Raw genomic sequence first — 144179 nt, 5'->3', positions numbered from 1 at the left:
ACACTTACTTATGAACATTAGGTATTTTTACCGATTATGTCGTTTACTCGTTTTCACTTAAAATCGGCTAGCAAAAGTTGTTTAACATAATTTCTAGCTTCATATTCTCTCATAAAACATCAAAATAAACACTTTTCACCTATGGGCATTTTTCCAAATATAAACCCTAGGTTAAATTATTGCTAGAATAAGCTAAATTAAGCTACCGGGATCTCAAAAACGTAAAGAACATTAAAAACGGGACTTGGGATCACTTACCATGGAGCTTGGAAGCTTGAAACCCTAACTATGGCTTCCCCCCTTGCTGATTTCGTCCTAATGAAGAAGAAGATGATTTTTGCCATCTTTTTCCCTTTTAAATCTTTTTATTACTAGATTACCAAATTGCCCCTAACTTAAAAATTTTCTATTTCGCTTATCTCATGTCCATTTTTTTCTACCAAGTTACCAATGGTCTAATTACCATATAAGGACCTCCAATTTAAAATTTCATAATAATTGGACACTTCTAACATGTAGAAATCAACTTTTGCACTTTTTACAATTTAGTTCTTTTGACTAAATTGAGTGCCCAAACGTTGAAATTTTCGAACGAAATTTTCACAAAATCATTCCGTGAAATCATAGACCATAAAAATATAAGAAAAATAAATTTTTCCTCATCGGATTTGTGGTCCCGAAACCACTGTTCTGACTAGGCCCAAAATCAGGATGTTACATTTCTCCCCCCTTTTAGGGATTTTCGTCCCCGAAAATCTTACCTGTGAAGAGATTTGGGTACTGTTTTCTCATAGCCTCTTTGGGTTCCCATGTAGCCTCGTCTACCCCATGCCTATTCTATAACACTTTCACAAGTGCAATACTCTTGTTCCTTAGTTGATTAATCTCTTTATCTAGAATTTTTACCGGTTCTTCAACATAAGTCATGTCTGGCTGAATCTTAACCTCTGTCGGTGAGATCACATGTGACGGATCGAAACGGTAACGACGTAACATAGACACATGGAATACATTATGAATCTCCTCTAACTCAGTTGGCAAAGCTAACCGATATGATAAGGGCCCAATTCTTTCAGTCACCTCGAACGATCTAATGAAACGTGGACTTAGTTTGCCTTTCTTGCCAAATCTGAAAATTTTCTTCCATAGGGATACTTTCAAAAACACTTTGTCACCAACTTAATACTCGATCTCTTTTCTTTTTAAATCTGCATAAGAGTTCTGCCTATCTAAAGCTTCTTTCAAGAAATCTCTAATGACTTTTACTTTATCTTCTGTTTCTTGACTAGATCAACCCCGGTAACTCTGATTTTCTTTAAGCTTTGTCCAATACAAAGGCGTACAACACTTACGTCCATACAAAGTTTTATAAGGTGCCATCTTCAAACTCGACTGATAACTATTATTATAAGTAAACTCTACCAACGGCAAATATTTCTCCCAACTACCTTGAAATTCTAAAACACAACATCTGAGCATATCCTCGAGTACCTGAATAACTCTCTCTGACTGACCATCGGTATGAGGATGGAAAGCTGTACTAAAACTCAACTTTGTGCCCAAAGCTTCCTGCAATTTCTTCCAAAATCGTGAAGTAAATCTCAGATCTCTGTCTGAGATAATCGATAACGGTACCCCATGTAGTCTGATTATCTCTGAAACATACAATTTAGCCAACTTGTCAAGTGAATAATCCATACGAACTAGAATAAAATGAGCTGACTTCGTTAGCTTATCAATCACAACCCATATTGCATCTTTCTTTCTCGGTGTCAACGGTAACCCTGTTACAAAATTCATTGTAACTCGGTCCCATTTCCACTCAGGAACTAACACAGGCTGCAATAAATCTGAAGGTACATGATGTTCGACCTTTACCTGCTGACAAATCAAGCATCTAGAAACAAATTTTGAAATATCTCTTTTCATTCCTATCCACCAGTACATTTTCTTCAAATCATTATACATCTTTGTACTACCTGGGTGAATAAACAAAGAACTGCTATGTGCTTTTTGTAAAATCTTTCGAACAAGCTCATCATTCTTCGGTACACATATTCGATTTTTGAACATCAAACAACCATCAGGACCGATCTGAAAATCAGACTCACACTGAGTCTTTTAGCTTGTAACTCACTATCATCTTTTTGAGCTTTATAGATTTCTTCGAGAAACATCGGTTTAGCCATCAACTTAGCTAAAATGGAACCATCATCAGATAAATTCAAACTAGTATTCAAAACTCTCAATGTAAATAAAGACTTTCTACTCAAGGCATAAACAATAACATTTGCCTTACCCGGGTGATAATCTTTCACTAGCTCATAATCTTTAATCAACTCTAGCTATTTTCTTTGCCTCAAGTTCAAATCTTTCTGAGTCATCAAGTATTTGAAACTTTTATGGTTAGTGAATATTCGACACTTCTCACCGTACAAGTAATGTCTCCAAATCTTCAACGCAAATACAATGGCAGCCAGCTCTAAATCATGCATCGGATAGTTTTTCTCATGTGGCTTTAACTATCTCGAAGCATATGCAATGACTTTTTCTTCTTGCATAAGTACACAACCCAATCCGTTCATGGATGCATCACTGTAAATTACAAATTCTTTACTCAGTTCTGGCTGTACTAAAACAGGAGCTTCAGTCAACAATGTATGTAACTTGTCAAAACTCTGCTGACACTTTTCAATCCATTCAAACTTGACATCTTTCTGCAACAACCTTGTCAACGAGGTGGCTATCATGGAAAATCTCTTTACAAATCATTTGTAATAACCAGCTAATCCAAGAAAGCTTCTAACCCCTGATACATTTCTAGGAGGCTTCTACTCAACAATTGCTGAAATTTTACTCGGATCAACTTTAATACCATCACCTAAGACAATGTGCCCAAGGAATCTGACTTCTCAAAGCCAGAACTCATTTTTGCTAAACTTGGCATACAGCTGATTGTCCCTCAAAATCTGTAAAACTGTTCTCAAATGTTCGGCATGTTCAGTCTCATCAAGAGAATAAATCAGAATATCATCAATAAACACAAATACAAACTTGTCCAAGTACGGTCGAAAGATTTGGTTTATTAAATCCATGAATATGGTAGGAGCATTAGTCCAACCAAATGGCATAACAAGAAACTCATAGTGACCATACCTAGTCCGGAAAGCAGTCTTCGGAGCATCTGATTCTTTAACCTGCAACTGATAGTAACCAGATCTTAAATCTATCTTGGAGAACACAGTGGCTCCCTTCAATTGGTCAAACAGATCATCAATTCTAGGCAGTGGATATTTATTTATTTTATTGTTACTTTGTTAAGTTGCCGATAATCTATGCATAATCTCATCAAAATGTCTTTCTTTTTCACAAAAACACTGGTGTACCCCACGAAGAACAACTAGGCCCTACAAAACCTTTATCAGTTAATTCCTACAACTGAGCTTTTAATTCTTTCAATTCCATCAGAGCCATTCTATAATAAGCAATAGAAATAGGAATGGTACCTGGAATCAACTAAATACCAGACTCAACTTCTCTAATAGGAGGCAAACCTGACAATTCTTTCGGAAACACATCGAAAAACTCTCAAAATACTGACACTGATTCAATTTTCAACTCTGGATCTTTAGTATTCCATACAAAAGCAAGATAAGCTTCATACCCTTTTCTCACACATTTCTGAGCAAACTTAACAGAAATCATGTCAAGAGAACTATCTGACTCATCTGTCTTTTCTTCAAGTCTTGAACTTCAATTTCAGCTTTGCCCTTTTCTTTTTCTTTTAACAACTCCTCTGCCTTACAGGCTCTCTCAACTAGAACAACAAACTCTTTTATATTTAGAACACCAACTGACAGTCGAATATCATTATTGAGCCCATCCTCAAATCTTTTACACATAATAGCTTCTGTAGATACACATTCTCGAGCATACTTGCAAAGTCTGACAAATTCACGTTCATAGTCAGTAACAGTCATCTTACCTTCTTTTAACTCAAGAAACTCCTTCCTTTTCTGGTCAATAAATCTCTGACTGATATACTTTTTGCGAAACTCCTCTTGAAAGAAATCCCAGGTAACCCTCTCACTCGGTACTATTGACACGAGGGTCTTCCACCAATGGTAAGCTGAATCTCGGAGAAGTGAAACAACACACTTCATACATTCTTCCAGTGTACAGGATAACTCATCAAATACTCTGATAGTATTTTTGAGCCAAAATTCTGCTTTCTCTACATCATCATTTTTAGTAGCCCGAAATTCTTCAGCCCCTTGTTTTCTGATCTTATCAATTGATGGCCTTTCTCTTATAACTGTACCTGTTCCTGTAATTGGGGGAGCTACATGGGGAATTTGAAAATCATAAGGGGGTGGAGGTCTAATAGCCGGATTCGTACGAACGAACTCGACAAACCATTCATTCATAGCTTGGAAGAATGCTTCTCGAGCCCCTCCTCCCTAACTAACTGAAATGGGCCTTTCACTTACATTAACATCTGGTGGCACCGTCCCTTCAACGGGAGCGGGTGCATTACTCTCTACTTCATCTATACCAGCTCGTTCGGGATCTATAACTATAAAAGAAAACATTTTAAAATCGTCAGGAGTCGTCACACTATCAAAATATATAAGTATGACATGTATAGGTAGACTTTTATTCATACTGCATATTTCTGAGAACCGGCTAAACCTGCTCTGATACCAACAAATGTAACACCCCTTACCCGAGACCGTTGCCAGAATCGAGCACGAGGCATTACTTAGCTTATCTTACTAATTCGGAGCATAAAAACTTAGTTTGAAAATTTATTTCACTATTTACAGCAAATCTGTCCAATCGCACAACAGTTACAAAATTAAGTATAACTCAAGCTACGGAACTAAAAATTTAATTCCGTAAATTTTTCCTGAAAATAGACTCATATTTCTACTTACCATAATTTTTTTAGAATTTTTGATTTAGCCAATTAGTACAGTTTATTAGTTAAAGTCTCCCCTGTTTCACCACATGACTGTTCTGACCTCTTGCCACTAAAAATAATTTTTCTCACTGTAGGATTTTCATATAAAGTTGTTACTTGTTTCTACAGAAAATAGACTCAATAAGAAATCTAGACATATAAACTAAAACTCATAACCATTTTTGTACAATTTTTAATGGCTTTCTAAACTTAGAACAGGGGAGTCGAAAAATAGATTTGACCCTTTCTCACTAAAATACACATCTAAAAATATAAAATTCATTTTGTTAAACCGTTATTTTTCTATGAAAATAGACTCAACAATCTTTAATTCCATATATCATTCACCCAACAATTCTATAGCTTTGCTAAATTGTGAGGTTGTTTTCAACTCTCGTTATTCTCCAAAAACTTGTGAGACTTATCAAACTTCATTGTGGCGTCAAACTTGTTTTTGTTTCTACCCGAACTTATCACTTTAATCCCAAAAGTGTGGCATTCGATTCATACTAAGGTTCCTATCACTTTTTGATAGCGGGTTGAAGTTTCTATCCATTCAACCAACCATCCATCCATACCTTACCAACCTAAGCATTCTCCTAAGTTACGGGTTAACACACTCCATTGTGTTAGTTCGGCTTTGAATCCTTAGCCAAATTGCATTCTTTGACTTTTGTTTCATTTCCTAAATCAACAAACTCATTTTAGCCTATTTTGTAAAGCTTTCAATTTACTCTTAATTCACGATCGGGCAATTTCTACGACTCAATTCATTAACGAGGCGAGGGCGTATCAAGTTGGTATCAGAACTTGCTGAATTAGAGTAAGAATCTTTGTAATCGGTATTACGAGATTGTAAAAAAATTCGAAAAAAAAATCATTTTTGTGTTCAAAACTTTCTATTGTATTCAGCAAAGTGTAAAAAAAAAGAAAATCGAAATTAAAAAAAAAGAAAAGTTCGTAGTTGGATTGTAAAAGCATTGTTTGCTGCCCGAGGAACCATGTCTATATAGCCACACTATTTCTTTCTATTTTTCTTTGTTTGTTAGCCTACCCGATCCAAAAATATTTCCCTACCAAGCCACATCTATTTTGTAAACCGACCTCAATCGATTTTGATTTGTCAAACGTAGTTTGCAAAGAATTTCGAGAGGCGAAGACCGAGTGATAAAAGGATTCTTGCTTTTGAAAAATATTATTTACTTGATGATATTAGTTGTTTGTCTTTAACTTGCAATGGAATGCATGTTTTGGATCCGCAAGATGAAAGTCCATATAAAATATTCATTCTCACTGATCATGTTGAAAAGGAATGGAAATGTAGTGATGAATACGCCATTGGCAAGATTTTTGATGAAGAGCGAATAAATCAGCACCAACAAAATCTGGAATTGTGTGATCAAAAGTCGACATATCATCTGCTTGGTTGTGTTGATCATGTAGATTATCTAATTTTTGGTGTGAAATTTCCATGTTTTTGTAAATCTTTTCGAATGAAATTTAAAGGGTTTGCTTGTTTGAATTTGAGTATGTTAACACCCTCGTTGTTTAATTTGTGTAAATTGTTAGAGATAAAAGGACTCTTTTTGCCATTTGGATCGAGTAGTCAAAATCATGTGTTTAATCCTGGAGTTTGTTATTATGAATCATCCATGAAAGAAAGCAAGCATCGTAAATTTTGTTTGAATGAATGTGTAAACAATCTTTGTTTGTATGATGCTTTGTCTTTAAGTTTGAAAATGAGCCATGTGAATCTTGTTGGTTTGTTAAGTCAAAATCCAAATTTTGTTTTCGGAGGTTGTTCTCAACTGTGGACTAAAAGATCCGAACATGTTTTGAATGATAATTTTGAGTTGCTTAGTGTTCTTTCTATGAAGTTGGTCATGAAATTGCCAAATCAAATTGAAATGGCAAGAGAAAATTTTTTCTTTGACCTTTGTGAACACCATTCTATATCATTGCCTAAGGTAATCGAACCATGGAAAGTTGACTTCCAAAACCATAGCTATCAAATGCCTTGTGATTTATGTTTGTTTCCATCGAAGAAAAAGGTAAGAACGATTTCTATTTTTGACCCCGGTATTGGATTATTTGTTCAAACTATGAATCAAATCTCGAAAAGTTCCTTTGTGTTTAATCTTCATCGTGTCACTAATTCGTTTTATTCTTTTATAGGTGACGATGTGAGGTGGTACCCTCCTAAAGAGGGAGGGCATGCGAATGAGCTTCTTTTGATCCGAGTCAATTGTGGCTTTCAAAATCTTGAACGATTTTTCGCGAGCAAATGGCCCGATTTTAGGGACAAATCGCTTTAAAGATGGAGGGGATGATACGACCATGCCTCGGGCACACTTTTGGACCAACTCCCTAAGCATTGTTTGCAAATCCATGCGAGCTGAATTAGTTCAATTCCTTCTCGTTGAGCTTCGTTTAACTCGTTTCCAGCTCACTTGAGCTCAAGTCAGCTCATTCGAGCTCAATTTAGCTCAATCTTAACCCAATGAGCTTATTTTTAGCTTTCTTTAGTTTGCATTTATTTTGCTGAAATAAACCATTTAATTTGTCTTTAGTTGAATTAGTTGTTTATTTTAAGTTAATTAATTTGTTAAAATCTGGACAAATAATTAATTAAGTGTTTTAATTATATCTAAATTAAATACTTAATTAATTATGATGTTTTAAATATGTCTGAATTTGTTAATATGTATGGCCAAATTTAATGTGCAAATTATTGAGTTCATATGCTGCTAATTTAATGTGTCTGAAATGCATTTAACTTGCTGATGTTATTTGCTGCAGGTTCATGAACGGATTGGTGCAATGTATGGGAGTGTGCATGCACAATTGACGTTCAATGGATGGCATTTAAAGTAGCACATGCATTTGGGACGTTCATGCAAGAGGGAGTTGCTGAAAGTTCATGTATTTGAAGATTCATGGATCATATTTATGGGGGAAAGTACATGGGACGTTTCATGCATGATTCATGCATTTTCAAGATGACCATTCAAGTATTTTAGGCACATTAATGCCTCATTCAACCAAGGGAGATGTAGGATCATTAAAGGGCTGTACATTCATGGAATTATGGAGATTCTTCAAGGTTAAGGATGCATGAATGCATCAAGTGAAGCAACATGATGATTCGGTCAATCCATGCATCATCTCCAAACATGAACCGAATTTTTAATGCTTCATTCATGCACATTCAGCTGAATTTAGCTACAGCAAATTAATGATTTCTTTCTAGAAATTTCTAGCATATTCATGGCTGAATTCTCAGCCATTAAGTTGCCCATTCGGCTAGCTTAGTCTTTGCCTATAAATAGCTTACTTGTTTATTATAAAAGGTTACAGAATTTGATTATTGAAAACTTGATTGAGAGGTATCCTCCTATCCTATTTCGTACGAGTCTCGTTTTGACTTATCTAGCTCGCTAGTGGCGTCAATCCGACTCCTTGAACTTATCACCATTCTGGTGTGGCGTTCCCCACCTTTTTATACCTTTGGTTCTTACCTCAATATAGGTAACGGGTCAAGGTCCATCTTCGACTATCCATCAAATTCACCTTAAGCAACATAAGTCCCAGGGCAATACTTCATATAGTATTGAATCGTTCTTCAGCTTGAGTTCACTTTACCATTTCCATTTTAACTTTAAAATTATAAACTTTATTTTTCTTGTAAAACCCGACCTAACATCAATCATCAAACTTCACCTATCCTTTGAACCCTTTTGCCAACTTCTGCTTAAAGTTAATCAAAATCCTTTTTTTTTTCTCACCAAACGAACGACTCTTCTCGTTAACGATCGGGCAAACAAGTGACTCGACTCTACATCATCGAGCTGGATCACATCACCATCCTAGGTGATTTTTCAAATTCACGTCACTATTGCTGCCTGAATTCTGTTTCTTTCCAAAATTTTACCCTTCCATGATTTCCATGCATAATTTATCACCTAGACTTTTATAACAACAAACATCTTCATACTTAACCATTTTAATAACCATTCATCATCAAATTCTCACACATCATTCTTTAGCAAAATCATAATTACAAACATGCAAAATAACTAAGTCCCTATACATGCCATAACTCAAATGTGTTTCATCATAAAATACCGAGCAGTTGTTCTTGATAGTGTAGACGATCTCCGACTTCTTTAGGATCCCTGAAGCAGCTTTGCAATACTATAAGAGAAAGAAAAATAAAAGAAGTAAGCATTAAGCTTAGTAAGTTTACTAGCAAATAAATAACAACATTTAACACAAATGATTATACTCAAATGTCAAGGTCTCTAGTTTACTCTTTAATTAATCTCATTCTCATCCTCTTGCTTGTTTACTTATTTAACTCGTGATCATATCTTACTCTTCCATTGCTGAAACGTTGAGTATCATTTGATAATATAATAAGTTCTTAACTCTTATAACTTACCTGAGCTTGCCATTTACGCTTTTAACTGAACTTTCATGTACCTAATTCGTTTACTAGCCCGTTGAACCACATTGGAATAATAAGGATACTCGGGTATCTTCTGATCATAACATGCCAAAGCCTTGTCCCAGACATGGTCTTACATGGGATGTTCTCATATCGGTGCCCATGCCATGTCCCAGACATGGTCTTACGGGGGACCTCTCATCTCGGTGCCAACGCCATGTCCCAGACATGGTCTTACATGGGACCTCTCATCTCGGTGCCAATGCCATGTCCCAGACATGGTCTTACATGGGACCTCTCATCTCGGTGCCAATGCCATGTCCCAGACATGGTCTTACATAGGACCTCTCATCTCGGTGCCAACGCCATGTCCCAGACATGGTCTTACATGGGACCTCTTTACCCAAATGTCATGACATTCGTATCCAGTACCATCCTTATGTATCAACGGGACTATTTAATTTTAATTCTCTATCATTTCATCCTTGGATAATCATCAAATAAATTCATGAAATAAATTCATAGTTGCTGGAAAATATCAGCATTAATAATAATTATTGAAATATTGCATTTATTTACTGTAAACTTACCTCGGTACCGAATATAGCCCAATTCACCAACTTAGTCTTCAACTTTATTCTTTCCTTTGTCTAACCTCGAGTTTTGTTCTTCTTGATCTAAAATATAAAATTTAACTTATTTAATACTCACATTCATCAAAACAGCCCTCGACTCTAACTTTCCAAAATTACGATTTTGCCCCTAAACTTTTGCATAATTACATTTTTGCCCCAAGGCCCGGAAATTAAACTTCATCTCATATTCTTATGTTTTATGACATGCTGAACATTTTTCTCTTCTATGACAATATCAAATTCTCACTCTAACACTTACTTATGAACATTAGGTATTTTTACCGATTATGTCGTTTTACTCGTTTTCACTTAAAATCGGCTAGCAAAAGTTGTTTAACATAATTTATAGCTTCATATTCTATCATAAAACATCAAAATAAACACTTTTCACCTATGGGAATTTTTCCAAATATAAACCCTAGGTTAAATTATTGCTAGAATAAGCTAAATTAAGCTACCGGGATCTCAAAAATGTAAAGAACATTAAAAACGGGACTTGGGATCACTTACTATGGAGCTTGGAAGCTTGAAACCCTAACTATGGCTTCCCCCCTTGCTTATTTCGTCCTAATGAAGAAGATGATGATTTTTGCCATCTTTTTCCCTTTTAATTCTTTTTATTACTAGATTACCAAATTGCCCCTAACTTAAAAATTTTCTATTTCGCTTATCTCATGTCCATTTTTGTCTACCAAGTTACCAATGGTCTAATTACCATATAAGGACCTCTAATTTAAAATTTAATAATAATTGGACACTTCTAACATGTAGAACTTAACTTTTGCAATTTTTACAATTTAGTCCTTTTGACTAAATTGAGTGCCCAAACGTTGAAATTTTTGAACAAAATTTTCACAAAATTATTCCGTGAAATCATAAACCATAAAAATATAAGAAAAATAAATTTTTCCTCATCGGATTTGTGGTCCCGAAACCACTGTTCCGACTAGGCCCAAAATCAGGATGTTACAATGTTAATACTCGTAACAAAACAATAATGAATTCGAAAATACGAGTATGAAAAAAATATGAACAATCATAAAAAATGAAATAAAAAATATAAAAGATAAATCAATCATATAATTGCAAGTAAATAAGCAAATAGAATTAAAACATTCTTTCAAAATAATGATGAACATGTAAATAACAATAAAGAAAATGAATACATTTAAAAATGTAAAAAGATATAAATTAAAAATATGTATGTATATGTATATATATTATAAAAATGTATGTATAATATATATAAATTTTAAAGTATAAAAAAGTATAGAAGTATATATATAAATAAAAAATATATATGTATATATATAATTAAATCTAAAATTTAAAAAGGTATAAATAAGTAAGTAATAATAAACATGATAATAGTAATAACAATATTAAAGAATAACAATAGAGAAAAGAAAAAAAGAAAAAAAAAGATAACATTATTAAAATTATTTATTTTAATAGAAAAATAAAAAAAGGACTAATTTGAGCTGAAAACGGAACTTGGGAGCAAATCTGCAAATAAAATAAAAGGGGGATCTCTCTGAATGCGCGCGTAACATGGAGGTACTAAAAGAGTAATTTTCCCTTCCCCTAAAACGACGTCGCTCCAGCATGGACCAAATTGAAATCGCTGAAAAATCGTGGGGTAAAATTAAAAAAAAAGATACTTGATTGTAAAACCATTAAAAAGCAGAAGGGCTGAAAGCGCAATTAGCCCTTCTGCTAAAAAAGCGCGGATCCTGGCCTGGAGTGGGTCGGGCGAATCGGGTCAAAGCCAAAACGACGCCGTTTTGGTGCCTGGAAGGCCTGCCCAAAACGACGTCATTTTAGGAGGCCTATATAAGTAAAAAATAAACAAAAAATAATCATTTTAAAACCATTTCAGAAAAAAAACCTTTAGCCTTTTTTATTTCCTCTCTAACCCCTCTCTCTTTCTCCGGGCACAAGCCTAAAATCCAGCCATCGACCACCGCGTCGGCCGCCGGTCACCGGCAACGGCGCCGCCGTCTGCGGTGGCCAGAAAAAACAATAGTTCCCTTTTCAAAGCCCGTCACACGTGGAGCAAGGATCCTAGGCCAAAACTCCTGAAATCTCAGCCAAACCCGGTGGAGCAATGAAGAAACGTTTCGTTTCTTCTCCTTTCCGGCGTAGCCTTCGACGGCGAGTAGATCAGCCGACCTAGGTGAGTCCTCACTTTTTCCTTTCTTTTTTATTATTTAATATGCGAAAACAAAAAGAAATAAAAGAAGAATCAAACAAAAAAAGACATTTCACCTCTGAAAATCGGTTTTCAGTTTCTTTTTTTATTTAATGTTCGTAGCAAACCAAAAAAAAAGAAGAAGAAAAAACCCTTCTTCTTTGTAGCATATTCGGCTTTAATCAAAAGAAAAAAAGAAAAATAAAAGAAAAAATCCCCCATTTCTAATCGGTTAACAATCAGTTTTTATATAGCCTTAATACATTGTTTTTTCTATTATTTGCTTGTTGTCACCTCTTCCTCTGATTTTGCAGGTACAAGTGGCAGTAGCATGTGGAGTAGGTGGCGCTGCAGGCAACGGTGGCAGAAGACAGAGAGCTGCGACCTGAAACCCTAGTTTGACTTCTGTTGGGCTAGGGTTATTTTGGGCTGAATTGGGTTTGGGTAGTTGGGCTTATTTTGTTGGGCTTTGGGTTTTTGGTCTGGGTTAATTTGAATTAGCCTTTGTAATTAAGTTTGGGTATTGGGCCAGGCAAAATTTGGCTGTACATATGTTTTGTACTACACTAACATTGGCCACACGAATTCTAAAAGAATATGGTTTAGGATTGCGATTTGGGTTTACGGTTTATAGTTTAGGGTTTGAGGCTTAGGATTTATGGTTTAAGGTTTATGGTATATCGGTGGTTGGATTTTAGGGTTAATTTGGTTGTTGGGTTGAGGGTTGAGGGTTTAGGGTTTAGGGTTTAGGGTTTAATTTTAGATTTTTTTTAATATAAATCTAATTAAGATAAATATATTATTGTAAAAAAATATATATATCAAAATGGGTTAAATCCCAAATGCGTACATGAACAATGGTTTAATGTTCAATTATACACATGAACTTTAATTTGATCCAAATCTTGTAAAATATTAACACACTTATTGATATAATTAACATCATTTTTTATTCAATATAAAAATATGTTGATGTATTTATTTTTTTAAATTGCATTACTCTCTCATTTTTTTATTAATTAATATTTTCATTTTATAACTTTTGTTTTAATTTTGGATAAATTTCACTTCAATCTTGGATGACAGTAATTTGACAACTCACGTGCTAGTATATTTGTATTCTATTGTTGGTGTATATATAATTTAAAAGAAACTATAAAAAATTTTAAATTTTGTTGAATTGTTAAATATTTATTGGTATATTAGGCATTAGCGGTGTTTATCCAAAAACGCCGCAAAATTATTTTCATGTCAATAGAAAACGCCGTTTCTGCAAAAAGCGCCGCTAAAAGTCAGGATCATTAGCGGCATTTTTTTTCAAATAAACACCGTAAATCTTTTCGGCATTGTCAATAGCGGCGTTTTTTTGTGGCGCTTGTGGAAGCGCCGCAAATAGTTTTAGTGGCACTTATAAGCGCCGCTAAAGGCCAAAAAAATGCCACTAAAAGTCTGTTTTCCTATAGTGACCCTTTAAATCAAAGGGTAAAATGCACGGGACTTGAGAGTCCACTCAAATTATACCACTTGATTAATAGGAAAGGGTCATAATTATTCAAGTAAATACCTATTGAATAATTATGTTTATGGATAAATATATGACTATCTATTTGGGTAGTTGTGTGTCCCTATGAAGAGACATGAGACCTCCTATAAATAGGAGATGAATTACATTTGTAGGATATACCCAAGAACATAGAAACTAAGTTTCTTTCTATTCTCCCACCATCTTGTATATTCCTAGATTATTTTATAAAGAATTACTGTATAAATTTTTATAGAAATTGATATTATTGCTATGCTCTGCTCAATGCTTAATGGATTGTTTTTGCCTGTGCAAAGCGTAGACAATCAATCCTCGAGGTTCATTTGACAGTGACTCTTTTGCTCACCATAACATAGGTGGGTGAGAATAGAATCTTAAAGAAAGTGGCATTGATACACACCTTGAAACTTTTGTTAATTTCTCGTAAGTTTATTTTTATCCTTACGCACCAACAATATAACCTAATATAAATTATTATTCATTATTTTTTTTAAAAGTAGTTTATAAAGTTAACACATTAGAATTGCCATTAAAGACCTAGAAGCCTAGAATTGCTTTGAAAGAAGTGAAGCTTTTAACTCCATGTCCAAAAACTTCTTGAAAGCTATTGCATTCAATAGTTTATATTGAAACTTTTGAGATCTTCCTTAACAAGATTCCCATAAGAATATAATGACATGAACTTGGTAGAATTTTCAAATTATATGGCGAAATTGTGGTTTTTTGAGTGATAATAAAAGAGTCAATGACATTTTGAAATGGTTATGAGGAAACCAGTTCTTATTAATATTTGCGGAAGATCAAATTATAAAATATTTGGTAGAAACTATCTTAAGAATAGTTTATTTCTCCTCTATCATACAAGACAATCAAGAAATAATAGTTCAATATACAATATATTTATCTTGGATTAGAACAATGTAATTGTTATTAAATTGTTCTAAAAAAATTAGAATGATTCCCTACAACACTTAATAGGAAATTTTTTATTTAAGTCTTCAATCTAAGGGTCTATTTATAGCACATGAATAATTACTTAAATGACCCTTAGAAAAACGGAGCCAAATAATTATACTGTTTCTTGATAAGAAACATTTTTTTAATTTTAAATTTGAAATAAAAAGGTGTGACTTCTATTAAAATCAATGGCACATTTTCACAACATTCCTTTCTTTATATTAATTTCTTTTTTCCTTTCCACATTATATATACATATTATATGTTTATACTATTGTTGTATGAATGTATATATATATTACAAATAACATAAAATTATAATAGTATATTTTATTTGAAAATACTTTATATAATATATAATACAAAATCTATATATATTATATAATATAGAAACCAATCACAAAATTGGAGATTTTGAACTGATCTAATCTTTTGTGTTGGTTTGTGTAGGTTAGAACATGAAATTCTTCTTTAACTTTCGGGGAGTATGTTTCGTATTATATTTCGGAAGAAACAAAGTCAATGTCATGATACAGAATATATAAATTATATATTTTTTATATTTTAATAAAATATTAGGTTGTTATTATTATTTTGAAAACTAAAAATATATAAAATTTTAAATTTTTTAAATATATAAATTAATAAAAAAGTATAAAATAATTTTCACATCAAGAATGAATTTGAACATGTTGTCAAAATTCAAATGCATCTAGACACGTTGTCCAAATTAAAAAATACTTGGACAACGTGCCTAGATTCGTTTTAAATGTAATTTTTAGTGATTTTATATATTTAAATATTTTTATAAATTTATATTTTATATATTTTTCAAAACATTAATAACTTTAAAATTGATATTTTATTAAATAAAAATATATAAATTTACTGAAAAATACATCTAGAACGAATATGGACAAATTTGCTATTTTTCTAGGTTTTTTCTTGACCTGAAACAAATAAATTTTTTTATTAATTTATATATTTTAAAATATGTTTTGTTTCTTTATTTTTATTTGTCACATAGCATGGTAAGAGACTACCACGTGTCACCATCAGATTAACTATTAAGGCCACATCAGCACAAACTAACCATGTTAGTGCATAAATACTGATCTGTATGACGAAATACTTTAGATACCAACTAGCTAGGTCTAAAAAAGTTTAGGTATCAACTAGGTAACTTGAGACAAGTTTAGGAGGTAAATTACATAATTAACCCTTCTAAAAGTTCTATGAATTTATCCCTTTTAACTTTATGTATTTTGTAAATTAAGTCTTATTCTAGAAAATAGAACTAAAAAACTTTCATAGGATAGAAAAAAGTATTTAAAAATTATGTTTCTATAAAAATAGATAAAATGTATTTAGAATAAAAATTTTATAATTTAAAAAAAAATCTTTATTAGAACAGTGCGGAAAAGATCCCTAGGAGAAAGAAAAGTAAGAAGAAATATTTTTGCTTTTTGTTTTTCAAACTATTGGTGTTGTAAGCCAAAAATGGTGTAGTTTTTCATTATGAGAAATTTCCTGATTTAAGAAAGGTTGAAATGCACCATTTGTGGGTCGTAATTTCCTGAATAATATGAGGCATGTTGGAATCCTTTATGATTCAATAAATTTTTTAATTATAAAACAGAAAATAAAAATTTAAAATTATAATACAAAATACTTTGTAAATTCAAAAGGAAGAGAGAATAAAGGAGTTGAGAATTCTTGGGGTGTGTAAAAGAAAAAATGAGTCTTGGTAGATATAGAAATTTCACTAATTAAAAGTAGGTGAAGTAAATTATTAGTTAAAAATAGTTTGAAAAAATATCTTCAATCGAGTTAAACTATTTTTAACTTGACTAAACATAGGTATTATAAGTTAAGTTACTCAGTTTTTTTAGACTAAAAATAATTTAATAAAAAAATTCAAACAACAAAAGGGACTCAAGTGTACGTATTACACTAATCTTTTGACTCCAATGTATGAGTCCACGCTTTCAACTTGATTCAACAAATATTTTTAAAAGGTTGGATGAATGATTTTTGGAAATCAAAAAGTGCAACTTAAAATGAAATATTTTTATAAAGAATCACTCAAGCACCTTTTAATGCTTTATAAATAGAAAATAAGGAGAATTAAAATATAACTCATTAGTAAAACTCTTTGGTACAAAAAGTATTCTTTTTTTTTCTTGATATATATTTAACTTGAGATATGAAATTATTTGTTTATTCAAATCATGATATTAGTAACTAGCATTTGGATGATGCGGACGAGACATTATTTTTATTGCTAAAAATGAATGCTTGTAGATGATCATATAATATAAATAATTTTGGATGTTGTTTTTGTTAAACAACCATAAGCTAAATGAGTTTTATATATGATTGCATATTTTTTATTCTATGCTATAAAGTTTGGACAACAAGTGGTTTTGACTGTAAATGAAATAAGTCATATGCATATATGTATGGTTAATTTTTCTAGTCAATATAGAATAGTGGAAAGCATTGACTTATATAATAAGATCACTATTTTGGTATGATATCTTCTAGTGAGAATATATAATGTGATAATCATATATTTGAAACTGAGATCCTATTGTGCATATTTATGATGGTGCATATGGTTTTTTATATATGACTTGGTTATGATCTATAATCTTGTGAATTTTGAAAAAATATCTCCTAAGTATGAAAATAGTAACATGAATGCTATTTGACTCATTTAGGTGATGAACATGATTTTAATCACAGCCAAGAAATAATTGGTAATGTCCATAGTGAAGGGTGGATAAATGTGTGATTTTATAGTCACTTGATTGGACAATTGATGGTCCTTTATCGTGACTATATATGTTACACCATTGTATACATAAGGTCTGTTGAGAAAAATAATGTTATTTGACTATGAATAAAAAAATTAAAAGTCATGTATTGACTTTGAAAAGAAGCTATGACAAATAGAAAATATGTTGTCTAATTTCACCAAGAGATAAGAGGCATCTTTACAACAACTTGGTGAAAAAGACATGATGTATGGTTTTATATATTTGGTGATTGTGAAATTAATTTCTTGAATATCAAAAAATAAGTAAAGTAGTCAAATATGAAATTGTCATGATAAGAAAAAAATATAGAAACTAAGTTTCTTTCTATTCTCCCACCACCTTTTATGAATATAATCATATTTCAAACAATTAAACATGCCTTAAAAGTTATACAGCATCCACACACACATATATATATATATATACTGAACATAGCTTAATGACCTTATACAAAATCGACATTTATCTCTGCATAAAATGAGTTAACGCATTTTTATTAAATATTAAAAAAAAACTTAAACACAAAACCCGCATCAAATAAGTCATTTAAGCATAATCAGTGTACGCAATGTTATTCGATATATCCTTTGTTCAGCTATCAAGTTACTATATGAAATTTTATGCTATTTATATCCTATTACATATGCTTTCTAAATTCATTCTTTGACTAATTAACCAATAAGGATAACCACTTAAATGGTACACATTTTGCCATCCAATTATAAATTGAATCATGCCGTTTACTATAATGAATAAAATGATTCGTTCCCATCCAATGTTACTTTAGGTATATTTTATCTGTACTCACCTATTAAGGTCGAATATATACATACTTATACTATTTCCAAAGTCTATAATTCATTTCATTCCATACTTCATTTTACGTTTTTCAATCATCACTCACGAAATTTTTTTACAATTTGATCTTCCACAAAGATTAATAAGAACTAGATTCCTCGTATCCATTTCGAGATGCCATTAGCTCTTTTATTATCACTCAAAATACCACAACTTCGCCATAGACTTTGAATTTCTCAAAAGTTTCAATATAAACTATTGAATGCAATAGCTTTCAAGAAGTTTTTGGGCATGGAGTTAAAAGCTCCACTTGTTTCAAAGCAATTCTAGGCTTTTGGGTGTTTAATGGCAATTCTAATCTGTTAACCTATAACACCCCAAACCCGGCCTAAACGTTATGGTCGAATCTGGTAATGTTACAGTAAAGGATTTTGAAAACAGTGCAAATTCATTAAAGCTTTGTAACCCATTTTCGTTTACACACCTTTTATTGAAAACATTATTTAATTAATTTATTTGCCAAATCATAATTTACAGCGAAAATCTTAAGAATCGTTATATTTGGAAATCCAGCTTGTATTTAAAAAAAAAACTAGTTTTCATAAAATCGAGGTTGCAGTCAAGATCGCAATAAAAGATTAAAAATGCATCCAAAACCAAGTTAAAAATCAACCGTCTGGATAGTCCAATAATACAAAACTCCCAGAAATAGTCCTTAATTTAATTTAAACCAATATTTAGAGTCAGTTTACAAACTCGTGGTCACCGTGAGACTCCATCGCACCGATCCGCCTAAGTCCTTTACAGATATAGATAAAGATACAGATACAGATACAGTTACAGAGACAAATATGCAGAACAGATATACAGAATCCTACCCCCATCCTCTACACACCAACTCCGACCATTCCATCACACCATGTGAGGTTAAAAACACCCACCCATCCCTACACACCACATTATGTCATTATGACACATGTAACAGCCCGATTTCGATCCTAATCGGACATAGTGGTTTCGGGACCACAAATCCGAGTTGGAAAAATATTTTAATATTATTTTGTGTGTTTATTATGTGTGAATTTATATCCATGAATTTTTTGCGTTTTAATTTTGTTGTTTGAGTGCCGATTTAATAAAAAGGGCTAAATTGCGTAAGATGAAAAAGTTGATAGTTAAATATGTAAGGGCCAAGTTGTTGTTTTCTTTAAAGGATAAGGTAATTATGATGCAATTAGACCATTTAATTATGCATGGACACTTTTGGACATGAGTAAGTGGAAATGGAATAAAATGATAAAAGTTAAAATAGTAATCAATATATTATAATGTAAATAATATAAAACATAAAATAAACAAAGCCATGCATGTTCATCTTTGGGATAACCGAAAACAAGAAAAAGAAATAAGGTTTTAAAACTTTGAACATTCGGCCTTGGTGTTGCTCAATTAAGGTATGTGTCGGTTTCGGTTTTTGATAATTTTTACGTTTTTGAGATCGTTGTTTTGTATTCTTTAAAGCCCATGCTTCAATTTTGTGAATTGGTGATGATTTTGAAATATGCCATTGATGAATTCATGAGTTTTGTGATGTTTAAAGGTGAAATATGAACTATATGTATTAAATTAACATAGTTTGTTTTTGAATCTTTGATGAAATTGAGTAATTAGGGCTAAATCGTAAAAATAAATTTTTGAGGGACTAAAATGCAAAATAAATGAAATGTGTGGACTTGTATAAAGCTATTGAATATTCGGCCCTAGCATAATGTAAGGAACTTTTGTGTATTTTGTGTTTTATGCAATAGGGACTAAATTGTAAAAAAGTGTAAAATGTCAGGGGCAAAATGGTAATTCATCCATTTGTGTATTTTTGGATTAAATTGAATTAATTTATGAATAAAAGGGTTAAATTTGAATATGTATAGATCAAGAACTGAAGAAAACGAAATTAGATTGGGGAAAGTCGAAAGTAGTTGAGTAGTCGATCGTATCCGTCGATATCCGAAGTAAGTCGATAGGCATTTAAATTTTGTTAAATTCATTAGCTTATAGTAGATATGTGATAAATTGAAATATTGACTATAGTAATAGTCTTGGCCGATTGTATATATTGAAATAGGTAAATTATTTGAATTCAATTTTAATTGATAATTAATGTCTGAAAGCTGTACGAACTCTAGAAATACATGAGATTTTTTTATAAGTGTTTTTGTGTAAGACCACGTCTGGGACGTTGGCATCGACTTCTGTTTTCGTGTAAGAACTTGTCTAGGACAGTGGCATCGATCAGTGATTACATGTAATCATTTTACTTCATTTTACATGTAATCACTGATCGATGCCACTGTCCTAGACAAGTTCTTACACGAAAACACAAGTCGATGCCAACGTCCCAGACGTGGTCTTACACAAAAACACTTATAAAAAAATCTCATGTATTTCTAGAGTTCGTACAGCTTTCAGACATTAATTATCAATTAAAATTGAATTCAAATAATTTACCTATTTCAATATATACAATCGGCCAAGACTATTACTATTGTCAATATTTCAATTTATCACATATCTACTATATGCTAATGAATTTAACAAAATTTAAATGCCTATTGACTTACTTCGGATATCGACGGATACGATCGACTACTCAACTACTTTCGATTTTCCCCAATCTAATTTCGTTTTCTTCAGTTCTTGATCTATACATATTCAAATTTAACCCTTTTATTCATAAATTAATTCAATTTAATCCAAAAATACACAAATGGATGAATTACCATTTTGCCCCTGACATTTTACACTTTTTTACAATTTAGTCCCTATTGCATAAAACACAAAATACACAAAAGTTCCTTACATTATGCTAGGGCCGAATATTCAATAGCTTTATACAAGTCCACACATTTCATTTATTTTGCATTTTAGTCCCTCAAAAATTTATTTTTACGATTTAGCCCTAATTACTCAATTTCATCAAAGATTCAAAAACAAACTATGTTAATTTAATACATATAGTTCATATTTCACCTTTAAACATCACAAAACTCATGAATTCATCAATGGCATATTTCAAAATCATCACCAATTCACAAAATTGAAGCATGGGCTTTAAAGAATACAAAGCAACGATCTCAAAAACGTAAAAATTATCAAAAACCGAAACCAACACATACCTTAATTGAGCAACACCAAGGCCGAATGTTCAAAGTTTTAAAACCTTATTTCTTTTTCTTGTTTTCGGTTATCCCAAAGATGAACATGCATGGCTTTGTTTATTTTATGTTTTATATTATTTACATTATAATATATTGATTACTATTTTAACTTTTATCATTTTATTCCATTTCCACTTACTCATGTCCAAAAGTGTCCATGCATAATTAAATGGTCTAATTGCATCATAATTACCTTATCCTTTAAAGAAAACAACAATTTGGCCCTTACATATTTAACTATCAACTTTTTCATCTTATGCAATTTAGCCCTTTTTATTAAATCGGCACTCAAACAACAAAATTAAAACGCAAAAAATTCATGGATATAAATTCACACATAATAAACACACAAAATAATATTAAAATATTTTTCCAACTCGGATTTGTGGTCCCGAAACCACTATGTCCGATTAGGATCGAAATCGGGCTGTTACATGTGTCATAATGACATAATATGGTGTGTAGGGATGGGTGGGTGTTTTTAACCTCACATGGTGTGATGGAATGGTCGGAGTTGGTGTGTAGAGGATGGGGGTAGGATTCTGTATATCTGTTCTGCATATTTGTCTCTGTAACTGTATCTGTATCTGTATCTTTATCTATATCTGTAAAGGACTTAGGCGGATCGGTGCGATGGAGTCTCACGGTGACCACGAGTTTGTAAACTGACTCTAAATATTGGTTTAAATTAAATTAAGGACTATTTCTGGGAGTTTTGTATTATTGGACTATCCAGACGGTTGATTTTAACTTGGTTTTGGATGCATTTTTAATCTTTTATTGCGATCTTGACTGCAACCTCGATTTTATGAAAACTAGTTTTTTTTTTAAATACAAGCTGGATTTCCAAATATAACGATTCTTAAGATTTTCGCTGTAAATTATGATTTGGCAAATAAATTAATTAAATAATGTTTTCAATAAAAGGTGTGTAAACGAAAATGGGTTACAAAGCTTTAATGAATTTGCACTGTTTTCAAAATCCTTTACTGTAACATTACCAGATTCGACCATAACGTTTAGGCCGGGTTTGGGGTGTTATAGGTTAACAGATTAGAATTGCCATTAAACACCCAAAAGCCTAGAATTGCTTTGAAACAAGTGGAGCTTTTAACTCCATGCCCAAAAACTTCTTGAAAGCTATTGCATTCAATAGTTTATATTGAAACTTTTGAGAAATTCAAAGTCTATGGCGAAGTTGTGGTATTTTGAGTGATAATAAAAGAGCTAATGGCATCTCGAAATGGATACGAGGAATCTAGTTCTTATTAATCTTTGTGGAAGATCAAATTGTAAAAAAATTGGTGGATCCAAAAAAATTTACAAAGTTATAAAGAGAAGACATTTCGTAAGAACTATCTTAAGAATAGTTTATTTTTCCTCTGTCATGCAGGACAATCAAGAAATGATTGTCCGATATACAATATCTTTATCTTGGATTAGAACAATGTGATTGTTATTAAAAGTCTTCAATCTAACACATAAATAATTGCTTAAATGACCCTTTATGAAGTAATATAACTATTCACAAAGAAATGAAGCCAAATAATTATAATCTTCCATGATAAGAAACATTTTTTTTAATTTTAAATTTTAAACTAAAAATTTAAAAAAAAAAAAGGTGTGATTTCTATTAAAATCAATGGCACATTTTCACAACATTCCTTTCTTTATATTAATTTCTTTTTTCCTTTCCACATTATATATAAATATTATATGTCTATACTATTGTTGTATGAATGTATATATATTATAAATAACATAAAATTATAATAATATATTTTATTTGGAAATACTTTATATAATATATAATACAATATATATTATATACTACAGAAACCAATCTCAAAATTAGAGATTTTGAACTAGTCTAGTCTTTCGTGTTGGTTTATGTAAGTTGGAACATGGAATCCTTCTTTAACTTTCGTTGATTGTGTTTCGTATTGTATTTCGGAAGAAACAAAGTCGACGTCGTGATGAAGAAGAGTTGATGTCCTGACAACATGACACACCATGTACTAACGAGAAGAACCTATCGTCCCGACGACGTGATGCATAGTGCCCTAACGAGCTGAACTCGACGTCACTGTATTAAACATGCACCTAATTAAGCCCCTACATTTAATTAAAATAATCGATTAAGCCTCTCGTTAATGATTTCCGTCATTAATCAAATTGACCGTTAAAATAAATTGACGCATCAATCAAATGGTGACATGTGGCGGCTTCTAGTTTAATATAATATTTTTCATAAAAAATTATTAAAATTATAAAAAAAATTAGATATTAAAAATATTAAATTAAAAAATATATGAAAATTGATATAAAGTTATGAAATGATAAAAGAAATCTAATAAAATCTAATAAATTATAAAAGTAATAAAAAAATATTTTAAATATTTTAAAAGTGTATAAAAACATATTAAAATTTTATAAAAATAAAAAATTCAAAAGTATTAAAATTGATATAAACTTATAAAAATTAGAAAAAGTATAAAAACTTGAACTGGATCGAATCAGTTGGTTGGATCGATTAGACCGAAATCGATAAGGGTATTGGTTTGATGAAAGCCATGAGACCAGCTGGCCTGGGAATCGGACGATTGAACCAATTTTTTTATTATTTTTATTTTTGAATTTTTTATTTAATCAAAGTAAACAAAGAAATCGAACTAACAAACTGGTGGCTTGACCGATTTGACTATTGGACATGATTTCAATCATAGTCAGGAAATAATTGATAATGTCCATGGTGAAGGGTGGATAAATGTGTGATTTTATAATCACTTGATTGGACAATTGATGGTCCTTTAATATGACTACATATGTTACACCATTGTATATATAAAGTCTGTTGAGAAAAAAATGTACTAACTTTGAAAAGAAGCTATGACAAATAGTAAATATGTTGTCTAGTTTCACCAAGAGGTTTGAGGCCTCTTTACAACAACTTACTTGGTGAAAAAGACATGATGTTCGGTTTCATATATTTGGTAATTGTGAAATTAATTTCTTGAATATCAATAAATAAGTAAAATAGTCAAATATGAAAGTGTCATGATAAGAAAAAAAAGTGACCACTATAATTTGACAATAATAGAAATGATATCCTTAATATCATTCTTTTGCGAAAGAATCGATAATTGAACATGGTGGAGATGTTGGCCTTGTGAATATTCAAGACAAATAGATATAAAGTTTCACCGTGTGATATAGATAATTAACATAGCTACGTTGGAAAGTTGAAAATTTGAGATGAGATACAAGTACATCATCAGTATGTGATTGCTAGCACTATAAAAAAATAATAATATCATACCAAGATGAAAAGTGCTAGGTACCTGTAATGATAAAGGGAAGGATGAGTATTATACTCTTAATTGGCCCATAACATAAATGTGTTTGAGTGTTATAATTACGTGAAGAGTCTCGATGGGATCTACCTATGTGAGTGGAAGTGTGACCACTTCTAAAAGCTCAATGGCTTGACTCTAACAACACTCATTAAAAAAGACTACAAACACATGGCTATAATAGTGTCCTTGAAAATTATGCATTGAATGGTGTTGAAATTATTGTGTGAGATGTGTTCAATTAATCAAATGAATAGTTGGATCAAAGCATAGCCTACCATGCAATTTTGATTAACTTTAACATGCTTTCACTAGGTGAAGATTCAATTGTAAGACACATTTATTTATGCAATTGGTTTCCAAGATTATCAAAATTTGGAATATTTTGAAAATGGGGGAGGTTGTTGGAAAATTTACAAAAAATATATAGTGTTTCAATAGTTACAAATGAAAAGGCACAAGTGATCCAAAAATAATGTCACATAGTTATTAAGCAAGAGTTATCACTATACCACTTAATTATGTCTCTTGTCACTAAAAATTATACCACTTAATTAATAACAAAGGGTCATAATTATTCAAGTAAATACATATTGAATAATTATGTTGATGGATAAAGATATGACTATCAATTTGGGTAATTATATCCCTATGAAGAGACATAGACCTCATATAAATAGGAGAGGAATTTCATTTGTAGGATATACCCAAAAACATAAAAACTAAGTTTCTCTCTATTCTCCCACCATCTTTTATATTCCTAGATTATTCTCTAAAGAATTACTGCAGAAATTTTTATAAAAATTGATATCCTTGCTATGCTCCGCTCAATGCTCAATACTCAATAGGTTGTTTTCATTGGTGCAAAGTGGAGACAATCATTGGACTTACTTCTATACTAGAGGTTCATTTGCCGGTAACTCTTTTGCTCACCATAACATAAGTGAGAGAGAATAGAAACTTAAAAAAAGTGACATTAATACACACCTCAAAGCTTTTGTTAATTTCTGGTAAGTTTATTTTTATCTCCACACACCAACAACATAACTTAATATAAATTATTATTCATTATTTTTTAAAAGTAGTTTATAAGGTTAACACATTAGAATTGCCATTAAAGACCCAGAAGCCTAGAATTGCTTTGAAACAAGTGGAGTTTTAACCTCCATGTCCAAAAACTTCTTGAAAGCTTAAATTCATCAAGTATTGCATTCAATAGCTTATATTCAAACTTTTGAGAATAACAGGTAAGGGTTGTTGAATGGTCTTCGTTAACAAGATTCCCATAAGAATATAATGACATAACTTAAATGTATACATATTATACGTCTATACTATTGTTGTATAAATGTATATATATTATAAATAACATAAAATTATAATAATATATTTTATTTGTAAATACTTTATATACAATAGAAATCAAGCACAAAATTGGAGATTTTGAATTGGTCTAGTCTTTCGTGTTGGTTTGTGTAGGTTGGAACATGGAATCTTTATGTAACTTTCGTGGAGTGTGTTTCGTATTTCGGAAGAAACAAAGTCGATGTCGTGATGAAGAAGAGTTGATGTCCTCGATGACATGACACACCATGTCCTAACAAGAAGAATCCGTCGTCCTGACGACGTGATGCATGGAGTCCCGACGAGCTGAACGCGACGTCACTGTATTAAACATTCACCCAATTAAGCCCCTACATTAAATTAAATAATCGATTAAGCCTCTCATTAATGATTTCTATCATTAATCAAATTGACCGTTAAAATAAATTGATGCATCAATCAAATGGTGGCATATGGCGGCTTCTAGTTTAATATAATATTTTTTTCATAAAAATGATTAAAAATCAGAAAAAAAAATTATAAAAATTATTAGATATTAAAAATTACTAAATTAAAAAATATATGAAAATTGATATAAAGTTATAAAATGATAAAGGAAATCTAATAAAATCTAATAAATTATAAAAGTAATAAAAAATATTTAAAATATTTTAAAAGTGTATAAAAACGTATTAAAATTTTATAAATATAAAAAATATATAAAAAATTCAAAAGTATTAAAATTGTTATAAACTTATAAAAATTATAAAAACTTAAATTGGATCGAATCAGTTGGTTGGATCGATTAGACTGAAATCGATAAGGGTATTGGTCTGATGAAAGCAGTGAGACCGGTTGGCCTGGGAATCGAACTGATTTTTTTAATTATTTTTATTTTTAAATTTTTATTTAATCAAAGTAAACAAATCAATTGAACTAACAAATTAGTGGCTTGACCGATTTGATCATTGGTCTGGTTCTAAAAACTTTGGTTAAAATATCTCATTCTGTCATATGCTAATAATTGGATAATGAAAGTTCGGTTTGTTAAAAGTATTTTTAAAAAAATAGAAAATTGATTCAACCACCAGGTTCTCAGGTCAACCGGTTTGATGGTTTTCCTTGGATTGGCACCCTTGTCGATTTTAGGTTAACCGGTTCAATTCAAGTTTTTGTTTTTATTTTTTATAATTTTTACAACTCTATATCAATTTTAATATATATTTTAAAATTTTAAACAATTTTTTTATATTTTCTGATTTATATCTCTGTAAATTGGATCCTATATTTATTACAATCATGTAGCTGGATCGTAAGGAGCTTGTACTCGGGGAAGCTTCTTCCTTTCACCACTCTGCATGCTGTGATGGGTTCAAGAAGTTTGAACTATGCTTGACGTAAGTACAATATTCTTTCAGTAGTCAAGTATCTTTATTTCTCCTTTATGGTGTTGGGTTTGCGAAAGAAGCAAATCAAGTCAAAAGGACTCGAAGGAGACATTTTCCGGTTGAATATGGTTCCATGAAATGGCAAGAAAAGGGAATTAACTGTACATTTGTTTTCATCCCTTGGACGGCCATGTTTCTCTCCCTATATTGGAATCTGCCAACCTGAGGTTCGAGAAAATGAACGAATCTTCGAAAGCTAGTGTAACTCCTCCAAGTTAGCCTTTAATTGAGGACAAACCATCTTCTTGCAGCTCGAATTTTTAAATATTAAGATGAAACCATGAAAGTGGTCTTTGTGAATGTTGGTTTTTAGAATCGAGTGATCACCCTTTTCTGACCCTTACTGCCCAACCTGAGACCGGACTGCTAACAGTATTGCTTGGAAACTAATCGTTTCATCACTAGAATAACTGGCCTTTGTATGATGTTGTGTTTCCCCTTTACCTCTCTAGGCTTCTCTGAGGCATGATCTTAAGGTAGTGAGGATAACATGAAAGTTGGAGCTCGATGACTGCAGCCTCCATGTTTTTAACAAATTACCAGCACAATCTACGAGGTCGAGTTAGGATAGCAGACTAGATGGCCTCAAGTATTCAAACGTAGTTGTAGTTTAGAAAAATAGATGGTTTGGATATGGCAAAAACAGTCTCCTTTACTAACCCATTAACTTTCAAACAAGCTTCTGGAGTAGTTCTTCGCTTCTTCCATGGTTTCATTCGGCTGTTTCTATCAAATTGCAGTCTGCTGGTTATCCAGTATGTTAGTTACCCATACTTTATTTTAAACGGATGTTATAGTATGACTAAATTATATTTAAGAAAATGATTCATTTTATAATTGTAGGAGATGGATCAGTGAATCAAAGAGACTTCAATCTCAGATGTGAAGTTTGATTTGCAGCCTCTCGTATTTGATGATGTTTTACTCTTATTTATTTTCATAGAATGCTCTGCTCCACAATTGAAGAGATACAAGCATAACTGCAACTCTTTTTTGGTAATTACGATAGCAGAAATAGCTCAAAATAATCTCCAAAAAAACACAGAAGCAGCCAAGAATGATCACAAAGCATCAATCACACCAGACACGCCAAAATTTTACGTGGAAAAACCCCTTTAAATCAAAGGGTAAAAACCACGGGACTTGACAGTCCACTCAAAAATTTCACTATAATATAGAAGTGTGGCTACATGATCACAATAAATACATAACTCTACTTTAGCTATCATCGAGAAGTGATTATTACAGAACATAATAGAGAAAGTTCGAGGAATCCCAACAATAGAGACAGACTTTGATGCCGAAGATCCACAAGCTATACAGAATTAGAGGCATGGTATGGAAAGACAAAAGCTTTTGGTACAATGGAAGGGTACCCATGTAAAGCTCATCCAAGCAAAAGCCTATGAAATTAGGAGTTGAATCAGCTCAACTCTTTCGCTGGAGAAAAGGTCTGCATTTCCCCGAGGAGTCCTGCATGTTTTGGTCAAAGGGCTTTCATTAATTGATAACTAATCAAATGATGTGAAACCCAAGAAAGTTACGAAACACCTATCAATTAAAGCGATATATATATTTGAACACGCAAATAATTTAGGAAGAAGAGAGCTTATCTAAGTTTTCCTAATTAGCAAATTCTAAAGGTTACAAATAAATTCAGATACCTCAGACATCCTCTTCATTGGATTTCAGCCAAATTCCTCTTAATAACAAATAAATTCAGGAGTATTTCCAATTATCACAAACCTGTGACATCCTCTGATCGTCGGCCAAATTCCTGCTAAACTAACATCAATGATCTTTAGTTCTTCATCAGTTTTGCATCATTTGGTTGGAAAGGCTGTTTTGTCACATTTGACGGAGGAACAACTGCAAGAACAAAATATATGAACAAAAAGTTACATCATAATCTCTCAACTTTCACATGTCCAAATAGCAATATATTAGGATATTCATGCGTAGGTCAGTATCAGAGGAGCAATGCAGTTCCTTCACCAGTGCCAAGTAAACTTTCTAGTCCTTTAATATTAGATATAAACAGCAGCAAGGCATTGCCGGCTGGACAATAACATCTATAATATTGATTCTCACTTCCATTCATAAACTTTTTAGTCCTTTAATTTACAGGCCAGAGAAAAGCAAAATCCATACATAGATTCAATATGCCGGTATTTCCAATAGCAGGAATTAATGGTTAGAACCTTGGAATGAATAATAAATGATAGGGTAAAACAAAATTTTGTTGTTTTTTTAGTGCTTCACTTGACTTAGCTATGCAGAAACCATTACAAAAATTAATTGTTCTATTTTAAAATAATAATATTCCTGACCCAGCCAAAGGACAATATTTTTTGTTTTTCTAGTTATAAAATAGGACAATAATTGTAAAAAAAGATAATAAAAAAGATTATTCTATTGTTTCTCTAAAGATCCCAAATTGACATACCTGCAAATTTGATTCTTAAATTATTCTCTTAAGAACAATGTCTGAACCATAAACAACAACCGAAGGTATGTGGGAAATTTTGGACCACTCAGGTCCTTTATCCCTTTTGCACCGTTCTTCCATCATTGGACACCCCCGGATTTCTAGCTCCAAAAGCGAAGAAAGCATATTGTTTCCCGGAAGAGTCTTGAGGTTTGGGCATTTTCGAATAGTCAAGAGCTGGAGAGAAGTGAGATTGCGAAAGCCATTGGAGGATAGGCTCTCCAGTTATGGGAAATCCGAGATGACGAGATAGGTGAGAGAGGAGGGCAGTGTGACTCCTATCTCATCTTGAGGAAATGACACTGCATCTGGACACCCATTGGATATGAAGAGAGATTTAAGACAAGTGAGTGTATGCAAATCCCTCTCAAGTATTGGCTTCCAGATATTGGGTCCACCAATTGTAAGCGATGTGAGATTGGTAGGAATCCCCTCTTCCAGAATGGATGTCACATTTGGACAACCCCTTATTTCTAATTCTTTTAGAGCGTTGAGACTGTGCATATTCCCAGGCAAAGCTTGGACACTTCTACAAGATCTGAAGCGGACCACTTCAAGGTTTGTAGTGGGCAAACCACTCTCTCCTAAGGAAATCAAATTTGAACAATCCTCTATGACTAATCTCTTGCAATGCTTGAGCTTGTTCAATCCTTGAGGTAAACCCTTAAGCATATGACATTTACAGATTTCAATAGATTCAAGAGAAGAGTTATCTTGAATTTCTTGGGATATGGACTCTAGTTTTGGACACTCCTGTATCTCAAGTACTTTCAGTGTGGTGGGCAAACCACTCTCTCCTAAGGAAATCAAATTTGAACAATCCTTTATGACTAATCTCTTGCAATGCTTGAGCTTGTTCAATCCTTGAGGTAAACCCTTAAGCATATCACAACTAAAGATTTCAATAGATTCAAGAGAAGAGTTATCTTGAATTTCTTGGGATATGGACTCTAACTTTGGACACTCCAGTATCTCAAGTTCTTTCAGTGTGGTGGGCAACACACTTCTATTTATTCTCTTTAGAGATTCACAATTGAATATATTCAACTCCTGAAGAACACATGCATTGTTGGAGTCAACATCCTCTCCTTCATCCAACAACAAACATTGCAAATTTTTACAACTTCGAATGACTAGCACTTTCAGATTCGAAGGTAAATTGCTCCTTGCAACAGAAATCAATTTTGAGCAACCGCCAAGCTCTAATTCCGTAAGTAATGCGAGAGAGTACAAGGTTGTCGATAGTTTTTCTAACCTTTCACAATTCCTTATAATCATGTTTACAGTGCTAGAAGGAATCTTCAATTGCATCAATTCTTCTCTTTCCTCTTCTGTTCCTATGGATACAAGTGGCGGACAACTGGAAATTTTCAAATATTGGGGGGATATGGACTGAGTTAGCAATCCCCAATTGTTCTCTCGAGAAGAGCACAACTCCTCACAATCACCAATCTCAAACGATTCCACTTTTATTGATCTTAACCTCAAGCATTTTGCTGCCCAACTAAACTTGGAAATCCCTACAAACGAGATTCTTTTTATAGAGCTATAATCTACAAAACCTTTATAAATTACCTCGTGGCAACCATGAATTTCTAATTCTGAAAGCAATGGAAAGTTTTGAATAGAAATTATCAACTTCCCGCAACTACGAATTGCAAGTTTCTTCAAAGAAGGAAGGTAGTCCGGCATACTCCCTAACAATGAGGGACAATATTTAATAAAGAGTTCACGAAGTTTAGGGAATTTCCTAGCTTCCTCATCAACTTCACACAAGTTCCACCTCTCCCAATTAAGCATGTCCACAAACTCTAAAATCTCCAATGAAGAAAATGTGTTGGTCGTATTCTCTCCAAACAACTCAACTCCCACAGTCCTTACACTGCGCAATCCTTTAATACGTACCTTTTTCAACAATGGCAATTTCCCAATTGATGGCAATGACAATAAATTTCTACAATCATCAAGGCATAAAGATTGTAAACAATTGAAGGATGAATCTCCCACCCAATTTGCCAACATTTCTCCACAATAGAACTTAATGCTGAGCTCCATGAGCTTCTTAGAAGGTTGAAATCCATCCATCACCTTTTTCTCGACTTCTTCTCTTCTATTCTCAAAGTCTATGCTCCACTGCAATTCTAAATTCTCAAGTCTCGACTTATCAGATAATCTAGCCATCCATGCATCTCGAGGCTCAGCTATATTCTGTAATCCTGAAATACAAAGCTCACCCCTGAGATTTGACAAATTCATTAGCTCCCTTATTTTATGTCCCTTCTCTTTGCCCAAAACAAAACTGGAAAGTTTTTGAAGATTAGTTAGCATGCTAAAATTGCTTTCCATGCCTTTTAATTTATATGCACCAGTGATATCAAGATAGCATAGGTTGACCAACTTTTCCATCTCTGACGGTAACTTCTCAAGGTTCCAACACCCCTTCAATAAAAAGGTTTCTAAATTGTAAAGGGTACTAACTGATTCCGGCAAGCATTTAATAACCCTATTCTTAGAAAAGTTTAGGTACCTTAAGAGTTTCAAATCTCCCACAAAATCTGGTAACATGGTGATTTGATACTCTTCCAAAGAAAGTGCTCTTAAGCATCGCAAGTTTGGCAACAAATTCGTTAGGACATGATTGGTTAGATGGTTATCAGTTCGAAAGACCGAAGAAAACCTTAATGGAAGAAAGGTTCGTAAATGTTGCGCTTCATAAATGCCTTCAAATTTTTTGATGCCGTCAACCCTCTCAGCAATGTAAGATAAATGGCGAGCATGCTTTGAAATTCGTTGACTATCCTCTATTTTAAAGCATACTTCTCCGGAAACTGATTGAGCCAAATCATTAATGAGATCATGCATAACAAATTGAGAATTATTATTGACGCACACTTGCAAAAGGGACCTTGACACTAGATCGTTGAAATACTTGTGACCCAAATCATGGATGCACTGTTTATCTCGTGCTTCTTGTAGAAACCCTTGTGCCCTCCATAACAAGATTATTTCTTCCTTCTCAAACTCACAGTCCTTGGGAATAATGGCACAATACATAAAGCATCGCTTCAAATGTAGAGGAAGATGATGGTAGCTTACCTGTAGAGCTGGGATTATACTTGACTGATCTTTAGATAGCTTCCATATCTCGCTCTCTAATATATCTTCCCAAGCATGAAGATCTACATTAGTGCGCAATAAGCCACCGAGGGTTTTAGCAGCTAAAGGCAAACCGTTGCATTTTCTCACCATCTTCTCAGCAACTTCCTTTAGGCTTGGATGTCCTTCAAAGTCCCTTGCTCCCAATGCATGTTGAGCAAATACAGACAAACAATCATCATCTGACAAAAGCTCTAGAGAATGAGCATACAAGGCACCCATTGTTGATGAAACACCGTGGTTTCTTGTTGTCACAATAATTTTGCTTCCTTGAATCCTCGTTTTGAAAGGAGATTGTAAGATAGTCCAGTCATGATAATTCTCATTCCAGACATCATCTAAAACAATTAAGAATTTTTTCCCGGACAGCTCCTTCTGTAACTTTTTGTTGGAACAATGGCAGCAGCAAACATCAAACAAAGTTACAACACTGTGTTTGCAAGACTGAAGCAAGAAAAATCGAAGCAAAGAAAGAGCAAAGCAAAGCAAAAATTGATCAAAAGTGAATACTCAGCAAATTTGTAACTGAACATTACATTTTTCATTCAAGATTTGAATATATAAAAGAACTACAAATTTTGGTTCATTTGACAGATACCTAATGACATAACTACTCCCACTTAAACTAAACTAATACAAGCTTAAGTCAAATACAAAATGAGCTGACATATCAGCTTTTACATCATCAATCCAATCACAAACTTAATCCAACTAACTATTAAAACTAGTTACAATTAAACTGAACTAAGTTACATCAAAACAAAACAGCAATATCTGTTGCTTCATTTGGTCTGAAAACCATTCGTGCACACCAAGCAAAATGAGCTGAGCTCGATAGCTGCTGGTCTCGATAGTAGCATGCTTCCGGCTCCATGTTGCATTGCAGTCCAGCTTTCAACACTCCTCCTTGGACTGTATGCAACACACTCCAATTGCACTTCTCAAAGATTCAAATCGAGCAGCCCCTAAGGGCTTGGTCATTATGTCAGCCAATTGTGCTCCTGAGCTGCAATGCACAAGGCTGACTTCCTTTGCTTGTTCAGCCTCTCTAACAAAATGCAGTTTGATTTTAAAATGCTTAGTCTTACCATGGAACACAGGGTTCTTGGCTATTGCAACTGCAGACTGATTATCCACCCAAATTTCAGTTGCTTCACCTTGAGTTTCATTAAGATCATGAAGCAGCTTCCTTAGCCAAATGGCCTGATTGACTGCTCCTGCTGCAGCAATGTACTCTGCTTCAGCTGTGGACTGAGCAACAGTTTGTTGCTTCTTTGAACTCCAGCAAAACATGCCCGATCCAAGTGTGAAGAAGTATCCAGAGATACTCTTCATGTCATCGAGAGATCCTGCCCAGTCACTATCAGAGTAGCCTTCTAGTTTCAGTTGGTTCCGACTTTCAAACATTACACCAAAACTAGCAGTGCCCTTGATGTATCTAAGGACCCTCTTTGCTGTCTTCAAATGTGCCTCATTGCAGCAATGCATAAATCTCGATAACAGGCTGACACCAAACATGATGTCTGGCCTGGTTGCTGTTAGATACAACAGACAACCAACTAGGCTTCGATAGTGCCTCTCATCAACCCTCTACTGATCACCACTGCTAGTCAGCTTTTCTCCTTGAGCCACAGGTGTGCTGACTGCTTTACAGTTATGCATGCAAAATTTGTCTAGGATCTTCAAAGCAAATGAATGTTGGCTGATGAAGATACCTCGATCAGACTGGTGTACTTCCATGCCAAGGAAGTAAGTCATGATCCCAAATCTGTCATCTCAAACACTTGCTGCATTTGGACCTTGAACTGATCAATGAGCTCAATTTTGCTCCCTGTCACAAGCAAATCATCCACATACAAGGAAACAATCAGCAAGTTTTCATGTTCTGACCTTTTAACATATAAAGTAGGCTCACTAAGGCTCTTTACAAATCCAAGTTTGGTCAGGTAAGCATCAACTCTGTCATACCAGGCCCTTGGTGCCTGTTTCAGGCCATAGAGGGCCTTTCTCAACTTATACACTTTGTCTTCATGTCCAGCAACTTCAAAACCTTCAGGTTGCTCGATGAAAATCTCCTCCTTGAGAAAACCATTCAGGAATGCTGATTTGACATCCAATTGATGAACTCTCCATTGCTTCTGAGCTGCTATAGCAAACAGCAGCTTAATTGTATCCAGTCTTGCCACTGGAGCAAAAGTTTCTAGGTAGTCAACACCATACTGCTGACTGTAGCCCTTCACCACAAGCCTGGCCTTGTGCTTGTTCAGTGAGCCATCAGCATTGTACTTGGCCCGGTACACCCATTTAACTCCTATGACCCTCTTGTGTTCTGGTCTGCTCACCAACTCCCAAGTCTGATTTTTGTTGATCATTTCCAACTCAGCTTCCATAGCTTTCATCCAGCTTCTGTTCTTAGCAGCCTCCTCAAAGTCTGAGGGCTCAATCACAGCAACATTGCACCTCTGATAGACATCAGCCAAAGTTCTGGTGCCCCTCACTGGTATATCATCGACAGCATCATTACTTAGTCCTTCTTCTGCAGGTTCAGCAACCAAGTCTAACTGGTCCAATTCAGACAAGTCAGCCTCAACACCATTCCAATTCCACACCTTTTCCTCATCAAACTTTACATCCCTGCTGACTAAAACCTTCTTTGCTGTAGGATCATACACTCTATAGCCCTTCTTGTTGCTGCTGTAGCCAACAAAGATTCCTGGAGTTGCTCTGCTCTCAAGCTTGGTCCTTTTCTCTACTGGAATAAGTGCATAACATACACAGCCAAACACTTTTAAGTGTGTTACCACAGGTTTGACTCCATGCCAAGCCTCAAAAGGAGTCTTATCCTTGACTGCTCTAGTTGGCAGTCTGTTGAGCAGATACACTGAGGTGTTGACTGCCTCAGCCCAAAACTGACTTGGAAGCTTCCCTTGAAACAAGAGGCACCTGGCCATGTTCAGTACAGTCCTATTCTTTCTCTCACAGACTCCATTCTGTTGAGGAGTATAGACTGTTGTGAGCTGATGATGAATCCCAGCACTATCACAAAGCTTCTGAAATTTCTCAGACACATATTCAGAGCCATTATCAGTCCTCAAGGCTCTAATTTTGCAGCCTGACTGATTTTCAGCATAAGCCTTGAATTTGCAGAAGGCTTCAAACACTTCTGACTTTTGTTTCAAGAAGTAGACCCAGCACAACCTTGTTAAATCATCTATAAACAGGGCAAAGTACCTGTTCTCACTGATTGAAGGTGTTCTCATAGGGCCACAAACATCAGAGTGCACCAATTCGAGCTTGTTTTGAGCTCTCCAAGCACTGTCAGCAGGAAAAGGCAGTCTAGCCTGCTTACCAAGCTGACAAACCTCACAAACATTCCCACTAACTTCAATTTTTGAAATGTCATCAACCAGATTCAGCCTATGTAACAGATCGATGGATCTAAAATTTGCATGGCCTAGTCTCCTATGCCACAAGTCAGTGCTTTCAACAAGGCTGGTGTATGCCTTTCTTTCTATTTGGCTAACATCCAGCATGAAGCACCTATCAGTCATAGAGACTGTGACTAACTCCAGACCATTCATGTCTTGAACAATACAGCAACCATCCTTAAAAACCAATGTATAGCCCTTTTAAACTAATTGGCCTACACTAAGCAAATTCTGGTCTAAATCAGGTACAAAAAACACATCTGAGATCAGCTTGTTACCTGAACCAGTGCTAATCAACACACTGCCCTTGCCTTTAGCCTCAATCAGCCTACCATCTCCAATTCTAATCCTCGAGTGGAAGCTTCTGTCTAGGCCTTTGAACAGCTTCTCATCTGCTGCCATATGGTGTGAGCAGCCACTGTCTAGTAGCCAATCATTGCTGGCCTTGGTTGTGCCAACAAAACAAGTTGCTGTGAACACTTGCTCCTCCTGAGCTTGAATGTCCTCAGCAGGTCTAGCTTGTTGCAGAGCAGCCTCCCTTGGTTTGCCCTTGCACACATTCTCCACATGGCCAAACTGCTTGCATTTTCTACACTGAATATCTGGCCTAAACCAGCAATACTTTTCTGAATGTGTTGTCTTCTTGCAATGAACACATGGTGGGAACACTCTTTTTGCTTCATCTCTTCCTGACTTGACCCTTCTATTGTGCCAAGGCTTCTTGCCTTTTGCAGTCACACTCGAGCCTTCACTGGCTTTAGCCTGGAAAGCAGCTTCAGGATTCTCCTCCTGCCTATTTGCCCTCCTTTGCTCAAGTGCATACAGGGAGTTTATCAGCTCAGACAATGAAATGGCTGATAAGTCCCTCGAGTCCTCAAGTGAAGAGATTTTAGACTCAAATTTCTCAGGGAGAGTTGTAATAACCTTTTCAACAACTCTGCTCTCTGTGAAGTCCACTCCCAGGAGCCTAATGCTGTTGACAATGGCCATTATCCTGTCTGAGTACTGCTTGATGGTCTCAGACTCCTTCATCCTCAAATTTTCAAAGTCTCTCCTGAGGTTGATCACTTGCTGTTGCCTTGTCTTATCAGTCCCCATGAACTCCTCCTTCAGCTTCTCCCAAGCCTGCTTTGGTGAGTCACAGGCCATGATGCGAGTAAATATCACATCAGAGACTCCATTTTGCAAGCAGGCCATAGCCTTATGCTTCTTGGCTCGCTCATCAGCATGCTGCCTCATCTGTGCAATGGTGGGATTGGCTCTCAATGGAGGTGGTTCAGCATCATTCTCGATCACACTCCAAAGATCATGTGCCTGGAGATAAGTCTTCATTTTAACTATCCAAATGTGATAGTTTTCTCCAGTGAACACTGGTGGAGGTGGTGGAGTGAAACTCATTCTGTTAAACTGATTTTAAGTGCTTCAATCTTACCAAATTTTGAACTTGCTGTTGGTTTTGATTCGAACACAACAGATTGCATACAAAGGCCCCTCAAAGACTCGGGCTCATGATACCATTTGTTGGAACAATGGCAGCAGCAAACATCAAACAAAGTTACAACACTGTGTTTGCAAGACTGAAGCAAGAAAAATCGAAGCAAAGAAAGAGCAAAGCAAAGCAAAAATTGATCAAAAGTGAATACTCAGCAAATTTGTAACTGAACATTACATTTTTCATTCAAGATTTGAATATATAAAAGAACTACAAATTTTGGTTCATTTGACAGATACCTAATGACATAACTACTCCCACTTAAACTAAACTAATACAAGCTTAAGTCAAATACAAAATGAGCTGACATATCAGCTTTTACATCATCAATCCAATCACAAACTTAATCCAACTAACTATTAAAACTAGTTACAATTAAACTGAACTAAGTTACATCAAAACAAAACAGCAATATCTGTTGCTTCATTTGGTCTGAAAACCATTCGTGCACACCAAGCAAAATGAGCTGAGCTCGATAGCTGCTGGTCTCGATAGTAGCATGCTTCCGGCTCCATGTTGCATTGCAGTCCAGCTTTCAACACTTTTCTTGAACTATATTCAGATCATTATCATTGCATGACACGGAAGTGATTGATTGCAAGATTTCTTTCGTTATTCTCAAAACATCAAAATGATCAGAAACACAAGCCCATGCTTTGGGGTGAAAATGATGTTGAATGGAATTATCATGGTAAACAAGCTGGGCAAGGGTTGTCTTACCAATTCCACCCATCCCAACGATGGGAATCACAAAATTTCTTTCGTCATCACTCTTCAAGAGCAAATCAAGAATCGTCTGTTTGTCTTTGTCTCTGCCATACACATGATTTTCAATCTCCAAAGAAGTAGGCTGCAGTCTTGGTTCTAGTCTTGTGGGTCTTTCGCAATCAGTCATTCTTAACTCTAACTTGTTTCTCTGAGGTTCCAAATCTTTCAGTTTGGAAGTAAGATCTCGTATCTTGGACATTATCTCTCTGTTAAACGGAACATCATTGAATGGATGAGGAATATTGAATCCGGGTCTCTTACTTGAGCTGCCTCGACGTTCCATCATCAGATTGCGCCTGCCAATTTCGGTTGCAAACTCGTCCAAAACATCCTCCACATCGAATGCCAAGTTTTGGAGGTCGATCAACCAGCCTTTCACCAGCTGCTCTTTCATCTGTCTCTCTTCAGCATCATCAAGCACCCTACGGATCTGCTTCAGTTCCTTCTCCAAGTTCTGGATCTCCTCAAGAACCTTTTTTTGAGTAGCGAATTGCAGGAGGTCGGATGAGGCCAGCTTCTCAAGGGAAAAGTCAACGAGCTTGGAGACAAAAACTTCTTTTATAGCGAACAAGGCATCAAGAAAAAGCTTGGTTGCCATCTTGCAAGGAATAAGAGTAGAGAAAGGTTGAGACAAGAGTGTTGAGCGAAGGTAGAGGGAAGTGAATGAAGTTTGCTATCTTGCTTTTACCTCTTGATTTTCGAATCTTCCTACACAATAATTTCTAAAGAAAATGCCAGCTCTTTTCGTCGTAATTTCTACCCTTAACAGTGGGAAGCAGACAGATAAGGGTGGCGGAATGTTAAATGGGACATTTATAATGAGAACAGACTTCAAAACGTTCGTAATAATTGCCACCCATCGGCCCACTCTCAAAAGTTGACAATGTAAGATAATTATTTACTTCTCACAAGAGACCGTGATACTTGGCAAATTTACAATTAACTTTGTTTTTTCGAAATTAAGGTAGTTGATATCTTTTATTTTAAAATAAATGATTGATTATAAAATATATTTTATTTTCATAAACGAAAAACTTATCTGAAAGAGAATTCAGTATTTCTCGATCGTGAATATCTGAATAGGGCGAATCGCCCCATGGATATTTTTGCTTCGGAACAAAAAAAATTAGAATAGAATTAAGCTAAGTAAACTAGAATGTGTATTATCCATATATTATCTATATAGAGAATTCTCCAGTTGAGAAGATCCATCGACTTGAGACTAAGAGAAAGGTCTATCTATTTTATTTAGAAATCATCTTTATAGTTAAGTTTTCATTTTAAACCTTATGAATTATCGTTGAATAAACTGCTGCAATTTGAATGAATTGATGTAAACTAAAATTTACTTGATGATGTTAATTTAATTCATTATTTTGGTAAAATTTGAGATTTAGATACAATATTTGAAACGTTAAAATGTTTTGTTTATTGAAAATTTTTAAGTTAATTATTAATATTTTTAATATTTTTATCAAAATTTATTAATTTGATATGTTTATTTCAATCATATGTATCATATAAATATAACTTAATCAACATGTTAAGTTAACAAATTTTAATGAAAATATTAATAATATCAATATAAAAAATATATACTTAATTTTTAGCTTTTTAACTACATAAACTAAATCTTGTTATAAAATAAAGAGAGATTGAGAGAAGAACAAAGAAAATGGGGAGAGCAAAAGAGAGTGTATTTTATTGATCAATAGGAATATTTATAATGCTTCTCCAAAGTCTATATTTATAGGCATAAAAAGTATAAACGAAGTTGAGATCTAATTCTAATCTAATAATGACTATTAGAATTTTAAGTAGATAAAATTTATCTTGATCTTGATGGACATCCACTTAATAAGATATTCATAACACTCACCATTGGATATTCCTTGGTTGATAATGTACTCGTTAAAACCTTTACTAAGATAAAAACACTATGGAAAAAAATTCCTAGTGAAGGAAAAGGAGTACACATATCTATAATACACATAACATGTTGCCTCATTAAAAACCTTACCAAAAAAACTCAATGGGACAAAACCTTGGTTAAGGGAAAAAGAGTGCAATTCGTATTTACTCCCCCTTATGAAAACATCACATACTTTCTCATATTCTACGTATTCAATCTTGAATATTAGTTTTTCAAATGACTATTTGAATGTATTTGCTAAGCATTTATATTACTATTCTTTTGAAAGTCATGAGTGAGGGAAAATTTGGGAGAAATATATTTTGATTTCTTCAGAAGATTTAACAATAATCATAGCAAACTTTAATCATGATTCTTCTATAAAAACACAAATAAGTATTTTGGATCATTTTATAATCCTCCTTCAACTATTATTCACTAAGTTAAATTTACCACATATGTTCAAATTATTTCAATTCATATAAATGAACAATTTCTCGAGAATTTCAATATGCTTCTAACATTCGGAATCCTTCAACGATTTTAATATAAACTTTGCTATATAGTGATTCATAAAAGGTTGCAACAATAATCATTAGGCGCAAGTTAATTTTTTTAGGAATTGCCAATTTAATAATATATCTAAAGGTTATTGCATTCACCACAAAAGAATAGTATATCTTTTCATAATTAATGTTAGGGCTTAGCGAAAGAATATTATATCTTTTCACAATTAACGTTAAGGCTTAGCGAAAAACTTCATATTTTTATTTCACTTTTGCAAAATCCTCATTAGTTTTACACCTTTAGATATTTGGACTACTGGTCCAAAAACTCCACAAATTTAATTGTACTTGAGTTGTGTCTTTTTATTTTGACCAATTTATTTCATATTTATATTTCTCAATAAATTTATTCAAGATTTCTCTTTTATTTCATTATTTCAATAATAATACTGCATGCAAAACCATTATTGTCGACCACTTTTATTATTCGATTTCATATTTTCTCGAATTGACGTAACTTATTGAGATCTTTTATTTTCATTATTTTAAAATTCAGTTTCAGGTACTTGAATTTCTTCTGGAGTTTTACTTATTAGTTATGTTTTGGGTCTATTCTGGAGCTATATGACCATCTAGAAGAATTTTCATCTTTAGAATCAATCAATCTAATTGTCCTATTGAGACTTTGATTCAAATTAAAATATTAACTTGATTATTCTCATTAAGTTTGTAAATACATCTGACAGTTAACTAGTAATGAGTTATCCTAGTAATGAGTTATCCTTTTTGAATTTTTGGTTCAAATTACTCTCCCACTAACTCATTACAAATTATTATTTCTCTCCCCCTAATGTCGGGAAAACTATTGCATCAAATTTGTAACCACAAATCATGTCATAATTCAATCTTCAATACATTCAAAACATCTAATAATACAAAATAATACAAAGAAATTTGTAATTAATATATATTCTCAACTTAATCATATGTATCATATAAATACAACTTAATCGACATGCTACATTAACAAATTTTAATGAAAATTTTAATAATATCAATATAAAATATATATACTTAATTTTTAACTACATACACTATATCTCAAATTATACTAAAATATAGACACTGGCATCATATTTAAACTTATATTTTAACTATTTTCCAAATCAAAATTGGAATCAAATTCGATAAAAATATAACAATGCAGTTCAAATCGAATTTTGAAATTTGAAATGTTTTTTTTTCCTTTTTACTCAATAATGTAAAATACAGCAACATGAAAAATTATCTATAGAATATAAATAATTAAAGTGTCAAATTATATAAGTATAAATTAAATTAAATGCTATTAAGAGTCAATACAACATAAAAAATATAAACCATACACTAATTTAGTCCCAATAAAATTATTAAATTTTAGCTTTTGTGCTTATTATTTTAATTATTTTTCATAAAGATTCAAAAAATACATTTTTAAAAACTTTAATAATTAAAACATTTAAAATAATTGAGATAAAAATTCAAAATTTTAAAAACTATGACATTGAGAAACGACTTGACAGCAAGGTCCTTGTATAACGAGAAAAAAACTTGTAAATTGGATCAAAGGAAAACATTTTTTTTAAAGGGAGATAGCAATTTCGTTAATAATCAAAGTGATAATACAACATAAGAATTAGTGAGGGATAATAAATTAGGATGATAGCACAATAATTAAAGTATAATCATGAAAAGGCACCAAATCAAATAAAAACAAAATGGAAATTAAAGGGTGAAATCAGAAAATGTTTTAGGGGTCGAAATTAAATTATAATTTTTACTATAGTAAAAATGTAATTTCATCATTTTATTAACTTATATCTTTATAATTTTTAAAAGATTAAATCAATTTTTTAATATTTTTAAGAGGTTAAAGTATAATCTTATCTTTATTAATTTAAATCTTTTAAAAAACCTTAAATAAAAAAATTTTCATTTTAAAGAGGCTGGGACTGGGAGTGTATTTGAAACCGACGGCTCCCATTATGCTAGGAGAAAAAAGACTTGTAAATTGCATCAAAGGAAAACAACAAATTTTTTTAGAGAGAAATAGCAATTTCATTAACAATCAAAGTGATAAAATAACATAAAAGTTAATGGAGGTAATAAATTAGGATGATAATACAATAATTAAAAAGAAAAACAAAATGAAAATCATATTTGAATTCGATTACTCCAGTTATTCCCTGAGTCGCATGCCATAGTCATCGTAAAACACTTGAGGAGAGATTTACATGGCTAGGACGTGGTAGTATCAAAAAAGCTAAAGATGCACCCTCATGATCAATCCGTAATAATTATTATCAAATTATATTGACAATGAACTTCGGTTAATAGCAACGATGGTAAAGATCCCCAAAAGACTCTTCAGTTCCGAAATGACTTAACCTTTTTCGAAACGAAATTTTGTGAAAACAAAACTAAAAGCAACATTAAAATTATAACTAGTAATACCACCATGGCTTTTCGAGAAAATAAAACAGAATATTATCATCATCACCGCTTTTAGAAAAAGCATAACAAACTTTCTTTTATAAACATGTTGTTTGTTCAATAGCACCCAATCCAACAACAGCGGGCTCAAAGGGGGCTGCTAGGAGCTCCTCCCGTCTCCTTTAAAAATTATAAAATTTTAAGTTAATACATAATAAACTATCACTTTATTTTTTAAAAGTAATAAAATTTTAATTTAATTTTTAAAAATCTATAAAATTATAAACTATTAAAATAATAAAATTTTGTGCTCTAATAAAAAAAATATAACTTAATTTCATAAAAAAAAATTGGCAACTTGTCCATCAAGAAAACTGGAAAACAAATTTTGAATCCTATTAGTAATACTAATACATTTTGTGGGGCAAAGAAATATAGAGTACAATAATTTAACGGCATGCGATAGTTGGCTCATAGTGAAACTAATAATAAAAAGTGTGCAAAATGGGTGGTGGAGTCAGATTGGCCCTCATCTGATTGTATTGTGTTTTTGGAATGTATATTATTTATAGGTTTATATGTCAAAAAAATATTAGGAAAATGCAATACAAAATTAATTAAATTTTTGTATTAAATTTGCATTTAATTAAGACTTATAGTTAATAAAGAAATAATTTGAGCCTTGTGTTAATGGTTTTTGTCATTGATCATATTGATCGTTAAAAAAATTAATGAATCAATCAGATGATGATACGTGATAACTTCTAGTTTAATCTAATATTTTTCAAAAATATATTAAAAATAAAAAATTATAAAAAGTTATTAATTATTAAAATTATTAAAATTGATATAAACTTATAAATATTATAAAATATAAAATATATATAATAAATTCAAATGAGTTATAAAAATTTTATAAAATTAATTAAACATTTAAAATATTCAAAATTTTATTAAAAACGTACTTATAAAAATCATAAAAATATATTAAAATATATAAACTTATAAAAAAAACATAAAAAGCTTGAACATGACTAGATTGGTCAATCAAATTATTGGATATGGTGCCCTAAGTGTAATACTTTCGTCTATGTACACTTATAATTTTTGTGAACAGATTGATTAGTAAAATTATTCATTAATTACATTAATACTTTGTATATTATCCTCACGTGATTTTTGCATGCAAAGCAAAATGGAAGCAAATATTACTCATTGGTTGTCTAATGTTTAAACCGATACTAAGCGGTATTACGTGGTCAAATCATAATAAGGAAAGACAATTTGTATTAGTAGACGAACCAAAACATATCATTAGCCTAATCAGAAATAAGAAAACTGATTGAAAGACTAATATGTCGTCTATCATGTTCAATTGGGGAGATGCTTTGTCTTGGACATCAAAGCAGATGACTCCCAGAAAATAGAGATATAGATGTGACTGATTGAACTAACAGTAGATCGGACTAGACCCAAGCATAATAGATCCTAAATTTATTTATAAATTTATTCACTTGTGACATTCATAGTGTGGCATACCTAAATCTTGAGTGGATAACAGGCTATGTATGTGTGACTCATATTCTATGATATAAGTAAAAGTCTAAGTTCAAATATATAAGGAATCAAAAAGCTGGTGCGTTGGGTACACAACTTCTACAGTATGTAGAGTCATTCACAAAAGTGGAATTCATAGCCCGATACATGGGTAAATGATATCCTCTCATTGACATTACATGGTTGATGAAAAGTAAGTGTGATTACAGGTCGTTCACCTTTATGATAGATGACTTGATTATTATTTGATAATAATTAACTTTTCATGAAGGAAGATGCAATAGTTACCATGAGATAAAATAGGATCATATTGGGAGAATGGATATTATCCCAAAGAGATTAAGGATACTATGAGGGTAACATACTTATGAAAAGATCATTGGACAAGTACTAATCGAGTTACTTTTGTAATGGTATGCCATTAGGAAGAGCTCAATCTTGATACTATAATAGAATGACTTTGTAACTAAATTAGTTCATAATTAATGAAACTTAATTATAAATCATTTGAACCTCAATCGTGTATGTTCAATTGGTCCCTCTGCTAACTCGTTGAAATTATAAACGAATGACATGTTGAATCAAATGAACAAAATGTTTGATCTAGTGCCCTTTGTTTTTTTTTTTTTTGGAGAATTACAATACGAGGGCAAAACCCTAATAGTAACGCGACTAGCGTGACTCGAACTCAAACCACACCTAAAGTGGTGAACACCCTGAAGAAGAAAGAAGATAGGCAAAAAATGAAAAAAAATTGTTAAACAAATTTTTGTATAGATGACATCATCTATGACATCATTGACCTATTGTTTGACTGACAGTCAACTCACGTTTATCTTTAAAATTGGGATGATTTCTGAAAAATCGTATCGTTGAGGGTGTCAATCTAAAAAGAAAAGGTTAATGGCTCAAATAAAAAAACTCATAAACATTGAGGGTATTTTCGACAATTATGCCTTGTTTTAATTGAATAATATGAAATTAATCATTTAAACATGCAATTTCGCAAACAGCAAGTTGCAAGTTGATAACACATATGATTATTTTGTAGATGCATCTACTGACTGCCTATAAACGTGTTATCGTTTATAGTAAAAATATCATACCAAAAAATATAATAAATTAAAACAGCGGTGTCCACAAGCGTGCGGGTCAAATTGTAATATAGTAAGGTTTACAATAAAACACTGGTAAGTATTCCAAGGATCATACCCAAGGGATTGTAGATTGGAAAAATAGTTATTAAATTAATTACAGAAAATAATTACTAATCTAATAGATTCACGAATCAGTAGTGCAGATCCAAATTAATACTTTAATTAAACTAATTAAATTAACTAACCTAAATTAATCTAATGGAATTTCCTATTCCTAGTGTCAACAATGTGAGCCTCAAGCTTATGATCGGTTAAATCCCTAATTATCTAGTTATATAATTAATTATCCTAGATTGCGTTATTTATCACCCTTAGTAAGACTACCCTCCCAATTCATCTTCACTAAGGATTATCACCTAAGTCACCCTTCTGGTCTCACTGCTTAGCACAAGTTATACATGACAATATAGCTTTCCGGTCTCACCTGTCTCGATATTCTATCAAAGGCGTCACTCCCTAATATACTAAGTACTCTTGAATAAATAATCAATTTTGGATCAATAATCCCTTAACAAATAAATTAGTTTAAAAGTTGAATCATACAAGATATAAATAAAGCACAATACTCTATTCGATTATTCATGTAAACATTAATCAACCGAGTTAACCAAAGATAAATAAAAAGGAGAAGAGAAGAGATAAGAGAATTCTCGCTTCCATGTCAATTGGGCCTTTATATCTTCATCCTACACACTCAGTTAAACATATTAGTACAACCTAAGGTCCATGTTAGCCTATTAGGTCACAACACTTACAAAATGTGTTAAAAATATATTTTATTAATATTTAATCCTAAGGCCTAAATACTAGAAAGGTAATATTGAATCCTAAATTGCGTAGAAAACAAGCTCCTCAAATGGGGAAATTTTCGGAATTAACTACTACATTTGACAACAGGACCATCTATCAAAATCATATAATATCAAAACCATCCACATGGTAGATGAATGAGCCCATATTCATTTTAGAAATGTAAGACATTAAATATCAACTTTAGCTAGTGAGTTTTTAATAATCAATTATCATTGAGAATAGCAATGCATGAGAATTCTTTAAATTAAAAAAAACTTCAGGTTCTTTAATGACCATATGAATTCTCAATTATTTTTTGCATCATATATTATCCAGGATGGTCTAATTGGTCACGCCAAGTAGTAAATGTATTTTTATTAGTACACTTCTGGTTTACTTTTAACATGTTTTTCAACTGTACTAATAATGTCAATATAAATATTAACAATTAGTAATTTTATTGTCATTCCTTTTACTTTGTATCTAAATATAAACAATATTGTAACATTTACTTCTAGAAATTTCAAAATCAATGTGAAGTCTATAATGTCATTAACTCAATAAAAAATATATAATTTGCAAACAATTATATGCAATATTTACTTCAGTGAATATGTCAAAATCTTCAAATGTCTAAATTGATTTTAATGAACAAAAGTGATTATAGAATAATTATTGTAGACATTCACTTCATGTAACACCCCAAACTTGGGCCAGAAGTTTCAACCAAATTCTAGAGGTCACATTGGTCATCAGAATAGCCCAAAACAAAATGCTAATCAAATTTCTAAATTTCTTTTTGAAAACTTCATTTGCTTGATCTTAACAATATTTAATAAAAGACTTTACTTAGATTTTGCAAACAGTTGTCTAAAAGTTGCTGAGGTAAAGTTAAAACCATTTCGTTATGTCCTTAATCAGTTAGCAAACACTTAGATTTAGCAAATCGTTACTCGAAGTTTCAAAAACATTATTGCTGCAAAAAACAGTCATTTTGCTATAATTCAAAATTCGTAAAATTGACACTTAAATTTAGGTGTTTATTTAAACAAAATAGTCTCAAAATTTATGCTCATGCACGAAAACATTAAGGTAAACTTAGAACCAAAAACCATATCCAATTATTTTAAAACCCATGCATGGAATCACAAATTTAGTTCCAAACTGAAAACTCATAGCTTTTCAAAAGTCCAAGTCAAAACTCATACCACAATTCATAAAATTTAATTACAATTTGAATGACATCAATTTATTAAAACTTATGGAAGACTTTATTAAATCAAACCAAAACGTGTCAATTCTGAGACCTCCGACTTGCTGAGTCTAACACCTAACCTCGAGAATTACCATAAAAGTGAAAACTAATGAGGTGAGCTACGAAGCTCAGTGTGAGTCTAAAACCAATGTAATTAAGCAGAGTCAAACAAACATTTAAACATACAAAATTCCTAAGTAATTCATGGTAGCTAACACATCGAATTACCAGATAATTCTGCAAATTTTGTAAACAGTCTCATATGTAGTACATCCTCTTATGCGTAACAAATACAAATATCACAATCAAATAGTCATATATGTAGTACTTATTCGAAAACAAATCAAATGCAATTCATGTTCAAATGTACTAGTCCCAATTGCAAAGTAGAACCACACGGCCGTGTGGAAAGGTCCAGGCTGTATGACAAGGATACATTACCGTGTGGCTAAGGGACAAGTCTGTGTGGCTAAGATACAGGGCCGTGTGGCTGAGAGACACGCATGTGTGACTGGGCACACGGCCGTGTGGGCAGACTGTGTAACTCTTTATGCCCATGTGACAAAATTCACAAATTAGAAACAGGGGAGACACGATCGTGCCTCAAGCCGTGTGGAATCTCCTCAAGCTATGTGTGATCGACAAAAACCCAACAGGGGTCACACGATCGTGTGGCCAGCCCATGTGACCCGCTCCAGATCGTGTCAAAAATTCACCTAATTTCTTAAGTGGCACACGCCCGTGTGGACCACCCGTGTACGGCACACGCCCGTGTTTCTCAAAAACCAATCCAACCAAAAGCCCTTAATACTTTTAACCCTAAATAAGAGGTGTGACATTTCAAAGAATGTGGAAAAAATACATATATCATATTTCTTACCAATAAGATCATATAGATATAATTCGCTTCAAGGAATGATTAATTAATATAAATCATTGATCATTTTATTCTAAGAATGAACATTTAGCAACATTTCGAATCATCCATCTTCTTGTCTATTTGCCAATAATGACAATAGGTTCCATTTTCATAATTGTTATTTATTGCAACATTCATTTCGAGGAATGGAGCAGAATCAGTGGAACAAATAACTCTTTATTTTTTTTAGCCATAAGAATGCATGAGATCAATTCATAATACTTTTAAAATCCTTTTCACAAGACTTTTGCATCATCAATTAACTAGAAAGAAATAGTCAAGTCATGCATGGAGTTATTGTAAACCAAATGTATGCATAAAACTGACTTATAAAATAGCGAACTTGATATAATCTAGTGCTAGAAAAAATTTCATAAACAATTGTAGACATGCATGAAATTTACTTCAAAATAATATATTTCATGTTCACTAAAACCCTTTCATTTATAACTGATCATATCATGTCTCTAAATTATTAACAAATAGAATAATATAAAGCGTTTGAACTACCTTTAACAGCTCTACAAAAGTAACAAGTTTCTTAGGGTTGTATAGTAGGAAAAATATAAGTCATTTACAAAATTAAACCACAAGAGTTTTTTTTATGCTTCTTATCATACAATAATCGATTAATACAAATGAGGTCCATAGAAATACCAATGACCAAATTAATATAATAATTTTTATTTTTAAATTTATAAAAATGTTTCCAACCAAAGTAATTCAAGAATTAAGAATGACAGCAATTAAACTTGAAATTCTAAATTAGAATCAACCTAAAAATTATTTTAGACGTTACTCAAAATTGTCTTTAGAACTACGAATGTATTAGTATTGAAAATTTTCAAATTGTATAACCAAATAAAGAAGAAACATTAGAGGAACATAATCTATATTTGAACTAAATCAAATATGAACAATCATAAAATTTATTGGTTTATCAAAACAAATTTGCCTACTAAATATGTTTTAGTCAAATATATTATTTAATTATAGAACATATTATAACGACATAAATAAGTCAATCAATATTCATTTTCATGAGCAAATAATATGCTTAAAATAATAAGTAATCCATGGAATCAAAACTTAAAAAGGAATACCATCTCAAATATTGAAATCATATATCAGGCTAATTTAATATTTAAAGATATTGTTGACAAAAAAAATATAAAAATAGAGATCTAATAAGTTGATATACCTTTCTTGTTTAACATTGAGTCTTGATAATTTTTTCAAGAAGTAAGCAAATAAAGCTCCAACAGTATACTTTGAATCCAATCAAAATTCATCAATAGAAAATTTTCAAAATAACTTATTGACACACCCCAGCGTCAAGAACACTGAATTAAAATTATACTAATATCAAAATCCAAAAACATATGTTGTCTAGAGTTTAGAATATATATATTCAAATTGAAACCATCAAATAAACACATAAAACAATTAGCTTAATGATGACTAAGAACCAATGCAAAGTCAAGAGCAATAAACTTTAGGTCTTGATTAATAAAAATTATCGATAAAATTATGAATTGTTATTTACAAATCTATCAATTTATAATATTAAAATTAATATATCATCATTCAAACATAATCACCAAGCAAATATCAAATAATATATATTAAGAAATGCAATTTTTTATGAACAAAAAGCTAGGTACATATAAGCATGTGATGTGATATGTAAATTTTCCTAAATTTCTTATCTTCTACAAAAGTTTCAATAGCACAGCGAGGAATCCATAAAATTTGACATAAAATTACTTTTGATCAGAATTTATATTAAGATTAAATCTTTTTCCATCCTTAAAATATAGAAATAAAATAAATTAAACAAAATCATCATAATTATTCATGACTTTAAAAAAATCCAATATAAAACGTTAAATAAAAACTCCCTGCAAAACTTTTTACATCTTGTGTCTAAAGCTTCGTGTGAAAAATCATGAAGGATAAGTCTGATCTTTAAGATAAGAATTTTACTTCTAAGTAAGATTATTCTGATAACATATTATAAACTAAGAGAATTATAATAAGAATAAGAGAGAAGAGTAGACACAAAAGTGAAAGTATATTTTTACTTTTTTTTAAATTCAATAAGCTTGTACATGCAATATATTTATAGGTCTTCAATCTTTATGTATAAATATATAATAAAGATAATGAGAAAGGATTGTGTGAAATTGTGATTCCACATCCTTATCTCTTTTTAATAGAAGAATTCTGATTAGTATTTTTAGTTATATTTAAATTTTTGCAGGAGGAAAAAATTAAAAATTAGGAGAAAAAATATGATTTATCGTTCTCTTATTAAAAAATAAAAATAACGTGAAATTACAACCTATAAAATAATTAAGATCTGTGGTGCAATCACCTGTTTATAATAAGAAGAAGATGGAAACATGATGCAACCGAAGCAAATGGGAGCATTGGTCCATTTACCACATCCTTATTTTAATGTACTTACTAGAAAATTATGTTAACAATAAATAAACATAATGACACGTTTGATTCACTGGAATAAAATAGGGTTGTAATGAAATAGAACTATAATATAATAAAGCTGTAATATAATAGAGCTGTAATCAGTAATTCAATTGTTTGGTTGAATATAATGGAATACAATTGTAATAGTATTATTGTGTTTGGTTGAATGTAATAGATATGTAATAGCATAAAGAAAAAAATTAAAATGACCATAATACCCTTACCAGAATTTTTTTAGATGCGATTATTAAATTTTAATAAGATTATTATTAAATATAATTTAATAAAAAAAATAGTTTAATCATATTTTAATATAATTATTATTAAATATAATTTAATAACATTCTTAATATAATTATTTTTATATTAAAATAATTAAAATATTTTTTAATTTTTATATTAAAATATTTAATATATTATATTAAAATATTTAATATATTAAAATATTAATAATTCAATACTAAAAACTATAATAGATAATTTTTCCAATGCTCTCCCCCGCCCCCCTCATTTAATCCTTCAGTATCCTTTTTCAATGCTCGCCCCCTCCTACCCTCATTTAATCCTCCACTATCTTTTTTTCAATGCTCTCCCCCCTCCCCCCAACCCACCCACGCTCATTTAATCCTCCATTATCTTTTTTGAATGCTCTCCTTCCTTACCAGTTCCCTTTCATCTTTCTCATCTCTCTGGTTCTTTTTCTCAAAATTTTATTAATGGGTAGACTCATTCAAAGGTTCTAGAAAAGCACATTCTCACTTGCCATTCTGATCCTCCATTTTTTTCTACATTTGTATTCTCTCTAGCTTGTTCCTATTCCCGTTCCCTCTCCATCTTCCTAAAATTTCTATTATTCTTCATTCAAGAACCCAAAAAAGCTAATTTTGAGAACGGCTACATGCACCGGTCATCGCATCATCAGTTCATCTCTAACTCCATATTATTATTATTTAAAAATTTTATATGATTTATTCATTTTGGATTTGTAAGCTCAACATCTACTTCCTATATTCCCTTGAAGCTCAAAGAATTTTTTTTGTTTTTTGGTCTAATTTAAAATAAAAAAGTAAAAATTGTTAATTTGAATTTGATTTGTGATTCACTAATTTGAGAAAGAAATATCAATTTTTGTAAAAAAGAAATTCTGGAAATTTTTTTTTTATTTTGTACAGTGGGAGTTTGAATAGCTATTCAGAGTTCTCACCACTGACTTCTTATTACAAGAGTTGAGGGAATAAAGATGCAATAAAATTCTGCGGAATTACTTAATCGATGAACCAAATAAGTGAATTACTGTAGCGCACGGAGCTACACGGAATAGGGGGGATGAAAAAGCAATTCCATCGAAAGTGTAAAACTTTTTTATCTTAACAACACATTTTGAAGGTCAAACCGGAACCACTGAGTTTTCCATCCACGATCGTACTGTAACGTTCCACCGCCGATGGGCTCAGAATATTAACGTAATCACCCGCCTCACCTTTCCTGAAGAAAGAGTTGGTTTGTCGTTTCATGCTTTTGAGGCTGCCGCTTTTGTTCACTTCCAGGTTCTTGAGGTTGCTCAAGCTGCAGAACTCGGCTATTTCATCAATGGCACCCGCTTTCTCTTCCTCCTCTGAGAACGGACATCCCATGAACTCCTCCATCTTTTTTATTTGACCCACTGGGTTTCCTTTCATTTCTTCGTATTTGAGGAACAAGGCATTGTTTGGTTCGCCGTTGATTGTTTCCAGTAATCAAGAACATGGTCCCAGAAAGGTCCGAACCCTTCTTCGCCTCTGCAAAACTGCTCGAAACATTCATCAATAGGCCAATGGGCTCGTTCGGGTCTGCTCGTCGCGAAGTGCCACATCGAAACGATGACGTCCAGTGGGTTCCGAGTAACGTAAACGATACGGGCTTTGGAGTTTTTGATGGATTCCGCCAATGCATGGTAAGGAAGGTGTGTGGCGAACAGCCTGGGTGATGAAACGTCGGCAAAATCAGGGTGGCAGCCGTTGTTATATAGTGTCATTTCGAAGTAAGGGACGAGATCGTGAGGGTTTGAAGAAGCCAAGGGGGAGTTGGAAAGTGGGAAACGGTGGCGGTTGAGGATGGATAAAGCCACTGCTTTCAACCAAGTGGTGCCGGTTTTAGGCTAGCTGGCTAGAACGATGTCGTCGTCGAGGGCTTGGAAGTGGTTTTGGAAGGATGCTATGTTGGGAACGTGCTCCGATCGGCACCAAAAGCCTTGGAAATAAGTGAAATTTGGGGTATATTTTTGGAGCAGTTGGTCGTCGCTGGGGATGCTTTGGTTAGCCATTGATGAAGCTTGAGGAGTGTTTAATTTAATGCTTCGCTGCGTCGCTTTATAGCCAATAAATATGTCTAACTAAACACATGAATCGGTGTTTTTGTTTTCTCTCCACTTCCAATGTTTTCTAATCTATAAACTAATATATGCATGATAATTTATTTACTCTTTCAATTTAAAAAAAAAAATCGTTTCTGTATTCCATTTAATTTTTCAATTTTTAATCTTTATATTTGTATTTTTATCAAACCACTTCAAAATAGATAAAAAAAATTAACTTTTTTTAACTTTGTTGATATGATATACATATGAATTATCATTGGATGACATGTCATCTTTTAATTAATTTTTAAAAATTTAAAAAATATCAAAACTATTATTTAAAAATTAAAATTTATTAAATTTATTAAAAAAAGTATATTTTTTTAAAAATTAATTAAAACTAAAATATCATTTACATGACAATTCATGTGTATGTCACGTCACTAAAGTTAACAAACGTAACTTTTTCATCTATTTTGAAGTGATTTGATAAAAATATAAATTTAATAGCTAAAAGAGACAAAAAAAACTAAATGAATGATTAAAATAACTTTTTTTTATATAATCGAATGGGGGAAAGAAAACCATTATGCCTAAACTATACATAAAAACCTTGGCCTTGGCCTTCTTTACATGACAGTTGTGTTTTTACTACTTTTTATAGAATATAAATTGAAACACTCACACCCCATATTATCACACAAGTAAATCTATGGATCGAATTCTGATCTTGAGTCTAGATAAAATCACTTCTAACCATTGGTTGACCTATGGTTTCAAGCCAATAATTTACTCAAACTAATTGAACCATTTTTTAATATTTTTTATTTTTAATAATTTATTTAATCAATGTGAAATATGCCTTGCATTTCAGTTAAATTAGGCACGATCAGGCTACGACATCACGATGAGAAGAAGCAGGTAGTCCCGATGACAGATGACGAAACAAGTGGAGAAGTAGTGACGATGTGGCGACGTGTTCAGCAATTTTCTCGATTTTCTTCTCCTGGTTAAACTATGTTATTTATTTCGGTTGAATTATGATTAGTATAGATTATATTATTATTATTTTACCTACGAATTTAGCCTATAAATAGGCTCTTTTACAACCTTAGAAAAACACTTATTAGAAATTAGAACTCATAACACTTTGGGAGAATTTTGTGTTTACATTTTGAGGGTTCTTTATTTTTTGGGTTTCGAGGTTTAATTTTCGCTCCATCTTTTGAACTCTTCGTTCTTTTGTTATTATAATGAAACTATCTTTGCCTATGGTTTTTTATCTTCTTTAGAGGGGTTTTTTCACGTTAAATTTATGTATTTGATTTCTTATTTACTTTCTCTATTTTACTTGTTCATTGCTTAATCGAGTCAATCCCCAAAAAATTGATATCAAAGCTAGTTCGATCTCTGCAGATCAACCTGTTCGGAGATGGCAGCAGCAAGGTTCGATATTGAAAAGTTCGATGGTGTCACAAATTTTAATCTGTGGCAAGTTCGGGTGATGGCAATTTTAGTTCAGTCCAACCTGAAAAAGTTCGTTGCCAAGAAAAATGCCGAGAATATAGATAAAATAGAATAGGAAGAGCTTGATGTAAAGCCATGTCTGTAATCTAGTTGTGCCTTGCGAATAAGGTATTGCAGAAGGTATTGATAGAGAAGACCTCATTCACCTTGTGAAAAAGGATAGAAACACTTTATGCGACTAAGTCATTAGCAAATCATTTAGTGTTGAAATAGCATCATTTACGTTCCGAATGGACAAAGGTGAGCCTCTTAGAGATCACATCAGCCAATTTATTAGTCTTTTAAATTATTTAAATAACGTTGAGGTTCAGATTGACGATGAAGATCAGGCTATGCTATTAATGTGCTATTTGCCCCATTCATACAAGTTTTTCAGGGAGACCTTGATTTATGGCAAAGACAATCTCTTGTTCAAGGATGTGAAGGGTCATTTGTTAAGTTAAAACAAACTCAACAATGAGTTTGGTTCAGATAACAAGGCAAATAGGCAAGCTTCCATTTTGGTAGCATCAAGGAAGCGAGACAAAAGGTGCCGCTATTGTAAGAAGTTAGGTCACGTCAAAGCAATTTTTTATAAACTATGAAACAAAAGGGTTGCTGAGAGCAACGAGGAAAATGTAGTTGGTGTAATAGTCTATTTTCAGTAAAATCGAAAAAGTGGTTTCGGGACCACAAATTCAAAGTCAAAAAAATTTGTTTTTATTATTATATGGTCTACGATATGATAGAAATACCGTATAAAAATTTTGTTAAGAAATTTTACCGTTTACATACCTAATTTAATGAAAAGGACTAAATTGCATTAAGTGCAAAAGTTGAGTTCTAATAGCTATTGATATTAATAGCTATAAAATTTTAAATTGGAGGTCCTTATATAGTAAATAAACCATTAAAATGCTTAGTGGATAAGCATGAATAATCATAATTGGAAATTTCATGAAACATTAAGGTTAATTTTAGAAATCATCAATTAAAGTTATAATAAATAAAATAAAATAAAATAATCTAATATCATCATCTACCACCAAAAATAAATAAAAATAAAAATAAAAAAGAAGAAGAAAGAAACCTAGCCATGGAAGCTTGAAATATTAGCAAGCTTGTTTTACTTAATTAGGTATGTATTCTTGTCCCATTTTTAATGATTTCTATGTTTCTGAGATCATAATAGCTTAATCTAGCTAACTCAGCGATTAATTTACAAAAATGATAAAGTATTAGGGTTTTTCCATTGATGAGTATGCTGGTTGTTGTTAGATAAACAACTTTTGTAAAAAAAAATTTGATGAGATTATCAATTAAGGATTAAATTGAAAAAGTTGATAAATTTATGGTAAAATTATGAAATTGTGAATTATGTGGGCTGCTATTAATATGTATAAAATTGACTAGGCTTGAGTAAGGATTAAATTGCATGAAAGTCATTTTTCGAACCTAGGGACTAAATTGTAATAAATTAAAAGTATAGGGGCAAAATAGTAATTTTTTCAAAAATGTGTGTTGGACTAAATTGAATATGAATTATATTGAATTGAGTTAAATTTATTCGTATAGATTCGGTTAGACCTAGTACGGAGTTAGATTGAGGCAAAGGAAAAATATCAGATCAGTTGTATTCATATCTACGTAAACTTGACAAGGTAAGTTCGTGTAATTGAATTATACATTTATATGTGTTAAATTGAATTATTGTTTATGAATTGTATAATTATCATGAATAAATACCGGCTGTATATTCGATAATTACCGAGCCTCGTGTGAACCTTATGAAATTCGTAAGAAACAAATGACATGTCATTAGGGTTATCGATTTGGTTGGGGTCCTGCATGTGTTGCGGATACACCACAGCTCGCATGAGCTTCCCGTTATACAACTCGCATGATCAACCCGTTATTTAACTCAAAAGAGCTTACAGTTTACAGCTCGTATGAGCATACATGAATATGAATTGACGGATTATAGCTTAGTACACCTCATGTGTACTACCCGTGTATCCAACGATATTTTAAATGGTTCAAAGGGCACAGTTCTGTTATGAAATCATATGATTTTGATATGAACTATTACCAATATATACATGAAATATGATTATCTGATGAATTCAACCACATGTATTGGATTTTATATGTGATTTTCATGGCTAATATGTTGGTGATCATGTGTTTAGGCTTTTGGCCAAATTGATAGAGATATGCTATGTTTACTTACCTATTTTGTAGAAATATGGTAAGTTAAATTTTGTATTATACGAACTTACTAAGCTTAAATGCTTACTCTGTGTTATTTTCAATGTTTTATAGTAATTTAGAAGCTCATTCAGGTTGGAAGCTGGTCAGAGCTATTTCACACTATCCATTGGCTTTTTTGGTACTTTCAGTAAATTAATTCCGGTTATAATGGCATGTATAGGTTAATTTGGCCAATGTTGGCATATAAGGGTTTTGTTGAGACTAGCCACTTGAATGGCTTATGTTTGGTATATTTTGATGCATATATATAAGTGACTTTGTCATGTTTGATGTGTGATTGATATTTTACAAATGAAAAAAAAAAGTAAAATGGAGTTTGAATATGCATACATGAATTTGGTCATTTAGGCAAATTGAGATACTTGTTGACATGTCTTTAAGTTGTCAATTGAGGTGCCTAAGGGCATATTGGTTGGATGTTGTGATAATACATGTTTAAGACTTGATTTTAGCTTGATTTGAATACCTTGTTATGACTTGTTGATGTGCAAATTGTTGCGTTTAGGTTGATACCAAATTGGGTGAGAAATGTGGCTTGGAAAATGGCCTATTTTCATCCACATGGGCAGAGACACAGGCGAGTGTCTCAGCCGTGTGTGACACATGGCCAGGTGACATGGCCGTGTGTCCCCCATATCTTTAAAATTGCGCAAGTCAATATGCTCAACACGGCCTAGCACACAGGCGTGTGACTTGGCGTATGACCCAAGTCAGAGAGTTACATGGGCACAGGCACGAGCTAGGACACGAGCGTGTCTCCTTACCATGTGAGTCACATGGCTGTGTGTCCCCTGCAACTTTGAAAATTTTCAATATTTTCTAAAAAATTCTTTGAATACCCAATTTAGTCCCTACTTGTTTCTAACACGTATTTTTGGCCCCGATGAATCATATAAAGGACAATATGTATGATTTCGATTGATTTTTATGTGAATATTATATTATATGAAATGTTTGATTAATTGATCTGTAAACTCTATAATGCTCCGTAACCCTCTTTTGGCCAAGGATTCGGGTTAGGAGTGTTATAGTTGGTGCTAATTTAGCCAACGAAAGGGGTGATGATTTCTTGTTGGTGTCAACGAGTGAAAACTCCGAGCTTACGTCCAAGTGGATCCTAGATCCGAGATGTTCTTTGAACATATGTCCTAACAGAGACTAGTTCTCTACATACAGTTCAATTGAAGGTGGAGTTGTGCGTATAGTGAATGGTTCATTTAATAAGGTAATCGATATTGGTACTATTCAGATTAGGATGCATGACAGGACGACGAGAACACTGTCAGATGTCAAATATTACCTGATTTAAGAAACAATCTCATCTCCTTGAGTATTTTAGACTCGAAACGTTGCAGAATCAACATCGAGATAAATGAAATTAAGGTATCTCGTGGGGCTTTGGTTTTAATGAAAGGTAAAAGGACTGACCATCTTTATGTTTTGGAAGGTTCTATGATGAATGGTGAAATCGGACGTCTCTCATCCATTAAGAAGTCAAAGTCGACTTGTTTGGAGCAAAGGCAACTTGTTTATAAAAGGGAAAAAGGTATGACTATTTCATATAAGAGAGGTTCTCTTCTGGATGCAGGTTTTGAAAATTTAGAGCATTGTGTTCATGAAAATCAGACTCGAGTCAATTTTGATTTGGCAGTGCACAAGTAAAAGGCTAGAAGTCTTTTAGTTTCTAAGCATAATTTCGACTCAGTTAATACCCTACATAGTTCGAGATGGACTTGTGATGGGCTTTGAAAAAGATGGTAGTATAGAAATATGAGTCAAGGTGGAGATTTGTGAAGTATGCCTCGCATTTTGGTCAAATTAGGCACTATTAGGCTATGACGTTGCGATGAAAAGGAGCTCCTTGTCCCGACAAGCTATCGATGTCACTACAAGAGGGAGCAGCTCGTCCCAACAACAAGATGACAAAACAAGTGGAGAAGCAGTGACAACGTCACGACAACGCGAAAAGGACGTCGCGATGTGGCGACGTGTTCAACAATTTTCTCAATTTTCTTCTCCCAGTTAAACTGTATTTATTTGTTTAGGTTTAATTTTGATTAGTGTAGATTATTTTATTATTATTTAACCTATGAATTTAGCCTATAAATAGGCTCTTTTACAACATTAGAAAACACCCATTAGAGATTAGAACTCATAACACTTTTGGAGGATTTTTTGTTTATGTTTTGAGGATTCTTTATTTTTTGAGTTTTGGGTTTTAGATTTCTCTCCATCTTTTGTACTCTTTGTTCTTTTTCCATTATAGAGTAATTATCTTTGCTCGTGGTTTTTTATCATTTTTGGATGGAGTTTTTCACATTAAATTTGTGTGCTCGATTTCTCATTTACTTCCACTATTTTACTTGTTTGTTGCTTAATCGAGTCGATCCCCAACAATCAAACTAATTGAATTGGAAACCTAAGCAATTCAACCACTGATCCTATTTTATTTTTGCTTTTCCTAATAATTTACTAGACCTTCTAGTATTTTAGCTCAATGGATATATGCACACATACATATGTATAAATGGTTAATATGTAGTTTACCCCTTAAACTTGTCTAAAAGTACCTAATTGGTACATGAACTTGCATAGCATCACTCAAACTGGTACCTCTGCTCTAACACCATTAGTTTGTGTTAACATGGCAGAAATAATCAATCTGGTGGCGGCACATGGCAACTTCTCAATATGCTTTGTGACGAGCATAAATTAAAAAATTAAATTAAATCTTGAAAATAAATTAACTTAAAAAAGTATAGTTTTTTGTCCAAATTCATTATTGACATGAAAAAATTTATTATTTTTAATTTAACTATTTTAAAGTTATATCTGTCACTTGACATACTGAGAGGTTATCATGTATTGCCAACAAATTAGTTATTAGTGTCACATCAGAATAAAACTAATATTGAATTTTTTTTTCTTCTTTAGCTAAAGTATTTTTTATGAGATTAAAATTAAGAACTTATGTTGGTATATAAATCTATAAATTATTAATGAATCATATGATATCTTCTCATTTAAAATAAATTTAAATAAAAGATAAAATAAAACTATCTACACTTATTATTAAGAACTTTTAATCTAATAAAGACATCGAATTCAAGAACATAAACCATTCGACCCATGTCAGCGACAAGTTTATCGTATGACTATTGCAGTTGTTGTTAGCCTTAGTTGTAATACAATGCTATGTTAACTTGTTTACAATGGTATTAAAAAAACCATCAAATTATATTTTAGGAAGTTGACAAGTTCCAGAATAACTCGTAAAAGCTATCCATAGTTCCCCGATTGCACCCTATATAATTCAGCATTCAAAATTAAGCATGAACCTGACATACAAGCAAAGCCACGGATCCATCTTCTATCATGATCAAGGTGGATGCCACCAGCCGCAGCAACTTCATCTGACTTCCGATAAGCACCATCCGTTTTGACTTTTATCTAACCAAGCACATCAATCTTGAAAAACTTCCCACTTCCAAATTAGAAAATAAAAATTGCATAAAAATCCATAGAGACGGGCAACGATTCTCCAACCCAATCAACAAACATGTTACACTCTCTGTGAACAAAACATTAAGAAACCCATGGAAAAACATTACACGTTAACTTCATATCATCAGTTACGGCACAAATTTCTCATTCACAACCTCCAGTTTTGTTTTTTGTAAGGATGGCTTGGGTTTGGGTTTTATTTATTATGGACTTGAATTTTGGGTTAATTTTATATATTAAAGTATTGTTACATATATATATAATTAGGTCAGGCATTAAAAATGCTCGCCCCAAATAGAAAATAGACTTACACTTTGCTTAAATTCACTTTTCGAATTTATACAAGTAGACCAACCCTTAAACCGCTAATAAAATCCAATAATACATCTTTCATCTTTTAAGTCAAGTGTATACCGATCAGGAACAACAAATTAAAATTAAAGCAATAGAACATAATATCATCAAGAAATATCATGGCAGTACAAAACATGGTGAAACAATATGTACAAATACAAAATATAATAAAAACTCTTCCACTTATATCATATCCTTCATTTCCAAAATTCAATAACATTTATGCATACCATCTTTGTAATAGCTTTACTCTTACTACTTAAGCCAATTTAGTTTGATCCTATAATGAAACGTAGAAACATAAAATTGATAAGTAGATAGTCCCAAATACACCAAGAATTTATGCATAAGCGTCACAAAAGATAACAATATTATGATGCATGTTTAAACATGACTTTCAACCAAACATCCCAATTAGTACATGAAATATGATAATATACCCTCCCAACACATCAATACTCTTGGGTGCATAAAGCAATCCCACCAAAACACAATGCTTAAAGAGCTTAAAAATCATGTGGCATGATAACCATACTCGAACACATTCCAATAATGCCTAAAAGGGTCGTTTATTAATTAAAGCATACATTCTCAACTCATTAAGCAACTTGTTAACACATCAACATGATCAATATAATGAACTAAGCAAATAACTTAAATAGACACATGATGTAAAATTGGAATTTTAGAGAGCACAAACCGAAACCAACTAAGCTTCTGACGCCTTCTCTTTCCCTTTGTTTTTGGACTTTCACCAGCTTCCTTAACTTCAATTTATAATCAAACATCAAAATCAAGTTAGACAAATACAATTTAGCAATGAGAAAACATTCTAAATCTATTAATGCAATTAGACAAAGTGACACCCTAACTTCACTTCTCAAAACCATCAAAGAGCACTCTTCCATACTCCAATCTAAACTTTAGAACTCATCCAAAACTTCAAGAAACCATTCAAATATTTTTCAAATCTGAAATTATTTATTCTAATGTTAATTTGAACTCTTAAATACCAAGAATCTAACCTAGAATCATCAAGAAAACATCAAAAATCAGCCTCTCCCTCTAAAGTGAAATTGACATGAGTGAAGTAAAGAAAGAAAGTGATAAAATCAAGCTTACGAAATTGAAATGATGATGAGTTGAATGGAAAATCATGTTTACCATGTTGAAATTGAGAGAATAAAATCAAGAATTTTTGAAAGAAGATGAGAGAATGATTGAGGGAATTAAGAGAAAATTTGATCATGAATTGCGAGAGGAAATCATTAAAATGAAGAACAATAATTGTTCCCTCTTTGAATTTTTAAGGTATAGGTAATTTGCCCACATACCCTTCGGCTTGAGCTAATTACCAATTAAAGACCTCACCTCTTTCTAATTCTATTTCCTACTCTTAAGACATTTACCCCAATAACTTTGATTTTTTTTTATACAAAAATTGTCCATACCTCAAAATTTTAACTATTTGATACTAACAAATATAAGGCTAATTACTAATTATTACTCACTAATAATGAATTATAAATTCAACCTGATACTTGCTCTCTAAAATCTCTCAGTTTAACTTCCGGAAATGTTTCAGATTATTGATTCCCACAAATTATGAAATTTTCGACACTGAAAATTTTGGGACATTACTTCTAAACGCCTCAAGCATTATTATTCAAATTTTCTATTTATGTTATTTCAATCCATTTTTACAATAAAGAGAGACTCATGCTGGTAACTTTGGTGAACAAATCATCATGGTGATCATATCCATCTTGATGTAAAAAATCCCAGTCCAAGCCCTAACTATCATGGCAATGGAAATGTCATTGTTGACTTGAAAAAATACATATGAAAAAGCTTAAATTAAATCGGGCAATGAAGTCAAAATATAAAAAAAGAAATTCCTAATGTGAATTAAAGCCACCATATATGTAACCACTAACAAAAACAAAACCGATCGCAACAGAAACCACAACGAGAAGGTCAAAACCCCACCCATAACAGTCGAGAAGGCCACAGACATAGCCAATGGCCAAAAGGTTGGAGACAGTGTATTAATTTTTCAAAGAAAAGGGAGAAAATGGGTTTGTGAGAATAAGTGACCAAAAGGAAGTCAAAGATTCCTTCTCGAACTCGTTGGTGGTCAAAGAATGATATAGAGGTTCGTGAAAACAAAGAAAGGGTCGACAAGACCAAAATATAGGGAAAAAAACAAACAAAGGAAAAATGAAATAATGAGAGAAAGAAAAAGGAAGTGGGAAGGTATTAACCAAAATGAGTGCTCACACTAGCCAAATGTTCAATTAATTGCTATTGAACGAGAAGGATCTTATCACCAATGTTTACATGACACGTTAGCCAAGTGGTTACAACAAATGAAATATTTATACAATTTGTTATGATAGTTATCCTCTAATGTTCTATAAATGGGATCCTTTTTCTCTCTACTATAGGAAGGACTTTATGAAATATTATAATGATTATTTTGTGTTATTATTAGTCTTTGATTCTTCATAACTCTTTAATAGAGCTTGGTTTATATGGTATCAGAGTCAGAAGTAAAACTATGAAGACCATCTCGCTCCACACATGCAAGAGAATTGTTGTAACCACATGGCTAACGTGTCATGCAAACCTTGGTGATAAAATTCAGTTCATTCAATGGTTATTGATAGAACATTTCGTTAGTAAGAACACTCATTTTGGTTAATATTCACCTGTTTATTAACTCATTTTTAGAGAGCATGCCTAGAGCATCAATATAAATCAAGCTATATTGAAGAGCTATGAAGAACCAGAGACTAATAAGGCTACAAAATAATCATATATTTTATAAAGTCCTTCCTACAGCAAAGAGAAAATGACCTCATTTATAGAACATGGGAGAGGATAATTATCATAACAAATTGTACAAACATCCTATTTGTTGTAACCACCTGGCTAACGTGTCATGCAAACATTGATGATAAAATCCAGCTCAGCCATGATAAAATGTTTGGCTAGAGTAAGCACTCATTTTGCTTAATAGAAGGTGAATAAGAGAGGTGTAAAAGAAACTGAAAAGCTACCACAACTTAATGGTAGTGTGGTAGACAAAAAATAGAAGAATGAGGGAAAAGGAAAAAGAAAGAAGAAAGCAATGTGAAGGGAAGAGAAATTAGGATGGAGGATGGATAAGAAGAGAAAGGAAGAAAAGAGGCCAGTGGGCAAGCTTCGATTGAAGCACAACATCATTGTCTCAAGAGGCTAGGGTTAAGCTTACTTTTTTTCATTAAAAGGGGAAGAGGAAGTTCACATTTAGTATAAGGATAAGATTTCGCCTTCTTGACTAGCCCCCTCCTTTCACCATTCACCTGTTGAAGGCGGATATAGAGAGCGTAGCTTTTTTTAGAACTATTAATTGTGTTTAATTAGGGCTTTGGCCCTTGTTTGTAACAAAAAAAATTAAAAATTAGTCAAGGATAGAAAAATGTAAATTTTATTATAATTATTCCACCTCACTTTGTGCACCTTTCATTTTTATTTTTATTTGAACCATGCATTATCCATTTTTACTAAAATACGAAAACCTTTTTATGCAAAAATTTTCAAAAATTCAAATATTTAAATTATTACTATTATGGTATAAATAAATTTTATCACTAATTAAAAGTTGTTTTTGGCTAAAAGTTAAATTTCTAAAAGATTGATAATTTTTAAAAATTAGGAAAAAAAGGTTCCATTTGATTTAAGAAAATATTTTTAATTTTTTAGAAAATCAATTTTATTTTTGAATTTTTTATAATATTAAAAATATGTTTGTTAAATAAAAAAATCATGTATTAAGTAAAAATATAAAATTGTGATTCCACACCATCCATATCTCTTTCCAATAGGAGAATGATAAATCAGATTTTTCCCTCTCAAATCAGGAGGAAAATCTGACTTGTCATTCTTCTATTTAAAACGGATATGGATAATGTGGAATAACAGTTTGATACAATCCTTTCTCATACATTTGGTACTTATTTTCTCATAATAAAAATATGATAAAATAAGTTTCTATATTTATATGGACTCAACTATGATCAAGAATTTGATATTTACAAATTGTTAACAACAAATGTTGGTGTAGTGGTAAGATATATTGTATTCTCAAAGAGAAAACTCAAGTTTAAATCCTACAAATAATATTGTTAGGAGAGACATCCACGAATCCTAAAATGATTAGTATGCATGTATCATAAAATATGCATGAAAAATACCTTAACCATAAAAAATTTTTGCAAAAAATATTTAACAAAAACAATTTGGTATCCTTAGAAAACATTTTAATTTTTAATTTCACATATTTTATTTTCATTTTCAAATCATTTTTAATTTTTAACCAAATATATGTATTTTTTTTCTAGTATTTGAGAATCAAAACCACCTATATTTTCATAAAAGGGTAAATAGAAAAACATATTTTTTACATCTAAATTTAATTTTAATGTTGCAGTTGATATCTATATTTTTTTGTCTAAATCGGCACTCGAAATTGACACCTTTCGAACATTTTAATGTAATTTTGCAACATTATTAAAACGAGATAATGTGCACCAATTAGGTTGTTACATAAGGCATACATATCACGTCAATTAAAAATTATTGTACAAGCCCAAAATGTCCGACCCATTCAAAATAGGCCCAACTAAACCTAAAATGGCCCAAACATTAACCCAAACAAAAAATGCTGCAGAAACCCTAGGCTGTTAGCAGCGAGTTCAGTGCCGCAATAGCCTCGCCAACGTCGCAACGCTATGCACGCGCACCTCCGCAACAGTAGCCGCCATTCGTGCGGGTTGCGCCTCCACGCGCACCTCGCCTTGTACCTGCAGCAACAAACACAAGCAGAATAGCAAAAAATCCGGCCAATAAAAACAGAAGAGATTTCTTTGGATTTTTGTTTCATTTTTTCTTTCCCATTTTCGGCTATTTAAAAGGCCATTTGTAATCTGTAAAAAGGGGGAATTGTCAGTGTAAACGATACGGACGAAAATACAGAGAAGAAAAAAATCAAAAAATAAAAAGGGTGATTTTTTTCGTTTTACTCAGTGTTCATCATTCAAAGTTTTTATATCTGTTTTTTTTGTTTTTTTTATTTATTTCGCTTAAAATATAAAAGAGGGGAAAGGAAACTTACCTCTTCCGCCGGATTCATCGTCGCGGTGTCCCCTCTCCGTCGCAATCGAAGGCCTGGATGTCGTAGGAGGCCAAAGGATGGCCTAACGGCGGCGGTGGTAATAGGAAGAGCAAGAACCCTAGCAGAGAAGGCTAGGGTCAGTTTGGTTTTTTAAAAAAATTGGCAAAAAGAAAAATAAATTTTTAAAGGGAATTTTGGGTTTTAAAACATCTGCAAAACGACGCCGTTTGATGGCCTTGACCCGCGCGGTGACCCGACCCGGAGGGGAGGATCCGCACGTCCTGGCCTGAGGGGTAAAATTCCGCAATTAGCCCCTCCTGGTTACGACGCGCTTCAATTAAGCCCATTTTATTTTTAAAAAAAATTTGGGCCGCAGATTTGACTTTTGTTTCAATTTGGTCCCTCACTGCGCAGCGTTTTGGAAGGAGGGGATAATTTCCCTTTCGGTCCTCCACTGTTACGCGCATATTTAAGTTGGCCCTATTTTCTAAATTTTTCTAAATCTGCCCCATTTTTTCCGTTTTTAAGTTCAATTTAGCTTTTTTTTTAGTTATTTTATTCATTTGAATTTTTATTATAATTAAGTTATACTTTTTATTGTTATTATAGTTATTATTCTTTCATTCATACACGTATCATTTTTATATATATGCATGTTTTATATAGCATACTTGCATGGTTTTTAATATATAATATATATACATTTTTATAGTATTCACATAATCTTTTCTTATATAATATATATATACATATTTTCATGGTTTACCTATACATATACTTATACATTTTCTGTAAATATATACACACATACATACTTTTATACTTTTATTTTCATGATTTTCAAACACATATATACATGCATTTTTATTAGTTTTTTGTTGGATATATTTCATTCCTTCTTTTTATATGTATACTTGTATATGTGTATTAAATATATGCATACACAGATTCTCAAATTTATTTATATATTGTGCTTGTATATATATTTTGTAAATACATGTACATATATATTTTAAATTAAGGTATTTGTTTCATGTCATACATTAACTTTTTAACAAGCCTTTTAGAGAGTATATACTGTGGTTGCGTCAAAGCATTAAAATCACCATATTTTACAAATTTCCAAAATATTTGGCATCCATGATTCTCGAGAAAGATCGTGTCCTAACTTACTGGATTGCGATTATTTTTCGATGATTTTAAAAAGCCAAGTATTTGTTTTGCAATAAATCCACAAATTTCAAATAAAAGCTTATTGTCGGGAATTAAAAAATGTTAGGTCCTAACTTACTGGTCATGACATTTTATTATCTCGAAATAAGGATTTCAAAAACAAAAGGCAATATTCGGTATTTTGAAGATTTAAAAATATTGTGCCCTAACTTACTGGGTGTGATGTTTTATTTCTTTGAAATAAGAATATTTTATTATTTTGATTCGTTTGCGAGTTAAAAGTTCTCTTTTAAAATCTTTTCAAATTTTCGACACCAAGATATTAAATAATCAATTTCGTACCAATTTTGGGCGTTACGAGGGTGCTAACCCTTCCTCGTACGTAACTGACTCCCGAACCTGTTTTCTCGAATTTCGTAGACCAAAATTGTTTTTAAGGTGAGCCGATCACACCTCAATAAAAGATCGGTGGCAACTCCAGTTTTTATTATTTTTAAGTCGACAACTAAAATTTTTGTTTTCAAAAAGACGATTTCGACAGCTTGGCAACTCCACCCGGGACTTTAGAAAGTTGAGCCATAAACTGATTATATTTGTTTTTGTGTCGAAAATCAAAAGTTTTTTAAAAAAAATTCATGAGTTCCCTTCACATTCATTGATTTTTCATCTTGGAAAGTTGACAACTTTGCATTTGCATTTTGCATTTCACCCTTAAGTGGGAGCGAGAAACTAGTCCTTCGTGAGGTTTTCACCTCCGTGCAAGGTAGTGGACCACTTCCGGGATACATCCTTACCTATGTCTTCGTGAGATTTTCATCTCCGTGCAGCCATAGGGAAATGTATCCCCCTGAACTGAACTCGATCCACATGAGCCTATAATGGGTGAGGATCGAGGAATCTGCTGGTTTGGGTACCCTTACTCTAAAAACTAAGCCCCATATAGTGAGCTTTAGGAACTTGCCCTAGGTAGAGCTATACCAAACCCTAGCGGATTCCTGAATAAATGTTCTTGCTATTTCATGTTTGTATTGGATTATATATTTTTGGTGTGATACTAACTTGGGCTTATTTTGTTTTGGCTGCATGACATCATGATTGCATTACATTTGTATCTTAGAAAAGAGATGTTGATTTGAGTTCGATTACTAGATTAGAAAGCTTCTTATGGAATACGGGTTTCTTGATAAGGTGGAAGATAATACGGTGGTCCGAGGAAAGTAAGGCACGAAAAGCCTAACAAGAGGAGTATACGACTTTGCTGCATGACCTGAGGATTCAAATTGTCAAAGTTTATTCAAAAGTCATCAAAGGTCCCAATCTTTTAAGGAAGCTAATGAACGTGAGTGAGCAAAGAGTTATGACCTGGATTAAGCAAAAAGGAGCTAAAATTCACAAGATGCATCTGAATAGTCGATGTCTTCATTTGGAGTACGAGGGCGAAGCTGTATATATATCCGCTTTATGTAAAGAGATCTGTTTTCTAGTAAAGTTGTTCTAGTAAAGAATTGAACTAGAATCAACGTCTCTTTTTGCATTCATTTTACGCATTTGCATTAGATTACATCATATGCATTAAACACCATTAAATGATCCTAATTAATTAAAATCACTGCTCAGTTAACCTGGAAACCAACCAACCAACCAAGCATCGTTACGGCACTCGAGCAAAGATTAAGGACATGGATCAGAGATTGGAAAAACTCGAACAGTGTCAGAAGGAGATGCAAGACCGACTTCAGCTACAGGTGCAGGAGCGGTTAGATAAGATGCAACAGGATATGTCTCAGAAGATGCGAGAATCCTAAGATGATATTATGGCGAAGCTAACCAAACTGTTGACTGAATGAGGTGATAAGGGAAAGGGTCCCATGGCTGATGTTGAAGTGGGTAATGAACCACTCTATCCTCCAGGCTTTACTCCTCCACATGTTCGAACTCAAATTGAATATCCGCACAAACCCACTGTCACAATCAGGCCTCAGCAGTCCCAGGCCAGTGCTTCGAACTTTCAAGCTAGACTGGGCTCTAACCCCGAAAACTACCCTGTTAACTCTATCATTCCTGACTTCGATGAAGTGGCTAAAAAGGAAAGAATAAAGGAGGAGTTACCAAAGCAGCTAGAGGAAAGGTGCAAATGGCTCGAGGAGAAATTCAGGGCGATAGAAGTCATCGAAAGCTATCGCGGGATCGACGCTAAAGAGCTGAGCTTAGTTCCTGATTTGGTACTCCCTCATAAGTTTAGGATGCCAGAATTCGAGAAGTACAATGGGATGACTTGCCCAGAGGCTCATATCACCATGTTCTGCAGGCGAATGGCTGGATACGTTAACAATGACCAGCTATTAATACACTGTTTCCAAGATAGCCTAGCAGGGGCAGCATCTAAGTGGTACAATCAGCTGAGCCGCACCACAATTGGTTCATGGAGGGACTTGGCACAAGCATTCATGAAACAGTATAGTCATGTGACAGACATGGCTCCTGATAGAATTACCCTTCAAAACATGGAGAAGAAGCCGAGCGAAAGCTTTAGGCAGTACGCACAAAGATGGAGGGAAGTCGCAGTCCAAGTTCAACCACCGCTCTTAGAGAAAGAAATGATGATGCTTTTCATAAATACATTGAAAGCTCCGTTCATCACACATATGTTAGGAAGTGCCACAAAAAGCTTTTCTGACATAGTCATGAATGGTGAAATGATTGAAAGCGCCATAAGGAGCGGGAAAATTGATGCAGAGGAGAGTAACAAGAGGTCAATCTCAAAGAAAGGAGAAAATGAGGTGAACAACACGAGTCACTCTAAACCAGTTATTGTGAGTCAGCCAAGAAAGGTGGCTACTAACCAAAAAGGTTTAATAGAACAAGAATCTAGAGTGAAACCTGGTACTGAGAAGCTCTAGTTCACACCAATTCCGATGTCATATAAGGAGCTGTATCAAAATTTGTTTGATGCACATGTTGTTTCCCCTTTTCATGTGAAGCCTCTACAACCTCCGTATCTCGAATGGTATAATGCGAACGCACAATGTGAATACCATGCAGGAATTACGGGACACTCGATTGAGAATTGCACTACCTTCAAGAAGCAAGTTGAAAGACTCATCGACATGGGTGTTGTCAAGTTTGGTGACTTATCAAGTGCAGAAAATCCGTTACCTAATCATGATTGAAGATAGAGGGAATGCAATGAATGAAGAAGTGGTGAACAATTAAAAGAGTTCTGGTTAGATATTCGCTTGGAATGTGTTTTAAATAATGGGACTACAGAGGAAACCCCTAAAGTATTTAGAGTTTGTTAAGAGTAATGTTCATAACACACTTGTTGCTTTCAGCCTAGAAGCAATAGGAATTTCTTTGTGAAATAGGCTCACGTCTGAATATTATTTTAATGAAGTACATTATTGCAATCATCTTTGAGCAAATGTTCTTTCATTCTTTACGATTTTTTTCATTCTTTCAGATTTTTTTGCCAAATTATTCATTCATTCATTCATATTATTCATATATTCTTTTGTATATTCTTTGGTACCCACTATGGGTCCCCAAATATCAATGACATGAGTGACGCTGCTACGGACTCAAAATCGCCTTTTGAGTGAGCCATGTGTTTAGAGGGATCTCATGACTTTGAAGATGTTATAAATTATAGCTTATCTTCTGACTTGTTGAGGATGGTAAAGCAATAAGAGAAACAAATGAGACAATAGAGGCTGTGACCTTGAGGGAATATGCATGACCGAAAAACAAAGCAAAACATTGTTAAGTTACTTCAAGCATTCAAAGATGGCTTCGCATGGTCATACCAGGATGTGCCTGTTTTAAGTGCTGTCATTGCAATCTAAACAACAGCACGATATAAAAAATTTGCAGTATGTTCAAGGTGAATATCATGAATGGTGCAATGAAAACTCTACCGGGGCAATGCCACTCTTTTCAGTTTATCACGTTTTTTCATTGAAGTTGAAATTCTTTCTCTTTGAGTTTTGGCTGAGCTGAAGTAGGATGAAGATCCAATCCCGGTACAATTAGTTAAACCTAGTTGAAGAAAAAGGCTAGAAACTATTCATCAGGGTCAGATGTACCAAGAAATGAATGATGCGATCCTATAGCAAAAGGTTTGTCCCAGAGAATTCCACGATGGCGACCTAATGCTAAAGAAGATCCTCACTCTACAAAAAATATAATGGATGAACCTTATGTTATAGAGAATGTCTTTTCCAGAGGAGCTTTGATTTTGAGGGAGATGGATGATAAACCTACAAAGTCCTGTAAACTTAGGTTCAGTCAGGAAATACTCTGCTTAAAGAATGAGATGACCAAGGTAAAAACCCGCAAATGGCACTTTGAGTCGTAAAAATTGACGAGATGAAAAATGAAAAAGTGAAAACGAAAAATGAAAAAGTGAAAAATAAAAAAATGGAGAGGCTAAGGTGAAAACTCGCAAATGGCACCTTAGACCAAAGGGGATTTGAGTTGAAAACCCGAAAAGGGCGGCTCAAATATTGATCATAATGTGGCATGAGATTATCGGAGTACTCAAATACTGATCAGCATGGGGCATGCAGTGGTCTTGCTATACCTGAATCAACAGGAAAGGGTAGACGACATTTTGGGGGCATCGACAAAGTACTGTAGATCTCCTAAACACATGTTAAACTCAGAATGGTCTTCAGAAAGTCTGTACAGCAAAGTTCAAGCTGCGATATCTGGGGCACCTAATCCTTATACTATTTTTGCTACTCTTGGAACACTTCATTCATTTCCAAGATACGCATTCCTAAATCAATTTCTTTGTTATCCATCTTTATTATCTTTGACAACTTATTCATTTCGAGCTATGCTCAGAATCAACTCAATTCTTATCCATGATCTTTTTTGCAAACATGTTGCATTAGAATAATGATTAATGGACTAATAAAACTTTCACAAGGGAAGTTTTGCATATTACTCTAGAAGTTTCTAAATAATATAGGAACCTCAAACAGGATTATTATTTAGAACGCACCGGTTGAAAATCTGATAAAGAAGAGTCTAAATTAAGACTATCCCTTTGAATTTTCTTGTCTAAAGTATTAATTGAACAAAATGGCAGGATGTCGTGTTGGTGACAAAGCTTCAATGAACAAACAACTAATGATCACCGAATAATAAGAAGAAGTTGTTCTTGGAGAAGATTTCTTCATTTGTGCATGAGCATTTGGTGCAACACCCTAGGAATGGTGTAAAAGACCAAAAAGTTTCATATCATGTATCCTTAAATTGTAATAACAGAGGATTGAAAAAAGGCCAAATCTTTTACTCTTGGGTTACAACGGGAAAAGATGGTACAAATTTTGCATCCCAGTGGATCAAACTTGGAGGTTTACAGTAGGGGGCAATCTAGTCAAGTGCTTATTGGGTTCGCCAACCGAGCATAAAGGCGCTATAGTACATTAAGCGATAGGACCTTAATAAACTTGGAGTAATGATAACTCAAGCGTTAAAATATCATTTTCATGACATTCTACATTCATTCAAATGTCATTCATACATGTCTAGTTGAGAGCATTTGATTCATTCTGTTCATGACATCCTAATCATTAGGCATAATTATGTTCATTATAAAGGTCATGTTCTCCAGAGAACAGATCAGTGAAAATAGCAGATCTTGCCTTCCTGCATCGACAGCGAAGCAGATCGAAAAAACCCTTGCCTCCCTCAGTTGCAGTGAAGCAAGTTAAAGATAGCAAATCTTGCCTTCTTACATTGACAGTGAAGCAGATTGAAGATACTAGCCTTACCTCCCTCGGTTGCAGTGGAGCAGGTTTATGGCAGATTTTACCTCCCTGAGGTTACAGTGGAGTACATTGAAGCTAGTAATTCTATCTCCCTGGGCAACAGTGGAATAGATTGAAGATTACAGATCTTATCTCCCTAGGCAGTAGTGGAGTAAATCGAAGATGGAAGATTTTACCTCCCTGAGGTTACAGTGGAGTACATTGAAGCCAGTAACTCTATTTCCCTGGGCAGCAGCGGAATAGATTGAAGATTTCAGATCTTGTCTCCCTAAGCAGTAGTGGAGCAGATCAAAGATGGCAGATTTTACCTCCCTCTGGTTACAGTGGAGTACATTGAAGCCTGTAATTCTACTTCCCTGGGCAGCAGTGGAATAGATCAAAGATACCAGATCTTGTCTTCCCATACTGGTGGCGAAGTAGATCGAAAAAGCAGATCTTATCTTCATGTACTGGCATGAAGTAGATCAAAGATACCAGATCTTGTCTTCATGTATTGGCGTGAAGTAGATCGAGGAAAGCAGATCTTGTCTTCCCATATCGGTGGCGAAGTAGATCGAAGATACTAGTTCCTATCTCTCTGAAGTTGCAGTGGAGCAGATAGAAGAAACCAATCCTATCTCCTTGAAGTTGCAATGGAGTGGATTAAAACCACAGATCTCATCTCTCTGAAGTTGTAGCAGGGCAGATCGCTTCAGATTTATTTTTAAGTTGTAGCAGAACAAGTTGAGGTCATAAGTCTTATCTCCCTGAAGTTGCAGTGGAGTAGATTAAGGATAGCAAATCCTGTTTTTCTTTAGGAGATACAATGTATGAATCCTACACCTCTGAAGATGCAGTAGGAAGGAACGAGGCTACCCGAAGAAGAGAAACACTGAAGAAGTTGAGGCTTAGTAAGACCGGGCACAATTGGGCTTTTTTGTCTTTACTCTGTTTTTGTTACACGACAACGAGCAAAGAGGGGCAGCTGTACAAGCCCAAAATGCCCGGCCCATTCAAAATAGGCCCAACTAAACCTAAAATGGCCCAAACATTAACCCAAACAAAAAATGCTGCAGAAACCCTAGGCTGTTAGCAGCGAGTTCACTGCCGCAATAGCCTCGCCAACGTTGCAACACTCTACACGCGCACCTCCGCAACAGTAGCCGCCATTCGCGCGGGTTGCGCCTCCACGCGCACCTCGCCTTGTACCTGCAGCAACAAACACAAGCAGAATAGCAAAAAATCCGGCCAATAAAAACAGAAGAGATTTCTTTGGATTTTTGTTTCATTTTTTCTTTCCCATTTTCGGCTATTTAAAAGACCATTTGTAATCTGTAAAAAGGGGGGAATTGTCAGTGTAAACGATACGGACGAAAATACGGAGAAGAAAAAAATCAAAAAATAAAAAGGGTGATTTTTTTCGTTTTACTCAGTGTTCATCATTCAAAGTTTTTATATCTGTTTTTTTTGTTTTATTTTTATTTATTTCACTTAAAATATAAAAGAGGGGAAGGAAACTTACCTCTTCTGCCGGATTCATCGTCGCGGTGTCCCCTCTCCGTCGTAATCTGAGGCCGGGACGTCGTTGGAAGCCAAAGGACGGCCTAACGGCGGCAGTGGTAATAGGAAGAGCAAGAACCCTAGCAGAGAAGGCTAGGGTCAGTTTGGTTTTTTTTAAAAATTGGCAAAAAGCAAAATAAAATTTTAAGGGGAATTTTGGGTTTTAAAACATCTGCAAAACGACGCCGTTTGATGGCCTTGACCCGCGCGGTGACCCGACCTGGAGGGGAGGATCCGCGCGTCCTGGCCTGAGGGGTAAAATTGCGCAATTAGCCCCTCCTGGTCACAACGCGCCTCAATTAAGCCCATTTTATTTTTTTTAAAAATTTGGGCCGCAGATTTGACTTTTGTTTCAATTTGGTCCCTCACTGCGCAGCGTTTTGGAAGGAGGAGATAATTTCCCTTTCGGTCCTCCACTGTTACGCGCATAATTAAGTTGGTCCTATTTTCTAAATTTTTCTAAATCTGCCCCATTTTTTCCGTTTTTAAGTTCAATTTAGCTTTTTTTTAGTTATTTTATTCATTTGAATTTTTATTATAATTAAGTTATACTTTTTATTGTTATTATAGTTATTATTATTTCATTCATACACGTATCATTTTTATATATGCATGTTTTATATAGCATACTTGCATGGTTTTTAATATATAATATATATACTTTTTTATAGTATTCACATAATCTTTTCTTATATAATATATATATACATATTTTCATGGTTTACCTATACATATACTTTTACATTTTCTGTAAATATATACACACATACATACTTTTATACTTTTATTTTCATGATTTTCAAACACATATATACATGCATTTTTATTAGTTTTTTGTTGGATATATTTCATTCCATCTTTTTATATGTATACTTGTATATGTGTATTAAATTTATGCATACACAAATTCTCAAATTTATTTACATATTGTGCTTGTATATATATTTTGTAAATACATGTACATATATATTTTAAATTAAGGTATTTGTTTCATGTCATACATTAACTTTTTAACATGCCTTTTAGAGAGTATAGATTGTGGTTGCGTCAAAGCATTAAAATCACCATATTTTACAAATTTTCAAAATATTTGGCATCCATAATTCTCGAGAAAGATCGTGTCCTAACTTACTGGATTGCGATTATTTTTCGATGATTTTAAAAAGCCAAGTATTTGTTTTGCAATAAATCCACAAATTTCAAATAAAAGCTTATTGTCGGGAATTAAAAAATGTTGGGTCCTAACTTACTGGTCATGACATTTTATTATCTCGAAATAAGGATTTCAAAAACAAAAGGCAATATTCAGTATTTTGAAGATTTAAAAATATTGTGCCCTAACTTACTGGGTGTGATGTTTTATTTCTTTGAAATAAGAATATTTTATTATTTTGATTTGTTTGCGAGTTAAAAGTTCTCTTTTAAAGTCTTTTTAAATTTTCGACACCAAGATATTAAATAATCAATTTGGTACCAATTTTGGGCGTTACGAGGGTGCTAACCCTTCCTCGTACGTAACTGACTCCCGAACCCGTTTTCTCGAATTTCGTAGACCAAAATTGTTTTTAAGGTGAGCCGATCACACCTCAATAAAGGATCGGTGGCGACTCCAGTTTTTATTATTTTTAAGTCGACAACTAAAATTTTTGTTTTCAAAAAGACGGTTTCAACAATTATAAAAATAAAAAATATTATTAAAAATTCTAGCAAAATGTAAAAAAAAATTTTATAAAAAATGGATAAAGTTATATAAAAACTAAAAATATTTAAAATTTTATAAATTGCAAAAAAAATCTCGAATTTATCTAAAATTTAAAATATAAAAATTCATTGAAATAACAATTTTTTTTAATATATCAATTCTTAAAAAATAGAGAAAATTTAAATAAAAAAATTTAACTGGCATCGACCCATAGTGAATTTTGATTATTGGTCAACCAATCAATAAAGGTCAATTCTAGCCAAAGTTAGTAACTTATTTATCTTTTTTAACTATAATTTAAATTTAAATTTTCTTTTTTAATTTTTAATTATCTAAATTTTTATTTTTTTAATTTTTATAATTTTGTAAAGCTTTGACAATTTTTCAATTATATATATATAGTTTTTATCAATGTTGTTTAATCTGGATCAATCAACTAAACTAATTAGAAATACTAATCTAGAGAGAAAAGCTAGATCGATTGACTTACGAACTATTCGAAACTAGTTGAATCAAGTAAAAAGAAATAATTAAATCAACAATTGATTCATTAATTATTATTCAAATCATAAAGAGAAGAGTTACATGGAAATCATTCTCCTATGTCGACTAACATTGTTGAAATAAAAACATATCTTATTATTATTCATTAATTAATTTCAAATCATAAATTTTATTATTTATTATATATTATTTGATAAAATTAATAATATTTTTTTATAAATTTTATATTTCTTTTCTAATTTTAAAGTATTTGCATTTACTTGATTATTGGTTCACCTCATTCTATTTTGATAATGTTAGAAAATGAAATAAAATATTTAATGGAAATAATAACAAGGACTTTAAACAATGAAAACAGAGTGTTTATCTTAGGCTTTGATAAACCAAAATTGTATGACAATGGTGGTGGTGCATCCAAGGAGAGGTGCATATATCAAGTGGTGAAGGTTGATCTGCATTAAATAAATAAATATTTATATTATTAATTTGTTAGTGGGAATGGTCGTATTCAGTCCGATTCCATCATCTCTGCTAGCGTTAAATACTGAACCTATCAACGGCCTACAGAAAAATTCCAAGTAAATAAAGAAGCTAAACAACAAAATATGTCTGCAGAGCATTTGCTGTTAACCGTTGACGATGTCGATGATCATAATCATGATGGTGGTGTGATGAAATTCCAGATTCGTGATTTGAGGAAGGTATCGGATGCGGGCGTTCCTATACTAAACGGTATCAACGTCGGTATCCCTGAAGGGATGATCGTCGGGATCATCGGACCAAGCGGGAGTGGGAAATCGACGCTGCTTAGAGCTCTTAATCGCCTCTGGGAGCCTCCATCCGATACGGTGTTCCTTGACGGCCGTGATATTGTTGACCTTGATGTGCTTGGACTTCGCCGTAAAGTCGGTATGCTTTTCCAGCTCCCCGTTTTGTTTCAAGGTACAGAATTCGCTAACTATATTTCTCAATTTATTTTTCTTTCCATACTAGTTATCTAAATTTTGTGTATGAATTTCCAGTAAAAAAGATGTATTTTTCGAATTTCTTTCAAATGTCTTCTCACTTAACTGTATCTGATTCACCGTGAATGGATTTCTAGGAAGTTTTGATGAAATTTATGAATTTATTTTTATAGTTATTACACTGTAATTAACTGAATATAATTCTGAGTTGCTCATAAAACTGTTAATCGCAAATAGCAAGGAGGAAGCTGAAAACTTTGAGGTTTTAGGATCTAATTTTTCCAGATTTATTCTGATTATCAATCCGGTAGTCCAACAATGGTTGGTGATTGCTTATGTTGTTTTAATATCCAAATGTTTCTCTATGTTTGCTTATTTCTAAGTGTTCAAAATTAGCAATAGAATTGTTCATGGTTCATAGCTTGAATATATTAAAAATTACGTATATTTTAAATTTAATTTAATTTAATTATTGAATGAAAACTTATTCATATTGAATCAGATTGTCCGGAATAAGAATATTGTATTATGTAGTGTTTTTTATTATTTAATAATTGCATTAGAATATTCTATTATGAAGTATTATCATAATCTAAAATAAAGTTGATGATAGGTTTCAAGTTGATTTTTTTAATGGAAACAGACAGGTCATGGTGTCCTTAGCTTTAACATCTTTTCTTTAGAATCATATGCTTACATATCTACTATTTCTTTTACATCTTTTTTCTTTTTTGAAGATTTCTTTAAATTTTTAGCAAATACAAATCATTAAATCTTTATCAACTTTTTTGGTACATGATTGAAACCTGATTACTAAAACAAAGAGTAAATCACTCTATAATGATGGATTTTGGTACTTAATTACAATTATTTATCAATCTTTTCTTTTTATATTTTAAATTTATTTTGTCGTTTACTATAAATTAGAGTTCTCTTAAGTTTTTTAATTGAAATAGAGAATTGATTTAGTAGACACTAGACATAGCTCCTTGGGTTCATGAAAATTTCATTTTTTCTGAGAAATAAATCATTTAAATTAATAGAAGGAAACAATAAAAGTGGTTTTGGCCTATTTTCCATAAACTGGTATAAATATTTCATCCAATATAAATTTGATATGAAAAAAAATAGGAGATTTTGAAGTGTGAAGGATCTTTGAGGTTCCACCAATGGCAGGTACTGCAAATTTGAGGCACCATAAACAGTTTCAGCTAACAATTTACAAGTCTCAAATGTGAATGCTTAAGCTTACTTGAGTTCATTGAATTTGAGAATTTAACTGTTTTTTCCTAGGGAAAAGATTCAATTAAGGAAGTGTATTGATGCCAATGGGGCCTTGAACTTTTAGGTCCCAATTTATGTCTCACCATGTGGGGGGTTGGTATTCACATTAAAGTAGTCTACTTATGTTCGTTAGTTTGATTAGTCAAGTATTTCTTTTATGGATGTAATACCAAAGGTAAAGATGTATCGATCTTTTCTCAGGCACTGTTGCAGATAATATTCGATATGGACCAAACTTGAGAGGAAAGAAGTTAACTGATGTTGAAGTTTCCAAGTTGCTAACACTGGCTGACCTTGATTCCTCCTTTCTCAGTAAAACTGGTGGTGAATTATCTGTTGGTCAAGCTCAAAGAGTTGCACTTGCTCGGACACTTGCTAACGAACCTGAGGTAGCCTGCCATAACCCCATCTCATTTTCCGAGGCCCAAGCTGATATGTTTGCACTTAAACTTTACTGCAATTTCCATGTTTTGCTGAACCATTACTTGAAGATCATTTCTTTCTTGGATATTGACATCTCGAATTTCAGCTCCTAGGTTTTGTTGAGGTAGCCATACCCCCTGATTCCAGCTGATATGTTTGCATTCAAACTTTGCTGCATTTTCCATGTTTTTCTCTGAACTTTTACTCCGGAATAGCTTGGTTTCTTTGTTAGATATTGACATCTCGAAATTTCGGTTTCAAGGTTGTGTCAATTTAGCCATACAGCCCTGATCCCCAGCTGATCTGTAACTTTACTTGAATATTGACATTAAGTATTACTTCAAAATAACTCAATTCCTTCTCTTGAATATTGACATCTCGAGTTTCAGTTTCAAGATTTTGCTGAGGTAGCCATTACCCCAGGCCCCTGTTTATGTGTTGCATTTAAACTTCACTGCATTTTCCATGTTTTTCGGAGCTATTTCTTGATTCCCTTTCTTGGATATTGACTTGTCGAAATTACGGTTTCAAGGTTTTGCTGCTGGATGAGCCAACAAGTGCCTTGGATCCGATTTCGACACAAAACATAGAGGATGTGATAGTGAAGCTTAAGAAGAAAAGGAGAATGACAGTTGTAATGGTTTCACACAGCATCAAGCAAATCCAAAGGGTTGCAGATGTTGTTTGCCTTCTTGTGAATGGTGAAATTGTTGAGATTTTGAAGCCTAATGAACTCTCTGAAGCCAAGCATCCCATGGCACAAAGGTTTCTTCAGCTAAGTTCGTAATTTACTTTTCTATAATAGTTGTTATATTTCCCTTTTCTTTGTGCTTAGGATTTGATGTTAATTTGGTTTAAACAATGTTCAGCATTGCAAGTTTATTTGTTGTATCTTGATGCTCACCTTGAGCTCGGCATGTCCACTCACCAGGCAGATAGCTTGCTTGGAAAGGTTTTCTGTTTTCTAATTTCGAGTCAACTCAACTTGAATTACTGACTAAAAACGAATATATACCATTGAGAGATCTTATAACTAAATTATCAAACCAAATACAATCAGAATGGACAAACCTTACTGAATTTTATCGATTTTGATCGGTAAACCATCGTGCTTATGCCGGGTAATGATTTTGTTCATTATATGTTCAACCATTAAGAATTACATACTAAACATATACTGGAAAATACTTAAATCAATAGAGGAGAACCAAACCCGCTTACAACCTGGTGCAAACGCAATAAAGTTGAGATTGTTAGAAGTAACTTTAACATAATTTTGAATGGTTGTTAGTTGGAGAACGAGGAAAAGCAAAGAAATAAATAGGAAAGCAAACAGTGCTTAGTCCCATTAGAAAAGCATAGGAAATCAAGCTGTCTCTATCTCATAAGATTATTATATGATAATTTAGCATGTTTTTTAAGCATGTAAATGCATCAATCCTAACTAAGCCAAATCCTCACATTACCGATTTGTTCTCCTGTCAAACAAGTCAGCTTTACATGTTTGAAGCTTCGATTCATCGGAAGACCCAATGTTTACTTTCGTACACGGTCCTAAGCCGATCACTACTACGGTGTTTTCCAACAACAAGAAGCATCAGCAAGCAGTTAAGCAACTTAAGGTATGTGTGCTTCAACGAGGAGACAACCCATTACCATTGCTTTTAATACTCTTTTTTTTTTCTTTTCTTTTTTTTTTCTTTTTTTTCATTTTCTTACATGACATCAAAGAAGGGTTTAAGATGCCATCAAGAAAGATGGACAAGCCCTTTTGTGATTTCTCGAGTTAGGGAGAAGCCCACTCGAAGTAGTGGCAGCGAGCACCTCTGGTGACAGTCCAGTTCCCACAGCCGAAGAAGACACTTCCTTGCTTTGGCCCAGGCTTCCGAACCATTCCTTTGCTGCTCTTAACGCCACAGAAACAATAAGGGTGGTACTGGAATAGGGGCATTTGCTGATCTTTTAGCTTGTGGGGGTGATGCAGAGAGAAACCCGTGTTCTCAGGCATCGGGTTCCATGTCACTGGACCATCGCTAGCCTGCCACATCAGTGAGTTTGTGATAGCGAACTTAAAACCCTGGCGCATCAAGAGGGCAAGCAAGCGAGCTGTGTTTTTGGCATCATCAAGACCACAATGTGCACGTCCCTGCCACACCAGGCCTGCCATCTCGACTGCCTCCTTCAGATTGCACCTCCCACCACCAAAAACCTCACGGAACGGAACTTTTAAGTTTATCCACCTGCCAAAATAAAAACAAGAAAAAAAAAACCTTATAACATAAATGGCTGTTTTGACAAGGTATCAACATTATCATAAATTGTTGTAGTATACAATTTCCAAATAAGCACATATTGAGATTATTTACCGGTTAAAGTAAGGAGGCTTCCGGATCTTCTTAAACTGGCACTCAGATTCCAGCATTACTCGACAATCCCAGTTTGACCATGTCACCACAGCAAAATTTGTGTTCTTTATGCCTTTCTTCTCAAGCCATTTATCATGCCTAAGGAGAGCCTCACTCAGAGTAACACCTCTATCTACCTAGAACACATAAATGGGGATTTAGAATAGGCTCACAAATCACAGTGGAAAAATTGAGAAAAGAGCGTTATCAACTGCAGTCAAACATCACAATCTAACTTGTCCTGACAGTGACCAATCTGTAGTCTCAAACCCTTATACAACATCAAGCCTAAACAGGAATTTATCCTGGAATGTGTTACATAGCCAAAAATAATAAGAAATTGATGCTATTGCCAGGTACATGCAAATTTTCTAAGTTTTTGTATGCACTGACGGTGCTAGGCAGGTCATATCCGCTTGGATATGCATAAGACACGAGTGTCAGATCAAGAAAAGTGAAGAGTTGGAACAACATCACAATAAAGTATTATCAATACATGTAACAAAAATCAGAAAGCAATTAGAGCAAACTTAGGAGGCACAGACATGTGGGCAATCCTTCCTTTAATTATCCAAGGAGAAATAATCCCTGGATGCCTGTTCATGAGCAACATATATCTTGCATGGTTAAAACATACACTGATACAAACAAGTGTATAATTGTATATAAATACTTTTTCTCTAGTAACGAATTTCCCATGTCAAGCTTAGCTGGAAAAAGAATAGATTAATATCGATAGGACCTTAACAAGATGTGTTAAGAGCTAAATATACCTAATTCCTATTATGACAAGAAGAACTCCAATAAATAAATTCATGAGATTGTGTTACTGCAATTGCAATATCACACACATATTACTCAAAGTCGTGCTGCCAAACTGGTAGACATAAGAAATTTGGAACTGACCTGAATTTGCTGGATGCCAGTCAAATCTTTGCAGAAATCACTCAGGAGCTGATTGCAAGTTGGCCGTACATATGTCTGAAAACATGCTTCCAGCTGGCCAGTAACACTACTCACAATGACAGAAGGAAACTCGATTATCTCTTGTGGATGAGGATTTCTCTCCTTGTCACAGGTAGCCTCAAAGTCAATTACCACAAAGTACTGAAAGTCTTGGAACTGGAATTCATACGGGTATCCATGTGTGACCATATTGAATGGGGCATAATGAAATCGGTTATCCATGGGAAAGTGGTAAAACTGGCCCCCAAAAGCATTTGGCGGGTATGGCTGCAACTTGTGGGTGTCAGGATAGAAGGTCGACCAAGAGCCAGACTCATGCTGAAGGGTAGGTTTGTGGTATTCCATAAACTGCCCATTTAAAGAGCAAACAGGTTCTACAACATCCCCACCTGGGTGAGTACAAATTTCATCTTTAAGCTCTGGAAGGCCTTCAATTGAGTTCCCAGTACATTGCAGGTTGTATGGGAACCCCTTCGTCTGGAGGCATTTTAAGGTCGCCTCGCAGTTCTGCATAGTTTCTGCATAAAATAAAAAAAAGTAACAGCATATCAGTAAAATATCGAACTTGACATATCACCCGATATGACCCACATTAATTCCTCTGCATCAACTAACAAACATACAAATACCAACTACTGACACGAAGACGAAGTGCAAAATCACAAAACAAAAGGAAAAATAGAAGGTAAAATTTAAAAAACATGAAGCTGAAGATCTGTTGTTAATTGTGATGCACAAGTCCAGTATTACAATTTCAGGCATCCTAAAATGTTTTGTAAAACTATCCAGGCACTCACACATTTGGCAACACATGAAGCATAAGAAAGGAAACTCTATGAGAGGTTTACTTTTGGAAATAGTAAGAGAAAGCAATAACCACTGGCAGGAGGAGGGAAAACCAGTGACAGACAAACCACTAGAAATAAGACTCAAGCTTACCACAGAAAGAGACAAAAAGTTCAAAAGAACTTGTAGCATGTCTTAAAGGCTATTAAACTCACCAGCATGCTTCACTCAGTAATACCATATATTAGATCATAATAGGCAAATCATGCATTACTGCCTTCAGCAATACCCCTTCACATTTCACTTCCTTAGTGGAGCCTCAAACAGATACTTTGGCCATGCCCAAGAAAATGGTAGGCTAAATAGGGTTCAAGAAATGAGAAAGAACTTCTCAAATTGCGACCTTCAAAGATAAAGCATGCCACTTTCTTGGATTATATTCCTCCATCAAACTTATAATTTGAAGGTGAAAGACATAGCTAAGAAGGTGCAAAGTCATTTTCTATTTAACATCTCCATGGGCTGAAATTCAAATAGCCAATAAAAGTGACTTCTCAAATGTTAAAAGACCTCCAAATCGCCATTCCTTTCCTGAGCCCATCAATGAAATTGCCTTCCTAAATGCTAAATGAAGACTAAACTACCAAGCTATTCTGATAAAATTGATGATGAAATGAAAATCAAGAATTTATTATGTTAAATCAGCCTCTAATAACCCTCCAAACCAGTCATTGCTGCAAATTTTTAGAAAGAAGTGGTGATGTTTATAGATCACAAAGAAAGCCTTTAAAGTCATAATTCTTCGCAGTAGTATTGATCAGTAATTTTATGTTAAAATTTGAAAATCTCTCCAAAACCAAACAACACTTCTGAATTCAACCAAGTGAAAATCTACATTACTCCAACTCTTCATTATTCTTTATGTATGTGTGTCCGACACCTATTTCCAACACATATACATGGAAATTATAGAAAATTGAACATACATGTTTGGAACACATTTGAGCATGAGTAACACAGGTAGAAACTCAAGTTGCTCTACTTCTTATAATGATGTGAAACAAGACCAGTCTTCTTTTTCTTGGTTGTTCTAGTAAATATTTTCCTAACACTTCAATAGTAACCTTCTATGACTGGGAAAAGGAGAAATAAGAAAGAAAATAGGGAAGATCTGGGAATAAAGGGCACGAAAAAGAAGGAAAGGTTCATTGGGATCAAAATAAATGAATCAACTAACTTGTGAAGTTCCCTTAAAACAAATTATGGCAAAACCAAAATATACACGACTAAATTTCATTTCAGTAACAAAAGAAGAGAATTCCCATATTATGATCAGTTTACCAAGCTGTTCATCAAATTGTCTTGCAAGACTATGAATGCAAACAAGAGCCATGCATAAGGTATATCTCAGCTTTGTGGACTTCGCAGAGTTTTCAGCCAGCTTGGTAAGCATTTCAGTTATGTCCCAATTTAGCTTAGAGCCTACACCACTATCTCTGAACATCATTACAAATCAGAAGGATGCACAATACAGGCAATGAATTTTCCTAGTCATGAAGCCTCAGACACTTGGTATGGTGCCAAAACTGTATTTCTCTAAAATTTCATTTAGCTCATCTTTAAAACTTACATTTAAACTTTCTTTCTTTGGGTGTAAATATATAGCTAGAACTGGACCGCTATGCAATTAAAAAATGAGTAAAACTGATGCTATGAGGTAACCTGAGTACATTAGAAATACTCAAATTTTAGAACATTGATTATACTATCATCTCTTGCCAAAAAAAAGGGGGGAAAAAACTAGACTATCATGTCATTCACAGAGCCTAGCCAATCTCATTTAGCTATGCTGAACGAGGACCTAACTACATGGAGACCAGTTATACTTGTTTATAAGAATGATTGTCGAACTTTCCTGAAATACATTCAACACAAGACCCATTTTATGAATATCTTTCTATACAAATTTTGGGTAATGCCTGTCCAATCATAAACCTTTTAGCTAACATGAAGAAATCTTACGAGATATGTATGTTTTCACGACTATATCAAATCATACATGTTATATTTGTCACTAGATCTTACAGAAGTGAAACTAACATGCTAAAGCTGCCCATCGATTGATCCAAGCCCAAATTTACACCTAATTTCTAGTGAAACTGAGCTGAGACAATAACAATAAACCGTAAATCTAACACTATTCCATTGGATTTAAGGGAATCTAAATCCTATAGGCAGTACATTGCAACAAAGAGTAACTTCACCAAGACAGATGTGTATGAAAACAAGGCTATTCAATAGAATAGGGTACCACAAAATAGACTAACAGGCAAAAAAAGGTGCCAAATTATCTAGAAATAGTACAATACGCCACGTAAATCTTCTCCGCATGGTTACTGCTTGCTTAAGACTAAATAAGGTTGATTCAGCTGGATAACAGATAGCTAAGAACTAAATATGTAAAAACAAAATTACATCTCTTCAAATCATTCCAGTTAATAAACAACACATTCAATTTATAAATCCGATTTCAGATCAAATACACCAAGTTAATACCATACTTTGGCAAGTAAGCTGATAGATAGTTCTTAGTTTATCCGATAAGTGGTACCAAGTAAAGTTTCCAAAACAAAAATTACATAATTGAGTATCATACAAACTTTAAGTTAGCATTAGTTATGTTCAATGTCAAACCAGAATTCTAAAAACCTTCAAATATAAGGCACCATATTTCACACCAGTCCAACAGGAACCCTAACAGACCTCCAAAATTCGATTTAAATTATTCAGAAAAAAAAACTCAGAACTAAAGCAACCTGGAAGAAGATAAAGCAAAGCGATCTCAACACTGAGTAAATAAAGCAATAAAAAGAACTACATTTCTAAGAACAGCATCAAAAACCCATCAAGACAATGCCAACAAAATTTCGCAAAAAAAAAAACCCAGAAATCAAAACACCAGAAAAACAAACAAATAAATTCAATCAAATAAACTAAAACCCATAACTCAAAGCAGATCAAAGTTCAAAACTTTAAACCCAAAAAACCTGGGAAATTTAAAAAAAGAAAAAAAAACTAACCTTTATTTTCAAGGGCCATCATGATCTTGTGTATAATTAAGATCAACCGGCAGGTACATCAGATCCTTCTCTTTTTTCCCTCACCTGTAACAAATAATACTAAATAAATAAATAAAACCCAGAAAAAGAAAATTTTCAAACAAAAAACGGAAGTGTGAAAAAAAGAAGAAAAAAATTGCAAAGAAGAGGACCTGTTGATGCTACAGAGAATGACAAAGGGAAGTTACGTATAATATTAAGAATGGAAGTCGTTTTTTTCCTTTTTCTTTTTTATTTTCTTAATAATGCTTTTATTTATTTACTTATTTATTTCATTAATAACATTATATGATTTTTGGGATAATTCTATTTATGCCCCTATAGTTTTACTTTTTTTGCAGTAAAGCGTCTGTATCTTTTTTCCTTTTACCTTTTTCGTGTTAATCATAAATTTTAAAATTCATATATTTGGCAATTAATGGTATATTTCAAAAAAAACAAAGTGAATGAGATTTTATTTTAATTATTTATATTTATATTTTTTTGAGTTAATCTTGTTACCATAATCAAATTTTTAAATATATACCTATATTTAACAATCTTTCAATCATATCCTATCCATTATCTTTGTATTTAATAAATATATTATAATTTATATTGTGAATATTTGGTAGAGTTTTATGTATGGTAAATCAACAATAACATAATATTTTATTACTAATAAAATAAAAAAAATAGAGAACAACTTACAGATAAATACTATGATTAAATATAAATTCGAGACTCGAAATTCAATATAAAATATTAATTCTAAATTATAGATTCTAAATTTAAAATCTTAAAAAATATAATAATTAAATTTAATGTTCAATTATAATTAAATAAATCTGTTAGTATTCATTTATAAATATTTAATTACTTTTCAGATGTGATATTATTATTGAAATTCATTCGCAAAGAAAAAAAAAAAGTAAACTTTAACCTCTAAGTTATAACCGACCAACGTTATATTATATGTGCTTTATTTTTTTAATGATTTTTTTCATGAAATTGAATAATTTAAAGATATATTATTTTAATTTATTTTTTCTCCTATCACACTTTTCATTAAGATTATATTAAAATTTTAATTATATATTTAAGATATAGAGATATGTTTAAAAATATTATATAATAAATAATAAAATATTTAATTTAAAATTAATTAATAATAACACATGTAATATATATATAGTATTAAAATGGAAAATTTAGATTAAATTGTGAATAATATATACAATTGATGAATGGAATAAAGGATACATAATAAAATTAAAATATAAAAAAAAATTCAAAATAAAGCATTGGTTGAGCGGTAAAACTAATGTTTTGAGTTTAATTCCACCACATGCAAATTTGTATTATTTTTTAAAAGAATAACGTAGACTTGAATAATATAATTTATTTTAATTATAAGATATTTTAATAACTTTACTAATTTAATTGATTCTCAGTTGACTCATATCATTAACTAAATTAAATATCACACTAATATTTTTTTTCTTATAATTTGTAAGTGTAAATTTTGATTAAAAAAATCGAAGTTTGTTTGATAATTTATTAAGACATGATGAACTTATTTTATTTCGTCTTCTAAAATATCATTCATAACATGTTTACATATTGTGGTTAACGATTTATCTTAAGACCCGGTGAAAATTTAAATATTTGAAGAAATTGTGAGTTTACAAAGCGGGAATGTTTAAGAAATTCAATCATGCACGAACTCGTGTCTTATGACATGTAAGATTGTTTGGGTGAGAATATTACCGCTTAAGTACTTGTACTTGACAATGTGTTCTAACTTTGTGAGTCTGTCACATCATCAAACATTTAGAATCTTAACAAAGTCAAAAGATAAAATTCTTATCGAAAATTTTAGTGAATGTGTTAAGAGTCTTGGATAAGATTTGGCTTATTTTTTAAATTATTATAGTTATTCTTAAATTTTTATTTTTTAATGATGAGAGTATTTAAAGTAGTTATCAAGTGTGTTGTTTATTGATTTAACCATCCACCAGGGATATGTGATAATTCCATGATGAATTTCCCAAATAATTATCATTAAATTGAATATTATATCATTAAACAATGCAATTTTTGTTTTGTATTTCTTATATTTAATATTAAAAGAATGTATTTAATGTTAGTTTTTTCTCTTCTCAAAATTGAATTGACCAATTTAAATTTTAAACGATCGAGAACTAGAATCCCAACTAAGTCAACCTTCAATACTATTTTTTAATTATTTCAATGAATTTTTTTATCGAGATTTAGAGTAGGTTTAAATGAATGATACTTTTGCTTGTGAATAGTGTAAAAAAGGTAGTGTCGATGAGATTAAATATTGTAGCGTGAGACAAAAAAAAACTAAATGTACCACATCATCCATCCAAATCCTTAACATATAATTGATTGATTTACTTTTTTTTTAACGGAAAAACTCGAAAGTAATTAATTGATTTAATGTTAAGACTTATACTTTAACAAAATTACTATTTTTCATACACTTTTTTGCACACGTTTTCATGTAAGAAACTTTTTTTACCAATTAATGAGTTAACTTTTATACCCAAATTATTTAATGACGATTATTAGTATCAAAATCTTTTAAGTTCTTACAAGAATCGCAAGGAGTTATTTGGAATAATAATAAAAAAGAAACAAAGACTATGAGGGTGTAATTATAATTTATTCAATTCTTGGGGGACAAAAGTATAAAATAAAAAGTCATTGCGTGTGATACACAGAAGGGAAAGAACGAGTGAGGTGACGTGGGGCCCACTTAACCAAGTTAATCGAAACAAGATTTTTTTAATTTTTATTTTTATTTTTATTTTGCTTTACCATTTTACTAAAAACTGCAGCACATGTGGTTTGGAGTTGAAAGGGACACGTGTTGAAAATACTTTGGTTGGTGGGGACAGTGATGTAGTGGACAGTATGGACATTTTTGTTTGCTAGCAATTATGTGTACAATTTAATTTTATGTTTTTTTTAATCCCAAATATAATTAATTATTTTTTAATTATATTTTAGAACAAAAATGGGATTTTAATCGGTTTAAACTTGATGTAAATATATTAATAGGTTAACCCATGAACCACTGTAGAATCCTACCCTTTGAGAGACATACCATCCTTGGCCCCCAAAAAAATATCATGTTTGGAAGAATCTTGGCCATTTATTGGGTCAACTTTCATCCTGCATCTTTTACATAACTTTTCTTCTTTTATGACCTTTCCTACATTTGTTAAGATATTTTATGAAAACCGACCATAAGACGTATTATATTTTTAAGAGAAACTATAAATATGAATATTAAAAATTTTATGGTTGGGACCATCATAAATTCTTAAAAGATTATTTTTAATAGATCATAAAATAGACATAAAATATATTTTAATTATACTAAAAAATAATATATATTTTATAAAAATTCACTTGAATTGAAAAAAAAGGTGATAATTAAGAAAGTTTGTAATGGTAAAATGTACATAAATGATGCATTGTTTATACCAAAAGGAGAAAGGATATTTTTATGACAAAGCAAAGTAATAATTGCATGGCTAGGGTTGTTTTAAGTTGGCAATAAGACTAGGGTTCAAGTTTTGTATAACTCATATCCCTTTCCCAAATTTAGAATACACCCAAAAGAGAAAAAAAGAGGTGGGGGAATCTTATTTTTTGCTTGTTAGAAAAGGATTATATCATAAATTAAACCAAACTAAGGTATAGAAATTCCCCTCTTATCTCAAAGACAAATGGGGAAATTAAGGAACCTAGAGGGTTACAAACCGTTTCATAAGGGTTTTGAAAATTTTGCCCGACGCAAGTTAGGGCATTTGCACCTTTGTTCCTTCCCTTTAATGCATATCTAATGGAGTGATGTTCAATACTTCTTAGGAGATTCATGCAATCGTGGATGATAGTAGAAAGAAAATGGTTAGTAGCAACAATATTGTTAGGCACAATAGAAACAACCATTGCCACGTCTAACTCAATCTCGAGCTCATTAACATTTGAGTTTTAAGCAAGCATCGACCCATCCCAAAATATTCATAATTCACTTGAGAAAAACAAAATGATTAAGAAAATATTGACTTGTTGATTCCTTAAAGGCTTAACTAGTATTAATTTGCATATTAAGGAACATTTGTAATATAAAAACAACTTATATTAATAGATAATCTAAATAGTCCCTAGTCCATGGGGTCATAAATGAGTTAATGGCTCATGTTAGGACTATTATATCATTTAATAGCTTGTCTTGATTATTGGAGTTAAATTGACTGCCAATATAAAGGCATATATGTGGTTATTTTGATTGATAACGCATTTGATTGGACTCAATATGAATTAATCCTAAACCTATTTATAGATTAATTCACTTATGATGCTCATAGTTTGACTTACCAAAATTTTGAATAAGTGAATGACTATATGTGGATAACTCATATACTTTAATGTATTGAAAACCTATGCTTCTTGAAGTAGTAAATTGAAAGTTGGTACGTTAGATATATAACTTCAATTACAATAGTAGAATCATTTACTCTCATTGACATTGTATGATGGTTTATAGAAACGGAACATGGCCATGGGCCATTTAGTTAGGATAAATGATTTAATTATTACTAGGTTAAGCAATGATCATTTTCGTCATATATGATAGACCCAATGAGATTAAATTGATCAAACTAGGTGAATGAATTTAGCCATTTATTATTTCAGCTAAATTTGAACCTTAAGTAGGTGTATTTCTATTTTCTTATTTAATCCACTTAAACATAATACAAAGAAATTTCATAGAATATTTACATTTAAGCTTGAGAAAAGGCAATCCTCCTTACTCAAATTTTAAGTATTATCATAAGTCTTGTTTCATTCACAACCCCACTTTAATTAACAACTAATTTAGTATTCAACTTTATAAACAACTTCCCCTAACAAGCTAAATTCCAATATTGTCACACTTTTGATTCAATCTCATTTATACAAAATTAAGCATAGCTCATTTATATTTTTGTTTTCTTATTCCATAATAACAATTAATACCATTCTTATCTCATTATCAAATAATAAGTGTCATTTTTTAAAAATTTCAAATCATATATATATAAACTAATTTAAACAACCTAACTTTTTAAAACAAGATTGTCTAATCGTATACCTGTTACTAAATTATTTATATCTCATTCCATAAAATTTAAAATTAAGATCTGTTTGATGTTTTAGAAACTAAACTCAATAAAAAAATTTCCATAAAAATTCAGAATTTAATAGCAAGTAAAAAAAGTGCAACAAATTTTCAAAATCAAAATAGAGTTGTTGCCAAATAGTTTTTCATTTTTTATCTCTCAGTGCTAAATTTAAATATAACTTTTGTTTGTTTCGTTAAAAACTAGACTCAATCAACTTTTTAACCATGTGTATATGTCTCTACTTCTAACTCTATTTTTACAATTAGTTATTCAATTACGAATAATTTATGCTACCAACTTAAACATGTTCATACCAAACTTTTATAAAAATAAATTCTTAACATCATTTTCACCTATATATTTAAACATTTTCACCTATTTAAAGGTGTAAATCAATCATCCTTTATTTCATTTTAATAAATAAAAAATTTCAAGACGATATTTCCTACTTTTCCTCTTCGTATTAAATTCAAACCACATTAAAATGTTTATCTATTGAATTTTAAAGTCCATTTTCCATTAAAACTTTCTAATTAAGATTTTCATGACTCGCATTAATTTAAGCTTAAAGGTACGTAGTATAACTCAATGAAAATTCATACTCTTTTACATTTCAAGTTAGGTCCAATACATTAACTATTTTCACAACCAACTATCATTATATATATACCATCACACACATACATACATTCATTTATTTGTGTGCTAATTTAGTTCACATACATATATATACCATCACACACACACGAACACAATCGCACATACTTATAAAAGCATTAGACATTTTGATAAACACTCAAACATAAATATTCCAGGGTAAGATGGAATTCAAGAGAACACATTTATGAAGCTCAAAATTGACACTACTCCCTAATATCCCCTTCTAGATATTCCTAATCTCTTCAACCTCTTTCTTTTTCAATTACATACATAAACAAAAATCAAAACACAATCTTTACATTTCAATTTACCTAAAATATAACTTACTAAAGTAAAACATATGAAATACAATTCAATCCAAAATTTCTCACATTGCTCCTTTAATCTTTCCATTATTTCTAAACTTCCTCTAGATTTTCTTCTTTAAATTCATGGATTCTAGGGCTTAGAAAAGTCTAGAAAGTAACATTTCTCATGGATTTTCAAGAAATTTATTAATGCTTCAAGCGGGGGCTTGAATGGAGAAGAAAATGGATTAAGGGAAACGAAAATGAAATGGTCAAAGAGAGTTTTCTCTCAGCCAACGTGAAATAGAAAAATGGAGAGGGATTTCTCCATTTTTCTTCTCATAAAATCATGTATAAAGTCCTCCATTTGATCCCTAAATTCAATGGTTGCAAGTGGGTTTTAGTCAAACGATAGGGCTAGAAATCACTCTTAAAATAGTACCCTCCAAAAATAAACGAACAAGATGGCATATGAGATTTTAAATTTTAAATCCAAGGAACTAAATTAGTCACTACACAAACTTTCTTGAAAATTTACCACTTTTCGATTAATGAGCTTCAAGGGATAAGATTAAATCACAAGTTCAATCTACTAGCTCTCATAGAATTCATGTTTTCTTATATTCTCTTTTCCTTAAAAATTTAAATTCACCACATATCACATGTTTTATTACTCTATAAGTCCTTTAACAAAATATTCATCTATAAATTACTCAACCTTCTATACTGGGGAAAATAACTCATCAAGTCCTATTTTCTAAATTAAACCCTATATCTTGAAATAAAGTATACTTTATCACCTATAATAATCTTTTTTGGCATCTAACTTACTCCACAAATATTTTACTAGCTCTAATTTTTTTCTCTTAGAAATTGTATAATCCCCATTTTCAGAATATTATCATTAATAACATTGAAAATTTTCGGGGCGTTACAATACGACTTCTGCATGGCATGACTTCATTTATAATAATGAAATTCGTAGCCCATAAAGAGTAAACGATATCCTCTCTTTGGCATTACATGGTTGATAGAAAAATAATGTGGTCACAAGTCGTTTGTTTAAGACAAATGATTTAATTAATATATATTTGTGATTGACTATTTCATGAAGGAAAATATAATGATTACTATGAGATAAAAAAGAATTATGTTGGGTGAACAAATTTAATCCTAGGAGACAAAGAATATCTTATATATAAAGGTAACGCACATATAACAAGACCATTGGACGAGCATAAGTGAAGTTGCTTTTGCAATGATATATAATAAGGAAGAGTTCAATCATAGTACTTTAGTGGATTAATTCCATGACTAAATAATGTTGTAATTAATAGACGAAGGGTCGAATCTTAATTACAAAATATTTGATCCCTAATTATATATGTTGATCCCTCCGCTAGTTCAACACGACCCTTTTACAGATTGCATTTGAATCGATACAATTAAATAAATAAAAAAGAAGAATAGATAAATGGATTGTATGTATCACTATCCACAGTGAATGCGTTTTCTCGCTATGAACAATAAATGAATTAGAGATTAAATTAATTTCTTCAAATTATTATTTAATTAATTGTAATTAAATAATTAAAATTTAAAGTGAAAATTAAATTAATTAGTCATCACAATTTTATTAAACAAGATAATTAAATTTATTTACTCATAAATTTTAGTACGGTGAGATCATCATGATTTTAATGGAATTAATTTTTAGTTGAGAAAATAATTTAATTGAGTAAAACAAGCAAATAAATAATGTTTTGAGATGAGAATAGAAAAATGAATTATTAGGTCGGATAAATTATATGAGTTGATTAAAGGTCCAAATAATACATGTAATTATATCCAATATTTAAGAAGGCCCAATGACCCATCTAATATGTGATGGGCGACAAACCCTAGTCCTAGAGATGTTTCCACCATTAGGGTTTGTCATCGCCCATAAAATAATCCCAGCGAGATTATGTATATTTTCTATTAAAATATTATTATAATGTTACCTCTTGTTCAACTATAATTCTTGTGATTTTTCTCTATCAATAGAGGTTGTGGGTTAGGCCAAAATATGTCGCAGTTAGCATTGTCACTCTATTGTTTTACAATCAGATTTATTCTACAAATAAATTCTATTTTTCGAGAGAGCTAAACCTAGGTTTCTAGTTCATAGAGAGAATTAATTTTCTCCAATAATTTTTTATTGTACGAAATTGGTTCATGAATTTAGAGCTCACTCTTTAAACAAACTGATGTTCGAGAATAGTAGAGAAGATGTGTTAGTGGAAAGGTGGGAAGCGACCAAGTTCGCTATGCCCAAAACACATGTACTAATTTGGTAAAGATTTATTGCTATAAATAACATGAAGGCTTGATTGTAGAAATTTTTAATTTTTCATTGTACAACTAATCCTTTTTCTAAACCAATATTTTCCAACATGATAGCCTTATTCGTGACCAGTCTCCTAAGAACAAACCTTCCATGAGCCAAGACGATTAATCTACTAAGTATATGTTGGATTCCACTAACGACGACTTCAGAGATGATCTTATAGAAGGTCTTACAAAGACTTGTATGCCTAAATTGATTCATCGTAAACTAGATTTTAGAAATTAGCTGAATAAGAGTCTGTTAAGCCTATTAGCTTTGATTTATCAATTTTTTAATATAACAATATTTAAGATAAAATTTTCATATTAATTCTTATGCCATTCATGTTGGAAAACAAAATCAATATCTTAGAAAATATTTCCAACTCCAAAGCAAATTCAATAACACTTGCCTAAATTGATTTTACTCATATGTTATCAAAAGTTCACCAAATACCTTTAAACATATTTTAAACTCATTTTGGACATTCTGATACAGTAAGATTGATACCTAATGAATGGGATCAAACCTATAGCAAGTTAGTAGCCAAATAAGAATTTGAAAGATGGAGGGACCAATCCCCCTTATGAAGGGATCGATTCTCGTGCCTAACGAACACTTTTTCTATATTACTTTAAAATATGGTTTTTGTATTTCCAACAATTATTTTTCATCCCTTACAACTCTAAATTGTAAAAAATGAGTGTTTTGGAATACACCTCAAGAACACTTTAAAAATAAAGAAAAATACATCCAAGCAACAAATCAAGACTCACCTATTAAAGCTTTCATTGCACAAATATTTGTGAGAGCTTTCATTGTTATGCATTTGTATTAGTTTTATACCATTTTTTAGAGAGCTAAACTCAACAAAGACTTACCTATCACAACTTCATAATTTGTTTGTTCAAATTTTATCTTTGTATTAATTAGTAGAGAACTTAAAGTTTTTTAGTAGAAAACTTTAAGGGGTTAGAGGATTACTAGTTGAGCCATAAAAATTAGAAAGATCCTAGTTTAGCCTTAAAAATTAAGGGGAATATTTCCGTCTTAGCCTAAGTAAAAGATAATGATTGTAAATGTTATACCTTGTCTTTCAAAGGTATCGATTCAAGTTAGTGAATTGGAAAAATCCTCGGCAAGCAAGGTAAGGGAATAGAGATAGGCAATTGGGGTTGAACTACTATAAATAATTGCATTTGATCTTTCCATCATTTCTCTCACCTTAGTATTTTATAAAATTACCATTTCACCCTCTTTTGGTAAAATCCTCACTGAGGCTTAACAAAACTCATCCAAGTAGACTTGTTCAAGAGTCGAGCTACATGCCTAAGCGTGAAAGCTATGCCGAAACATGGGAGGGTTTAAACAAAAGTACAAGGCTTGAAAAATGGGCTTGGGCACAAAAATGCCCATTTAAAATATGGGATAGGTTTAAGCTTCAATATTCAATGCCTGAGATCGACCTAGCTCGGCCCATTATATACTTTTGTAATATATTTTTATTTTTATTATATATATGATGTAATTTATATCACATAAAATTAAATATATAATAATATAATACCATGTAAACATTAAAAATATGTTAATTTGTTTATATTTAAAATTTTAAATATTAAATCAATATAAATATATATTTTTTAAAAATATATATATGGAATGAGCTTAAAATCAGTTTGGATTAGTCATATAGAAATATGGACAAACTTGAGCAGAATTTTAGGTTGAATTGGGCTTAAGCAAACATAAAGTGCACTAATATCATACATAAGTCCAACCTGAACTCAACCTGACCCATGAGTGCCTTTACATCTAAGAGTTTCCAATAATTACAAGTCTTAAGGATCATATTGCATACCTTCACCTTAACCTAATTCTAACATCTTTGAAAGAAAAATGGGTGAAGAAGGCCTTTTGTATAGGTTGAATAGCTAAATAGCCTTGGTGATCTTTACATTAGTGATTGGCATAATTAGCTCTACTTATCTTTTTCGGGTAAATGCCAAACCACTATGTTGACAAAGTTGTGCCAACACTCCATTTCTTTACCTTAGATGAAAGCATTAAGGAAATGCAGTTGCTTGATGGATTTGATACCTCTCCTATAAAAAACTAAGTACCTATTTCTATTATCAAGGCCCAAAATTCTACTATGGTTTCTATGAGCCATTATAGTGGTGTGGAAACATTAGGTACTGACTTACCCTCGTTGGTGTAACACCCCTAACCCTTATCCGCCCCTGAAATAGGGTTACAAAGCATTATTAGACTTTTCAGATTATATATGAACATTCTAGATTATTTAACATACATATTAGAAACTAATCATAATATCTCATATTGTCCCTTATATGAGCCCTCGAGGCCCAAAATACATATTAGAAATGAATCGGGACTAAACTAAAAACTCATGAAATTTTTCACAAAACTTTAAAATTTTCCTTAGGTGCTGGGGACACACGCCCATGTGGCCAGGCTATGTGAGCATTCGATGTGGAGCACACGGTCATGTCCCAGCCCGTGTCCATGCCCATGTAACTCTCTGACTTGGGTCACACGGCCAAGCCACATGCTTGTGTGCTAGGTCGTGTGAGCATACTGACTTGTAAAATTAAGGTGCATGGGTCACACGGCCAAGCCACACACCTGTGTGCTTGGCCGTGTAAAAATACCTAGGCATTCTGCTTCTCAATTTTAAAGATGCAAGGGACACATGGCCAAACCACACGCCTATGTGCTAGGCCGTGTGTCACACACGGCTGAGACACACACCCGTGTCTCTGCCTGTGTGGACAAAAATAGGCCATTTTAAGGCCACATTTCTCACTCATATTTGATTTCAACCTAAACACTTCAAATTTTATACTCATAGACCATAACAAGACCTTCAATACACTCAATCATATATCAAGCATGATAAAACTACACACACATATATACACTACACCAATATTGACTTTTAGCGACGTTTTTCGCGGCGTTTGAATAAGAGACACCACTAAAGATGGAGCATTAACGACGCTACTAAAAAACGTTGCTAAAGATCGAGCATTCGCGGCGCATTTAAAAAAACACCACTATAGACCGGTCATTGAAAGCGCCGCAAATAATTAAGCAGAACGCCGTCGTTTAACTTTGACCTGTAGTGGCACTAGCGACGTTTATCTGGAAACGCCAGTAAAGATCTAGCATTTGCGGCGCTTATCAAAAAATGCCACTAATGCTCCGCAAATAATTAAACAGAACTCCGTCGTTTAACTTTGACCTGTAGTGGCACTAGCGGCGTTTATCTGGAAACGCCGGTAAAGATCTAGCATTTGCGGCTCTTATCAAAAAACGCCACTAATGCTCCACAAATAATTAAGCAGAACGTCGTCGTTTAACTTTGACCTGTAGTGGCACTAGCGGCGTTTATCTGGAAACGTCGGTAAAGATCTAACATTTGCGGCGCTTACTAAAAAACGCCACTAATGCTCAGCAAATAATTAAGCAGAACACCGTCGTTTAACTTTGACCTGTAGTGGCACTAGTGGCGTTTATCTAGAAATGCCACTAATGCTCCGTAAATAATTAAGCAAAACGCCGTCGTTTAACTTTAACTTGCAGTGGCACTAGCGACACTTTATAATAAACGCCGCTGTAGGTTGAGAATTAGTGGCACTTTTTGGAAAAATGCCACAAATAAAAACATTTTATTTTAGGGTTTAGTGTTTAGTATGTGAGGTTTAATGTCTATAGTTTAGGGTTTTAAGGTTTATGATATAATGTTTATTATATTTTGATTAGTATTTTGAATTTGGGTTTATGGTTTAATTTACAGCTTGTGGTTTGGAGTTAATTATTTTATAGTTAAGGTTTTAATTACTATTCATGGTTTAACAGGTTAGGCTATTATGGTTTAAGGGTTAGGGTTATAGATAAAATAATAAAAAATCAATTTATTTTAGTTTTTAGGTAAGCAATAAGATTCATTTTCAATTTACTTTAGTGTTTACGGTTTATGGTGTAGGTTTATGGTTCAGTGTTTATGGTGTACGTTTTCAATTTACATGTTAAGTGTTTAGGGGTGAGGGCTTAGAGTTTAGGGGTTATAGGCTTAGGGTCTAGGGGTTAGTGGCTTAAGGTTATGGGTTTAAGGGTTTAGGGTTTAGGGTTAAAGTATAGGGTATAAAAGTTTAAGTTTATGTGCTTAGGGTTTAAGGAGTTATTGGATCTTCTTATATAGTGTTTACGATTTAGGGTGTACATTTACGGTTTAAAGATTAGGGTTTAGGTTATAGTTTTAAGAGTTTAGGGTTTACGGTTTATGGTATATATTTATGGTTAAGTGTTTAGGGTTTAGGGATTAGGAGATTAGGGTGTAATGGCTGAGGGCTTATGGTTTAGGGTTTAAATTTTATATTTAGGGTTTAGCTAAAAACATAGGAAAATATATGTTAAAGATGAAAAATTTTAAAATACAATTATTTTAAATAATTTTAAAATAATTTTAAGGTTGAGCAATAGTGGCGTTTTCGCCCAAAACGCCACAGAAAGTTAAACAATAGTGGCATTTTTTCGTGTAAACGCTGCAAAAATAAATTAAAATAGTGCTTAACGGTGCCGTTTTATCTGCGTTTCTTAGTGGCGTTTTTACTTAAACGCCACAAAAGGGCATGTTTTAGTGGCGTTTGCTCTATAAATGCCGCAATTATGTTTTAATTGTTTTCTAAACGTTGTCGTTTATATCTGTGAATTTAACTGTGTTAGTGGTGCTTTTTATAAACGCCGCAAATTTTAAGTAAAATCACTCTAAACGACGTAGTTTACTTAGCCCCGATTTTCCTTAGTTCCCCCCAACTCAGATTTCCCCAAATTGATTTCCCTAATTTCCCATTTCATATTCTCCCGGGATTTTTACCTAAATATTACAAAAAAAATAAAAAAAATAACCAAAATATTATGTTTTTTTATTTACGAAAATATTAAAAAACAAAAAATAGAAAAAAAAGCCTGCGTGATGTGACAGGCCACTGATAGGCGGCGCCGATGGTGCCATTCCCATGGGCGGCACTGCCCATATAATGGTCCCCACGGCTGGTAGGTGGGGGGAAGAGAATGAGAGGGAAAGAAGAAGAAAGAAAGAAAGAAAAAGAAAGAAAAGGAAAGGAGAGGAAAGAAAGAAAAAGAAGGAAAGAAAAGGAAAGGAGAAGAAGAAGAAAGAAAGAAAAAGAAGGAAAGAAAAGGAAAAGAGAAGAGAAAAAAAAAAGAAGGAGAAGAGGGAAAGAAAAAAAGGTAATTTTTTTATTAATTTAAATTTTTTGTAATTTTTGTGTGTATAAAATTTATGTTATGTACATTGTACGTGTTTTATTATTTTATTTAGCATATATATTTTATGAAATTTATTTAGCATGAAAAAATTCATGGTATGTATATTGTATGTTGATTAGGAATTTATTTTTATGAAATTTATTTCGGATGTTGTAATTAATTTTTTTAGAAAAATAGCATTAAAAATAAAATGATAAAAAAATATAATTAAGAAAACATAAAATACGAGAAGAAAAAAAACGGAAATTGTATATTCACCGAAAATAATAAAATCCGAAAAAAATGGTATATTTAATAAATTTCAAATATAATGCACTGAAATAATGTAAAATTATAAAATTAGAAATTATGATATCTTTTAAAGTAATAAAATGCAGATAAAAAAACGAACAAATGGCCGAAGTAAGAGTGTTTTACTAACATTTTTAAAAATTCAGAAATAATTAATACAAATATTTCTAACAAAATGTACTGAAATAATATAAAATAATAAAATATGAAAATAATATATTTTCATTGGAAGTAATAAAACTGGAGAAAATAATACGAGCAAAGGGCAGGAATAAGGGTTTTCTTTACACTAAATTAATTTAAAAAACACATTAAATTAATAAATTTCAAACACAATGCACTGAAATAATATAAAATTATAAAATTAGAAATTATGATATTTTTTAAAGTAATAAAATGCGGAGAAAAAAATACGAACAAATGGCTGAAGTAAAGAGTGTTTTACTAACTTTTTTAAAAATTCGGAAAAAATTAATAGAAAAATTTCAAACAAAATGTACTGAAATAATATAAAATAATAAAATACGAAAATAATATATTTTTTTGGAAGTAATAAAATTCAAAAAAATAATACGAGCAAAGGGCAGGAATAAGGGTTGGGTTTTTTTTACACTAAATTAATTTAAAAAATACACTAAATTAATAAAGAAATAACATAATGCACTGAAATAATGTAAAATTATAAAATTAGAAATTATGATATTTTTTTAAAGTAATAAAATGCCGAGAGAAAAATACGAACAAATGGCCGTAGTAAAGAGTGTTTTACTAACTTTTTTTTTTCAACTTGTAAGAATTGCAATGGATCCATTGATTAAACCCGGTAGACACATATCTGATGTGGCTAATGAGGCGGTATGATTTTATTATTTGTTAATCACATGTTCTATTTATTTAAAAAGGATATACGTAATATATAGAAATAAATCATGTTATCGTAATAATTTTTTTGTAATTTAACTGGATCAGGACTAGTACCGAGTAATAAAGGGTCGTGTGAATGGTTTAAAGAAAGCTCCAGATGCACGATTGGTGCCGTACTTGGAACAAGCCGGTTTTGGGACAGCAGCATTGATTCGAACCTCCGATTTGCGCTATGATTTATTATCTGCGCTAGTGGAGCGGTGGCGCATGGAGACCCACACTTTTCATTTTCCGTGTGGGGAGTGCACGGTGACCTTAGAGGATGTTGCGATGCAGCTTGGGCTCCCAATTGACGAGAGGCCCGTAATGGGAGTATCTTCATTTACCGATCCGGCTGCAATTTGTTATTAGCTCCTAGGAGACTCGCCAAGGGACTAGGAGTCAAATTTTACGGGATTAAAATTTACATGGCTAAAAGCCAAATTTGGACAATTATCTGCGACTACCACTGAAGGTGAGTTGATGTGCGCTGCTCAAGCGTACATCATGCATATCATAGGGGGAGTACTCATGCCCGATGCAAACAACAACAACATGCATTTGATGTACTTACCCGTATTAGTTGATTTGTCCAGTGTTCACTCGTATAGCTGGGGCTCCGCTGTTCTAGTAGTGTTGTATCGGGAGCTTTGTCGGATGACAAACTCGGATGTTGTAAACATGGGAGGATGCCTCACATTGCTTCAGTCCTGGGCGCTCTATCGGATGCCATTTTTGGCGTCGGTTAGTCACCAACCGTATGTTTATCCACTAGTGAACAAGTGATAAAATATAACTTATTATTATTTGTAGTCATAGTATATTGATTAATGTTACTAACCCTAAACCCTATATTATTCTTTTGTAGGTAGAGTGCTCGTCCGGGTATCGGGAGGTCGCACACTGTCCCGATATACCGACTCATGCTAGAACAGCATGCCTAGGAAGGGGTAAACTGCTATTCTAATATGCATAGCATCTTACTTTCTATATCTTACTCACACGTTATGGCTAATTATTACCATGTTATTAATCGTGCAGTTTATATGGATGCCATACAGTAGGCCGGAAATTACAGACGTGGTACCCTCGTCTGCATACGTTCATTCCCACATACGCCTACGAGTTTGAACTCTTTGGATCCTACCCAGCCCGTCTGACCCGTATCCACAGCATCATGGGACTCCTTCCGGTTCAAGTTCGTCGGTGCTGAACGAGCCACAGGATTTTTCCTCTATGTTTGCCACACCCCCACCTGCACAGAATGATGATGTTGGTCGTCGCGAACACCCAGAACGTGACTGTCGACCTCCGAATAGGTATACCCCTAGGACCACACCATCGAACCATCAATTTTAGGGGTTTAATGCACTTTTTGTACATTACGAAGTTTGTATTCTTTTTGTATAAATTTAATATTTCTAATTTAATCTTTGCTTACTTCTGAACTTTTTTGTATAAATTTAATTATTCTATTTTTGCATTATATTAAAGCTGAATTTAAGGTTAAATGCCTCAATTTTCTATATAATTTTAATAATTCCAAATGTGCACATGGTATTTTATAACTTAATTTGGATACAATTTAAGCATAAGCATAAGCTGAATAATAAAAATTATTTCAAATGAATTATATTTTTTATAACACTATACAATAAAAATTTTACATCATTAGGTCAATTCCGACCCGATCCGGACGACTGTCCAACATAAAAGTTCCGATGAGGGCATTTATTCCGACTATGACCACTTAACCTACATAATCCACAACGCTTACAGTTAGATTTCTCCCTAATGTCCATTTCATTACGGATTCTGCTTGATTGCGGACGACCTTTTGGATTCCTCCGTAGCCCTCTGTCTGGGATAAGCTCGAAAGTCGTCGGAGGCACCTCCCATGTAGATAGGTCAGGCAGGACGGGGAACTCATTTTCCCAGACATGCAATGTGCGCTCGAGCGTGTACACATCATCGACATATTGTTCAACATTAAGGTTGACTTTAGCACACACTGCCACGACATGTGCACATGGATAATGAAGTGTGTCGAACCTCCTGCACTCTCACCGTCTGTTCTGGATATCAACTCCATAGGACCTAGTTGGTATACCAAGTCGACGACTGATGGTCTCAGTAACTCTCAACGTTTCCAGTCACCGTGAATATATTTCTACATTCATTGACCTCGCCATCTGACGGTTTGCAACCATTGCATCCCTGACATGTTCGACAAACACGTGTCCTGCCTCCATCTGATCGACTTGTTGCTGACCTATTCTTAGCATCAAGGTAGCCAGCCTGTAGAAAGTAGCAGAAAAGACAAATGCAACCGGAAGATAACGTGTTTTCAACAAGACAGCGTTGATCCCCTCGACTAAGTTTGTGGTCATTTGGCCATAACGAAAGCCCTTGTCAAAACATTGAGCCCATTGCCACGGCTCCATTGTGCCCAACCATTGTCGGAAAGATGTGTTTGTCTGCCCCTCCATGTCACTCTCAAGTCGGATCATTCTTTGGCGAAAAATGTGGGGCTCTACCTCGTACGCTGCATTCATATTTAAAAAAATTAAGTTCTAGTAACTTGATAGCATAAAGCATTACAACTTATATTGAAAATATAAGGTTATCATTTACCCATTGCCACAACTTGTCTCTTCCAGTCTGCATTCTTATAATCTTTGTGGAAGTTAGCCATAATGTGACGGATGCAGTAAACGGATCTCCATGGCACACTGGAACGCCTAATTGCTGCAATTAAACCTTTCTCTCTATTGGAGATGATGCAAATGTTATCATTGTTAATAACATACCTCCACAGGTTAGTGAGGAAGAATTCCCAAGACTCCAAGTTTTCTTTATCTACTATGGCAAATGCTATTGGGAGCACGTTTCTATTTCTGTCTTGAGCAACCGCAAGGAGTAGGATCTGTGTATATTTTTCATATAGCCAGGTCTCATCCACCTGCACAAATGGCTTGTAGTGGGGAAATGCCCGCACACATGGATCAAAGGTCTAGAACATCCGATGGAAAATCCTTTTTGCCGGCTGTAACTGGTCGTCCGGGCCGTAATAAGGCCTTTTCTGTAACTCAATCACAGTCCCCAGTATGTACTCCCGCATAGCAGCTATCCATCCTTGTAGCTCATTATACGACGAATCGTAATCCCCATACAGTTGTTCCATTGCCATCTGTTTAGCTATCCATGCCTTTCGATATGATACTCGATACTGGAATCGTGCTTGCATTTCGGTAATCAGTACCAAAACTTTAATGGTCGGCATGTCCTTCACCATTGACATGATACACATACAGATAGTTTTCGAATCAAGTTTTCCATGATCTTCTGTCATGCGTGTTGATGTGCATGTATGAGGACCAACAAATTTTTGTATCTCCCACATCTGAGAACTTTTAATGAATGCAGCTCGTACCCTCCAATTGCAGCCTTCCGCTGCGTTCCAACACTCCTCAATATATATTGTCGGAGTAGACACTATGACTTTATAATCCACTGATATGTTCATGCTGTATCGTTTAATAGCAAATACGCATTCTTTTTTACAGCTGAATCTCTAGCCTATGAATAACTCATCATGATCAGAATTTATGGCCAGCCCGTGAGGATGAACTATTTCAGGGTACTCCGGGAACTTAGCTACATACGCTGCGTCGGGGTCTATGAGCGACATGTGTGGCCCAGGATTATTGTGTATCAAAATACGTCGCATCTGCTCCCTGACCGAAGAAGCGTTAATGTTTCCATCGTTGTTGACATCTTCATCATCAATATCATCAGGTACATCGTCCACATTGGGATCACTGTTACTATCGACCTCTTCATCTCAATGATCGCTACCACCTTTTTCTTCACCACCAACCACATCAATATAGGGTGTAATATTCAGATCGATACCGATCCCACCCATAGTCGATTCACTATCAACGTATGATATTAGAGCCACCATCCACGGTTCTTGAGCTCTGTGTTCTTCATCGGATGCATTGACATCTTCATTTTGCTCCATACCGGCTAACTCAGCAAATAAGTGAATCGGTGCATTCTTGTCACTCTCATTCCCACAGTAAAGAGTGATCATTGTCTCCACGTCTTCATCGTCTACAACTTCCATTTCGGTGAATTTGACCTGATTTGTCGAAACTAGAAACTTGTAGAAAATTTTTGATATCCTTCTCCCATAACGTCTAAGAATTTTTGCATTAATCCTTGCCTTCATTTCATCCAACGAGACATTTCTATTAAATCTCATTGCTATTTGTTGCCGACATTCAAATACACATCCAACACTTGTTGTCAAGATGACTCCATCGAAATAAACGCATACAAAAAACTTATCATCCATCTTCAATATTCAATCTGTCAACAAATAAACAAAATCTCAAAAAAATCTCCAACAGTAAATAAATTACTTAAATAACAAAAATTAATGTTTCAATATGCAATTTTTCATCCTTAAGCTCATAGTTTTTCAGTTATCATTTTGTAAATGAACATCGTTTAACCACTAATCCTAATAACTAACACAATAAAAATAATAATAGTTTTATACTCAAAATAATAGTAACTAACAATAATAATTAGGGTTTTACTAAAAATAATAACTAACCATAATAATAATACTAGTTTTTTACTAACAATGATACTAAGTAACATCTAAACCCTAAAAACTAATAATAATAATACTAACTAAAACTATCAATTTCAGTTTTTATTAATCTTAATAACTAAACTAACAACAAAAAATAATAAAAATTATACAAAAAAACATAACAACAATATCAATTATTTTTAAAAAAGTACTTTTTTTCCTCTTCTCTTTCTCTCTTTTTCCAGCACATCCTCTTTCTCTTATTTTTCTTTTTATTTTTCTCCTTCAGCTGGACGGATCTCGTGTTTATAACATGAGTGGTGCCGCCCATGGGAATGGCACCAAAGGTGCCACCTATCAGTCTCTTGTCACATCACGCAGGCTTTTTTTTCTTTCTGTTTTTTGTTTTGTTTTTTTGTAATATTTTCGTAAATAAAATATATATATAATATTTTGGTTATTTTTTATTTTTTTTTGTAATATTTAGGTAAAAATCCCATATTCTCCCAATTTCCCCGATTTCAAATCCCCAATTTCGCAATTCCTTTTTCCCCAATTTCCTCGATATCATTTCCCCAAATTCCGAACTGAGGTGTCCAACGCGGGTGCCGTCGCAGTCGTCTCCACTTCGGCTTCCTCTGTCGCCCGCGTCCTCCCTTTGCAAAAATCATTTGACGGTCAGTTTCGCCATTTGCAAAATTGAATTTTTTTGTTAGATTTAGGTTTTGGCATTTTCTTTATCCTATTCTGCTTTGTTAAAATTGTTTGCAATTTGGTTGGCATTTTTGTTAAAATTTGTTCCGACATTGCACTATTTTCCGTTCTCCTATTCTGTTGTTTTCTTCTTTCTTGTTCATGTGGAGTATGCGGAAATTGGGTTTCAATTATTTTGTTCTTTTCTTGATTTTGTTCCCAATCTGTTGCTGTTGGGGTAATTTAATTTTGGTGGTGTTCGTGGGTGTTGTTTGGGTGATAACTTTGGTGGTGTTCGTGGGTGATAATTCGGTTCTTATGTAGTCGAGGTTAAGGTTATTTAATTTTGCTTTCTATTTGCAAGCTGGTTTAGGTAAATATTTGCTATCAGTCTATGTGTGTATCTATTGTACTGAGTTTATGAATGGTACTTTGTTTTCTTACAGGGTCTTGGTTTGTGGAAACATTTAAGTTATCAGCATTAGTTGGCAGATAACAATATTGTTCCAGTGCAGGTTGCAGTTCTTTGCCAAGGTGCGTTATCCTTTTTAATACCCGGTACAGACTCGAGATAATGGTTGTTTTTCATTCCTATTTTCCAGATATTGTAGAATTACAGAAATCGAATATTTTTATAAAGACAATCTTCAAAGGGTTTTGCTTATAATGGTTGCATTAATATTCATTTAACATGTTTGTTTTTCCCCCTTCGTAAAGGTATTTGCTTTTGTTTTTTTTTCCGATCACATTCAAAGATTTAAACCAAATCTTTTCACTATAATTTCATTTTTAGTTTCAAAGTTTAATTATTTCATTTTTTTATTAACAGCATTGAAATATTCATTTTGATATTTTTTTAATAATGCTGTATGATTTAAAATTTGCCGTCTACTAATCTGCTGCCTTGTGTTTTCCGCTGTAACTGGCATCCAGTTTGGTATGTATTTTTATTCATATTGAGATTCGACGTCCTTCATAAATCAAAGACAATATAGCAGCCATACACTAAGTAAATATAATGTTGACTAAAATAGAACCAAATTCATAAATTGTAGTGGGATTTCGATTATAATTTTTTTTATTTAACAAATTGGGAGTTAATGATTATACGTTAGTTAAAAATTACGAAACCAATTTAAAATATAACGTTATCACGTGTCCGACCATCACCATTGCTGTTAATTACGGCATAAAATACTGCATAAGATTCTAAGGACCCAAATATAATAAATAATTTATTTACATAATCTTATAAATGTGTAAATAATATTAACATTTCTCAAGTAAAAAATTTGTCAAGTAATTCATTTCCAAAATCTCGATTTTAAATGTGTAAATAATATTAACATTTGGTTAAATGGGACCAAACTTTACATAACTATTTGTAGGTTTTCCTTCTTAATTATTTACCTTTTTCTTTATTTTATGCTATTTTAATCATGAAAAATATATTGTTTACCTCTCTTTTATTTTTAATTACAGCACCTAATTTCATGTATTTAAAGTTATATGTTATATATTTTATTTAATTTTAATCACGGAAAACCTCTTCAATATTTTTTATTTATTTTAAAGTTCAAATTTACATAACTTACATAATTTACTATTCACATTGCATAAATTACATAATTTCAATGTAATACATACATATTTATGTTTTCCTTCTTCTGTATCTTCTATTTATTTTATGCTATTTTAATAACGAAAAATATTTACATAACTTCGCTTAATAAACTTACATAATTTAAAGATAAAATTTCATAACTTACATAATTTATATAACTTACATAATTCAAACATCAAATATTTTAACTTACATAATTTACATAAATTACATAATACATAACTTACATAATTTAAAGATCAAATTTCATAACTTACATAATTTACATAACTTACATAATTTAAAAATCAAATTTCATAACTTACATAAGTTACAAGACTTACATAATTTAAAGATCAAATTTCTTAACTTACATAATTTACATAACTTACATAATTTAAAGATCAAATTTCATAAATTATATAATTTACATAACTTACATAAACTTACATAATACATAACTTACATAATACATAACTGACATAATACATTACTTACATAACTTCCATAATACACGAATTACATAAATTACATAATTCACAACTTACATAACTTACATAATACAGAACTTACATAACTTACATAACTTACATAATACACAACTTACATTACTAACATAATACATAACTTACATACATAAATATATATCACATATATCATAACTTACATAACTTATTTATACCTATAAATAAATAACTTACTTGTGTAATTTTTTGTCAACTTTAGACTTCAATAATTAAGAAATGGACCGGTCTTGGATGAACTTGTGTAATACTGCTCGTGGAATTAAGCAAGATCAAATTGGTTTTACAATGGTGAACTTTGCTTGATTGATTCACACAGGACAACAACTGATAGATGAGCCGTATGTATTCTCATCTCAAGTCAAACAATTTTTTTACTCAATGGATTTCAAGAGCGTATTCACTTTTACAAGAGTGTTCATACCTAAAAAGCGGGTATCTATCAAATAGATTGTTTGCTCAAAAAGGTATACAAATAGATAGTTTTTTATGTGTATTGCAGATAAAATGCCTAGAAAAAAAATGCGAGATCTAAGCATTGTTCAAAATGCTCCAAACTCGGTAGAAACAAATAGTGAACAACAGACAGCTATTGGATCTTCGAATGTTCCGATTACACCTGAGGATCCTACAGAAGTTTAAAGTAATTTTACATTTAATTTACATGCGTGTTGACTTATAATTGATTTATTTTTCAAATTCTTATATTATAATATACCATTTTCAGCTGAAAATGGTGGGACGCGCAGAGGTCGAGGACGTACGCTATTTAGAGATTTATACGAGTTAGATCCAGTCGAGCATGTCCAAGTATCCAGAAACAGTTTTGGTCAGCCTGTTGAATCAGAAGCTCGACTTTTAGCAGGATACTTGGGAATTTTAGCACGAAATGCAAATATGTTGCCTATCAACTACGAGTCATGGCATCAAATGCCCGATAGTAACAAAAACCAAGCCCTCCATAATATTAAGGTAACAAAATGTTTATGTCATCTGTAATACTTGGGTTTAAGTTTCATTTATATTTACTTTCTTAACTTGTGTTTTTTTGTAGGCGAGGTTTGCTTTAGAGGTCTCGGATACTTATGTAAAGAAGGCATTGGGAAAAAGATGTAGAGACCATAAAAGTACTTTATAGAAAGATTATTATAAGACAAAAACAACTTTCAAAGAGAAATTGCAAAATGTCCTGCCGGGTATGCTGAGGTACCAATGGGAAGATGCGGTTAGATTTTGGCATTCGAAGAAAGACGAGGTATGACGTACTTCTAAACTCTTGTAATTATTTTGGTTTATAGTATTTACTATTTACATACTAATAATATATAACGTAGGATCGTGAACGAGTTAGAAAAAGCAGCAGGCAGAAACAAAAATTCACTCACACAACCGGGTCGAAAAGTTTTGCTTGTGTAGCTGAGGCCGATGTATTTTTAATTTTTTAATATTGTCAAATATGTATTACTTTCCATTAAATAATATTTTTACTACTATATTGTAGGAATTGTCGTCCGGTCAAAAAGTTAGACGCCTTCAACTTTTTGAAATTACACATAGGAAGAAAGATGGATCTCCTATGACTCCTGAAGCTGCAGAAATTATGGTATGTTTACTTAATACGATTTGACTTGTTTTAGTTATTTATAGTATTTATTTTTTAATGGTTTAATTTATTGCTTGTAATGAAACTATTGTTAAGTTATGTTACATTTATTTTTTAATATATATTGCGTTCCTAACTATGTGATTTATTTATTAGGAAAAACTAAAGGATAAAAAGGCGGAGTATGAAGCGATTGCTTCCAATGATAGTTCTATTCATCTTGAAGACATTGATAACCAGATTATTACTGAAGTTTTGGGTCCTGAAAGGTATGGTCGGGTTCGATTTCAAGGATCTTTTGTTAACCCAACCCAATATTTTAGATCCAGCTCACAGCAATACATGCCTTCGGGGAGATAGGCTCAAGCTGAAGTTCAGAGGTTAAAAGACCAGATGGCTCAGATGCAAGCGACCACAGTTGAGGTTCAAAGGAAATATGAAGAACTCCAGCTACAACTTAAAGCAGAGGCGGCAGCGAGGGAAGCAGAGCAGAGCAGAAAGTACGACGAACTCTAACGGCAGCTTCAATATATGATGAAGATGTTTCAACAGTCGTAACATCCGCCGTCATAGTGTATTGTATAAAAAATTTTATCATTTTAACTTTTAACATTTTTGTAAAAATAATATGAATTATATTTTATTTATTGATATTTATATTATTTTATTCGTTTAATTTGAAATATTATATAGATTTATTGCTTTTGACTGGTTTAGATTTGGTTGCTTTTGATTTGTTGCTACAGGAGGGCTGAAAATATGAAAAATTTTATTTTACAAAAATCCCAAAATAGTGGCGTTTATAGAAAAAGCACCGCTAAAAGTCACCAAACAATAGAAGCGTTTATAGAAAAAGCGCCACTAAAAGTCATGATCTATAGCGGCGTTTGTGATAAAAGCGCTGCTAAAAGTCATGATCTATAGCGGCGTTTGTAATAAAAGCGCCGCTAAAAGTCATGACCTTTAGCGACGTTTGTGGGATAAGCGCCGCTAAAGAACATGACCTTTAGCGGCATTTATAGAAATGCCGCAAACCTTAGCGACGTTTATAGAAACGCCGCAAACCTTAGCGACGTTGTCAATAGCGGCGTTTTTTCGGCGCTTGTATAAGCGCCGCAAATACTTTTAGTGGCGCTAAAAAGAGCCGCTAAAAGACTAAAAAACGCCGCTAAAAACCTGTTTTGGTATGGTGATAAGTTGATTGGAAATATAAACAAAATATAATTCAGAATATTTAAACTAACCAATTTTACTGAAAATCATTCCAACCCTATACATGCCATATAAACTATAATGTACGTAACAAAAACTACTGAAACAAGTTGGATAGTGTGGTTTGATGTGTTGATCCGACCTTCCGACCTCACGAAAATCTACAAGAACATTAAACAACACAAGTAAACTTAATGAAACTTAGTAAGTTCGATGGCTTAAACATAAATCTTACCGAATATACTATAATACATCAATTTAAATAAATTCATTCAATACAATTTCCCTGTCAATCACAACTTCAATCAATAAATACTTTTATTTTAGATCAATACCAAAAATAACAATAAGTCTTCCAAAATCAATTTCATATGTTACTTACCAAATCTTACCGAATCAGAAAACGACTTATGGATATGAGTACATCGTTTCTAGAAGCCTAAAGGCTGAATAGAAACGCATAAGTGCTAAACAGAAACTCATAAGGGTTAAACGGAAGCTCATAAGAGCTGAACGGAAACCTATAAGGGTTAAACAGAAGCTTAAAAGAGCTAAACAGAAACCCATTAGGGTTGAACGGAAACTCATATGAGTTAGAGAGCTAAACAGAAAGTAAACACAAAATTTCACAACAAATGCTGAACATCGGTTTACTTGGGTAATTTGCCGTCAATTCTTCCTTTGCTGTCTTTCTCCACACAACGAATGTACTCAATCTCGTGTTACACTTATACCGAATGCTCACTTCAAATTTATAATTTAATAATATTCCATTTTCAATAATATACTAAAATACATACTATCATTCACCAATTCAGTATAATTAATAAAATTTAACCATACGAACTTACCTGGGCTAAATTGTAAGATTTGTGGAAATTTAGGGACTATTATGCTAATTTCCCTTTTTCACGAGTATCTACGAGCTCTTGATCTAAAATATAAAATTATTCATTCATTAGCATATATTTCAGTTCTAATTCACTTCACAATTAATACCCCTCAATTTTTGAAATTACATAATTACCCCAATTTTTATAACTTTTGCAATTTAGTCCCCTTTCTAATTAGTCTATCAAATGAACTAATTTTTCTCAATTGATAATTTATCTAAATATTCTAGGCTACCTTACAGCCCTTGATACATAGAAATTTAATATCAAACCCTAATTCTTTAATTCTTCACAATTTAGTCTTAAAATCAATATCTAACAAAACCACTTATTAAAATCATCAGACAACAAAATTAAAACTCTAAATCCATGTTATTTCATCAAAAACATCCAGTATTCATCAATAGTAACTTTCAAAATTTCCAATAAAATAAAAAACTAATGAAATAGCCAGTTGGACCTAATTGTAAAAGTTTTAAAAACACAAAAATTGCAAGAAAAAGGCAAGAATTAAACTCACATGAAGCTAAAATATGAAAACCAACTTTGAGAGCTCTTCAATGGTGTTTTTGGATAGAAAATTGGAGAATAAATGGTCTAGAAACTTTTAGATTTTTCAATTTAATATTTAAATTTCATTTATTTCCAATTTTTCCCTTATATCACATGATTTTTTTTTTCACACTTATGCTGCCATTCCACTTGGCATATTTTTCCTTTTAGTCCTTTATTATTTACCATTTATGCTATTTAATCACTTTAGCAAGTTTTGCACTTTTTCAATTTAGTTCTTTTTAATTAATTAACTATCAAAATGTTAAAATTTTCTAACGAAACTTTAATACTACCTTAAAGATACTCCGTAAATATTTATAAAAATATTTATGGCTCGGTTTATAAAATTAAGGTCTTGATACCTCATTTTCTAAACCTTTTAACCTAATAAATCCTTATAAAACACAAATTACTAATTCAAAAATCTTCCTAAAACCACATTTGACTTGTAAATGCTAAATAATAAAATTTACGAGCTTACTCATTGGAATTGGTGACCTCGAATCACTATTTTTGTTACCACTGAAAATCAAGTTGTTACAGTTGGTCTAGTTAAGTTACTAATTTAAGGGCCCCAAATATCTCATTCCTATTTGAGTGTTTTTAGATACTCTTGGTAAGCTAATTTTGGAGGGATTGAAGGAGCTGATTTGGGTTGCAAACGAACTTTCTTTTAATGCCTCCCAATCTAACAAGACTACATTTCTTTTTGTGGAACACATAATGAGAAATTGTTGGGTTCCAACCATGGAGGTGTTTAATGAAATCCTCGATATATGAGTGAACAGTGGGTTATGAGTTTTACAAAATGATCAAGAATCAACAAGAACCTAGGGTGATAGAGCTAAATCTTTTAGAAACGAAAGGGTTCATTACAAGTTTGATATATGGGGTTGGATAAATTAAGCAAGACTAGGCAATGACCAAACCTAGTCTTAGGAAGGTAAGTAAACAGTGGCATATCCAGGGGGGTTGGCAGGGGCCCTGACCCCCTCTAAAATGATTTTTTTTTCATGTAGGCCCATTTATTGTTTATAAAAATTTTAAATTAGTAACGGTAAAATTGCACATTGTCCTCCAAAAATGACAAAAAATTGATTTAATCCTTTAAAAGTTATAAAGATATAGGCTATTAAAATTATAAAATTACATTTTTACTATCGTAAAAATATACAATTGAATTCTGACTCCAAATTTTTTTTCTCGCTTTGCCCTTGTGAGTGAAGCTTTTAGGCAAGGTGTCATCTAATACGAGTTTGCAAAAACATAATAAAATCTTTCTTGAATTAAATAACTACGGTTTCAAAGGTTAGTCCAAGTGAACCTCATGCCTTTAAAACCAATATCTATCACGTTACACTTTTTAAGGCATTCATTAAAGAAACATAAATGGTAGCTAGAATCAGGAGCCCTACATTTCTTGCTACCCTTGGATAAAACCTCATTGAAATCACCAATCATAACCCCAGGCAAGTGGTGAGTTCTAGCAACATTACTTAGGTATTCCCATAGCAATTTACATTCTTTAAACCTAGAGCTAGTATAAATAGTGGAAGAAAAAAAAACATGATTTATAGAAGAATGTAACAAGTGTAGGTGCCGCAGAGTGTATTGATATAAATCATGTTTGATCTTAACAACATCCAAATGCCAACTTAATAATCAACGGTGGTAGTATCTTTCCAAGCATAAAAAATGAATCTTGTTGATAACTAAACGAGCATGTTTTTGATGAACCCCCATTTTAATAATAACCATAAGATAAGAGTTATGAAGCCTAACCAAATCCTTAGTAGTCCGAATGAAAGCTGGATGTCCAACACCTTTATATTTTTAGATGGGCACTGATATGAGTTTAGTGGATGGAGTAATCGAAAATCTCTCAAACCTTTCTACTCTCCATGTCGGAGGTGGTTCAGTTGCAGGTATCATAGTAGTTCTTCTCCCTCGCATGATGAGATGACTTGTGCACATCTTGAGCCGCTTCCACCACCATTGTCGTTAGTGTCAAGTTCTTCAACTGAACCGCCAATGATATGTTGTATGATGATATGGCTCGCGTACACTTTATTTTTTGTATGTTAAAACTGAGTAAGTTTTATAAAATAAAATAAAATAAAAAATTCCCTTGACGTTAGTTGACTTATAAGATTTAAACTCAACCATGTGGGAACCATATACAATTAGAGTTGTCTATATGTCGAGTTGGGTCAAGTAAAAAATTTACATCCATTTTCTAGATTTGGGTTCATCTTGGCTCAAAAAATGGGTCTAAAATTTTGCCCAAGCGTGGACCAAATAAAAATGCTAAAACCCAAGCTTGACCCGACCCTTTCGTAGAAATAGATTTAAAAAAAAAACTTAAATAACACTAAAATAAGTACAACTTAGCAAGCAAATACCTCTAAAATAATAACAAATTTAACAATAAAATAAGATTTATACAATATCCAAATAATAACAATAAATTAATAGCAATATAATAGTAAAATAATAACAAAACAATAAAACAACAGCGACAAAATAACATTTTTTTTTTGCAAATTCAGGCAGGGTCCCAACCTAAAAAAACTTACCTAAAGCCTGACATGTTTAGAAAACAAGCATTTTTTTTGTACAAATTTATTTTTTAAATTTATATTTTTACTCAAATTCTCCCACTACAAAATGTTGTGTACATTTAATACAAAATCTTTTAAGTTTTATGGTCGGACCCGATTCATGAAAATATTTTAGCCCAATTGTTCTTTGTGTTATGGGCATGGGAGAAAATAATGAGTGGCCCATATGAACTTCTAGTTTAAGTCCCAGCCAAAATGTAACTTACCCTCTCCTGGTCTAAACCCTAAACCCTTTTTCCAGTTTCCCTCGCCATCCGCAATACATTTTCCTCCCAATTATTAACAGTAAAGAAAACAAGGAGAAGGAACAGTGATGGAAACGCAAAGGAGAAAGAGACCGGGGCAGCCGCCGAGCGTTAAAGAGCTCGAAGAACTAAAGGAGCTATTCAAACACCATATCGAGTCATTCGATTACATGATCGATGAAGGCTTGGAAATTATGCTTAAACGCGTCAAGCCTGTGCAAATATTCGATCCCAATTCCACCAAAACCCTTAGAAATATCCTTTTTTTTCTTGTTGGAATTTATTTTAATGGATTTTTCTTGTTTCTAAGTTTTAGTTTCTTCCTGGTTGTTGATTCTGTTACTTGGTTTTTGCGTCCAAAAGCTCAAAGAAATAAAATAATTTTGAATAATGTTTTCGTAGTAATAGAAGGTGAATATGAATGTATGGAATAAAGCTACATTCTTTTTGGGAAATTAGTTAATTTTCGTGGTCAAGGAATAAGTCACTGTTTGATTGTTGTTTTTTTTTCTATTGTTTACTTGAGTGAAACGGGTGATTTGAGGAGTTATATAGTGCAATTATGTTGGACTTAGTGTTTCAAGTTTGATAGGCAAACATAACTGTAATTTTTTTCTTAAGTGCAAGTGTGTTGATGTTTGTTCTTGACTTCGTATTTTACTCTGGCTGGATCATCCTGAGATATTTCCACCACAAAAGGATCGATCTTCGAAGACGTCAGCTGGAGCATTGCTTCCATTTGAAGTAAAAATTTACAACATAATTTCCTGGTCTTCGATTATAGTGGGTTTCTTATTTTATTTATTAATTATTGCATTTCTTTTAAACAGTGTAGACAAGCAAAAATTTCTTATACGGGGAGCTTGCATATGGATGTTTGCTTTCAGTGGAATGGCGGAGTTGTTATAAGAGAAAAAGTTAATTTTGGAGAATTTCCCATAATGTTAAGGGTTAGTTTCTTTCATTCTTTTTGTCATCTTCACTTAATTTTATGTTTTACCAAGAATATTTGTCTAAGTGAATTGCATAGCATGTTTTACTAGTGTATGAGCAAATTAATTTTAGATTATGGGAGTATCGTATTGCTCTAGCTGCTTATAATTGTTCATTTTCTTTAATTTTCAGAATGAGGTCATTTACTTTGCTTTGTATTGATCACTATTTGGAACCATAGACTTATTTTAGTAAGATTTAAGTGATTAATTGTAAAAAGTGGCGTTATTACTTCGTTTACATCTTTATTTAGTATTTACTTTATTTAATTTTCCAAGAATATTAAAGCATATCCAGTTTCTTATAAGACAATGAAGATCTGTTAATAAGTTTTTTCTTTTTTGGAAATTTGACCCAAGTCCTAAGGCCAGATGCTATGAGTTTATAGCTATTTCTACTAAAGCTGGAAGTGTAGTTTTCCTCTATCTGTTTTACCATGTAAGACATAGCTACCTAAAAGCCTGACTACAGTACTGGTGCTGTCTTCATGTTGCCATGAAACTTTTAATTTAAGTTGCTGGTATTGTTGTCAGCTTCTTCTAGTTTGTCAAATTCATCAAATTACACTTTTATGTTCTTGCTTTAACCTATTACCTATGCCATGTTAACTACTACTTATTTGTTTATGTTCTGATAATATTTTATCTTACAAATTGTTTTAAAAAATGCTTTCAAAACTAAAACTTTTCAATATGCTTGCATCAAACCTTATGTTGCAATTATGTCTTCCTTTGCTTTTGTTGCAAGATGTATTTATTCTCTGGTGGTGAATAGATGCTAATTATTTGATGCACGTGACTTGTAAGTATTAGTGCAATGATTTGATGTGCAACGTTAGAAAAAGAAAAAATACAGAAGAAGAAAAGGGACTTGGTTGTTGATTCATTCCTGCCTACACCTTCTTCTGTCTTAATTAAGGGTAACAGTAAAGCAGGAGCATGACTGTCATGACCCCTGCATGTGAAATAGAGATACTTTTGCATTGGCAGTTTGCAAACAAGGTGTTATCTTTCATTTCCCCCACTGTTAATGTAGAATTAGCTCACATTTTACAGCATCACTGTGAATTAATGATTTTTTAATCCAACCTTGTTCTTTTCTTGGATTATCTATTATAGTAATTTTATTCTGCTTTACTTTGGTACTCATGTGCTGAGTGTATTTTATTTTATGCAGTCAAAACGTTGTTACTTGCAAGGTGCTAATCCCGAGAAACTGGTTGCTTGCAAAGAAGAGGCACGAGAAATGGGTGGGTGAGTAATTGATTGATCTCTCACCATTTATGTTTGACATCCTTAGAAGTTCTAGCAATATCAGCATGTGCATATTTTATTTGTTTGGAATTGTACATGATATATTTCAGATTGCTCGCCCTTTTGCTTTCTTTTTGCCCTTTTGTAATTGCACTAGTGTTTTGCATATTTTACGTTATTAGACTCATTCAAGCCTATGTTTCTTGTATTTAGGAGCATAAAATCTTATAGTATAAGTAAACCACTAATTGTTTGTATGGTGTGGAACTATATGAATCTTACACAGAAATGATACCATTTCTGTATGAGATTCTAACACTAAATTATGCATAGTGCATTCTATATCCAGTTTCCCCTTTTTTGTCTAGTTTTCGTTTTCCTTATAGCATTTTAAAAGCCATTTAAAATTTTTATGGCAATGCAGCTATTTCATTCTGAATGGGCTTGAGAGAGTTGTCCGGGCTTTGATATTGCCGAAACGGAATTATGTGAGTGAGCCAGAACTCTTTAATTTTGGTTGACGAGTTAACCTTTTTTGTTTCAGATTAATGAAATTAATATCATTCATACGTCTAGAATAGAATACTAAACCTATTGTAAGATGACTGTTTCTTAATTACCCTCCCATTCCTTTCATTTCTTTGATTATAAAATGTTGCATACTGAGGCAGTATTTTATTTTCAGCCTATGAGCTTGGAACGGAATTCATTTCGCGAACGTCGGGAGGGTTATACTGATAAAGCAGTTGTAATAAGGTTCTTGTTTTTATAGATATAACTTTATAATTACCTTCTTTTCATTCAAGTTATTATTCCAGCATCTCATTGGATCACTAAAGAGCTTATTAGATCTTTCTTATTCTGCTGCTCAAAATTGTTTTGGATGCTCATATAATTGTTATTCTAGGTGTGTGAGAGATGACCTGTCTTCTGTAACAGTTAAGTTATATTATCTTCGTAATGGGAGTGCAAGACTTGGATTCTGGTAAGAAATTCTGAGCTGAAGTAGAAACATGATGCTTGTTGTGTTTGATTATAGAACAGGCTTATACATTTTGTTTTAATTTATGTTTGCAGGATACAGGGGAAGGAATACATGCTTCCTGTTGGCATTGTACTTAAGGTGTAGCCACCGGTTCTTTTACATACATTCCCTTGCTCGCAATATACTTCTCTTCAAGCTTTTCTTATGTGATACTTTGGGAAACCAGTTTTACCTTATTGTGAATGTGTGATAATATACTGGGAACTGTATGGAATCATCTTCGAACCTGTTAGAATCATGTTTGTCCTATATAGTTTGATTGATGTTTCTAAATGGTTGTTAGTAGCCTCAGAAATGGCTTCTAGAATCCATCTTCTGTGTTTTCTGTTTGGATATTAAAAAGTTTGGAACCCTTTGGGGTATCCCCTAGCTTGTAACTAATAACTCAATGGCCTATTGGTCCGCAGAAACCAAAGCATACTGATGATCAACACTGTTGGTTACTCCTAAAGCATCTGGCGATCAGCCTAGCACCTGATTTCCTTCTCCAAGTCCGCAATCTCCCCCTTCAGTCCACATTCCTTTCTTCCTTTCCTTGAAACACATAACAGCCAACTAAACACCTTCTTCACTCTGATTTCCAACTTGGTTGACCTGCAAGTTTCTGCTCATAGCTACTGGCAAAGCTAACTGGCTTGTCCTCCACATTCTTTTTCTCTCCAACAAGAGCTCTCTCTCCTCCACAAGCTCTCTTGTTAAGCTTTAAAATCCAAGCTGATCTGTTGAAAGTTGGCCTCCTTATCTGAAGTTTACCTACTAAAATCCACATACCACCCTTGACAAGACACCAAAAGATTATCCTTTCTCTGCTCAAAAATTGCTATTTGGTTCCTTTACTGTTTTTATTGTTATGAGTTTTCATGATGAACTTGAAGCGAGTTTGATGTATTGTGAAGAATTTTGCTTAATTTGGGTTAAGATCATGATGCATGTTAATGATGGAAAAGTAAACTGTTTAATGAGAAGATGACTAGCTTCACCAACAGGACTTGGAGTTTGATGTTGTTCTGCTCAGAGAGAGGTTAAACAGGGAATCTAAAGGAAAGGGAACTGAGAGGAAAGAAGAAAGTGTTTGGTGTTTTTTATTTCAAAGAAACTCCACAAGCTGATTTTCTTGTAGCCATTCAAATAACAGGAAATGACTATTTTTTTGGAGAACACCTTAAGAAAAAAAATTATATTTTATAGTTTTCTACTAAAATGGAGCCTTAGTTTGGAATACTAAGGATTTCCCAATACCCTTTTTGTACTTGTTAGAGTTGTGCTCTTCCCCAATTATGTTGAGGTATTCTAGTTTTGTCAATAGAAGCAATGCACTTTTTTAATGTCTACATTTTTTCCCCTTCAGTAGCTTGAGTGTCATCTTTCACTTAATTCAGTTAATTTCTTCTATCTAAGTTTTGTTTGGTTGAGAACTTATGAACATTGAATGGTTTGTTCTCTTGATAGTATTTTTCTTACAGCCAATATTTTTATTGTACATCACAATCTTGTTGCAGTTGTCCCAATCTTTTCAAGTCCTCCGTGTTTCAGCTTATGCTTATGCAAGCCTCAAAGTATGATTTCCATGTATTGCATACTTCCTGGGCTCTATTTGATTAATGCTTTTGCTATTTACTTTATTTTTCAATACAACATGAAAAGCCCCCCAAAGGAAAAAAAAGGGAAAACAAGGGACAACTGTCGGAAAGCAAAAACACCAAGAAAACAGGGCCTCAGTATTTCACCTTCATATATCTCCATCTTTTTTAATCTACACCATCAATTTGTTTCCTTGTGACATAAAATTAGGTTTAATGTGATCTGCTTCTTTGCCACACTTTCAACAAAACAAGATTTGTCCTTGCTTCTTCTTCTTGTAGTTTCTTAAGCTCTTGAATTTTATCCGCTTGATCTATGCCTACTGTTCGTAGATATATTTCTTAAATCCTTTTGATTTCTGGTTCTAATTCTGATTGTTCTTAGTAGGCTCTGATTGACACTAATGATCACGAAATTTATACAAAATTGACATGCTGCTATAATGAGAAAGATGGCGACATAAAGGGAGCTGTTGGCTCGCAACTTGTTGGTGAAAGAGCCAAGATTATTCTTGATGAAGTTCGGCACTTGGCGCTTTTTACTAAGGACCAGTGTCTACTGCATATTGGTGCTTACTATGATACTTGTCTAATTATCATTTTATTTCATATGTTGAGCATCTATAGTAATATCCTTTGTTGTAAATGTAGGGGAACACTTCCAACCTGTGATGGAGGGGATGGAAACTGAGAGTTATTCTTCTGTAAGTTGTATTTGTTGTCTGTAAAATGTCCCCTTTTGTGGTGTAAAAATAACAGAAGCTAGTTCATTCCCTTGAGATCTTTTTAGAGTGAATTCTGAGACATTTAGTGCCCTATTATTTTCTCTATTATTATATACTTAGGTTGCTGATGCAGTGCTGAGGAATCGCATATTTGTTCACTTGAATGACAACAATGACAAGTTTAATCTGCTTATGTAAGTTATAGAGGTTCTCTTTACCCTAGCTTCAACTTAATATTTTAGAGTAAACTTGTCACGTACTGTTGTTTCATGAACACATTCTTTGTACCTTTTTGTTTTCTATTTAACTTCTTCTCTTCAGCTTTATGGTGCAGAAACTTTTCTCGCTTGTAGATCAAACTTCTGCGCCTGATAACTCAGATTCTTTGCAAAATCAGGAAATTTTACTGCCTGGCCATCTAATTACAATTTACCTTAAGGTAGACAGACTTTTAACTATTTGAAGATTTTTTCCCTTTCTTTTACTCATTTAAAATATTTAATGAATCCATGAAATCAGGGTAATTTATTACTAAAAGTATAATGATATGCATCAACCGGTTGACCTTTCGTAATTAGTTTCAGTTAATTTCATGTGATTTGCATGTGAATTGCATTATTTATTTTTTTAATTATTTTACTAAAATAATACTATTTAAAAGTTATTTTTATATGATGGGAATTCCTTCAATGAGTAATCTATGTAATTTTCAATGATGGTTAGTTATTTGATTGACAAGATTTATAACTTTTTCTAAGTTTGTATTCTGGCATAACTGGATTAGGACAATTAATTAAATACATTTATTGTAAATAAAATTTAAACCGACATAATTGATTATTGAATTACATCAAAAGCTAATGGGTAATATAATCTTCACCTATGTTTTCTATTCCTTAAGCTACATTTATATAGTATACATTATTCTTTTAGTAAACCTTGCAGTAGTTCTTTGGTCGTTGGAAATAATTTTTTTTAATCAGGATTTGTTATCATTGTTCTCTTATTTTATCCACTAATGCATGGAACAGCTAGCAGTACATGTACCATGTTAAATCAGCTTCGTTGATGTAATTTCACATAAAGATTGATTTTAACCCATCATTTATTTTTTCAGGAGAAACTGGAAGATTGGTTGCGCAAAGGAAAAAAGCTTGTTGAAGATAAGATTAATAACAACAGCCAAAATTTTGATTTCTGCAGCTGTATGTTATGCCTTGCCCATTCTATCTTTTCTGTAACCTGCTTTCTCTTTCTGCACCATCATGTTCTGTTTTATAGCGTTTCTAATATTTTGCATCTTCTGCTTCCTGTTGGTGGCTGAAAGCTTTACCATTACTAGTTTCATTCATTTCTTTTGAACCACCGTATACTTTAATTCTACTGTAGTTAGTTGTTTTATGATCAATACTATTGTTTCCATTGAATGTTCAATTTGGAAGAAGTTGGATAAACCTGATTTAAGATAAACTGGAATTGACTTGTCCAAACCTGATAACCCTATGATGCCTGATCCTGAACATCCCACCATTTACCTGATCTTACCTACCACACTTAAGATCTCCAGTGGGACCTTGGATGGCATCTTATATCTCGCATTCATGCATTGAGCTTTTTTGTTCAGGCTTCCAAGTGTACTCTTGAGTTTCAAGTGTTGAATAGGTACTTTTTAGTGTCCTGCTTCTATAAGGACAATTGGTGTTCCAAATCTCTAATATATTTTTTTGTAGCGAAAAAATAACAAGCATCTCCATCCTGTTTCTGTTGTTTATTTTGAAATGCTTAAAAGTGATCTAAAGACATCAAATGCAAAAGTGCTGGGCTTTTCATGCTTGGTGATGTTACGTTTCCTATTTTTCCCATAGTACTGCCATGAAGTTTTGTATTTATTGTTCTTTTAATTAATTCTTGCTGTCACGTAAGAAATTTTGCTAGATTTCAATGCATGAAAATGATAAGCAAATTTCTTTTAGCCTGCATCTTGTCCTAATTTGCTGCTTAAGATGACTAACTCTAGATTTTTAATTTGCAAAAATCCTGCTGCTTGTTTCCACTTGTGGACTGATATTGCTCTTATTGGTTGTGCAACGATGCAGTAAAAGATGTCAAGAAGGTGATGGACAAAAATTCTTCGAAGCAAATTGGTACAGCAATTGAGAATTTGTTGAAAACTGGAAGATTGATAACACAAACAGGTTTAGATTTACAGCAGGTCAGCTCTTTCATTCATATATTTATTTCCAATATTCAATTATGTGTGTGGATGTCAAAAATGTCAACTTAAACTATGAAATTGAATTGTTAGGTTAAGTTTTCTTTTCTTTGACCCTTTTATTAAGCTCGTCCAACTCTTGCTTGAGCTCCCATTGTGCTGAAGCACGATTAGCCTGATGACTGGAATTGGTTCCAGAATTTGGGAAAGACTTATTGTTCATTCATGTGAAATGTAATGACCTTGCTTTGGCGGGATGATGGCTGGGTAGTGACTTTCTTTACCATTGGCCATGTTTTTAAAGTCGATCAGCCATAGAAGTGAAGCTTTGTTTATTCCTCGGTGTGTGTAGAAAGATGATTAATGATGTTCGTTGCTGCTGGTAAATTCACCTTGTTCCCTCGCTATAGCTGAAATACTATCGTAGCACAAGAAGGCTGCCAGTGAATGAAAATGTAATACTGGTTAGCGAGCTGAGCTCTTTTTAATGAATTGACTTTTATATCTGTGAATATAGCTGATCTGGAGAAAATGGAGGCAGTTAACATGTCAAATAAAAATTCTTTTGGTTATAAAATAATATCCAATTAATTTATCAGTGAAAGGTAGAGATAATGGAAATTGGCAATGTGAGGGACTTATTTAAGGTGATTTGGATGTCTGAGATGAAGTCACATGAGATTAACTGTAAGAAGATGTGACTTGATGGAGAATGAAGTTGTAAGCAAATGCGGGTGGAAAGAAAAAGAGGCCTTGGTTTTATTGGTCTTTTCTAAGAAAACATGGGTGGATTCAAAAAGAGGCCTTGGTTTTATTGATCTTTTCAAGGTCTGATTCTAGGGTGCACAATGCCATATATGACCTTGTAGTTTAACTCACATGGATGGAAAGTATGCTGTTTAATCCTTGGAAAATAATCACGAAATCACTTGAAATTATATCATTACTGATTTATCTTTTTAGATAATTGAAGCTAAAAGGAAAAGGAAAGAAAGATTTCCATTGGTTTTGCCACAAGATGCTTGTGCTTGCGCAGAGATTGAAATGTCTGTTTATGAGTCTGATATAAATGTTGAAACCGATTAGCAGTCTATTTTGAAGCATATTTTGAGAGTATTCATGCACATTTGTGGTTATCTATATCTCTAACTAATAAGTGAAGTAACTGCCCTTTGGAGGTTACTGTTTAAATTTGCCGCTTCACATGTGTGAGAGTTTCGTTTAGTATCTATGCCTTGTATGTATCTTATGTTTAAAGCTTTATAGGGTGCACTTGTAAAGGTTGGAAAATCATTAATAGTTTTCTTTTGTTTCACTAGAGGGCTGGTTTCACGGTTCAGGCAGAGAGGCTTAACTACCTACGATTTATTTCGTTTTTTCGGTCTGTTCATCGTGGGGCTTCATTCGCTGGACTTCGAACAACCAGTGTTCGGAAGTTGCTACCTGAGTACGCATCTGTTTGCCAACATAGTCAGCTATTTGTTTTTGTTCACTTTAGGCTTTTGTATTCATGAGGCTCTTGTATTTATTTATTTATTATTTTTGTAACACCTCATTCTTTTGATTTATAGATCTTGGGGATTTCTTTGCCCAGTGCACACTCCTGATGGAGAGCCTTGCGGGTTACTGAATCACATGACGTGTACTTGCCGTAAGTCGACCTTTATTTGCTTTTCTTTTTGGTCCTTTGAATATTTTGCTGCTAAATTTGAAGTAATTTTATTTTTCTTGAAACAACTGTTTAGGAGCCTCAAGTTTGAAGGGATGAATGTTACTAGATGTTTAGCTTGTTCTTGACAATGTTAGCCTCCATTTTTGTGATTGTTACTTATTTCTTCCGGAAGCATTATTACTGTTTATGGATGAAGGCAAATTGATTTGTTATAACTGTCTGAAACTGATATAATCTGTTTTAATGTTGGACTTGGTGGGGCTTGAGTTGGCTATTTCTAAATGGTTGTATGATGATTGCACATTTGCTCAGATAGCCTATATTTAAATTGTATCCAAATGCATAACCTGCTGATTATCCCTTTAAAAAAAAGAAGAGTAGAAAAGATTGATTTATAAAATATGGTTAGGAAATGTGAAGAAAAGCAAGTAAAACATGGGGTTTGAAACTGCAGTTGAGTTGAATAAATCTAGCCTCCAACTAAAACAAGTAATGAACAATATTGGTTGTTGTTGGCTTCTAATCTCATAATGAATATTTTTTCCTTTCTTTTCTTGCCTTAAAGGAAGGAACAAACTACATGTACATGTACATGTACATGTACATGCTCATGCATCTTTTATCTGTTACCCACAAATTACTAAAAGTGTTTATTCATATGTATTTGACATGTAATTTCTTTGCTTAATTTTTATGCCAGGAATTACATCGTACTACAACTCACAAGGAAATATTAGAGATTTTTTTAAAATAAGAATGTCTATTCTTGATGTCCTAGTTGGGGTTGGAATGACAACTTCATGGCCAAAAGTTGATCATGCTGGGCCTCCTCGATCTCTTCCTGTTCTTCTAGATGGTTGTGTTATTGGCTCTTTATCCTCTGGTGAAGCTGACAAAGTTGTTGCTCATTTGCGGAGATTGAAAGTGTCAGCTGCTTCAGTGGTCTGTTCTAGTTGCTAATTGCACGATTCCATTTTTATTAAATTATTTTTAAAATTTGTATAGTGTTTTTCAGATTCCTGATGACTTGGAAGTGGGGTATGTTCCTCTAAGCTTGGGTGGCACATATCCTGGTTTGTACCTGTTCACTTCTCCATCTAGATTTATTCGGCCAGTCAGAAATATTTCTATCCCATCTTCGGATGGGAAGGATATTGAACATATTGGGCCCTTTGAACAGGTGAATACGGCTTTCTCCTCTGTCTTCTAGATCCTTTTCATTTATATTTTCAAATTTCTGACCTCAATCATGTGGACTAGTTCTAATATTAAGTTAGCAGCCGGGAGTTAATTCTTCTGTTTTATAGGTTTTCATGGAAATAAAATGTCCAGATGGTGGGAATGGAGGAAGAAGTACTACTTTTCCTGCAACTCATGAAGAACTTATGCCAACTGCAATGCTTAGTGTGGTTGCTAATCTTACACCTTGGTCAGACCATAATCAAAGTCCACGTAACATGTACCAGTGCCAGGTGTTCTACCATGTTCTGAGAATAACATTGTACTGTATGTTTAAATTTCAATGTTTTGCTTTGTATTTACATTTGGCTTTGTAGATGGCAAAACAAACAATGGCTTTTTCTTTGCAAGCACTACATTCACGCGCGGATCAAAAGCTGTACCATCTTCAGGTCCTCCTTCTTCCTTTCTTTTTCCCTTTTTGGGAAGTCGTACATGATTGTGTGCTAATCTCTAGTTTTTTCAACAGAATTTTCCTTTGGTGTTCTGACTTATTTAGTTATTTGTATATATGTGGTACTGTTCCTGCTCTTGATGCTGAGAGTTATTGATATTAGTTATGTTAGGGTAATTTTCTCATGTGAGTTTCTTTTCATTAAATTAGGAGAAAATTATTGTTTAGGGGTTATATTCTGGTTTCAGTGTGATTGGGGTTGAAAAAAAATTATGGGCACTTGCATTTGATATGGCTGGTACGAATTGGTAATATATCAGTTGTCATTTGACCAATTCATTCACTACTATTTGATAAAACAATGTCTTCAATTATAACATAAAATCTAAAAAATGACCCTTTGGAAATTGTTTCTCTTACGTGTTAATTGATTGATTAGAATTTTCTTTTAGAAAGTGATACTACTTCTGGTTCACTTCTGCTAATATTCTTCTCATTGCCGATATTCTTCCAAAAGTTTTAGAATCTACTTAATGTATTCAATCAATTTTATTGATGGAATTTCTTTTATAATTACTTTAACCTTATATTCTTTACATTTTAATTATTACTTTTCCTCTTTAACTTTTACTATTTTATAATATTTTAGAGAAATCAATTAATTTAATATATATCTAGTATTTAATTTTCTGTAGAGTAGTGAACAGTTTTTATAGTAAAAGTTCAATACTTAATTTTCAGAACTTAAAAACTTAGTGTTTTATTTTTCAATGCTGATTTTTTTTCAAAATTTCAAGCAGTACATTAGAAGGGACTCTTGAGAGGCTTGTACTTGAATGCTTTGAGGCCTAGACCTCATCTCATAAGAGTTGAAATGCTTTGTCTAATTGGAGGGTAGAACACCTCAGCTTATGCTTTTGACTTAGCATTGATGTCAATCTCATATTGTACATTTTCACATGGTTGCATGGCTATATATTCCATTTAAACCCTTTTTTTTAGTGAGATATATCGATTTTAATGTCCAGATTGTCTAGCTAATCTTTGTGGTATTTATGCTCCCTCCAATTGAACATAGGGTAATACTTCAGAATAACAAATTGATCTACAACAGGGATATCTCTTTTTACACTCTGGAATGATTTTCTTAAAGAGTCCACAAACTTTCTAAGGAACTTAAAATATGACCAGATAAATTACAATCCTTTCTTTGTTTTTTGATGATAATTGTTTTAATCTTCTTTGTCTTCAATTACTGGGGCCTGGGAACTCTGCCTACTCTATTCTGGTAATGGTGACTGTCATCTTGTTATTTGCTTTTGGTTTACAAACTTTCTGGGCTATTTTCAGACTCCTCAAACACCAATTGTGCGCACAAAAACATATACAAAATATGGCTTGGATGATTATCCTTCAGGAACTAATGCAATAGTAGCAGTGCTTGCATATACAGGGTATGCATTTTAGTTAAGTATCTGGAGTAACATTATCCTGTTGAAGGTTCCTGAATTTAAACTGTATTTATTATGTAGATATGATATGGAAGATGCGATGATTTTGAATAAGTCTGCTGTGGAACGTGGGATGTGTCGTGGACAGATATACCAGGTTTGCCCTTATCTTCCTGCATGGTTTATTTACTTTTGCTTCTTGTCTTATAGTTTTGGAGTATTCTTATTTATGGAACCAGTTCTCAAGGAGACTGATTATTTTTCTCCTTATTGCCAGTCAAGGTCAAAAATATTTTTGTTCTGTACTCAATGTGATACTATTAATTTAATTATTTAAGAACCAGTGTTTGTATCTTTAAATAAGAATAAAAGTTTTGGAACGTGGCTTCAAAACTATTTCTGTTGTACACAGTTTCCCTGGTCCTGGTATACGCAACACCTTATAGATATTAAAGAACAATGTGCATCGTATTTTTACAATTTTTCTCTTTCTTGTTTGTCTCTCTTTTACCCTTATATTCTTTCATGCTAATGCTTACACTTGGTTTTCTTTGTTATGTGGCTTTTTACTATTGGTTATTCTAATGTTGATTATTTGGTAGACGGAAACTATTGACTTGTGTGAGGGTAAGAGCAATCAAGGACAGAGAATTTTTAAAAGAGAACATTCAGATAAGGCAATATCTTCTTTTGTTGATTCCGATGGACTTCCATATGTTGGCCAGGTTAGATTCTATCATGTATTTTGCTTATTTTATTATTCAAACTCTCCTGTTATTGTTTTGGTGTCCAAGTCATTGGTGGAAATTTTCAGGTCATACATGGAAACGAACCATACTGTAGTACCATTAATCAGGTAACAAATTCAAAGAGAGTCTACAACCACAAGGGTTCAGAAATGGCTATTGTTGACTATGTTGCGGTTGATACCAAAAATAAACAGCATCTTGAGAAGGTAAGTTGCACAGCATCTTTCAGTCATTCATTATCCGAGAAAAGCCTAGTGTATGTCTGCCCTTGCTAAAACTAATCTGATGCTTCTCAAACTTAAATAAATTAAATTAAAAAATTAGTACACTCAACCTATTTAACTAAATCATAACCTTTTAGATTAAAGAAATAAATAAAGGTTATTATTTCATATCCATACACCGTAACTTCACAAGCTTGGTTAAATAATTTTTATTATCCTCAGGAACAAATAATAAATTTTTAATGTTAAACAGTATAATTTTTGCCATAAATTTCTGAATTAATGAAGGATAAAGTGAGTATAAAAAAAATATCATTAGTTATTTGTTACTAGATCCTTTTGAAGAATTTTGGATTTATAGCTTCATCTAAAAGCTCAAAGAGCTTTCTTTGTAAGCTAAAAATTAAAAAATTTTGGGAGTCAAATGTCTTTTGCTTTTGCAGTGGAAAAGCTCTTTCATAATCTATGCTGAGGAATCCTACATATGCTGGAGTGTATAAAAGATTTTTCTCCATTTTGTTATTTGTAGTTAATACTACTGCTGTCACTCAGCTTTCCTGGTTTTCAGTGTTGAAATTAGCATAGCTGTTGTGTTAGCTTGTGTGTTATCAAGAGATCTGTTACATTTTTTTTCTAGGATATACTGATCGCAAGTCCATAGATCATTAAAATCAGTTTCTGTATTTATCATATTATCTAATGTGTTTCAAATAGTTAATAACTTCTGGTGACTTGATAATTTAGAATAAGTAAAGAGCAATACTTGTATGATAACACCTCCATTTACTTAATGCTTTTGTTCTGAGTTTTTTTTTTGCTAACATTAGGAGTTTTAATTATTTTTATTTTATAATATTTTGATGTACAAGAGGGTCATTTGCAAGCTTTTTTTTTCCTTCTGAAAACCTTCTGTCATTGATGACGTAAACATCATACCTTAGCAGCAACAGTATCCTTTAAACAAATCTGTTTTGGGCAGGTTAATATTCGTTTTCGACATCCAAGAAACCCTATCATTGGTGATAAATTTAGCAGCAGACATGGGCAGAAAGGTGTCTGCTCTCAGTTGTGGCCAGATATTGATATGCCATTCTCAGGAGTTACAGGAATGCGCCCTGATCTCATAATCAATCCTCATGCATTTCCTTCAAGAATGACGATAGCCATGCTTTTGGAATCTGTTGCTGCTAAGGTACTAATCCTAGTTTTTGTAGGAGTATTATTTTTATCAACATGTCTTAGTATATAAGTTAGCAATAAACTAATTTCATTTGATAATTTTTAGCCACTTACATGATTTGTTTTAAGCAGAGGAATTTTTTTTTACTTATTTCAAAGAGGTCTTATTTTTCATTGGAGTTTTACTTATCCTTTTAATTTCAACTTTAAATTCATACTAATTTTTCCTTATGTTATGACAAACTATTTTAATACACAAAAATTAAGCTCTTCCTTACGTTAATACACTAATTAACCAATTGAGGCATAAGTTTTAACAGTTAATCAAGGAAATGAACTGAGATAAGTGCATGCTTGTGGCATTGAAACTAAAAATTGAGGCATAAAAAGTACAGATTGATAAAACTAAAAATTTGTGAATAATGCTGTAATCCTCAATGGAGCTTAAATTGCAGCAAGGAAGGAATGTTTAAATTAGAATTCTTCCTTGTTTTACAAATTTTGTTCATTAGTTTGGGCTTTTTGTGTAAGAATAGTGGTCAATTTTATATTCAATGGTTAAACTGGAAGTCTTCCATGTTTTACAATTATTATGAGTTCCTAAGTGTGAATTTTTATGTATTCCAAATATACTGCAAGGATTTTAAGAAGCTTAATAGTTCAAGAATCAAGAGTGATATCTTTTATTTCGTATCACAGGGAGGAAGCTTACATGGGAAATTTGTGGATGCAACACCGTTTTCTGATGCAGTCAAGGGAGCTAATGGAAAGACAGAGACAGAGTCTGAGTCTCTTGTTGATGAACTTGGTTCCATGTTAAGAGCTCGTGGGTTTAATTGCCATGGAGTTGAGGTGTTATACAGTGGGGTTTATGGAACAGAACTAACATGTGAGATATTTATTGGCCCTGTGTATTATCAGCGTCTTAGACACATGGTTTCTGACAAGTATCAGGTTAGAATTTTTTTCTTTTTAAATATATTCTACAAAATCTCTACATTTCCAATGTAGTAAAGTAGCATTCTTTTAACCAAGAAAAGGGTAATAAGTAATCTATAGCATGTTAAGAATCTTGATTTAATTTATTTAATTGTTCTTTAATTTATATTACACCTCCAATCTTCTGTTTGTCTCTGAAAGTACAAGCGTATGCATATATTAATGCCTTTTAGTTTGTCGCTACATTTTTTGATGTTTAATTCATTTTCTTCCTTATGAAATCAGCTTCATGCAATTATCAAATTGATGCTTGCAGTTAAATTGTATGGAATTTGCTTCTATATTTTGATGCATGCGCAATTACTCTTTGATTTCTTGGTATTCATTACTGGAATCTGTTATTTCCCCATTGAGCTCCATTGTGTTGTATGCAGGTCCGTGCCACTGGACAAGTTGATCAGATCACTCGACAGCCAATTAAAGGAAGAAAGCGTGGTGGAGGTATACGTTTTGGAGAGATGGAACGAGACTCTATGCTTGCTCATGGGGCTGCATATTTATTACATGATAGGCTCCATACGTGTTCCGATTATCACATTGCTGATGTCTGCTCTCTGTGTGGAAGCATCCTTACTACTGCAATTATCCAGCCACAAAAGCGGGTCGTTAGAGAGATCGGCGGGTTGCCTCCTGCTAGGGCTCCGAAGAAGGTTATGTGTCATGCTTGCCAAACAAGCAAAGGGATGGAGACGGTCGCAATGCCTTATGTTTTTAGATATCTGGCTGCTGAGTTGGCGGCTATGAACATAAAAATGACAATACAACTAGGTAGTGAAGCTGGAGGTTGAAGCCTACTGCAGTTCTCAAATGTTTTGGCGAAATCTTATTAATGCTGTTTGATCCTTCAAAGGAGAGAAGGGACGGAGATAAGTTTGATTTCAGCCAAACACTGCTCCGTGATGGTTACCGGAGAAGTCGATTTTGTTTGTATATCATGTATTTTATTTATATTTATTCTGCAGTTATTTTGAGTTTTATGAGATTTTTTTTTGTTGTAATTGGTTAAATTGTAGAATTTGGCTTGATAAGCGAACAGAACTCAAATTGTTATTTTGAATCAATCCAATCATCTACAACTATTATATTTTAGCAGTTGATGGTAGGTTATTTGTTTTGTTTTGCTTAATCTTGTGTGGTATTATGGAATCTATATTTTTCCAGATTTAAGCATGTTTGAGACATTGTTTAAGGACCAATTTGTGTTTAAAGCATAGATTCTTGCATTCAATGTGCACTTTAATTATTTAAATATTTGATTTATTAGCAAAAGTAAATTTGATGGTGATTTGAAACTGAATTGAATTGAATTAATTTCCACAACATGCCTTCTATAGTTTCTTAAAATTTGAGGTAATTATTGTTTGTGTATTACCATAAAAAAATTGTTTACTATAACATGTTTGAAAGTTGAAATCCTCTAATCCTATTTTTGGAGGTGCGGTGGGAATGGAGGTCCCTGTGGAAAAAGGAGTTTTGGATTCAGGTAAGCATGATGGCTCGAGTTTTGTGGGTGTGAAGCTTTTTGAAATAAAGAATGATAACAGTAATAAATTGTTAAAGGCAGAGAAGGGGGGGGGGGGGTTTCGGTAAAGGGTTGATGATTTGGTGGTAAGAGTGGGAAAGTTCTTAATAAAACACTTGGGAGTCGGGGCGATAAATTCAAGACCTTTGGTAATTATTGTTTTTCACTTTCAAATTCTATGAGCTTATTAATCTTCAAATTGATATTGTTGGTGATTCAAACGCTTCTAAAAGGAATGAGAAAGGTTTGTAGGGATCCGCTCCTTTTGATTAATAAGGTTTTGTAACCATTTTTTTCCTATCAGTTTTATTATGAACTTATCTATATTTTCGTGAAATTGTCAAGGATGTATCAGTGTCAAATTTTCGTGTGTCTTTCGTGAGTATATTGCCAGTCTTTTAGAAACAAGAGTAAGTGGCACTAAAGCTGATAATATTATTGCTAATTTAGGTTTTCAGCTTTTTCATCGTGTAGAAGTTGTTGGATTCTTAGGAGGAATTTGGATTGGTTGAAAAGATTCAGTTTGGGTTGAAGTGGTTCATAACCACCCTTAATTTATTTTGGTTAGGGTCTTCGACAGTTCTCAATACTACCCTTTCTTTATCATTTTTGTGTACATTAGTCTTGACAGACAGAAACGAAACATGTTTTGGGAAGGTTTATATGCTACTATTCCACAAGGAGGGACTCCCTGGTTAGCTATTGGGGATTTTAATGCCATTTTATTTGACAACGAAAAGAAAAGTGGATGGGTTAGGGGTGTGAGGTGTTCTCTATTTGGGGAGTTTATGGATACTGCGGCTTTGCATGATTTTGGTTTTTGTGGCCCTTCCTTTACTTGGCATAGAGGGGGGATTTTTGAGAGATTAGACAGGGTTATTGGAAACGAAGCTTGGCTCAACGAGTTTCCTAACACGTTAGTTACCCATCTCCCAAGGTTTAAACCTGACCGCTTCTTCTTTCAATGAGACCAGAGCTTAGAATACCCAAGGAACGTCCTTTTAGATTCCTAGCTGGATAGCTAGAGCTAGAGTTTTCCAGATTTTGTTAAGGATCAATGGGGGTTTAATGGTAATTTGGCAGATTCCCTTTCTAATCCTTATGCAGGACTTAAGTAGTGGAATCAAATTGTCCATGGTAATTTAGGCACTCGGGAAAGGCATTTGGTGAACAAACTCTCAAGTTTATAAAGGAAGTTGGAGGTTTCTAATTCTAGTTCACTCCTACATTCAGAGATGGAAACTCGCGAACAGTTGGAAAATGTCCTCCACCATGAGGAAGTTCTTTGGAAACAGAATCCAGATGTGAGTGGTTAAATTTGGGGGACTGCAATACTAAGTTTTTTCATTGTCGTACCCTACAAAGAAGGAAATATAACCGTATTGCAGTTATAAAAAGTGAATATGGTTCTTGGATCTATGATGATGAAGCCTTTCAACTCGAAGAAATTAAATTCTTTCAAAAGCTGTATGGTGACCAACTTAGACCCATGAGTATGTTACCTCCTAACTCTTTCCCTAATTTGGATAATTGTGATTCTCAAATTTTAGGAAAGGAAGTGTCAAACGATGAGATCAAAGCAACCCTTTTTGATACGACGTGAGTTGAAGGCTCTAGGAAGTGATGGTTTCCAGACACTTTTTTTCCAGAAGTAGTGGGACTTAATTGGTTCAGGGATCTGTGAATGGGTGAAAGAGGTATTTGCTGGTAAGAGTATTGAGCCTGAATTGAATAACACGCGGCTAGTTCTCATTCCTTAAGTCCCTAGTCCCGAGAAGTATTCAAAATTCTGTTCGATTAGTTTATGTTCTGTGATGTATAAATTGGTAATGGAAGTCATTCCTAACCGTTTTAAAATAGTGTTTCCTAAGATCATTGGCCAGGAACATGCACGCTTTATTGTTGTAGGACGTAACATTATGGATAATATCCTGATTGCCCAAGAAGTCATACATTCGATGAGGAGTAAACATAAGAACAAAAATTGGATGACAATAAAAATCGATTTGGAAAAAGCATATGCCAGAGTTCGATGGGTGTTCATTGGGGCTTCTCTTTGGGCTGCAGGCATTCCTCGTATGCTTATTAATGTTAATGTCTGCTATTACGAATTCTACCATGCATGTGCTATGAAATAGATCTCTAACGCAAAAGTTCAAGCTCGCGAGGGGTATTCGTCAGGGATGTGTGCTTTTCCCATACCTTTTCATTTTTTTACATGGAATGGCCGGGTATAGTTTCACTATGCCATAGAGGGTGGCCTCTGGTAGCTTGTTAGATTATCGAGATCTGGCCCATCTCTTTCACACCTTTTCTTTACAGATGATTTTTTCATTTTTGGTCATGCAGATCCTCAACAAATTTTGGTACTTAAAGATATTTTAGAGAGGTTCTGTGGGTATTCTGGACACTGGATCAATGCTCAGAAGACTCACGTTTATTTCTCCAAAGGAGTGGTCAATGCCATTGGGTTACAATTGAGTGAAACCATTGGATTTCAGAGGGAATCTAGGGACATATCTGGGTGTACCTCTCCTTCACGAAAGGATTTTGTTAAACACTTTCCGCTTTGTTGTTGATAATCTAGGGACATATCTGGGTGTACCTCTCCATTACTAGTTAATTTCTTTTCTGGTTTTATGTGGGAAACTTTATTATGTAAGTGCACGTACTGATCAAGTAATACAGTGATAAGATGATGCCCTTCCAATGAGGACCAAATTTAATTTTAACCTGCTAATTACCAATTATCCAATTTTATCCAATCTGGATCAAGAAAAGAAATTCTAATTACTACTGAAGTTAAACTAAAGGAATTAAAGAGATTTTATTAAACTACATAAAAAAAATAAAAATTACTAAGTTTCTCAATCGATTTTGAAAGATCTTGGAACTCTAATTTACCTAATTAAGTTAATCAATTATCTCTCATTCAATTGTTCAGTCTATACAATTATTAACCTATGATTCTGTGGCATTAACTAGACCCTCCCACTATCTAGCTAAGTTAATCCCCCTCCCCCACCAGCTATATTCCTGTGCTAGGCAAGTCGAGCAACGCCACTACGGACAAGCTTATTGGGTTGATTTGCGCATCAGGTATATTCCTATCCTAGCTGTAAATTAACTCATTCGTCAGCGCTACTAAAGTTAATCCTAATCTATTTAGTCTAGACCTAAACCTTAATTTTTATCTTCTACGACAAATCAAGATCACCAAATTAATACGACTTGGTGGCCAGAAAAACAGAGTAAATAAGCATAAAGCTGAATAAATAATTAACAGAGATTGAAACAGTTGAAGAGAAAATATTTAATTAACTAAAAAATATGATTCAGCATCATTCCAAGCGAATAGATTTTAGTTCTTGTTGCGTTGAGAAAACATCACAAGAAGAAACTCAAAACAAACTTGCTTTGAAAAAAAAGTAAAAATAAAATAATCTAGAGATAAAAATAATCGTCGAACTAAAGCCAAGCGCTCCAGATCTCTTTCTCTTCTCGTCTTTGCAAGGTTGAAGCCCCCCTTAGTATAAAGGTTGAGGTTTAAAGTTTCTTTTATGTCAATTCTATAATCCGCTCCATCATCTTCCCATTAGCCATTTAATGGCTGATGACCATAAAAGGAGAAGTCTAACAGTTGAATGACCATTTTTTAAGTTTTAATAGTTAGGTGGAAAAAGAAAAAAAAACGAGAAACTTATCTAGACGGCTACAACTGCATTTACCATTTTTTATGTTTTCTGTCCCTCGGCTCAACACATGCATTTTTCTTTCTTTAATTGATGGCTTAAATAGGAACCCACATTACACACCAACTCAGTAAAACACTTGAAATAAGTAATGTAGCTGGTCTCTAAGTAAAGGGATAAAACTCAAAATTGTACATGAAATTTGATTGAATGTGAACTTTGATACACCGACTTTAATTTGGTGAAATTATGCGCACGAAAATTTAATCGCGGTTCAAATGTATAGTTGAAACTTTGATTTTAATTCAACTATATGTATTTAAAGAAATAAATACATCGATTTATTTTATTTTACATCACATAAATATAAATATAAATATTTGTGGATGCAACATATACATATAAAATGGTGTTGCATTGCTAATGGTGTTAGAGATTTATAAAAATTGGATGAAACCAAATTACACAAAATCAAAGTTTATGTATAACATTGCACATTAGAATAGAGTTTCAAGTAAAATTTGTATATCTGAGTATTTAGGAAAGAAATTGAAATATAAAAATACGCGATCAATATTTTTACACTAACTGGTATGGTTTCCACGCTTCGCGTTGGATTGATTAATTGATTGGGAGGTTAAAATATGCTCTAAGTATATGTACGCTTCGTGCATTAGGAGGTTAGTCTCCTACTTGTATTTTGAGGAATCTAATCTCTGTATTTTATGAATATAGAAATTCAAGTCCAACAGTCACAGCCGTTAAAATTCTTCTATTAAATTCACTGGTTTGACACCTTGAAATAAAAAATCCACTTGGTAGTCATATAACATTAAAAATAATGTTGAAAATATTAATTATGATTTTTCCCCCTAAAAACACCCCTTCCAACTCATTATGATAAAATAGGATTTTTTGTTCAAATAATATTCTCATTTTATTTAGAATAAAAATGAAAGGGAAGGTTGAAAGCCGTCCTCAACTCATGAGCAACAATACAAAGACTTAATCAGAAAGGAAACATAAAAAATGGAACAAATAGAAAACGGAAACTTCAAGACACAATTAAAGCAAAGAATGTGGGGAAGAAGGCTATTTAAGGGCTGCAAATGTATTCCGTAGCTACTTCTCTTCCACATTTATTGAGTAAGAGGCTCAATGAAATAGGAAGGTGGATGGGAATGCCCAACACATTGGCTCTGACAGCAGTGCAAAGGCAAACTGCAGCTTCAAGATCGACCAATCCTTGAATCACGCTGCAACATGGTTCTGTAGGTACGTTTCCGACACTAACACCCACCAAATCCAACAGGCCAAGGCATACACCGAGATTTAGGGGATTGCATGTACCGGGATGACCATGAGTGATTCTGCCATTATGGTACACATCTCCGGGATGAATAAAAACGGGGTTTTCCACGTTGTGAGAGCTTACAAAAGCAAAGAAAAGAAGGTTAAGAGAAAGAACAAGAGCAGTTGATGCTTTAACATTAGAAGCCATTTCCCAAAAGAAAATGATTTGAAGTGATTGATGAAATGAGTTTTTTGTTGTGAGAAATTAAGCTGGAACTGCCGATGAAGGTGGCGAAGGGAGCAAAGGGTTTTTATAGCTGGAATGTATGAACTTTGAAGCTTTTTTAGAACTAGAAAATGGGAGGCACGAAGTCTGATTAGTTGGAGAATCTTGGATCTTGGAGTATCTGTTTGGCTGGCAAAATTCTCCCACGTCTATGATGGATGAATTCTTTATCACAAGGCATCTTTAATCGATTTAATTAGTAACATGAGTACAACGTTGTTAGTATATGTATATATATATTATATTTGCAGACATGCATGGCCTAATTAAGGTTTCTGTCATAAATATATATATATATATATATATATGTTAAAATCTTTGAGCTGCTCAACAGGACTAATGGTGTGGTAAACTATATAGGTAGCCACTCCATTACTAGTTAATTTCTTTTCTGGTTTTATGTGGGAAACTTTATTATGTAAGTGCACGTATTGATCAAGTAATACAGTGATAAGATGATGCCCTTCCTATGAGGGCCAAATTTAATTTTAAGCTGCTAAATATCAATTATCCAATTTTTTCCAATCTGGATCAAAAAAAGAAATTCTAATTACTACTGAAGTTAAGCTAAAGGAATTAAAGAGATTTTATTAAACTACATAAAAAAAAAATGAAAATTACTAAGTTTCTCAATCGATTTTGAAAGATCTTGGAACTCTAATTTACCTAATTATGTTAATCAATTATCGCTCATTCAATTGTTCAGTCTATACAATTATTAACCTATGATTCTGTGGCATTAACTAGACCCTCCCAATATCTAGCTAAGTTAATCCCCCTCCTCCACCAGCTATATTCTTGTGCTAGGCAAGTCGAGCAACGCCACTACGGAAAAGCTTATTGGGTTGATTTGCGCATCAGGTATATTCCTATCCTAGCTGTAAATTAACTCATTCGTCAGCGCTACTATAATTAATCCTAATCTATTTAGTCTAGACCTAAACCTTAATTTTTCTCTTCTACGACAAATCAAGACCACCAAATCAATACGACTTGGTGGCCGGACAAACAGAGTAAATAAGCATAAAGCTGAATAAATAATTAACAGAGATTGAAACAGTTGAAGAGAAAATATTTAATTAACTAAAAAATATGATTCATCATCATTCCAAGAAAATAGATTTTATTTCTTGTTGCGTTGAGAAAACATCACAAGAAGAAACTCAAAACAAACTTGCTTTGAAAAAAAAGTAAAAATAAAATAATCTAGAGATAAAAATAATCGTCGAACTAAAGCCAAGCGCTCCAAATCTCTTTTTCTTCTCGTCTTTGCAAGGTTGAAGCTCCCCTTAGTGTAAGAGAATTGTTCCTTCGCCTCCAAGTTCTTTTTTTTCACTCATTTTCCTCTCCTATTCCGTTTAATCACGTCACCCTCTATTTTTAGGGTATTAATCGCTTGGCTCCACCAGACGTAGAATTCGCAGTGGAGTGGGCTGCTTGCTATCTGGAATTCTTAATTGAAGATTGTGCTCCACCACACTGAATCAAGTTTGGTGGAGCAGATGATTTCTCTTCACTATATTTTACCCCGTGCTCCAAGGCCCCCGTTCTTCATCCGAAACTTACAATATAGAGAGGAAGATAGCACACGAATCCAAACTAACTCTAAAAATGATAAAACTCAAATAAAATATAATTAATCTGAAAAACTATAAAATGTACTAAAATTTAACCTAAATGCTCAACTTACCCCCGAAAATTCTATAAAAAAAACTATACTAAAATAACTCTAAATATGAGAGTTGTCATGGTCACCCAACAACGCAAAGTTACAAAATGATCACCCAACTATTCGAGATTTTCTTTTCTGGTCACCCAATTATTCGAAATTTTCTTTTCTGGTCACCAGCTGTTAAATTATTAACGAAAAGATAACTTGACATCTTTTACAGTTGGCGTAATAGCAACTTTAACCCTGAACATTTCTACATTGTGTCAATATGGTCTTGCTCCCAAAAATCTTTACCTTCAACATGTAAACGTTGTGTAATTAGGTCTCTAGCTCTCTCTTCCTCTCTCTCGCAATTTTACTTTTATTTGTGACATTGAGGGCTAATTTTGAGAGAAAGAAAAGATGAAAAATTATCATCTTTGATTTTCGAGTGTTTTTGTTGTATCTCCGATCAAATTTAGTTGATGGATTTATATTCTTTTTTAGCTTTTTAGTGAAAGGGTCACAAAGAATTGAAAGTTTGAAAAAGAAGAAGAAGACCAAATTACACAATGTGAAAACATTGAGGGTTAATTTTTTAGAATCAACACTAATTTGGCACGGTGTATAAAGGTTGAGGTTTAAAGTTTCTTTTATGTCAATTCTATAATCCGCTACATCATCTTCCCATTAGCCATTTAATGGCCGGTGACCATAAAAGGAGAAGTCTAACAGTTGAATGACCATTTTTTAAGTTTTAATAGTTAGGTAGAAAAAGAAAAAGAAACGAGAAACTTACCTAGACGGCTACAACTGCATTTACCATTTTTTATGTTTTCTGTCCCTCGGCTCAACACATGCATTTTTCTTTCTTTAATTGATGGCTTAAATAGGAACCCACATTACACACCAACTCAGTAAAACACTTGAAATAAGTAATGTAGCTGGTCTCTAAGTAAAGGGATAAAACTCAAAATTGTACATGAAATTTGATTGAATGTGAACTTTGATACACCGACTTTAATTTGGTGAAATTATGCGCACGAAAATTTAATCGCGGTTCAAATGTATAGTTGAAACTTTGATTTTAATTCAACTATATGTATTTAAAGAAATAAATACATCGATTTATTTTATTTTACATCACATAAATATAAATATAAATATTTGTGGATGCAACATATACATATAAAATGGTGTTGCATTGCTAATGGTGTTAGAGATTTATAAAAATTGGATGAAACCAAATTACACAAAATCAAAGTTTATGTATAACATTGCACATTAGAATAGAGTTTCAAGTAAAATTTGTATATCTGAGTATTTAGGAAAGAAATTGAAATATAAAAATACGCGATCAATATTTTTACACTAACTGGTATGGTTTCCACGCTTCGCGTTGGATTGATTAATTGATTGGGAGGTTAAAATATGCTCTAAGTATATGTACGCTTCGTGCATTAGGAGGTTAGTCTCCTACTTGTATTTTGAGGAATCTAATCTCTGTATTTTATGAATATAGAAATTCAAGTCCAACAGTCACAGCTGTTAAAATTCTTCTATTAAATTCACTGGTTTGACACCTTGAAATAAAAAATCCACTTGGTAGTCATATAACATTAAAAATAATGTTGAAAATATTAATTATGATTTTTCCCCCTAAAAACACCCCTTCCAACTCATTATGATAAAATAGGATTTTTTGTTCAAATAATATTCTCATTTTATTTAGAATAAAAATGAAAGGGAAGGTTGAAAGCCGTCCTCAACTCATGAGCAACAATACAAAGACTTAATCAGAAAGGAAACATAAAAAATGGAACAAATAGAAAACGGAAACTTCAAGACACAATTAAAGCAAAGAATGTGGGGAAGAAGGCTATTTAAGGGCTGCAAATGTATTCCGTAGCTACTTCTCTTCCACATTTATTGAGTAAGAGGCTCAATGAAATAGGAAGGTGGATGGGAATGCCCAACACATTGGCTCTGACAGCAGTGCAAAGGCAAACTGCAGCTTCAAGATCGACCAATCCTTGAATCACGCTGCAACATGGTTCTGTAGGTACGTTTCCGACACTAACACCCACCAAATCCAACAGGCCAAGGCATACACCGAGATTTAGGGGATTGCATGTACCGGGATGACCATGAGTGATTCTGCCATTATGGTACACATCTCCGGGATGAATAAAAACGGGGTTTTCCACGTTGTGAGAGCTTACAAAAGCAAAGAAAAGAAGGTTAAGAGAAAGAACAAGAGCAGTTGATGCTTTAACATTAGAAGCCATTTCCCAAAAGAAAATGATTTGAAGTGATTGATGAAATGAGTTTTTTGTTGTGAGAAATTAAGCTGGAACTGCCGATGAAGGTGGCGAAGGGAGCAAAGGGTTTTTATAGCTGGAATGTATGAACTTTGAAGCTTTTTTAGAACTAGAAAATGGGAGGCACGAAGTCTGATTAGTTGGAGAATCTTGGATCTTGGAGTATCTGTTTGGCTGGCAAAATTCTCCCACGTCTATGATGGATGAATTCTTTATCACAAGGCATCTTTAATCGATTTAATTAGTAACATGAGTACAACGTTGTTAGTATATGT

At 32.9% G+C, this 144179-nt stretch overlaps 6 protein-coding genes and 2 long non-coding RNA genes across 8 annotated transcripts; 3 read left to right on the top strand and 5 right to left on the bottom strand.

The window, feature by feature from the left end:
• Positions 1-29225: 29225 nt before the first annotated feature.
• On the bottom strand, positions 29226-39771 carry LOC107915178 (putative disease resistance RPP13-like protein 1). Its single transcript, XM_041103390.1, has 3 exons — positions 38802-39771; position 37704; positions 29226-33720 (listed from the first exon to the last, which is right to left on the bottom strand). The coding sequence occupies exons 1-3, from the start codon at positions 39623-39625 to the stop codon at positions 30409-30411; spliced, it is 4137 nt and encodes a 1378-aa protein (XP_040959324.1). The 5' UTR covers positions 39626-39771; the 3' UTR covers positions 29226-30408.
• A 26816-nt stretch (positions 39772-66587) lies between these two features.
• On the bottom strand, positions 66588-67462 carry LOC121222493 (uncharacterized). Its single transcript, XR_005919799.1, has 2 exons — positions 67216-67462; positions 66588-66904 (listed from the first exon to the last, which is right to left on the bottom strand). It is a non-coding gene; the product is annotated as an uncharacterized lncRNA (long non-coding RNA).
• A 10800-nt stretch (positions 67463-78262) lies between these two features.
• LOC107915176 (ABC transporter I family member 17) lies at positions 78263-81473 on the top strand. The gene is made up of 3 exons (XM_016844337.2): positions 78263-78852; positions 80361-80548; positions 81115-81473. Exons 1-3 carry the CDS (start codon positions 78516-78518, stop codon positions 81367-81369), a joined length of 780 nt encoding a protein of 259 aa, XP_016699826.2. The 5' UTR covers positions 78263-78515; the 3' UTR covers positions 81370-81473.
• A 470-nt stretch (positions 81474-81943) lies between these two features.
• On the bottom strand, positions 81944-88105 carry LOC107915175 (ERI1 exoribonuclease 2). The gene is made up of 5 exons (XM_016844335.2): positions 88011-88105; positions 87820-87903; positions 83894-84471; positions 82949-83124; positions 81944-82822 (listed from the first exon to the last, which is right to left on the bottom strand). The coding sequence occupies exons 2-5, from the start codon at positions 87839-87841 to the stop codon at positions 82369-82371; spliced, it is 1230 nt and encodes a 409-aa protein (XP_016699824.1). The 5' UTR covers positions 87842-87903; positions 88011-88105; the 3' UTR covers positions 81944-82368.
• Positions 88106-107945: 19840 nt separating this feature from the next.
• LOC107915174 (uncharacterized) lies at positions 107946-110938 on the top strand. Its single transcript, XR_001689215.2, has 3 exons — positions 107946-108152; positions 108615-108702; positions 110498-110938. It is a non-coding gene; the product is annotated as an uncharacterized lncRNA (long non-coding RNA).
• A 6448-nt stretch (positions 110939-117386) lies between these two features.
• On the top strand, positions 117387-134228 carry LOC107915173 (DNA-directed RNA polymerase I subunit 2). Its single transcript, XM_016844334.2, has 27 exons — positions 117387-117679; positions 118086-118168; positions 118255-118374; positions 119594-119670; positions 120095-120158; positions 120356-120426; positions 120578-120655; positions 120748-120793; positions 122684-122864; positions 122947-122999; positions 123141-123214; positions 123342-123459; positions 124138-124225; positions 125117-125232; positions 126552-126679; positions 126804-126883; positions 127605-127846; positions 127920-128084; positions 128212-128376; positions 128461-128535; positions 129888-129991; positions 130070-130145; positions 130591-130713; positions 130803-130943; positions 131941-132153; positions 132840-133094; positions 133514-134228. The coding sequence occupies exons 1-27, from the start codon at positions 117493-117495 to the stop codon at positions 133925-133927; spliced, it is 3537 nt and encodes a 1178-aa protein (XP_016699823.2). The 5' UTR covers positions 117387-117492; the 3' UTR covers positions 133928-134228.
• Positions 134229-139242: 5014 nt separating this feature from the next.
• LOC107916010 (putative lipid-binding protein AIR1) lies at positions 139243-139941 on the bottom strand. Its single transcript, XM_016845178.2, has one exon. It carries the CDS (start codon positions 139852-139854, stop codon positions 139450-139452), a length of 405 nt encoding a protein of 134 aa, XP_016700667.1. The 5' UTR covers positions 139855-139941; the 3' UTR covers positions 139243-139449.
• A 3318-nt stretch (positions 139942-143259) lies between these two features.
• LOC121222491 (putative lipid-binding protein AIR1) lies at positions 143260-143958 on the bottom strand. Its single transcript, XM_041103388.1, has one exon. The coding sequence runs from the start codon at positions 143869-143871 to the stop codon at positions 143467-143469; it is 405 nt and encodes a 134-aa protein (XP_040959322.1). The 5' UTR covers positions 143872-143958; the 3' UTR covers positions 143260-143466.
• Positions 143959-144179: the final 221 nt, after the last annotated feature.

Source organism: Gossypium hirsutum, chromosome D10 (assembly GCF_007990345.1).
Source record: "Gossypium hirsutum isolate 1008001.06 chromosome D10, Gossypium_hirsutum_v2.1, whole genome shotgun sequence".
Lineage (NCBI taxonomy): Eukaryota > Viridiplantae > Streptophyta > Magnoliopsida > Malvales > Malvaceae > Gossypium > Gossypium hirsutum.
The sequence above is the reverse complement of the archived record's forward strand: the minus strand, read 5'-3'. Positions and strand labels throughout refer to the sequence as shown.

Bases quoted from the DNA above. Each gene is read 5' to 3' on its own strand.
- LOC107915178 (XM_041103390.1), bottom strand. From the start codon at position 39,625: ATGGCAACCAAGCTTTTTCTTGATGCCTTGTTCGCTATAAAAGAAGTT.
- LOC107915176 (XM_016844337.2), top strand. From the start codon at position 78,516: ATGTCTGCAGAGCATTTGCTGTTAACCGTTGACGATGTCGATGATCAT. The intron at 78,853-80,360 runs GTACAGAATTCG...ATCTTTTCTCAG, and splicing joins GCTCCCCGTTTTGTTTCAAG to GCACTGTTGCAGATAATATT. The intron at 80,549-81,114 runs GTAGCCTGCCAT...TACGGTTTCAAG, and splicing joins CACTTGCTAACGAACCTGAG to GTTTTGCTGCTGGATGAGCC.
- LOC107915175 (XM_016844335.2), bottom strand. From the start codon at position 87,841: ATGATGGCCCTTGAAAATAAAG. The intron at 84,472-87,819 runs GTTAGTTTTTTT...TATTTTATGCAG, and splicing joins GATGGCCCTTGAAAATAAAG to AAACTATGCAGAACTGCGAG. The intron at 82,823-82,948 runs GTAAATAATCTC...TTATTTTGGCAG, and splicing joins AAGCCTCCTTACTTTAACCG to GTGGATAAACTTAAAAGTTC.
- LOC107915173 (XM_016844334.2), top strand. From the start codon at position 117,493: ATGGAAACGCAAAGGAGAAAGAGACCGGGGCAGCCGCCGAGCGTTAAA. The intron at 123,215-123,341 runs GTAAGTTATAGA...TCTTCTCTTCAG, and splicing joins GACAAGTTTAATCTGCTTAT to CTTTATGGTGCAGAAACTTT. The intron at 124,226-125,116 runs GTATGTTATGCC...GCAACGATGCAG, and splicing joins AAATTTTGATTTCTGCAGCT to TAAAAGATGTCAAGAAGGTG.
- LOC107916010 (XM_016845178.2), bottom strand. From the start codon at position 139,854: ATGGCTTCTAATGTTAAAGCATCAACTGCTCTTGTTCTTTCTCTTAAC.
- LOC121222491 (XM_041103388.1), bottom strand. From the start codon at position 143,871: ATGGCTTCTAATGTTAAAGCATCAACTGCTCTTGTTCTTTCTCTTAAC.